Source organism: Helianthus annuus, chromosome 8 (genome assembly GCF_002127325.2).
Source record: "Helianthus annuus cultivar XRQ/B chromosome 8, HanXRQr2.0-SUNRISE, whole genome shotgun sequence".
In the NCBI taxonomy this organism is placed as follows: Eukaryota; Viridiplantae; Streptophyta; class Magnoliopsida; order Asterales; family Asteraceae; genus Helianthus; species Helianthus annuus.
In genome coordinates, this window is record NC_035440.2 from 36,043,434 (window position 1) to 36,187,612 (window position 144,179).

Here is a 144,179-nt window from a genome sequence, read left to right on the forward strand (position 1 = left end):
CGTCCCGAAATTAATCCAATAGTAGGGTCGTAAGAGTTGATGCGATTGAGAGTAGAAATTAATAGCGTCTAGATAACGAGCGATCGATTACGATTTGGCGAGTGAAAACGGAGAGAAGATACGATTCGATTAGTTAAAAGTGATAACACACACAAAAGTAATTCCATAGCGTTTTAAACTTACCAATACTCGATTAATTTCCGAAGTTAATTAAGAAAAATCTCCTCATGGCGCGGTGTCGACCGTTTTGATGTCCACACCAGCGCTATGTGGAGGGTTTTGTTATTTTGATAACAGGTTTTGAGTTTTACATTTTAAAAGAATCAGGTGGCAAAATAAGTTTTAAGAAAACTTTCCTACAACGTGGGTTCGAGCGGAACTCGACTGCCGAACCCTCGTTCTCGGGAAGATTCCTGTCGGTCATTGCAAAGGTTTTTAAGAAAAGAATTGGACTTATGAAATTTTCATTGGGCACGGAGCCAAACTGATTCAATGTTTTCTCCATGTTGTAAGGAATTTCATTTGTCCAACGGTTTTAGTAAAAATTTTATAAAAATAGGTTTTCCTTATTATTATGGAAAAATAATTTACATCGGGCCCCACGTGGCACCTTCCCACAAAAGTTCGTTAATATGGTTAAAACACTTATATATAGGAAGTACCAGCGGCGTATCCACCATGCTTTACCCATATTAACTCTGTTTCCTGAGGCAGTGTCATGCGTGCCGATAAGACACAGATAGAATTTCGGTTCCCTTGATCCTAGCGATGAGGTGCTAGAACGAGTCTTGAATATAAATAAGTTGGATGCAAACCAAGCGTAGGCAGCGGGTGCGAGTAGTCCGGTCGCACAACGCTGATATGGTATGCTTGGTTGGGCAACGAATGACACGATTTTGATTCGGGTAAATAAGATTTCGATTTGATTCCACACGAAGTTCGCATGGCACGTTTCCACAAGACTTGCTAATATGACAAACACCATGTTTCCATATTAGTTTTATCTTGTGAAGCAATGTCATGCACCCTAACATTACACCACCTGCGATGACTTCCAAGTAACATTCGAACATCGACAGACAATAGATTTCAACAGATTGATAAGCGACGATTGTTGCGTTGCGAGTGATAGACGATTGATTGAACTGATTACACCACGAATAGTACTAAGGCTAGCCCACACGGCCTTTTTCCACAAAGTCAACTAATATGGTCAAAACATCACCATGTTTCAACCTTGTTAGTTTCGTCTCGTGAAGCGAGGTCTTGTGCGCTAACATGACACGTAGAATGCGTGCATTGATAAGTAATAGCGAACCATGATAAGAGTATCGAGTTGGTGGATTAGGTGCGAGGCGCGTTAAGAGTGGAAGGCGGCGAGTGATTCTCGATACTCGTCTAGCGAATCCACAATAGACGATCCACACCAGCTGATAGAAGCTCACACAATTGACAACAACTAGCGTTAGAGATTTCTAGACAAACACATGATGCGATTGCGATTTCGAGCCACTTATCGAATGATTTGATTGCGAGATTGATCCGGCAAAACTGCGATTAAGTTGCGTTCTAGACTTTACGACCAGTCTCGCGTTGCTCCAATTGCTCTTCGGGGTGAACTTACCTAAGTTCATCGATGTGGCAATTTGTGTACGCGGACTTACGAGAAGCCTCGCAGTGATGCGGTTTAGTTTTGTTACGCCTTGTGATTGATGGTAGAGTGTCAAATTAACCATAATAGTATAATAGGTCTAATAACGTCCAACTCCACATGGCACTTTCTTCACGAAGTTTCGGTAGTATGGTAAAGCGTACCCCCGCGTCACCCCTACTACTTATGCCCCGTGCTTTGGTGTCACGTTTTGTTGACACGACCAAGACCCTTGACCGTGCTTTTAAACGTTATGGCACCATTAGAACTTCACTACGATCTCCGTGCACTGACCAAGGTAATCCCGTGTGCACCCGTGATTAGTTGTCCCTTGCACGTATACCGTAGCTCGTTCTAAGAGTGTTATAGGGATAAAATACATAATATAGTACATAGTGCTAGCGTTTAGATAGTGCTCGATTGTAAGAGAAATAGAATCCACACACGATGATATATGAAATAAGTTCCAGAAATGATAGCGTTAAGTCGCATTATTACAACAACATTAGGATCAAAATAACGTTGTTGTGGATACTTGCGGAGACGGCGGTTGTTGATGACTTCCTTCCAGGTTACGGTCTTGTACGGCACTGCGACGTATAATGCCCATACCAGTTGCAATTTGCGCAATAGCGACATTTTGCTTCTAGCGGGTGATGATACGTGCATGTGAAACACAGGGGATGAGATCCATTGTAAGCTCGCTTTGACTGAACTGGAACTGATCGGAGAGGTTCGGGTTGCGGCAGTCCAGTTGTTGAAGAGTATGGGCTCACGGTCTTTCGTTTGCGGCTCGGTTGGGCTTCTTGAGTTGATGTGGTGTCGTCTTCGGATTCGCCTGACGATTTAGCGGAGGCATTGTCGGAGTAATTCTTAGAAGAATCCTCCGAGGAGCTGTCAGATGATCCATCGACCGATTCTCCAGAGGAATCGTCGGACGAGTTGATGATGATTGCTTGATGAGCTCGTGCGACAGGCTTCTTGAAGGAGAACCTGTCCACGACTCGTTTGCTGTTGATCTCTGCGGCTAGTCGGTAGGCTTCTTCGATGGTAGTAGGCTTTGCAGCTTCGACAAAATCACCCACACACTCTGGTAAGCCACGAATATACTTCGCGATAGCTTTCTTCGGAGTGTCGACTTGACTTGGGCAGATTATGCTAAGCTGTCTGAACCTTGCTGTATAGCTCGCATTGTCACCTTCGGTTTGCTTGATTTCCCAAAATTCGTTCTCTAGCTTCTGGACTTCGTGAGGAGGACAATATTCTTCCTTCATGAGTTCCTTCAGCTCGCCCCATGAGAGGGCGTAAGCTGCGGAGATCCCACGTTTGTTGCGTTCGGTGGTCCACCAATCGAGTGCTCGTGATTGAAATACTCCGGTGGCGCAAGTAGTTCGAAAGTCCTCGGGGCACCCGCTCTGACGAAAGGTAACCTCGATGGCATCGAACCACTGGAGTAATTGAGAAACATCTCCTTCACCCGTGAAAGGCATCGGATCACAGGCTTTGAAGTGTTTGTAGAGGAATGCAGATTCCGTCTTGACGTTTTCCGGGGCTCGAGAGTGGCTTTGAGAGTGCACTTGCGCGACAATTTGAGGAATGAGCTTGACCACTTCTTTGGTCACAATTGAGGCAATCCTCTTATCGGCGCGTCGTTGGGCTCTTCTCCTAGCTACTCGTCTCGAGATCGAGTTGTTGGAAGGCATCTAGACAGAAGGATTCGGAATGAGATTCGATCATAATGATTTTTAAACTTTTGATACGATTCGATTCGATCAAAACTTGGTATAGAATTTAATTAAACACATAGGAGCCACATAGGAAAATTCTAGGTTCCTAAACTCTCACATAATTGATTCGTTTTGTATTTAATACATATATAGATATAGTTGTAGGTTATACATAGATATTGATTCAGAATTTGTGAGGACGTGACAAGAGAAATAGCGTAAGCGATTCGAGTACTTAGGCGTTTGTTTTGTTGCGATCATTCGGTCTTTGTTTTAGATTGCGATGGCTGTGCAGGTTGTGCGCTTTGTAAATCGAGGTTCGTAAATTCGATAAATCGAGAAATCGGTAAATCGTAAAGCTTAAATTTGAAAACTCATAGACGTAAACCATACACGTAAAATTTAGATGGAATGCCTTGGGTGTTTAGGCGTTGACTACCCAAGTAACCCGACTATAACCAACAGGTTCGGGCATACGCGTTGACCTAGAGGACTCACGCTTCCACTGGGATGCAGCTCCTAACATTCGTCTCTCTAGTCTTCGCGCAGCCTGAGTCGTTGTTATGGTCGTGTCCTTGGTGAGAGCTTTTGTAAACCATTTTATAGAGTGGAACAGTTGATTAAGGTATGGGTTTCACCCCTGGCTTAACAACTTCGTTCCCATTTGTGGTTGTGCTCATCGAATAAATCCGAGAGTTCCACCAGAATTTCGAAATGGAGACCTTTTGTCGAGATGTGGATGTCACTCCTAGCTCAACGAAGAGTTCTCGTGCTAGAAAAATACGCTGAGTGAGTGATCCTATCGAGAGTTATTGGTTTTGACACCTGGTCTCGACTAGATCACTCGGTTTTGTTATGCGAGTAGTTTTGAAAACATGTGTATTGTGTCAGCCTTAGGAAAGGCTAAGTAACCTTCTAGCCTTAGGAAAGGCTCTTTGTGTGAAGCTGTAGTATGCGGTGTTCACACAATAGTTGTAACTTTTCAACAAATTCGATCGAGAGTAGCAAGTTGGCCCAAACAAACCCTAACGAGTTCGTAAGAGTCGGCCTGTTGGTACTTAGACTATAGACTAGGTCACTTTCATAAGACATCGACCCGGACTAGGTCGAGTCTCAAACTTTGCCTAATTCCCTATAGTTATGGCTCTGATACCAATCTGTCACACCCCAACCGATGGCGGAATCATCGGGGCGCGGCACTAGGCGAATCAGATTGCTCAAGAGAATCCATAACAACTATATTGCGATAATATTTATTACATTTGTCATCCCATACTAACAAACAATACAATCACGTAAGTTATCACGGATTTCTTGTCCTCTCGAACAATTCAAACCCGACAACCTAGATTTTAGATGCGTTTCTAGACTTCCTAGCTTGATTTGATGTAAACTTCGGCTAAACCTGCAACATACGTTAAAACTTTGTCAATACAAAAGTATTGGCGAGTATACAGGTTTGATATGTGATAGTGTGATAGAATAAAAGTGCTGCGAATTTCCACATGCATAAACGTAATACACAACATATATACTCACAAAACTGATACTACCAGCTAAGTCCTCGATGCTCGACTCTTGATGGCATAACTAGACCCCGTCGGGCGAAATAGTACTATACTAGTCTTGGTGGGACGTCACGAGTATAAGTCCTAGCATACATGTACTAGCATCACGTATATCTATGCAAACAGTTATTCGCAAGTGATAAATAGTCCAATTAAATCATTCGTTTGATAAGTTTGGTTTTTATGGAACGTATGTTACACCCAAAATTCGATAAAAGGGGTCAAGTATACTCACAGCGCGTTTTCGGTTATGTTTGCGGAATCGGTGCCGGAGAATGTCCTGATTTCAGACAATTTATGTGAGTGATAGATTACTATGCGTTAAACGGTATCGATTTGCGTGAAATCGGGCGAAATTGGGTTAAAATCGGACAAAATAGTGAAATTGGGCTGGCCCAGTCGAACAGGCCACTCAATCGAGTGGGCCTGGTCGGTCGGACGGATGGGCCTGATCGATCGGACGGCTTGATCGATCGAATGGGCCGTTCGATCGAATGGGCCACTCGATCGATTGGCCTGTTCGATCGAATGGGCCACTCGATCGACTGGTCTGTTCGATCGATTGGGCCACTCGATCGACTGGTCTGTTCGATCGATTGGGCCACTCGATCGACTGGTCTGTTCGATCGATTGGGCCACTCGATCGACTGGTCTGTTCGATCGATTGGGCCACTCGATCGACTGGTCTGTTCGATCGATTGGGCCACTCGATCGACTGGTCTGTTCGATCGATTGGGCCACTCGATTGGCCATCCTGTTCGGCTGTTTTCGATGATTTTTCGAGCGTTTTTCGGCGTTTTGGGTCGAGTCGTTACGACGAGGTGTTAATGTAACACCCCGTGTTTTCCAAAAGTCAAAGTCAAAGTCAAGTGTTGACTGTTATTGGAATTAAAGATTAATAAAGATTAATTTCATTTTAGTTTCATTTTGATTTTCATATTATTTGGAGTAAGTGTTGTATAATCAAACTAATCGACCGATAATCGAACTGTGAATCAACGACCGACTGTGAATGATAGGAAGTAACAACGCAATAAAGCTAGTCAATCAATAATCAAGCTAATCGAATCAATCATCAAACTCAAGTGTGGGGATTTTAGTACTTTTTATACGTGTGTGTGTGTCTTATGTGTTACTTGTGCATGTTTACTTTTATGTTAAAGTGTGTGGTGAATCAATCAAATCAATCAAGAGTTGAAGGTGAATCAAACCCAATCGAAATCGAACCCAAATCGTGGTGTAAGGATGCTTGTATGTTAGATATAGTAGTTAGGACTAAAAGTAATTTGATTAGGAATTCTATCATCCTCAAATCATCGTTCATCGAACTCGAAATATCAAAAATCGTCGCGAAACACTCAAAAACCAGGCAAGCCGATCGAACAGGGCAACCTGATCGAACAGGCTAGCCGATCGAACAGGGCAACCTGATCGAACAGGCTAGCCGACCGAACAGGGCAACCTGATCGAACAGGCTAGCCGATCGAACAGGCTGTTCGATCGTGCAGCTGCTCGATCAGGGATGCTGTTCGATCAGCTGACCCTTTCCTCTTTTGGAAGCCTATAAATAGGGCTGTCTTTGTCAAACTTTCCACTTTTGGAAAAGCTCTGACCGACCAGCCTCTTCTTCTCACTAAATCTCAGATTTCTCTCAAACCGGTAAGTATTTCGCTCTAATCCTTGTACGTTTTTGTTCATTAATCGATTCTACATCTTTCTATCTTTCAAAACTTGAATTTCATCCATGAAATCACCAAGATCTAGGTGTTCTTGGGTGATGTCATCATGTGTTCTTCAAGAACACTAAGTTTTGACATCATTCCACCATGAATAAGCTAGATCTAACCGATTTCCACATCAATAACTTAAAATCTACCAAAGATCTTAACATTTCACGGTGGAAAAGGATTGGAAGATGGGTTTTCATCTATCTTTCAACTCTTTTACACTCAAAAAGGTGAAAACGAGACTTGAACCGATTTATAAATCAATCTAAACAAACACATGGTTCAAGATTCGGGTTCTACCGAGAGATATACCGATTCCGGGTTAAACGTTAAACTTGGGTTCCAAACCGTCTCTGACCGAGTTGGGTGATTCCTGCTCGAGTCAGTAGGCTAAGTGGGGACTTCAGTTTTGTGGTTCAACTCGTAGTCAAAATATCTCTAAAACATCAACAATTAACGGGAATAACCAAGTGTTAAGTGAAAGGTTAACCGAATCGAGAAGCTGGCCGAACGGCTAGGCTGTTCGATCGAACAGCCCAACCGAACGACTATGCCAGCCGATCGGTTAGGCTAACCGATCGACTAGCACTTAGACCCACCAACTCACAAAAGTGTAGTATTGACGAGGTACTGTTCGATCGACTACCCCACTCGATTGTAATCATTACTGCTCGAATCATGAGATACTATACTTCAACACTTAGACTTTTCGAAACATTGGAATGTCACCCGATCGAACATGCCAACCGATCGAGTGACATATTTGAGAACAATGAAGTGCTAACCGATCGGTTGGGCTAACCGATCGAACAGCTGTTTGATCGGCCAACTTGAAAGGTAGTACAAACCATCATACACAAACACATCCTTCTCATCAAAGGAAGAAACAATCCACTTGAAGGAACCAGCCGATCGAGCCAGCCAGCCGATCGAATGGATGTTCGAACGGACTTTCAAACCAATCGAACAGCCCACTCGATCGAACTGCTGTCCGATCGAACGGCCTACTCGATCCAAGTACATTGTTTACTTTTTCCGCGTTACTCATCGTTGTGTTATCGAACTATTCAGGCTGACCTATTCTCAGTGCTCCCTTCAATCCACAACCAACCACTGTGAGTATACTCGATCCCTTTTTGCTTTCAGCACTTTTGGGTGTTACATACGTAATCTATCAAATTCACGAACAACACAAACTATTTGAACGCTAACCTACTTGCATGTATTCTTGTCTAAATGATTGCTGTTTATTATGTTTACACGTGGAGTGCTATCTACCTGCTTTAGCAACATAGTACTATAGTTTGGACTCAGCACCCGTTCCCACGGGGGTTGCTAAGGACAATTACTTGCATGGATTACGGTGGTAATCATGTATTGCGAACTGTCTCGGACAGTCAACTTGAAGTCATTGGTATCGATGGTCCCATGTTGATAATTTACATGCATTGTTTGCCCTTGTGTACGTGCTTGGTTATGCGTAAACTATTCAAACTCTATATGCTATATCAAACTTGTGTACTCACCTTTACATTATATGTATTGACTTTTATTTTAACGTATGTGACAGGTGTTTAAGCTACTAGCGTGCTAGGGAAGCGAGGCAATAATAAGCTTCTAGGAGCCCGTGACCTTAGGGCAGTGTCCACGTACCTGTACCAGGGCCATAATTATCTGTAGATCTTGTACTGGCACCTGTGGTCAGTAAGATTTACAGTTAGTCGTCTAGAAGTCTTAAAACAATATTTACATTCGGTCTGTAATAATTAAGAATTTGAGTTGTCGGAACAGTTCCCATATTGTTTAGTTGATTTCTATGATAACTTGTTATTATTTGGGACACGGTATGGGACGTGTTATATAACTGAATTGTATGATAGTTGTTGTGGAAACTTCTGAACAATCTGTTTCGCTCAGTGCCGCGCCCCGATGATTCCGCCATCGGTTGGGGTGTGACAGATTGGTATCAGAGCCATAACTATAGGGAATTAGGTTAGACACGATCTAGTCCGGATCGCTGTCTTAGAGACCTAGACTATAGTTAGGAACCAAAAAGACCAAGTTTATGTGATTATTTTATGTTGTTTCCTTCTATTCTATCATTACATCCGAACTCCGAGCCAAATTTCGTAATTTGGACGGGATTAGGAGTGAAACCCGCAAATTCCTGCCTAAAATTACAAATTTTGCCAATTATTTTGTGCAAATTTCTATCAACAAACGGGGGCGAATTATACCAAATAAGGGCTGAAACCCGTAATTTGATGAACACTTTCCTCTAAATTTTCTTAAAACAAGGAAGAAATTGCTGAGCTAGGGGTGAAACCCTAACCTTGGCAGTTATTCCAATTTTATTTTATCTCGCCAAGGCAATTGACGGACTCCAACGACCTGAACTCACGAGTATGGCCTAGAATGCGCATGCATAATGCCCAAGAATCGAGGCAGGAACATGTCCCCTAGAGTCGAAAGTGACGACAAGTCAACTGTGAATAGTTAAATTGCCATGGTTAGTCAAAGTCTAGTAGCCGCAGACAATCCATTTTCCGATTTTGAGTGTTGCTTCGTTGATTTTATGTGATTTACCTGTTTACGTGTTTTAGGATTTGTTGGTTACTCCATTTGTTATCAATCTGCGTGACCTTTGTTGCTATCCTATCTCGATTCAAATCCCTGTTGATGTGATCTAAACGAAACCAGTGTGCTATGCTACGCTATACGACTAAGATAGACGATACAATGTGATGCTACCCGATATGCGAAACGAACGACACCCGACTTGTGGTTATAGGTTTCTGTTTTCTGACCGCCTCTGTAATAAAATTTCGTACGTGTTTAGGGAATTAAGTGCTCTATTTGCTTAATTGCTTATGTGCTCTAATTGCTTCTGTGCTTATGTGCCTCTGTGATTATGTGCTTATGTGTTTATATGTGTTACGTGACGTGAGATGCGACGTGACTCTAAGCTTTAGTAAACTAAGACGTGCGAGATTCGAATTCGTTGTGTTGAGCCCTATGGCGATGTCTATTGCAGACCATGTCGTCATCATCAAAGCCTCGCCAAACTCTTACCCGTCAGGAAAAGAGAGATCGACGTCTCGCCGCGATCATCTCAAGGTCTGTGGCAAAAGCCGTCAGTGATGTGTTCGAGAACGCAAGCAAGTCATCTGAGGAATCCCGAACCCTCACGCCCAAAGACTCCAACAAAGCTACTTTTAGCTTCAAACAATTCAAGGCATGTGGGCCAAAAGAGTTTACCGGTGAAGATGGCCCTACGGCTCTGTTTCATTGGTTTGACTCGGTAGAAGTCACCCTTCGTCAAAGCGGATGCCCAGATCACCTCCGTACTCTCAATGCTACCGGTGTCTTCCAGTCGCGAGCTTTGGACTGGTGGACCGCAGAAAGGAACAAGCGCGGGAACGACGCTGCATACGAGCTGACGTGGAAAGAATTGAAAGCGATCATGCTGGACGAGTTCTGTCCTCCCCACGAACGCCAAAAGTTGGAGGATGAGTTCTGGAGTATCAAGCAAAAGGAGGGAGACAATGCTGGTCTCACCGCCCGTTTCAAACAACTGAGCATTATCTGTCCAGACCAGGTCAAGACTCCCGAGATGACCATCAAGAAATACATCCGTGCTCTCCCGGATTGTGTTGCAGATTATGTGTTCGCCGCCAAACCCGCATCAATCGAGGAAACCTACCTGCTCGCTGCCGAGATTAACGACAAGCGAGTTAAGGCTGGTGTCTGGGATAAGCCATCCAAGTCGTTGCATCAAGTTACTACCGCATCAACCGACAATCCCACTGCTCAAGCCTCCAAGTCCTCGAGAAGAAGAAAGAAGAACAAGGGTTGTGCCGCCGCAACCAATGCTGCTCCTCTTCAGTCAGTACCGCCACAACAGCAGCAACCACAGCGCACTGCGCCAGTGATCAATGCGCCGCCAGCGAAGCGTGCGTACACCGGCCCCCACCCACTCTGTGCTACATGTTCTTATCATCACCCGGTGGGTGTGGCCTGCCGTTACTGTGCCCACTGCAACGTTTACGGGCATTTCACTGCGAATTGCCGCTATGGTCCTCGTCAAACGCAAGCTCAAGCCGCTGTTAACCAAGCCCTGCTACCTGCTCCTCAAGCTCCTCAAGCTGCACAGGCCCCAGCAAACAATGTTCGGACCTGCTTTGCATGTGGTGATCCTAACCACTTCGCGAACCGGTGCCCGAACAGGGTGGTGAAACAAGAAGCTCAACAACCCCAGCAACAACAGCAGCAGCCTCAACAACAAGCCGCTCACGCCAGAACTTTCAACATCAATGCACGCCAGGCTCAAGCTGATAACAACGTGGTCAATGGTACGTTCCTTGTGAATGGTATATATGCATCATGTTTGTTTGATACTGGAGCCGATAACTGCTTTGTGTCATTTGAGTTTGAGAAACTTCTTAGACGTAAGCGCTCTTATCTTTCGACACCCTTCGAAGTAGAAGTCGCTACCGGAAGAACCATTGCTGTCAATTCTGTGCTCCGTGATTGTACTCTCAAGCTCAACAATCATATATTCCCGATTAATCTCATTCCAATGCAGCTCGGAAGTTTCGATGTCATAGTAGGCATGGACTTTCTTCGTGAAAACCGTGCTGAAGTTGTGTGTTCCGATAAGATGATTCGTTTTGTGCTAGCTAGTGGTGATATTTTATGTGTTTATGGTGAAACTACTGCAAAAGATCTCAAGCTCATGTCCTGTCTTCAAGCTCGCAAATATCTCCGCAAGGAATATCGAGCCTTCTTGGCCAACATTGTTGTAGCAGAGACGGACAAGAAAAAGAAAGTTGAAGTCAAGGATGTTCCTGTTGTCCGAGAATTTCCTCAGGTGTTCCCTGATGATCTTCCTGGATTACCCCCTAGTCGTGATATCGACTTTCGAATCGACCTTATTCCAGGAGCCAACCCAGTGGCCAAAGCTCCGTATCGACTCGCTCCATCTGAGATGCGAGAACTCTCAAACCAACTCCAAGAGTTACTTGAAAAAGGCTTCATTCGCCCGAGCACTTCTCCATGGGGCGCACCAGTCCTTTTCGTCAAAAAGAAGGACGGGTCGTTCCGAATGTGCATCGATTACCGGGAATTGAACAAGCTGACCATCAAGAACCGATACCCCTTACCAAGAATCGATGATCTGTTTGACCAGTTACAAGGTGCTCAGTGTTTCTCCAAGATTGATCTACGTTCAGGCTACCATCAGTTGCGGATTCAAGAGGAAGATATACCCAAAACCGCTTTTCGAACCCGATACGGCCACTACGAATTTGTTGTCATGCCTTTTGGTTTGACTAACGCACCCGCGGTCTTTATGGATCTGATGAATCGCGTGTGTAAACCGTTCTTAGATCGTTTCGTCATTGTATTTATCGACGATGTCCTGATCTATTCCAGATCGAGGGCCGAACATGCGCAGCATTTGCGATTGGTTCTCGAGTTGCTTCAGGGAAACCAACTCTACGCCAAATTCTCCAAGTGTGAGTTCTGGTTGGAGGAGGTTCAATTTCTGGGTCACATTGTGAATAGTCGGGGTATACACGTTGATCCTGCAAAGATTGAGGCAGTCAAGGGATGGGTTACGCCAAGGAATCCGTCGGAAGTTCGCTCTTTTCTCGGATTAGCTGGTTACTACCGGCGATTCATCGAAGGATTCTCAAAGATTGCTGTACCACTTACCTCCCTTACTCATAAAGACAAGCCTTTTGTGTGGGGAACCGCGCAGGAGACTGCTTTCCAAACCCTCAAACACATGCTGTGCCATGCACCAGTTCTTACACTGCCGGACGGAAGCGATGACTTCGTTGTCTATTGTGATGCTTCAAACCTTGGACTTGGCTGTGTTCTCATGCAACGAGACAAGGTTATAGCTTACGCATCTCGACAGCTCAAAATCCATGAGAAGAATTATACAACCCATGACCTCGAGCTAGGCGCAGTTGTCTTTGCCTTAAAGATTTGGCGACACTACCTGTATGGTACAAAGTGTACGATCTTCACCGATCACAAGAGCCTACAACATATCTTTAACCAGAGAGAACTCAATATGCGTCAACGCCGATGGGTAGAACTTCTCAACGATTACGACTGTGAGATCCGTTATCACCCAGGCAAGGCGAATGTAGTTGCAGACGCCCTCAGCAGAAAGAATTACGTGATAGGTGTTCGAAACATCCAGGCTCAGTATAACCTCGAAGCTCTCATCCGTGAAGCACAACACGCTTGCTTTAACGAGCGTACGTTGAAGAAAGAACGAATCTATCACGATGGAACTCAGCTCGTGAGCAAAGCCAACGGGATATTCTATTATCTGGACCGAATCTGGGTTCCGAGGAGGACAGATTTGCGAAAGATCATCATGAACGAAGCCCACAAATCCCGATATTCCATTCATCCCGGTGCGGACAAAATGTACCAGGACCTTCGCTACAAGTACTGGTGGCCTGGGATGAAAAGAGATATTGCTCTATATGTTGGTAGCTGTTTAACTTGTGCAAGAGTCAAGGCTGAACACCAAAGACCTTCAGGCTTACTCGAACAACCGCCGATACCCGTATGGAAGTGGGAAAGCATAGCTATGGATTTCATAACTAAGCTTCCGACCACGCCATCAGGTCACGACAGTATTTGGGTTATAGTCGACCGTCTAACCAAATCAGCCCACTTTTTGCCAATACGAGAAGACTATAAGGTGGCCAAGCTAGCCCAAATCTACACCGACGAGATCATTAAGAATCATGGTACGCCTCGAGACATCATTTCAGATCGCGACGCTCGGTTTACATCGAGATTGTGGGAAACTTTTCAAGCAGCTCTGGGTACGACGCTGAATTTGAGTACCGCATTCCACCCGCAAACCGACGGGCAGACTGAAAGAACGATTCGTACTATTGAAGACATGCTCCGTGCGTGTGTTATCGATTTTGGTGGTAGTTGGAGCAAACACCTACCGTTGGTCGAATTTTCGTACAATAATAGCTATCACTCCAGCATCGAAATGGCACCTTTCGAAGCCTTGTATGGTAGGAGATGTCGCTCGCCTATTGTATGGCACGAGGTCGGTCATTCACAATTGACTGGGCCCGAGATTCTGCAAGAAACGACTGACAAGATCCACCAGATAAGGGAAAACTTGGTAAAGGCCCGGGACAGACAAAAGATGTACGCCGATAAACGACGCAGGCCCCGCGAATTTGCAGTTGGCGACTACGTGCTCCTAAAGGTATCGCCTTGGAAGGGAGTAGTCCGATTCGGCAAAAGAGGGAAACTTGCGCCTCGATTTGTTGGACCTTTTAAGATTCTGGAAAGGATCGGTAAGGTTGCCTACAAACTCGAATTACCGGAGGAACTCAGCAATGTCCACCCGACTTTCCATATTTCAAACCTTCGAAAATGCGTAGCCGACCACGACGCAATAATACCACTCGACGATCTTCAGGTCAATGAAACGCTACACTTCGTGGAAAAGCCTGTCGAAATCATGGACCGACAGACCAAGCAACTCAGACGCTCTCGCATTCCTATTGTGAAAGTACGATGGGAAGGCAAACGAGGCGCGGAGTTCACTTGGGAACTCGAAAGTGACATGAAGGCCAAGTACCCGCAGTTATTCAGATAGATCTGAAGCATCAAATAGGTAAAATCACACGGCGATGTACGGTTCTCGGCCTAATTTCGGGACGAAATTCCCTAAAGGAGGGGAGACTGTAACACCCCGTGTTTTCCAAAAGTCAAAGTCAAAGTCAAGTGTTGACTGTTATTGGAATTAAAGATTAATAAAGATTAATTTCATTTTAGTTTCATTTTGATTTTCATATTATTTGGAGTAAGTGTTGTATAATCAAACTAATCGACCGATAATCGAACTGTGAATCAACGACCGACTGTGAATGATAGGAAGTAACAACGCAATAAAGCTAGTCAATCAATAATCAAGCTAATCGAATCAATCATCAAACTCAAGTGTGGGGATTTTAGTACTTTTTATACGTGTGTGTGTGTCTTATGTGTTACTTGTGCATGTTTACTTTTATGTTAAAGTGTGTGGTGAATCAATCAAATCAATCAAGAGTTGAAGGTGAATCAAACCCAATCGAAATCGAACCCAAATCGTGGTGTAAGGATGCTTGTATGTTAGATATAGTAGTTAGGACTAAAAGTAATTTGATTAGGAATTCTATCATCCTCAAATCATCGTTCATCGAACTCGAAATATTAAAAATCGTCGCGAAACACTCAAAAACCAGGCAAGCCGATCGAACAGGGCAACCTGATCGAACAGGCTAGCCGATCGAACAGGGCAACCTGATCGAACAGGCTAGCCGACCGAACAGGGCAACCTGATCGAACAGGCTAGCCGATCGAACAGGCTGTTCGATCGTGCAGCTGCTCGATCAGGGATGCTGTTCGATCAGCTGACCCTTTCCTCTTTTGGAAGCCTATAAATAGGGCTGTCTTTGTCAAACTTTCCACTTTTGGAAAAGCTCTGACCGACCAGCCTCTTCTTCTCACTAAATCTCAGATTTCTCTCAAACCGGTAAGTATTTCGCTCTAATCCTTGTACGTTTTTGTTCATTAATCGATTCTACATCTTTCTATCTTTCAAAACTTGAATTTCATCCATGAAATCACCAAGATCTAGGTGTTCTTGGGTGATGTCATCATGTGTTCTTCAAGAACACTAAGTTTTGACATCATTCCACCATGAATAAGCTAGATCTAACCGATTTCCACATCAATAACTTAAAATCTACCAAAGATCTTAACATTTCACGGTGGAAAAGGATTGGAAGATGGGTTTTCATCTATCTTTCAACTCTTTTACACTCAAAAAGGTGAAAACGAGACTTGAACCGATTTATAAATCAATCTAAACAAACACATGGTTCAAGATTCGGGTTCTACCGAGAGATATACCGATTCCGGGTTAAACGTTAAACTTGGGTTCCAAACCGTCTCTGACCGAGTTGGGTGATTCCTGCTCGAGTCAGTAGGCTAAGTGGGGACTTCAGTTTTGTGGTTCAACTCGTAGTCAAAATATCTCTAAAACATCAACAATTAACGGGAATAACCAAGTGTTAAGTGAAAGGTTAACCGAATCGAGAAGCTGGCCGAACGGCTAGGCTGTTCGATCGAACAGCCCAACCGAACGACTATGCCAGCCGATCGGTTAGGCTAACCGATCGACTAGCACTTAGACCCACCAACTCACAAAAGTGTAGTATTGACGAGGTACTGTTCGATCGACTACCCCACTCGATTGTAATCATTACTGCTCGAATCATGAGATACTATACTTCAACACTTAGACTTTTCGAAACATTGGAATGTCACCCGATCGAACATGCCAACCGATCGAGTGACATATTTGAGAACAATGAAGTGCTAACCGATCGGTTGGGCTAACCGATCGAACAGCTGTTCGATCGGCCAACTTGAAAGGTAGTACAAACCATCATACACAAACACATCCTTCTCATCAAAGGAAGAAACAATCCACTTGAAGGAACCAGCCGATCGAGCCAGCCAGCCGATCGAATGGATGTTCGAACGGACTTTCAAACCAATCGAACAGCCCACTCGATCGAACTGCTGTCCGATCGAACGGCCTACTCGATCCAAGTACATTGTTTACTTTTTCCGCGTTACTCATCGTTGTGTTATCGAACTATTCAGGCTGACCTATTCTCAGTGCTCCCTTCAATCCACAACCAACCACTGTGAGTATACTCGATCCCTTTTTGCTTTCAGCACTTTTGGGTGTTACATACGTAATCTATCAAATTCACGAACAACACAAACTATTTGAACGCTAACCTACTTGCATGTATTCTTGTCTAAATGATTGCTGTTTATTATGTTTACACGTGGAGTGCTATCTACCTGCTTTAGCAACATAGTACTATAGTTTGGACTCAGCACCCGTTCCCACGGGGGTTGCTAAGGACAATTACTTGCATGGATTACGGTGGTAATCATGTATTGCGAACTGTCTCGGACAGTCAACTTGAAGTCATTGGTATCGATGGTCCCATGTTGATAATTTACATGCATCGTTTGCCCTTGTGTACGTGCTTGGTTATGCGTAAACTATTCAAACTCTATATGCTATATCAAACTTGTGTACTCACCTTTACATTATATGTATTGACTTTTATTTTAACGTATGTGACAGGTGTTTAAGCTACTAGCGTGCTAGGGAAGCGAGGCAATAATAAGCTTCTAGGAGCCCGTGACCTTAGGGCAGTGTCCACGTACCTGTACCAGGGCCATAATTATCTGTAGATCTTGTACTGGCACCTGTGGTCAGTAAGATTTACAGTTAGTCGTCTAGAAGTCTTAAAACAATATTTACATTCGGTCTGTAATAATTAAGAATTTGAGTTGTCGGAACAGTTCCCATATTGTTTAGTTGATTTCTATGATAACTTGTTATTATTTGGGACACGGTATGGGACGTGTTATATAACTGAATTGTATGATAGTTGTTGTGGAAACTTCTGAACAATCTGTTTCGCTCAGTGCCGCGCCCCGATGATTCCGCCATCGGTTGGGGTGTGACAGTTAAGCAACTGAAATCCCGTCAATTCCAACCTGTTTCATCGGCCGGGAATCACCCCGTTCGTCGGAACTGGTCGTTTTTGTCGGTTTTTCCGTGTTTAACTCGAAATCGATCATTTTATCACTAGATCTGATGTAAAAACCTTGATTTTACTTAGGAAAAGCCCTAGATCTGAGTTGTTCTTGATGATATGAGGTCAACACTTGAAGTTCATAAGAACTTTGTGATGAAATCTATCCGAACATCCCAAATCCGTGGCCCTTTGATTAGAAAAAACATTGATTTGGTTGAGATTCATGAAGAATCGTATGTAAATCATCCGAATCTGAGTTGTTCTTCATGGGATGACATCACCTTTGAAGAACTTTATGGTGACATCACCTTAGAACACCCCAAATCCGTTGATTTCACGGTTAAAAATTGAGATTTGAAAGGTAGAAAGATGAAGAATTGCATTTGGATCAAGAAAGTACAAGATTCGGGTTGAAAACTTACAAGAATCGGAAGAAATCGAGAGATTTGAGGGCTGGAACGTCTTGGTCGGTTAGGAGCAGCAACACAAGTGTTTGGGAGGGAATGGAGGGGTATTTATAGGCAAGGAAGGGGAAAGGAAGGCAAAACAGCAGTTGGATCGGCTGGCCCAGTCGATCGGCTGGCCCAGCCGATCGGTTGGCCCAGTCGATCGGCTGGCCCAGTCGATCGGCTGGCCCAGTCGATCGGCTGGCCCAGTCGATCGGTTGGCCCAGTCGATCGGCTGGCCCAGTCGATCGGCTGGCCCATTCGATCGGACTGGCCCATCCGATCGGCTGGTCCATCCGATCGGCTGGTCCATCCGATCGGACTGGCCTATCTGATTGGGCCGGTCTGACCAATTGGACTAGCCTGATCGAATTGATCCGTTCGGAAGCCTTTTGATCCCGTTTTTGGTGCGATTTCGACGGTTTAAGCCATATTTTTATATATTTATATAATTATTAATTTATTTATTATAATTAATCACAAAAGGGCCGTATATACGTATTTATGTATCCAATTCTCAGTGCGGTGATCGAGTTATGCGTGCCTTCGAGTGCGTTCTTCGATGTGATGTGCCACAATGATTATCGGGGCACCACTTACTCATATTGCCATCATCGTCATGACGGTTAGAGTCATAGTACTCACCCGATAACCCTCGTTAGCGTTGATTACTCACATTTTGACACCTCACGCTCATCGAGAAGGGTAGTTTAGGCCCATATTCGACATCATCGTGAGTGTTATGCAAAATAGGTTTGTAATAGCGATAGAATATGCGTAATTATTCGATTGTACTTCGATTTAGCGATAAAATTGGTATAGTTACATTATGATCCGAATCTCCGGTGCTAGGCGTAACGAGTGTATCGAGTAGTAACAACGCACGAAGGTGCGGGTTGTTACAATCACCCTGCCCCAACACAAATGCACGACCCCTTGCTTCATTGTCGTTGTTGTTCCCACCATTGTTGTTGTTGTTGCCATTTCCCTGATTGTTGTTATTGTTGTTGTTGTTCTGGTTCCTGTTTAGCTGAGGGCAGTGCCTTTTGAAGTGCCCTTCTGCGCCGCAATGAAAACACCCCTTGTTGCCCTGTTGCTGATTCTGCTGTGCTTGTGACTGCTGCTGATTCTGGTTCGCAGGCCGAGGGCTTCTTCAATCTTTGGCCTCATGACCCATCTTGAGGCATCTTTGACAGCGACCCTTGTTACACTGGCTACTGTGGTGTCTGTTGCATTTGTTGCACTTTGGGAGGTTCCCTCGATATCCGCCCTGCCTGTGGTTACCTGAAGAGTGCTGACTGGGACTCTGATAACTGTCAGTCTTTCGCTGCTGAACCTGTGACTGAACTGAAGCTGATCCCTTGCTAGAATCCCCATCCCATTTCCTCTTGTTGTCACTGGGAGTAGCAAGTGTAGCAGAAGTGGTAACGGTAGCAGTAGCGCTGATGCGTTTAGGCAGCCTGTTCTGATCCACTGCCTGATCTGTGAGGCGATGCGCAAGGCGTTGAATAGCCTGAATGTTGTCAAGGTTAGCCGATGTCACATGGCTCTGAATCTCTGGCGCCAAACCTTTGAGATACAACTCAATGCGCTTGATTGGAGGGTCCACCATAGTTGGGCACATCACAGCCAACTCGCTTGACCTCTTGGTATAAGCCTCGATCTCTGACCCAGTCATTTTCAGATAGTACAACTCATCTTCCAACTTGTGAATGTCTTCCCGCGTGCAGTATTCCCTTTTGATCAGTTCCTTGAAATCATCCCAAGGGGTGGCGTTAGCAGCTGCCAACCCTAAAATCTGCACTTGCACGTTCCACCAAGTTAGCGCAATCCCTTCTAAAGTACCAGTGGCATATTTCACCCTGCGAGCCTCAGGGCATTCACACATTTCAAACACAGACTCTAGCTTTTCAAACCAGTGGAGGAGTCCAACCGCTCCTTCAGTGCCACTGAACGTGCTAGGACGACAATCCATGAAGTTCTTGAAGGTACACACAGGTTGCTGAACGTGTTGACCTAATGTGTAAGAACAGAATGAGGTTAAACATAAGAGTATACCTCCTGCGTTTGCAGCTGCAAGTGCCGCAGCAACTTGTTCATTGATAAGAGCCGTCAACTGGGCTTGTGTCAAGTTAATACGTCCGACCATTGATCTTCACATCAAAGGCAACATAAGCGAGAAAGGTTCGTGAATAGTGCGATGACAGACGAGTGTAAGCACATAGGTGTTCTCAAGCAATAACAAGTAGTGAGTAGTGTAATCTAAGCATACTACAAGCAAAGTTCTATGCAATTCTAGCATGTAGGCAATAAACATAAACCTTATTACCTAGGAGGTTGAGTCTTGCACGTGGAGCGAAGCGTCGTTGTGGATCGTTGAGAGCATTGTTCTGGTTATAGTCTGGTTTTAATAAAAACGTTTTCCCATATTAAAACCAAGTTCTCTATAACCAATGGCTCTGATACCAATCTGTCACACCCCCAAAATCCACCTGCGGAGTATCACCGCTTGGGAGCGTGACTGACCAGGATCAAGCCACCAATCATATAGAACAATATATATAGTAAAAGTAACTGCCATTAAACCAAACCAAATCCATATGAAAGGTGATTCAAAACATAAGTAAGATATCACTGTTTAGCGGAAGCGTCTAAATAAAACCCATCATAATAAAGTATCAAATGTCATAAGTGTTTATCAAGACAATCATGATCCAAGTCCACAACGACCAGCTCCTCCCTGTGCAAGCTCCATGTATCTAACGACCTGCAAGGCATGTAACAGAGGATCAACAACTAGTTGAGCGAGTTCACAGATAGTAAATGCGTAATAGAAAGTTCGTTTGTAACATGTGGCTCTACTGGGCCGATAGTACGTTCTATTGGTGGGGGCTTCCCATGTTGTATAACCACTAGACTATTCGTAACCATAAGTGTTCTACATATCCCGAGAACAGTAACACGTACAAGTTTACGTAGGTTTTATGTAAGTATCCTTCACAACCGAGGATAGGGGTACGCGGGGGTTTACGTAGGTTTTACGTAAGTGCCTGACACAACCGAGGCAGTAGTGAGTATAAGTTCACGTAGGTTTTACGTGAGTGTCCTTCGCAACCTGAGGACAGTGAGCAATACAAGTATACGTAGGTTTTACGTATGTGTCCTGCACAACCGAGGACGATGGTATGGTAGTCTAGTAATAGTGTATGTACGAATCTAGCCAATCTCATTCCTTCAATCCCATTCCCAAGCCCTTGGGAATCCCATGCCTTAGTAAGGGTATGAACTCACCTTGATTTGCTCGGTATGCTATGCTCTAGGGTTTAACAATTGTCTAAGTCCGTTACACAAGACCTTGTGTTGATTCTAGAGAAAATGTGGAATCGAAAGTGATGAATAGCTTGCCAATGATGATGTGATGATTGCCAGAGAGAACCAAAGAAATGAAAGTACGTGCTTGGATTTTTGTGAGAGGTTTAGTGAATGATTTAGGGTTAAGTATGATTTAGGTTTCACTAATAACTCTTTACACCCTTTATTATTATATTTTACAATAGTGCACCGTCTCAAACAATTTCACAGTTTCACCACCAAGTTTATATATTTGTCAAGTCTTTCAATATTTAAGAAACAATCATATCATGCACAATCACACAATACAATTCATTGCATCAAAGCGTATACAATTCCATAGCAACTAATTGTGCAAATAAACAACTAAACAATAAATGAACTTGCAATAAATGCGAAATAGAAATCTTGGAAATTCGAGTTGTCACAAAAATCACCCCACACCAAACCCTAATCCCTAATTTATCTTCTTCATCTTCTAAGCATGGTGGTTTGCACATTAGGCATCTCGAGAAGGAGAGCGTTACAGTTATAATGATATACGAATATGTTTATGGTTAATATACTGGAGCAAAAAATAGAAAGTTGTAACGTTGTAAGAGTACCATAGGAAGCCACAGACTCTTTCAACAACTTAAAGCTGCAATTGGCAACCGCCTCTCCTGAGGTACGCATTTCTTCAGAAACCGCAGCTCTTACACCAAACATACTTCCCTGGGAAAGCAAAAGGAATCTATGAAGCAAATTGGAATAAGTCTCCATGCTCTCCTCAAGTGCTTTGGCATCTGGTCCTTCTACAGTCCAAAGTGCTCCCACTACATAGCAAAATAACTGACTCAAGTGACACCATTTTAATAGCTAAATATGCAATTGCCATCATGCTTAGAAGATGAAGAAGATGAATTAGGGATTAGGGTTTGGTGTGGGGTGATTTTTGGGGAAGATGAAGTTATGAGGGGAATATATATCTCCTGGCCATTTATGTGGTAAAGGAAATTTAAAATAATTAATTTAATTAATAATATTTTATATTAAATTAAGATGGACCATTTTGCCCTTGAAAAAAAAGACAAATTAACTAGATTTCAATAGTTAAATATAAGGTGATTGGATTTTTGGACCAAAATGGCAATAAAAGTGAAACCACAGGGACCCAGATTTAAAAGATTTGAGATTTAGACTAAAATGACAAAAATGACCAAACCTCAAGGACCAAAATGGCAGTTTACTCTAATAATAATAATAATAATAATAATAATAATAATAATAATAATAATAATAATATTAGGTATAGTAATACTAAAATAACATATCTATAAAATATATGGCTTGTATTGACGCATAATATTATATAAAACTATAAATGTCGCAAGGTCGACGATTTTGGCTATATGTGTTGACTTAATTGTATTCGTGATTGCCCTATTGTGTTTGGTTGCTATCCATTTTATGACAATAGTATATATATATATATATATATATATATATATATATATATATATATATATATATATATATATATATATATATATATTGTTAATGATTCATATGGAAAACCACAGAAAATCAACCGGAAAATGAAGTTAATCAATCTAAACCCATTAATGAAGACCATTTTCTTAATAGACAAGATATAGAAAATATTGTTGCCCAGGGAATAGCCAATGCTATCCCGGCAATCGTCGCTGCTGTTAAGAACCCTGCTGAACCTTCCCAAGCCAACCATAGCAAACGCACTCGCGACGATAATTTCAATAACAGTGTAAACGGGGGCGGCAATAATGATAATAATGTGGTTCAAGCCCCATTTCTTAAGAAAATGAAAGTTGCAATACTTGGTTGCACTTACAAAGAATTTCTTACCTGTAAGCAAGTCGAATTTGCAGGCAATGAAGGGGCGACTGCCACGCTACGTTGGTTAGAAAAGACCGAAGTAGTAATTGAAATACGTAAGTGCGCAGAGGAAGACAGGGTGATGTATGCATCCCACCTTTTCAAGGAAGAAGCGTTAGAATGGTGGAACACGGTGCTGCAAGCCTAGGGAAGTAACGTGGCTTATGCCATGAGTTGGGAGGAATTTAAGGAATTGGTAGAAAGAAAGTTTTGTCCCTCCTACGAAAAGGAACAAATGACAAACAAGTTCCTAAATCACCGGATGGTGGACGTTGATTGTCGGGGGGTATACTTTGAAATTTTTCGAGTATGCTAGAATTGTACCGACTCTGGCCTTGCCGGAACCGGTGCTTATTTCTCGCTATATCTGGGGACTAATTAGCGAAATTCATGATATAGTCAAAGCTGCGAGACCCCGCACAATTGACGATGCGGTTGAATTGGCCAAAACCTTGACCGGCGGGCTGGTACGCACAAGAGAAGAGAACCGGAAAAAGGAATTGGCCCAGAAGATTACCCAAGGGTTCCGTCGGGGTAATCTTAATAGTAATTTCAAGAAAAAGGGAACTGGGCAATCCTCCATCGCTCTGTTTTGCAGTAACTGTAAAAAGAAGCATCTTGGAAAATGCAAGGAATATTGCAATTTCTGCAATAGATCAGGGCACCAAGAAGAAGAATGTAGGAGAAAGACGATGATCTGCTACAACTGCGGAGAAGCCGGGCATATTAAGCCAAATTGCCCAAAATTGGTTAAACCAGCTGACAACAAGGCCAAACCTGCCAAAGGAACAAATAAAAAGAATGCAAGAGCTTTCCAGCTGACAACGCAAGAAGCAGATCTAATCCCGGACGTAATAGCTGGTACGTTTCTTGTACATGACGTTTACGCAAAAGTATTATTTGACTCTGGTGCAAACCAAAGTTTTATAAATACTTAATTCTGTCAAGCTCTTAAGTAACCTTTAACCAAACTTAGACAGATTTATACGGTAGAAACGACAGATGGAAATTCTATTAATATAGATAAGGTTTTCCAAGAGGGAAAAATAGAACTCTCAGACCATAAATTTTCTGCAAATCTTCTACCTATGAATTTAGCAGGATTCGATTTCGTATTAGGAATGGATTGGTTAGTAGCCAACCATGCTCGAATCCTCTGTGATAAGAATTCCATAGAAATTCATACCCCAACAAGAGAAGTAATTGTGATTACAGGAGATAAGCCACCTAAACCAATGAAGTTCATTTCAGTAATGAAAGTTGCTAGTTATGAACGAAAACAAGAAATAGTGTATATGATTACGATAATCATTAACACTAAAAGTAAGGAACTTAAGGAAATTCTAGTAGTATCAGAATACTCTGATGTATTCCTAGATGAGCTACTTGGATTACCACCAGATAGAGAAGTAGAGTTTAGAATTCATCTAATTCCTGGAACTGCACCAATAGCTAAGGCACCTTATCGGTTAGCACCCACCGAAATGTTAGAACTGAAAAAGCAGTTGGATGAATTGCTAGGCAAAGGATTCATACAACCTAGTTCGTCCCCTTGGGGAGCACCAGTATTGTTCGTGAAAAAGAAGGACGGTTCGATGCAGATGTGTATCGATTATAGGGAATTGAATAAGGTTACAATTAAGAATCGATACTCACTACCCAGGATTCATGATCTTTTCGATCAACTACAGGGAACTAGATACTTCTTTAAGATAGATTTGCGCTCCGGATACCATCAGCTAAAGGTACAGGAAGAAGACATACCTAAAACTGCTTTCAGGACTAGGTATGGTCACTACGAGTTTACAGTCATGCCCTTTGGATTAACGAATGCCCCTGCAACATTCATGGACATGATGAATAGGATCTGTAAGCCGTACTTGGATAGATTTGTAATTGTCTTCATCGATGATATACTTATTTATTCCAAAAGCCAGGATGAGCATTGTGAGCACCTGTAACACCTCGAAAATTTATGTCCAATGATGTATTGACACGTGTCATAGACTTTGCATATGCAAAAACAAACTTTAGAGGGACTAAAGTTGACAAACGGTGGAAACTATGGAACGTAAGGGTCCAAAGTGTCAACAATGGATAATAAGACTCTATAATAACCCTACATAATGTTTATAACCTTAAACGGATGGATCATGGATCATACGAAGCGGAAATTGCACAAAAGTGAGGAATTACAAACTAAAGGGGCTAAAAGTGTCAACATGTTGAATTTATACCTCTGAGTGAACTTTTGGCAGACCCGAAGCTTTGTGATTCTAAAATATACTCACTAGAATATGTGGTAAAAATTTCATGAAGTTTCGTTATCGTATGAGAAAGTTATGGCCAAAACCGTACTTGAGGGGTTAAAAGCGTCAACGTCGAATTTCATGGCTTTTCGGGTGAGCGCAAAGTTATCCGAGGACATTACCATGTTGGTAAATGTCCCAAGGTACTTAAAAACCAGATTTGAGGGTTTACGAGTCAAAGTAAATAGCCGAAACCTCGCGTGCAAAGACAGGGACCAAAGCTGCCATTTTTAATCCAAGTTTGGCAGCCCAGGTGCAGCTTTTTGCGAATCAGGGGCTGTTTAGTCCATTTTTTTGTGGGAAACAGCTGGGATCACCTCCTAAATGCACCAATGGATGGACATGCAAGTATAGGCACCTGTAGACTCCTTACAACATCTGTTTTCCTTTATAAATCAGCTCATTTCTCCATTTTTTTGAGGCACTTGTGATAGTAACAAGAACACCCACAACTTGCAAGAACTCTCAAGGCTTTCCAGGAGCAATCTGATCGACAAGGCAGCCTCCAAGTGTTTTCTAGGCTTCATTAGGACCTTTGTAAGCATTCATATCATCCTCAAATCCGTTCTAGCATAGATTATTAGTTAAGAGTCAAACCGTTGTTCATAAAGTTTGACTTTTCGATTAAACGAAATTGGCTCTGTCATTTCTCAAATTGAAACCACTTATAAGTTGGTATTTATGTGGGGAACAAACCCTCAAAAGGGTATTCTCTGATTCCCACTCTAAGCATGCTATTTGTCGAGTCAAAGATGTTCTTAAAAAGTCAACAGAAATCGTTTTTGCGAAATATAGCATAAATGGTAATGTAGATGACATGCAATCAGTTTGATCATCAAAAATAACTTATAATGAATATAAGAATGTGTTTTATCATATAATCAACTCGACAATCTTTAGTATAAACTCGGATCGGAACCGAAAGTCTTATAAAACGACTTTTTCGTAGACTATCGATTCGAATCCGTGCATGCATGTTTGAGATCTGTATTAGAGTGTATTTTTGACCATTTTTATTTATGTATAACTTTCTGGAATTTTTACATCTTGAGTCTATGCTTAACCGATTCATATGCGTGTTTCCGATTATGCTTAAAAGTTGACTATTTTGCCCTTTTTGATATAAAACGTGATTTTTGGAAAAGTAAAAGATTAGAAATCTTTATTATTAATTTATAAACTTGCACCGAAAATTTGAGATCAGTTGGTGGTCCAGATTTTGAGTTATGGCCGATAGCGTAAAACTATATCTTTATGTTAAATAAACGGCGCATTTAGCGTATAACCTATTTCAGGCCACTTTTCGATATAAAACTTTTTACCCACTGATGTTATATAATATTCTGGGATTTTTGAAGATTTTTATTTAATTTTTGGCTGATCGGATCATACGTCGCTAAGTCGATTCGGTTAATGCCGGTTTTGACCGTTTAAGCCATAAAATGAGTTTTATACATTCTTTTGACCCCAAACCTTTTTCTACTGATTTTATTTGTTAAATAAATTATTTTGGGCAATCTGGAAATATAAAAATCTCAGCTTTCTTTTAAAAACCCGGAAACGGCTCTAAATCGCATTTTTAGCGTTTTTAGCGCATTGTAAGCGTTATACTCATATTAAACATATAAGACTCATACCTACTGATGTATTTAGCATATTTTCATATAATAACAGTAAGTATAAGATTTCCAGTTTTGTCGTTTTTAGCCCTTTTGAAATTACTAAAATACCCCTACGGTGCATAGTTTGATTTTAAATGATAAGTTTTGTCTACGGGTCATACCCTACTGTTATAATATGGCAAATTAAGTATATTTACTGTATAAATCAGACCTGTAACTCAGATTACCAAATTGACTCTTTCATAATCTTTTAAATGACCAAAATGCCCTTATGAGGCGTAAATTGAGTTTAAATACATTCGGGGCATAATAGGACATAACTTGCTGATATTATATCATATTTAAAGCATATTATCTCAGGGAACTTGCATATGACTCTTTTGGTTACCCGTAACGCCCTTTTTGCGTTCGGTTCGGTTTACGTAACTAGTTTGCGTAAATTGACCGAAACGGGTCAAACGTTATCATTTTTATCTCAAAATCCAGAATGTATTTAGTATACCCACATTATACAAGTATTCAAACTTGTCGGGTCTAAATCACATTCTATCCGGTCTTTCGCTTAATCATGCGTCTTAACCGTATATTTCTTTAAGACTAACCGGTCTAAGCTTAGGCTTAATTAAAGACCCGTTAGCAGTCTAATTGGTTATTTATACCATCGTTCCAGACTAGAGCTTTCCGGTAAATTGTACCTACGCTTACTTAGGAATACGGCTGAGTTATTATTCTTGCTATTTAAGACAGGAGCTAGCTCAGGTAAATACTTTTAACTTATTTTCCCTTATACGGGCTTGGGATACGGTATTATAAAAATACCGCTTGGTCGGGTGTAGAAACTGTTTAATCGGAGATGATTAAATTGCATAATCCCGTTTTAATCTGTGTTGATTGATAACAAATAACATTGGGGGTTAATGACCGTGTCCTGGATATCCTTGGCTCATTTTAAAAAGTGAATGGCCACGACGTAAGCACAAGGTGTAGGCAAAACACCTCCTGTTGCATATGTATAACGTATACTCACTCGTGAGAGTATCTTCTTGTGAGATTATATTTGTGGTGTGTCGATTAATCTTGCCCGGCTTGTATTGTATAATCACCGGCCCTAAATGTTGGACAACCATGTAAATCGGATACAAGATTTTTATTAATAAAATTGTCCCAAGTATAAAGATTAATTTGCCTCTGTGCATTTTAATCAATGTGTCAAGATGTTTTGTGCCGTTTGCACACGAATCACTTTTCAAACTCTTTTTCCAAAATGAGTCAGTTAATTGTATTTACCAGTGTAAACTGACGTATTTTCCAAAAGGTTGAGTGGCAGGTACTATGCGTAATTGGCTGGGAGCTCGGGGCGTCACTAGGGAATCTTGCAAGTTCTAGATGCCTAAAGCCTATTGAACAGTTTTCTTTTATTGATCCACCTGTGGATCCTTTACCTTCCGTTGTAATACTTTGACATTACTTATATTCGGAATGTAATATATTTATCTTTTGCTTCCGCTGTGCATTTATATATTGTGTTGTTTGTCTATGATGATGCCAACTACGTCACTATACTCCCCACCGGGCCCACCGGTGACACGTGGAAAATTGGGGTGTGACAGGTTGGTATCAGAGCCAACATTGAGTGAATTAAACACTATCCTAATGTGTTTAATCTCAGTGACACAATTGCACATACTTGAGTCTAGACTTAACATAGGAATACTCCCGATTCTAATATGGAATTTACTGCTTCCGATTATTTTTATATTGGATACGTCGCCAAGCGAAGAAGCCGTAATAGGAGTTCTCCACACCGGAGCCCGAGATGCTGAGTCTCGTACCGCGGCTAAAATGGAACGAACATCCAAGGAGAAAGCATTCAGAAATAAGATGAAGAAGAAACTCCTTTTACTGAAAATCGTTTTCCTTATTAGTCCTTATAAGGACATAATTATCTTTTAATGCCTACGGGCCAAACTTATTTAAAACATCCATTAGTGATGTAGTGCCTACGGGCCAAACTTATTAAACATCCAATAGTGATGTAGCGCCTACGGGCCATACTAATTGTCATATAAGACAAAAGGCAGTGGTGGTCTATGACTCCCTGTCAAGAAAAGGTAATGAACTTTGATTCACACCTAAATGCCTCGATCCCAGACGATCATGGCTTATAAATTAAACTTGTCCACGTGACTAAGCCTTTTGTGCTATTACTAAATGCCTCGATCCCAGACGATCATGGCTTATAAATTAAACTTGTCTACGCGACTAGGCCATTTGTGCTATTATTAACTTATAAATTAGGATTTATGATAAAATCCTGAATAAAATAAATATCCTTCCTTCCCTGCCAGTAGGCATTTTTTAAAAAAGAATCTTAAAGGTGAAATCTAGCCTACGCGGCCAAGATGGTGAAACCTACCCAAGGGATTCAGATCCTTGTTAACGCCTAAGAACGTGTTAGCACTCCTGACAAATGTGATTCGATAAATCACAACAATCAAACTTATATTGGATTCTTCCAATTTTCTTATCTAGCCTAGTGATTTAGAAATCATGGTTTGTGTCATCCTATAAGATGATCACACTATAAACATCCGATAGTGATGAAGTGCCTCCGGGCTAAACTTGTTGATCGATAAGACAACGACAGTGGTGGTCTTGACCTCCTGTCTAAAAGTGTTGGACCAGGTCCAAGCATAATAGTCGGTAGGATCCATACGATCTCGACTAATAACATCTGAGAAGATGATCATATTATAACCATCCCTCAGAAGGGGAACGCCCACGGGCTATACCTATTGTCCTAAAAAAAAGACAAACGACAGTTGAAGTCTACAACTCCCTGTCAAGAGAAGGTAATGAACGTGATTCAAACCTTAATGCATCGATTCTCTGAAATCATGGCTTACAAAAATTTAGAACTGTCCTTGTGACTAGGCTTTATGCGCCACTTTAATATCCTTAATGTTTTATAACTAGGATAAGTTATAATGGAAAATACTAATTAAATATAACTAACAAGTTAACCAATATGGTTTATATTACCATGGTTGATAAATCGTCAAAGATGATGATTCCATAATAATCTCTGAATAAATCATTGTTAATAATTATGTAGCAATCAAGCTACATGGCTGGATTAGATGAAGTTAACAGTCGTTTGAAGGAGAGCAATGATACTACCGGAATTAATGTAACTGGAGCAGAACTGCAGGCAATAATAGATTATGCTGTTACTCGAGCTCTTGATCGACAGAATGATGAATCAAATGATACCCACTCCAAGACTCTATCTATGGCTTGTAGTAAGCCCCCTCCTAAAACATATGAGTCAAGGGGGGACGATGATCATGACTTGTCAAATCAAAGGAGTATTCCGTCTAGACATGTTGTGTTTCATCAAGAGGCACCAGTTAAGACCTGTTCATATAAATATTTTGTTTCCTGCAAGCCCAGAGACTTTACAGGAGAAAATGGGGCCATCGATTGCATGACATGGCTCGATGAGATGGACGCCGTTGTTGACATCAGCGGTTGTGCGGAGCAAGATGTTGTGAAATTTGTTTCACAATCATTTAAAGGAGAAGCGTTGGCATGGTGGAGATCATTGCTCCAAGCCACGGGGAAAGTTCTACTCTACAACTTATCTTGGAGTCAATTTGTTGCTTTAGTCAAGGAAAACTACTGCCCTCAGCATGAAGTAGAAAAGATAGAATCAGACTTCTTGACTTTGGTCATGGAAAATTTGAATTGTCCGGCATATGTGACAAGTTTCAACACTATGTCCCGCCTAGTTCCTTATCTAGTCACCCCTGAACCTAAACGCATAACGCGTTTCATTGGAGGCCTAGCACCAGAGATAAAAGGGAATGTTAAAGCATCTAGGCCAACCACATATAGGTCCGCGGTGGACTTATCCTTATCTCTCACCTTAGATGCAATCAGAATTAAGTCTGTTAAGGCTTCTGGCGAGAGAAGAAGAGAAAGAGAGGAGGAAAACTCTCATCAAACTAACAAGAAGAAGAAGGGAAGCTCGGAGCGTGGGAAAGATTCCGAGTTTAGGAAGAACTCGAGTCAGTCTGATAACAGACCCAAATGCAATAACTGCAAAAAGCAGCATTTTGGAAAATGTACAATAGACCCACGCGCTAAATTGTGTGGAATTTGCAAGACCAAAGGCCACAAAACCTTAGATTGCAAGGGGTTAAAGAACGCCACATGCTACAACTGTAACGAGGAAGGGCACATCAAAACCAACTGCCCAAAGCTTATAAAGAAGCCTGAGAGGCCAGGAAAACAAATGCATGAGTCTTCCGGATGAATGCCAGGAAGGATAACTATATAGCAGGTACTTTTCCTTATCAAGCAGTTTATGCAGAAATTTAATTGATACTAACACATGTGATTCAATAATGAACGATCACTGTTGAGAACTGTTGTATCCGTCTTAGTAGGACTTCGGTCATTTTATACGAAGTAGAAATTGGCCGATGACACTTTAGAAAATGCTCCAACAAACCTTAGATGGATATTTTATATCTATATAGGAATCACTCTTTTCTGATATTCCTATGGCAAGCTTTCAAGCTCCCTAAATTCTTTAATATAATAAAGTCAGATGTGACGTTTTGATCCTCTGTCAGAAAAGTAATGGACTAGGTCCAAATCTTTAATGCCATTGATGGTCTTTTGCGACTTAGGCTAAGTAATATTAATATATTTTAAACAACGTTCATTAAGAATGTTAGTGCTATAATAGCCTGTATTGGTGATTGACCCCATGGTTAGTATATATTAAGGCCATTAGAGTGAAAAATAGCAGTTGTGGATTTCAACTAAGAAATTGTTTTATTGGTATTAGGAACCAATATCGAGTATGGCAAACTCGGGTAAGATAACAGTCAATCGCGCCATTGATGACGCGACGCATGCTAATGATGCTGAAATTGTAAACCTTAGAATTTCCAAAGATGTTCTTCAGACTATGATAGACGCAGCCGTTGGAAAAGCTGTGAAGAAGGCTGTGAAAAAGTTAAAGGAGCCCCATGCTGCTCGGTCCAAGTTTTATCTAGGACCACATTTCCTTACTCTTAAGGAGGATCTCGTTCATGCCTCGGATGCAAAGGATGAACTAAAAAGGAAAAGGGAGGTAGATAACTCCCAGAGTTCTAAGAAAAAGAACAAACAAAAGTCTGACAAGAAACCAGTATGTGAGACCTGCAAGAAGCGCCATTATGGGAAATGCAGGTTCGAACCAAAATCCAAATCGCAGCCCAGGGCTTGTGGGATCTGCAGGTCTAAGGGACATAAAACATTGGACTGTAAGGACATGAGGAATGCAGTTTGTTTTGGCTGTAATGAGAAAGGCCACATCAAGACTACGTGCCCTAAATATGTCAAAGGAAATGCGGCGGAGGAAGTAAAGCCAAAAATTGAAAGCGCCTAAAATGCCTAAGCTAGCCCATAAATAATGACATCAGGTACATTCCTTGTCATTTTATCAGTAATTTAAATGCTAAGAGTTTTATTTTGGTTCGGATACCAGTAAATCCTTCGTAAACTATAAGTATATCAAATTTTTAAAACTCTTCATAAGGACTATATATATATATATATATATATATATATATATATTAAGTGTAAGGTAAAACTTACAAGTAGAAAATTTACCAGGACTATTTTTCCGTTCCTGTAAGAAATCGATAAGTCGCAAAAATGGTAGAACCGGCCGTCCCCGGAATCGAATCTGGGTCTAGGCCGCACCCTTTCGCGCGCATAGCCAACCGAGCTAGGCGCCTAGTTTGTGAAAACTTCCATTTCGATTAAATATAAGCACTTGTATAATAATAAACCTTCATAAACCATAAGCCTAGTAAACTTTTATATTAGCCACAAGGTATAAATTACCAAGGAAACCTTAGTAACCGATTCTTCTAGTATCGGCAAGGGGATCCTTCCAAAAGATCTAAGAGTACTCTTTCTTCGCATAGAATACGACAACATATGTTATTTTAATTATATTTTTTTTTCTTTTTTTTTTTTTCTTCTCATTGTTTTATATCGCCTGCGAATGCCAAACTATGTTTGATAAAAGTGCCATATGAGGATTGGCGTATTTTAGTATGTCCCATGGATTACTTCCATGCCTGATCAGTATGGAGGTTTAATACATGGAACCCCTAAGATATCCCAATGATCGTATTGTACTAGAGTTGACTAGTAGTATTCGAAGAAGATATCCAGAATAGAGTTATCCCAATAAATATTCCCTGATAATGGAATATGAGGACTCATAACATAATTGTGTCACTTAATTGACACGAGCAATGATGGGTGAACTGGAGTCTGAGATATGGAAATCTCTGTAATCTCCTCGTATCGTGACGATCTTTTCCTAAGATTTCCTTGTTTACCCTAAGAGGCAGGTAGAATTAAGATTTATATCCCATTTAAGGCCGTATTATTATGAACTCTCCAAGACGGCTGGTACCATCACTGGATGAATCGAACCCTGATTTACTAAGTTTTAAGATAGAGGATTCATATAGCCTAACTCGATATCCTGATATTTGATTCGGTTAAGTAAGAAAGACGGTTCATTTGCTTATACATTTGATTACCGCAACCCTAATTAGGCAACAATTAAGAAATTCTATCAGTTGCCCAGGATCGTCGATTTGTTCGACTAACTGAAGGGATTAGCTATTTCCTTAAAATTAGCTTTAAGCAGTGGTTCGAATAACCACCTCACCTTATGATAAGATTTTCGATAAAAGTGGATATAAGTGTCAAGGCTGCTCCTTGGGAGACCTTGTATAGATAAGATATTAAACATCTATTGCCAGACAGAAAATTGGTAAGTCCAATTATCAGGATCTAAAAGTTGCCTTGGAAACAACGAATAAGATCGAGCAAATCCATAGCCATCTATAAGTTGCCAGTATTCGGCAGAGAATCAAGGATTCATGGAAATAGCAAACCTCCTAAGTTCTTGTTAAGAAATAAGGTTCAACAATAGATATCACCCTGGAAAGGTGTGCCAATCTGTTAATTGTCAGGCTAGTAAGCTCTTAATATATAAAACCATTCGAAGTAATCGAATATGTAAAGATCAAATAACTTATGAGCTAAAACCTATTTAAGGAGCTTGGTGGAGCTCGCAATGTATTACACCCTAAGGATGAAGGGATATGTTTCGCCAATAAGTCAAGAAGCACTATCACATAACGATTGGAAGACTTGTGATATAATGATAAACCCATATCGAATGCGGAGCCAAGGCGCAAAGATTTTCACGTCAAAGTAGGTGGAAAAGTGATACTTAAGATATCGCCCTGGAAGGAGGTGATGCGATTTGGTAAGAAAGGCAAGCTAAGCCCGAGATACAAAGGACCTTTCGAGATTTGTCGAACGTGTCGGGTCAGTCGCTTATAAGTTGAACTTGCCTGAAGAACTTAGCGCTATTCATAATGTGTTCCACATCTGTAATTTGAAGAAGTGTTTCGCTGACGAATCACTGGATATACCGCACACAGATAAGCACATAGATGAGAGTTTGAAGTTCGTGGAAAAACCTTTGTCGATTGAGGATCGACAGGTGAAGAAGCTTCGAAGGAAGCACGTGCCTATTGTTAAGGTCAAATGGGATGCCCGTAGAGGTCCCGAATACACGTGGGAAGTGGAATCCACGATGAAAGAGAAATATCCTCATTTGTTTCAGTAAATCTCGAGGTCGAGATTTCTTTTAAGGGGGTGAGGATGTAACACCTCGAAAATTTATGTCCAATGATGTATTGACACGTGTCATAGACTTTGCATATGCAAAAACAAACTTTAGAGGGACTAAAGTTGACAAACGGTGGAAACTATGGAACGTAAGGGTCCAAAGTGTCAACAATGGATAATAAGACTCTATAATAACCCTACATAATGTTTATAACCTTAAACGGATGGATCATGGATCATACGAAGCGGAAATTGCACAAAAGTGAGGAATTACAAACTATAGGGGCTAAAAGTGTCAACATGTTGAATTTATACCTCTGAGTGAACTTTTGGCAGACCCGAAGCTTTGTGATGCTAAAATATACTCACTAGAATATGTGGTAAAAATTTCAGGAAGTTTCGTTATCGTATGAGAAAGTTATGGCCAAAACCGTACTTGAGGGGTTAAAAGCGTCAACGTCGAATTTCATGGCTTTTCGGGTGAGCGCAAAGTTATCCGAGGACATTACCATGTTGGTAAATGTCCCAAGGTACTTAAAAACCAGATTTTAGGGTTTACGAGTCAAAGTAAATAGCCGAAACCTCGCGTGCAAAGACAGGGACCAAAGCTGCCATTTTTAATCCAAGTTTGGCAGCCCAGGTGCAGCTTTTTGCGAATCAGGGGCTGTTTAGTCCATTTTTTTTGTGGGAAACAGCTGGGATCACCTCCTAAATGCACCAATGGATGGACATGCAAGTATAGGCACCTGTAGACTCCTTACAGCATCTGATTTCCTTTATAAATCAGCTCATTTCTCCATTTTTTGAGGCACTTGTGATAGTAACAAGAACACCCACAACTTGCAAGAACTCTCAAGGCTTTCCAGGAGCAATCTGATCGACAAGGCAGCCTCCAAGTGTTTTCTAGGCTTCATTAGGACCTTTGTAAGCATTCATATCATCCTCAAATCCGTTCTAGCATAGATTATTAGTTAAGAGTCAAACCGTTGTTCATAAAGTTTGACTTTTCGATTAAACGAAATTGGCTCTGTCATTTCTCAAATTGAAACCACTTATAAGTTGGTATTTATGTGGGGAACAAACCCTCAAAAGGGTATTCTCTGATTCCCACTCTAAGCATGCTATTTGTCGAGTCAAAGATGTTCTTAAAAAGTCAACAGAAATCGTTTTTGCGAAATATAGCATAAATGGTAATGTAGATGACATGCAATCAGTTTGATCATCAAAAATAACTTATAATGAATATAAGAATGTGTTTTATCATAATCAACTCGACAATCTTTAGTATAAACTCGGATCGGAACCGAAAGTCTTATAAAACGACTTTTTCGTAGACTATCGATTCGAATCCGTGCATGCATGTTTGAGATCTGTATTAGAGTGTATTTTTGACCATTTTTATTTATGTATAACTTTCTGGAATTTTTACATCTTGAGTCTAGGCTTAACCGATTCATATGCGTGTTTCCGATTATGCTTAAAAGTTGACTATTTTGCCCTTTTTGATATAAAACGTGATTTTTGGAAAAGTAAAAGAGTAGAAATCTTTATTATTAATTTATAAACTTGCACCGAAAATTTGAGATCAGTTGGTGGTCCAGATTTTGAGTTATGGCCGATAGCGTAAAACTATATCTTTTTGTTAAATAAACGGCGCATTTAGCGTATAACCTATTTCAGGCCACTTTTCGATATAAAACTTTTTACCCACTGATGTTATATAATATTCTGGGATTTTTGAAGATTTTTATTTAATTTTTGGCTGATCGGATCATACGTCGCTAAGTCGATTCGGTTAATGCCGGTTTTGACCGTTTAAGCCATAAAATGAGTTTTATACATTCTTTTGACCCCAAACCTTTTTCTACTGATTTTATTTGTTAAATAACTTATTTTGGGCATTCTGGAAATATAAAAATCTCAGCTTTCTTTTAAAAACCCGGAAACGGCTCTAAATCGCATTTTTAGCGTTTTTAGCGCATTGTAAGCGTTATACTCATATTAAACATATAAGACTCATACCTACTGATGTATTTAGCATATTTTCATATAATAACAGTAAGTATAAGATTTCCAGTTTTGTCGTTTTTAGCCCTTTTGAAATTACTAAAATACCCCTACGGTGCATAGTTTGATTTTAAATGATAAGTTTTGTCTACGGGTCATACCCTACTGTTATAATATGGCAAATTAAGTATATTTACTGTATAAATCAGACCTGTAACTCAGATTACCAAATTGACTCTTTCATAATCTTTTAAATGACCAAAATGCCCTTATGAGGCGTAAATTGAGTTTAAATACATTCGGGGCATAATAGGACATAACTTGCTGATATTATATCATATTTAAAGCATATTATCTCAGGGAACTTTCATATGACTCTTTTGGTTACCCGTAACGCCCTTTTTGCATTCGGTTCGGTTTACGTAACTAGTTTGCGTAAATTGACCGAAACGGGTCAAACGTTATCATTTTTATCTCAAAATCCAGAATGTATTTAGTATACCCATATTATACAAGTATTCAAACTTGTCGGGTCTAAATCACATTCTATCCGGTCTTTCGCTTAATCATGCGTCTTAACCGTATATTTCTTTAAGACTAACCGGTCTAAGCTTAGGCTTAATTAAAGACCCGTTAGCAGTCTAATTGGTTATTTATACCATCGTTCCAGACTAGAGCTTTCCGGTAAATTGTACCTACGCTTACTTAGGAATACGGCTGAGTTATTATTCTTGCTATTTAAGACAGGAGCTAGCTCAGGTAAATACTTTTAACTTATTTTCCCTTATACGGGCTTGGGATACGGTATTATAAAAATACCGCTTGGTCGGGTGTAGAAACTGTTTAATCGGAGATGATTAAATTGCATAATCCCGTTTTAATCTGTGTTGATTGATAACAAATAACATTGGGGGTTAATGACCGTGTCCTGGATATCCTTGGCTCATTTTAAAAAGTGAATGGCCACGACGTAAGCACAAGGTGTAGGCAAAACACCTCCTGTTGCATATGTATAACGTATACTCACTCGTGAGAGTATCTTCTTGTGAGATTATATTTGTGGTGTGTCGATTAATCTTGCCCGGCTTGTATTGTATAATCACCGGCCCTAAATGTTGGACAACCATGTAAATCGGATACAAGATTTTTATTAATAAAATTGTCCCAAGTATAAAGATTAATTTGCCTCTGTGCATTTTAATCAATGTGTCAAGATGTTTTGTGCCGTTTGCACACGAATCACTTTTCAAACTCTTTTTCCAAAATGAGTCAGTTAATTGTATTTACCAGTGTAAACTGACGTATTTTCCAAAAGGTTGAGTGGCAGGTACTATGCGTAATTGGCTAGGAGCTCGGGGCGTCACTAGGGAATCTTGCAAGTTCTAGATGCCTAAAGCCTATTGAACAGTTTTCTTTTATTGATCCGCCTGTGGATCCTTTACCTTCCGTTGTAATACTTTGACATTACTTATATTCGGAATGTAATATATTTATCTTTTGCTTCCGCTGTGCATTTATATATTGTGTTGTTTGTCTATGATGATGCCAACTACGTCACTATACTCCCCACCGGGCCCACCGGTGACACGTGGAAAATTGGGGTGTGACAGCACCTGCATGCACTCTTAACTTTGCTAAGAAAGGAAAAGCTTTACGCCAAATTCTCGAAGTGTGAATTTTGGCTACAAGAGGTGCAATTTTTAGGACACATGGTAAATCATGAAGGTATTCACGTAGATCCCTCCAAGATAGAAGCAATCACTAATTGGAAGGTCCCGCAATCAGCTACTGAAGTTAGAAGTTTTCTAGGATTAGCTGGGGTACTATAGGCGCTTCATTACAGATTTTTCTAAGATAGCTGTTCCATTGACTAAGCTAACTTGTAAAACAGTTAAGTTTGAATGGGGACCTAAACAAGAAGAAGCCTTTAGGATTTTAAAGCAAAGGCTAACAAACGCCCCAATTCTGGCCTTACCAGACGGAACGGAAGATTTTGAAGTTTTCTGCGACGCTTCTAAGCTAGGGTTAGGATACGTGCTAATGCAACACAAAAAGGTAATTGCATATGCATCAAGGCAGTTGAAAAAGCACGAGGAGAATTATATGACTCACGACTTAGAATTAGGAGCAATAGTTTTTGCCCTTAAAATTTGGAGACATTATCTGTATAGAAGTAAGTTTACTGTCTACACAGATCATAAAAGTTTAAGATACATATTTGGGCAAAAAGAATTGAACATGAGGCAAAGAAGATGGATGGAAATTCTAAGTGACTACGACTGTGATATCCTATATCACGAAGGAAAGGCAAATGTAGTAGCAGATGCCCTAAGTCGTAAGTACCATGAGAAACAAAGGCGGGTTCGTGCTCTTAGATTAAATCTCGAATTAGATTTGATGGTACAACCGAAGAACGTTCAGGAAACAGCAATCAAGGATGATGCTGAAGGAATGAAAGGACTGATAAAAGAATTAGAACAAGGGACTGATGGAATTTGGAGATTCCATAAGAAAAGGATTTGGGTACCTAGGCAAGGAAATTTAAGAAATGAGATTTTAGAGGAAGCCCATAAATCTAGATATACAATGCATTCTGGTAATAACAAGATGTACCAAGATTTAAGAAATAACTTCTGGTGGATAGGAATGAAAAAGGACATAGCTAGATACGTTTCTAAGTGTCTAACTTGTTCACAAGTTAAGGCAGAACACAAGAAAACTTCAAGTTTACTTCAACAATTAGAAATGCCTGTATGTAAATGGGAACTAATAACAATGGATTTTGTTACTAAGCTACCCAAAACCAGGAAAGGTAACGATGCCATCTGGGTGATTGTAGATCGATTAACCAAATCATCTCATTTCCTACCGATGAAAGAAACCTTTAGCATGGAAAGATTAGCTAAGTTGTACGTAGATGAGGTAGTATCCTTACATGGAGTCCCACTCTCCATTGTGTCAGATAGGGATATATAGTCGTTTCACTTCGCATTTCTGGATAAGTTTCCAAGGAGCAATGGGGACCCAACTAAATTTAAGTACTGTATACCATCCCCAAACAGATGGACAAAGTGAAAGGATGATCCAAACTCTAGAAGACATGCTCAGATTTTGGTGGAAACTGGGACGACCACCTACCCTTAATCGAATTCTCCTATAACAATAGTTATCACACAAGCATCAATGCTGCCCCGTTCAAAGCACTATATGGACGAAAGTGCCGAACTCCAGTATGCTGGGCAGAAATAGAAGAAACTCAATTATCAGGTCCCGAGATCGTACAAGAAACCACCGACAAGATAACTCAAATAAAGGAAAGACTAAAAACGGCCCGAGATCGCCAAAAGAGTTATGCAGACAATCGACGTAAGCCGTTAGAATTCCAAGTTGGGGACAAGGTACTATTGAAAGTTTCTCCTTGGAAAGGGGTAGTTCGGTTCGGTAAGAAAGTAAAGCTAAGTCCAAGGTACATAGGACCATTCGCAGTTACCCAACGAATAAGACCAGTTGCCTATCAACTACAACTACCAGAATAGCTAGGCGGGGTACATGATGTGTTTCATGTATCTAATCTCAAGAAATGTTTGTCTGATGAATCACTGGTGATACCTCTTCAAAACATAGAGGTAAATGAAAAGTTGAAATTCGTTGAGAAACCTCTTCAAATAGAAGACAGAAAGGTCAAACACCTTAAACACAAGAGATTGGTGCTGGTAAAGGTAAAGAGAGATTCGAAAAGAGGACCTGAGTACACATGGGAGCTGGAATCAGAAATGAAGTGAAAATATCCTTACTTATTTCAGTAAATCTCGAGGACGAGATTTTAAATAAGGTGGGGAGGATGTAAGGATCTGCACAAAAATGTCCTAAAAACACTCTGTAAGTGAAAACCCGGACCCCTAAAACCCTAATTTTCATGAAAAATCAAGAAAATCAAAATTTTCTAGGTTGGTCGCGGGCCATGAACGATCCAACGGGGATCTACATGGGGCGCGACAGCTATGTAGATCACCGGATAAGCTTTAGGGCCACGTGTCGCACACGTGGCAGGTCTAGGGGTTGACACGGCAGCCCTAGCCGTGTAACACCCCAAATTCTCGTATGTCCTAAAAGTATAATGTATAGTGAGGTTCTAATAGGTTAAAATGGAAAATATATATAGAATTATGTCAAAATAAAACTTAGTAAAAGAAAGATGATTAAGTTAGAAGGTAAGTTGCCAAAGTGAATAGGGATTAAATGATGAGGGACTAGATGTGTAAATATTGTTATAAAACATGATAAAAAAAAGAAACCAGACTTGAGTCTGGTGTGCGATCGTGAGAAGACCAGGAGGGACTCCTTCCCTCTCAAAACCCTAAATCTCTAAAATTCCATCAATTGAAAGCCAAATTAGTGAAGAATCGAATGCATGAGCTAAGAATTATGATTATCTAAGTATTCTTGATCTCAAGTAAGTGAAATTTCTTGATTTGATGATGTTTGATTATGTGGGTTTAATGTAATTAGTGAATGTAATGCAAAATTTGGAATGATTAATGGTTGCTATGAATGTCTAGACATCAATAGATGCTAAATTTCGAATATGAGCATGATTAGGGCAAAACCCACTTGTATGTCAAGTAATGGTTAGAAATTGTGAAGTTCTACATGTTAATTTAATTGTTGTTGATGAAATTGTTATGAATAATGGATTTGGAACTATATGTTCATGGTCAAAATAGTAAATTAAAGATTAGGGTAATGATTTTTACTATGAAAGAATTAGTTGATCTATTTGATGAATTTAGGATGAATGTGTTATAAATACTTGTACATCATGCTTAGAAATTAGTACGCACACCAAGTGTTCGATGAAATGTCTAAAAGACAATAATAAGTGAAATTTCATGCAAGTAATGAGTAAACAGATATAGTTCATGTGAAGATTATGTAGGGATAATGTTGAGTACGCTTTATGCTTGTTTGAATGGATTAACAAAGGTCATATATGAGATGTGAATTCGATATGATTGTTCATATGTATAAGCATATATGCTAATAAGAATGCAAATGTAATGACATGAATGTGTAGGAATCATGTCAAAATGGTTGTGAGCGTGGAAGGCTAACGGGTTAAGAAGACTCAAGTAAAGCGAACGCATATACGGACGCGCAAGGTAAGTGAATCCCAGACTTACACTTTAGATATAAAATGTATTATAGTATGATGATTATTGTGAATCATGTGAGAAAGTATGAAACAATGGAAGTAATAAGGTAAGTTTACGTTAAATGAGTCGAAAGTGGTTAAGAAATAGTTTCTATTAAGTATAGGTAAGAAGGAAGCTTACATGATGGTATTATGCATAAAGATGAAATAGGTAGTTATACGCGTAGGTATGGTTTTGATTGTAAGTAAGTAATTGGGACTCATAGTAGAGTATGACTATGAACACGTAAGTATGGAGAATTATGTGTATACGATTTACATGTATAGATGTGTGTGTTTAGGACTTGTAAGTAATATTGTGTAGAATGTAAATTGTAAGTACATGTATGGATAGAAAGGGTATGTATGCATGAATTGGAATTTAGTTATATGCACAAATGAATGAGACTTGTTATGCGTATACATGGATATGTTTGTATGAATGAAATCTAATGATGCTAACCGTTTTCCTATTGAGAATGAAATGGGGATGCAGGTATACTTGTGATGGAAGTTGAAGGTAGACACCGAAATCCAATGCGGGTGGTTTAAATGGATGAATGAATGGACTAACATAAGCGAAAGCATGATATGTTGACGCCTAATTATGCATGTTTAAATTTTATGTATGATGACACCGATTGCTAATGATATGATTGTACGTGGTGTCTGCAGGTTGTACAGAACTGTGGATTCTCATCATGGAGTGTAAGCGGTTGAAGATCGAGTCAAGACATGGATTGTACGTGTGGGTGCGTGGTCACGTAATTTAATATAAGTATGTCAGATTTTATAAATTTATAGAAAGCATTAATGTATTTAATGAAAAAGGGTGATTTAAAGTATTTCTAAGTATGTTAGAATGAATATAATGAAAGAAAACTTTTAAGTTCGTATTTCCACTGCGACTTTTGGTTAAAACGTGTTAGGGCGTTACAAGCCGTAGCTAGGGTGGCCTTCGCGGGCCGCGAAGGATGTCCTTCAGCTCTACACGGGCCGCGAGAGACCCAGATTTCAGCTATAAATTGTACGTTGCATGGCCTTTCTTCTGTGTTCGAAAATCTCTTTCATAAACGTCAAATTTAGCTTAAAATCGTGTGTTTGAGTGTCGAAACGCTGCTAGGATCACAGGGTAATAACTAGATCACTGCTACAATATAATGTTCGATCGATTAAAACCGATCTGATGGATGTTTAAGTGCTGCCTGAATTCGAGCTATACGTTGTCATTCGTCGTGAGGGTTTTGATTTCGTGAAGTTATCGTAAACGTTGTATTAAGTTACTAATCTAGCTTCGTTTGCATTATTTAACTAGGTTTCCAGGCTTAATCAGTAGGCGGACTCTGTCCAGTTAAACTTGCAAAGTGAGTCATTCTGTTTTTACAAAATTACTTTGTAAAGCCCTAAATGTTTTCTAGTGATAATTACAGGGATTAAGTCTCTGCAATCTTTAATTACTGGCAGTAAGTGGGGGTATTGTGCACATTACTACTGATTTATCACTTTTAGGTGGGCGAACCTAATTAGTGATACGTCCACAGTCATAGATCCGGTCGAGTGACAACTGGACCAGATAATTAATAGATAGGAGCAAATGTAAAAACTCTTAATATTGTGATTTATAACAATGTGTCGGTTTGCACCAATTGAATGACTCGCCAGTATTTCTCCGCTGATAAAATATTTTTAAACATGTTTTAGGTGATTTACTGTGAATCAGGGAAAAGTGCCGCGTAGCACTCCGGCTTGGATAAGTTGGCTCAGTAAATAAATAAACATGCTTTTGTAATCAGAGAAGTTTCCAGTGAAATTCCTTTGTTATAAATTACGGGGATTGTCCCAAAATAAAATAAATGCGTGTTTTTAGTTTAAACGATCCTGTTAAAAATTTCCACTGCCAATTTAAACACCAACACCACGGGTTTTCTGTCCCAAGGCTTCCGAACCGGGAAACTGGGTCGGGGGCCGTGACAACTCCCGCGAAATATAATTCCACCGATCAACCAATACAAGGGTATTCCAAGAAGATATGGTCGAAGACCGGTGCGTACGTGGGATTGAAAGCCATTTCAAACCCGCAATTGCTAACAACCCATCAGCAGTGGTAATACCTCAATTACAAGGTCGTTCATTTGAGGATAGAGCACAATCTATCTAGAGCTTACCCAAAGTATCACAGTTTGGTGACTGAAGAACCGTATTTGCACATACTCGCCTATGATGCTCATTGCAATACTATCGGGGGTCAAGGTTTTACATTTGATGGGTGGGTTAGGGGTGGTGTCTGACGGTGTGGGTGGGGTTGTTATAGTATAGACATAGATACAGGGGAATGGTGAAGAGAGAGAAAGTGTGTGAAAATTAAATAGGGAAATTAATAAGTTTGAGTGGGAAAAGACTAAAATGCCCCTCATATGAGGGGCATGTGACCAGGATTTAACAGTTGAATTAGATGGCGTTAGGGACGGGGAGTGAAATAGAGATAAGCTTTATAGATCAGGGAGTAAAATGGCTATTTTTAAATGATTAGGGCAAAAAGGTTAAAACGACCAAACCACAGGGAGAAAAACAAAAGTTTACTCTAAATATTAATTAATAATTAATGGGAAGCCTTTCAAAACTGCAACTGACGCATGGGAGGCATCTTGGAGGCCTCAAACCTGCAATCGACACATGGGGGATGCGTCTGGGAGGTGATGTGCGTGAAGTGTGCTATATTTTTATGTATATTTTAAGCCTTTTAACACTTTTTAGCCAAGTTTTAAATTTATAAAACACGATATTTACTAACACTAAACACACATATGGGCAAGTGCACCCATCGTGAGCGTAGTATAGTGTTGGTAAGATACCGAGGTCGTCCAAGGTCACAAGAGCTTTTAATACCGGTTTATCCTCAACGTCTAATCAAATCAAAAGTTAGAAAAAGGTTTTTAAACTAGAAAAATAAAACTAACTAAAATGCTGAAAAATAAAATAAAAGTAAAAACAGATAGACAAGATGGATCACTTGGATCCGACTTGTGTGTAGTGTAACCTTTGATTATTTCTGCACTTTTGCACTTTTTAAGAGATTATCTTAGTTATTGTAGTAGGCCCCTCTTTTGAAGGTGACGTTACCCTCAACCCAGTAGTTTGAGTCAGCAAGAATACAATCCTAAAGGGTCGGATTATTGAAAGATAATTAATTAAGTTATTAATGCATAATGTGGTAGGCCCCTCTTTTGAAGGTGACGTTACCCTCGGCTAAGTAGTCTGAGTCAGCAGGGATACAGTCCTAAGTAGCCGGGTTAAACTTTTAATAGTAGCTTACATATGAGGGGATCAAAGAGTTTGGACCCCCGCCATCCAATACCGGTGGGTATTGAAGGAGGTCCTACTAAATTTGACCCGGGTCCTTGCAGTATCTATACACTGAACAAGGCAAGACTCTTACCAAACCGTTCCCTTAACCCCCGACCAGGTAGCCAACATATCTCCATATAGACCGTGGAGATATGAATGGTGAAAATATTTTATTTTATATAGACAGTAAAATAATGCCAAGACACCACGGACAAACGATAAGGAAGAATCACCTTCAACATAAGAAACTAGTTATTAAAGTCATTAATACATAACCATATAAAAAGTGCGAAAAGATTACAAATAAAAAGTATTACACTAGACACTTGTCTTCACCAAGTGATGTAAGAGACTTAGGCAAACATGGCGTTTGATTGTCAAGAACTCTTACGATCAATCTTGGATCCCGAGACGACTCACACACTCTATGATGGATGATGGATGATGGATGATGGTGGTGGATGATGGTGTTGTGATGGTGATCGTCGTGGTCACAATCAAATTTAATCCCAAAAACAACTATAGATAGTGGTAATAGGGTATCGAACTCAGGGAGTATGTGGAAAGTATGTCGATTGTATAGCTTTGCACTTAAACTAAAATTAGACTAAAATGCAGAAATTAAAACTCAGTGATTTAGATTGTTGTTTTGGAAAACTAAATTAATAACTAAGAGCAAATTGAAATTGGTTGTTTAACAGATTAGGAAAACAATGACCATCTTAGGATTCAGTTTCTTTAAACAATTGTGTGTAATTCCAACTAGAAAGAGTTACATAGACATAACTCGTGTATAGATAATTGTTGTGATAAAAGGGAACAAAGTACTCGGATTAGATAACGCGAGGTTGTTTCCCGATGACCAATTAATCAATAACCAACCCTAACCCTTCCCGTGATATCTCGATTGCCAACGGCACCAAGAACGTAGGATTGAGACTAGAAATTGCAATACCAATTAACACGCTACAAACAATTATGCATACACCATGATAAACAAGCAAACACAAGTTATCATTCTAGAAATTCAGAAATAAACACACAAAAGTTCAAAGGAAACCTGCACCTAAGATGATCACCGAAAGTTCTAGCCAATCATAGCTTGGTGAATCATCATAACAAGCAATTCAATGTTCATACAAATCGAAAACACAAACCGAATGTTAGGAATTGTTTAGAACCAAGCCTAGACAGCCAAAATCGCCCCCAAAGTGTTTCACAAACGTCCAATCATGAGGAATGATGAAAAGACACCATAAAACTAACTTTAATGTGACAGTTACACTTTTTCCGTCAGACTCCACCGTAAATTACGGTATCACCGTAATTTACGGTGAATTTCAGATTGTTACGGCCCAAAGAGACTGCCTTACGGTGGAGACCAAATGACTTTCAGGTCCACCGTAAATTACGGTGGGACCGTAATTTACGGTGGAAGCCTGAATCTTGTGTTTTGTTCTTCTTTTGCTCCGCACCTCCAACCCGTTCGACTCGAGAGCTTCGAAAGCTGCATTTTTCCTCTCTTTAAGCCTCCAAGCTGTACTTGAGACAAAAACAACAGTAGTTACCTAATTCAAGATAATTACGCACATAAATGGGGGATAAACTTATGTTTTAGCATGCAAAGGGTTGTCCAAAGGACCACCCGTCAGATGGTGGTGGGGGGTGGGTGAGGTGTGAGAGAGGTGGTGTGCCAAGGGATGGTTTGCAAATCAGCAAAGCACCCCTATTTATAGCCTGAACAGCAGCTCGGGCATGGCCCCGTATCCATTGGGCAAGGCCCCGTGTCCATACTCCTTCTCTTTCTTCATTAATTGCAGTTTGTCTGCATTAGTTGACCACGCCCCCGCGTCTTCTGGGCACGACCCCGTGTGCAGAAGTGTATCTGTACTATCAAGATTTCCCTAGATTCTGCGAATCTTAGAGTTGACCACGGCCCCGTGTCCAGTGGGCACGCCCCCGTGGTGGGTGATAGAAACTTCTACAACTTTGTCTTTTCTGCTGACACTTGGGCACGCCCCCGTGCTTACTGAGCACGGGCCGTGTTCAGCCTTCTGTTCTCTTGCTTTGCTTGAGAAGATGCTGTCGGGAGGTCGGGCATGCCAAGTTTGTTCCTTTTCTTGTATTTATGTTAGATTTAGCTGCTTTTTTGCTTCTTTTGTTCATTTGAGCTCATTTAATCCTGAAAATACAAAAGGAAGACAAAAACACCCTTTTCCAACATTAGTACTAAAAAAGGGTTAGTTTTATGCCACAATTGATGTAATTTATATGTTGCATTTTGTGCACATCGGGAGGCTTCCTCAATCGGTGTCTAATATATATTCGCCACGTGTGTAAGGGATGTGTCTTTCAGACGCATCGTGTAACAGGGACCACCATGTTGTTGAGAGTTCATCATCGACGCATCCTGAATCGGGTGGAAGGGACCACATGTGACGGAGCTCCGGCCCGTTAAGCTACGCACGAAGAATACCCGACCCGTATTTCCTTCAATTCCCCGCAAGCGAAGGCTACAAGACCCGTATTTGGTTTGGATCCCCACAAACGATGTCGATCCAACCCGTTTATGATTCAGATCCCCACCCGACCCATATATTACTATCGCTCTCACAAGGGAGCACCAGGCATGATGAACCCTAATTTTTGGTTTGACGACACGAACCAACCCGTAAACAATGAAGACGAAATCATGCAAAATGTGACGGCATTCGTGGATAATGCAACATATATGCTTCAAAAGTACCCCTATAACATATATCTTTCGTTTTATTTAATTAAATTTAAGTTAATAGGCTAAGGGGAGCCCGGGATACCCCTCAACTTTCTTGGAGAAGTGCAGAATATCTTGTGACAGTAAAAAAAAAAGTTTCTCAATTAATAAATGTAGGGTAACTTTTTATAGATTTAGGATACTCCTGAATTTTTCTCCCGGATCAGCCACTGCCTATATATAAATATGCATTTCGCTATGCATCGACATGGGTAGGTGTTCGATTTTGATCGTAATGATGACAAATTGTACACATATTGAAATGCATGCATATATAACAACGTTTACGTTGGAAAAGGATATAACTTGGAGGTTATGTTGATTTATTTTTGTGTATATAATCTTTATAACACGTTTAATATAACAAGTTTATTTGAGAAGTTGTCCTATGTCCATATTCATATATTAACTTATGTATCTTACAAATTCAACAATAGTACTCGTATCTCCCCAATACAATTTTAGCACATACCTTAACATCAAACGATAAGAAAGAATCACCTTCAACATAAGAAACTAGTTATTAAAGTCATTAATACATAACCAAACTAGGTTATCACCCGCGAACTTCGCGGGTAGGAAAATTTACTTTATATTAAACAAACTATGTCAGAAAGTTGTTTTATAATTGTTTTGAATTGAAAGTTGTAGTCATTAGGGTTGCGAACAAACTTGTTTTATAATTGTTTTGAATTGAAAGTTGTAGTCGTTAGGGTTGCGAGTAAGGTCAGAAACTTTGGGCAAGAACCGGAGCCAGAAATTTGCCTGAATGACCCACGACAAAAAAAAACTTTTATTTATTACAGATTATTAGAACTTTATTAATATTTTGATCGTTCTTTATTATAACACTTAACATGTACAAAAAATAAAAAAAACTATAATGAATTCTCCAAGGCTTTAACACCACCATTGTCACCAACCTTTGAAACACACAAACACAATATCTTTTGATATGCACAATCACATTGGTTGAGTACCACACATATAGGCCAAACAGGTTGAAAGTTGACTCTAGTGCAATCCAAATTTCAAATGCATAGTTTTCAAAAGTATTTATTATTGTTATAATATTATTTACGTAACTATATTTGACCTATTAATTATTATTTACAAAACATACTAAAAGTGGTTTTTGAAACTTTAAAAGTTAAACATATGAGGTAAAATCTTACTTCATAATAATAGATTGTCAATTTGTAAACAAAATTATTACCTCAAAATTATAAAATAAATCTATCTATGGAGTATGCATTGGTAAACATACACGACATTCTCAAAATTACAGAGACAAATTTCAGTAGTTTGTTTGATTTACAAAATATTTTATAAATTGATATTAACAAACGGGAAATAATAAAGATAAAATATAAATTATTAATGTTTAGTTTATTAACAAATTCGAAACCTTAAATTTTTACCTACTTTGATTTTAAAAATATAAGAAAGTACTCACGGTTATTAACAAATTCGAAACCTTAAATTTTTACCTACTTTGATTTGTTTGTTTTCAAAAATATATTAATTTGGAAATTCAAATTGTTTGTGTAAAAAAAATATTCATGTGTCTTTATTGATCAAATAAAACATTGTATCCAAATGACTTGTTTTTGTATAATAAAACATAAATGATATTAGTTTGTATTGATACAAAAATTTCCATGATCACAACATCAAACGGAATTTGATCCATTATACGAAACACATAGTAAAATGGAAACGTATAATAAAACATAAATGATATTAGTTTGTATTGATACATGAAAAAGAGATTGTGTATTACTTAAGAATTTTGCAAAATACCTGGTTGAAGAAACCAAAGAATAGAATGAAAGTTGATATGTAATGGAGATGTATGTTGTAATATATATAAAATGATATTATAAATGGAATGTTTTTTTATGATGGGAAATTTAATAAGATACATTTTTAAATCTTAGACTTAATAAGATACCTTTTTAGGTTTTAACAACACCAAAATGAACAGATTTGACAACATAGGCTTCAAGATCTTGACTAAACATGTATGAACACATGTCCTTCATAATCATCCCAAAGAGTTAAATCAACCTCAACATCTCTAAAAAAAGAATATAAGCAATTAATTTCAGATTAACAAAATTAGGTAATATTTATAAAATATAAAGAAAAAAAATAATTTAAATTGTATTACTCGAGATCTTGAAGCTTAAGATTGAGGCGTTTTCAAATGCAGATTAAATTTTCAGACCCGCGAAGTTCGCGGGTGAATTTGAGTACTGGTTTGATGATTAAAGACTGAAAGCTCGAAAATTTTATTTCCAACCATTGAAAAGACAAAGATAGATCGCCTGTCTAAGGCAAGATCGTTTACCATCTCAGAACATCTATGAGTAAAAACACAGCTGTCAGTTAATCCGTCCATCTTAACGTTCCAAAATCTATCTCCTAAATAAAGAGTTGATTGACCACCTTTGAAAATTTTCCCATAAAATTGCCTCTAAAATTCATCAGCCATGACCTGCATAGGCAGTGATAATTAAAAATTAATTTAAAAACCAATATACAGAAAGAAAACATTATTCATCATACTTATTGTATAATATACTACTTACAATAACGTCTTCGTCAGGTGTGATTTTGGATATAAAGCAGTATTGATGAACAAATGATTTAAACACCATTAGAAAGAATGATGATTGTCCAAATTACTGAAACACCATTAGCTGCCATGTCACAAAATAAATATATCATTAGCTATGTTTACCAAATGCGGCACCTGTTTACCTGATTTTTTCTATAACTTATTTTATAGAGTTTCGAATTTTGGTTTCTTTGATTGGTCTTGATTTTGATCCGTGGACAAAATACAAAAGATTAGTACAGCAGCATCAAGTTTAAGTAAAACCATTGTATTATCATAAAAAGGCAACATCATAATGGGCATTGAGTAAGTAAAACCATTGTGTTGTAAATGCAACATCATAATGGGCACTGAGTAATGAACTATTAAATATTGGTATGTCTACTATGAAGAGGAACTGTTGAATTTAGGATATACTATACAGTTAATAGTCATAGGCATAGTTAAAGCCAGCTTAGAGTATTAGAATCAAATAGGCCGAAGAAAAAACGTCGTCTTTAATCTATGCATTTGCTGCCATACTTATGTACTTTCGATTAGAAATGAAAATTTTGATTCCAATAGGTAATTAGGTCACATTTAAAAAATCAAGTCAAAGTCAATTGTTGGACATATTATTCTTGATGGAAAATTTATGCATTTAAGATTGTCTAGCTGTTGTGCCATTATAATACTGGTAATCAACATCATATTACTTTTAAAGAATAACATGGGTAAGCATGCAACAGTAAATCTCATTGTATACTAACGTAAATATCAAATTCAAATGAAGCGTTTGATTGAAGTTAAAGTTGATCCGTTCCTAACTAATTGTAAACCGAGTTCTTTCTCTATTGAGTGAAGCGTTTGATGAGGAAACACTCCTTTCTAAGTCCGGAAAATATATCCCATTAAATGTAGTGTAGAATCAACATGTCTATACGTCTTACCGAAAACCTATACAACGAAAATATATAAATATCAACATATTTCATTCATCTTCACATAAGAAATTGCATGATTAATGATCTAACCTCGGGGAGTTTGGTCGAAAAGTGTTTAATGCAATCCCACCCAATGTTCTTCACAATACCGTCGAGAAGATACAATGATGGCAACTTTCGATCACTCTGAACTTAAAAAACTAAGCCGAAGTTAAATAAGTAATTTGATCCTTTATATATGAAATTATAGATGTTGCCTTCTAACTCTAAATTTTGTGGACTTTATAGTGTGCAACTAAACATAACCATCATTACCATCCTGTCAAATCTCACTATTGATTTGTAAGGTAATTTTATAAACTATTGGGACATTTCATGACTATGCAAAAGCTTAATATAAAGGGTGACCCACATTTGTTATTAATTGTATTGTATGTCATCAACAACAGAGAGGATACAATTGAGCCAAATCTCCTATCAAATTTTAAGTCATACGCAAAAAATAGAGTTTTAAAAAAATCCATCCTTACCATAGTACCAAATCTCATAAAGCTATTATATTGACACGACCCTTCATTCCTTTTCCTTTTTGCATAAAAAATAGCACACAAATTTACAATTATTAATCAACATAGAAAAACAAAGTAATATAATTATAAGAAAAATTAGTGATTGTATAAAATTTTTATCGAACCTTGGCACTGCCATGCTTAATGTAGAGAGTCCCAATCTTGGATCCATCTTTTTGTGTGGATCATCAGTACAAGTGCACTTGACAAATGTTGAATAACTTCTTCATCCGAGGAGTATGAATACTCAAACCATATCAACATAACCTAAAGAAAAAAAAACATAATCAGTTGCTACCTATGTTTAGTTATTGGCATGTTACGATTTATACTTCAATTAGGTTGTATAGTTTATAATCGATCTTAATTAGAAATGTGTTAATTGCATGGTATCGATAAATGTCATACCTGAAGCATTCATCGAGAGTCGGTGAGGATAGCTTTCCGTCAACATCCCAATTCATCAACAAAGTGTACAACCCTTAATAAAAATAGCACAACACAGTCTAAGAATGTTCCAAATTAGTAATATACAAATATTGTCAAGAATCTACAAAGCAAACCTTTGAGTTTAATCTTAAAATTTATACAGTGCAATAGCATGTTAAGCGGTGCAAGTTTTAATGTAATCTCAAATTTCTCTTAGGCTAACTCAAAACTACAAATTCCTCGGTCATGCATATATGTTATAATCATTTCGGTTCCGTTCAGCCCAAACCGAAGAAGCCGAACATATACACATAAGACCAGTTAACAATTTGTAGTGTGGGTCAACATGTTCCAAAACAACAAAGTGCTGAAGTTCTACAACATTGAATAACTAAAATAATATCATCATGAAATTAACAACACCAGAGACAAACATGTGATCAAATTTAGTAGGGGTGTTCATGATCCGGTTTTGACGGTTTTTGGCTCAAACCCTCAGTAACGGTTTCAATATCATAGAAAGCATCACCTTTCTGCAACAGCAAATACAAAGGCATAAGCCTGCTCGAGCCATTTAGGATCCTTCTTTTAACCAATTCATCAGCTGTCGGGAGGTGATAAAAGTTTGCTCTCCAATAGAAGAGGTTAACTTTTAACAACACCCACAAATTCCATTCAAATTTTTATGGGAGCTGTGGTGAACAGCTTTCTTTATACAGCACTTTTTTCACTGAAGCCACAGTGAACCAACCCGTATCATCTTCCTTCCACACCCATCTATCCTGCTGCGTATTAAGCTTAATGCCACAGTGAACCGACCCATCATTTTGATAAACAAAAATTTTCTAGTGGAATAGTGCTATAACATCTAGCATATGATAACATCCACATGATTGTCTTGCCTTTCTGAATTCATTTGATTTATAATCATACTCTCAAGAAGCAAAAGCAAGACCTGCAAACTTCGTAAAAAAAATATATATATATATATAAAAATTAACTCATTTATAAACATGGTGAAAATCAAATGACAAAGGGATAGAGTTGGTTACCGGAATCTAGCCAAACCCCCAGCCGTGACCGGTTTCCACCACGGGTGCCGCTAGCTTCACCCCAACCACCACCAGCACGATTGTAAACCACAACCAGTAATCCCCTTTACTTCTCCTTATGCACGGCTTCCAGTACCTTAACAATGGGATGAGAAATCAAGTGTTTCCCTAACAGTCATCTCGGGAATATGCAAATCATTTTGACTTATATAGGCAGCAGTTCTCTGGGGAACAAATTCTTCTAGTTTGTATCCATTATAAGAAATATCACCACTAATTTGTATTGAATGGATAAAAAGCACGTTTGATATCTCTATTGCAATCCAATATAGCAAAATAAGCCATACATATTATTACATGATTAAGTCAACTTGTCAAACCATTCAATTAAGTCAACAACTTAGAAAATCTAACAAAACCCCTAAAATCACAAAAAAAAAAGGAAACAATTAATCAATTACAGAATCATTGAAGATTTTGTTGAAGATCATACCTTAAACCAAAATAGATTGTTTCTCTTTCAATGTATATGGAATCGCTTAACATGAATCTGAAAAAAAACGTGAAAACATCAGTGTCAAACATCATAATAATCACAAGAAAAAACCATTAACGTGAATTGATAAGGACAAACTCTTATTAATATGTGAGAAGGCTACATAGTTCTTAGAGCAAAATAACAACAATAAGAACTGAATAAAGGGAATGTTGAACCAGAAGGGGTAGAGAAGAAATACCTACATTTATAAGGTAGAGAGCAGATGGACGATGCATGAGAGAATCGGCAGAGAAGAATGAGCGATTTAGGGTTTTCTTTTGATAATATAGAGATCGGAAAAAAAAAGCATTGGATGAGCAAGTTAGGGTTTTCTTGTGATGGTGATGAATGAAAGGAATAAGGTATTTAACAAATTGAAATCATCGCAATACCAGCACAACAACAGGTAGGTAGGGATGAGGTACATAAGATCAACTCAAACGATTTGAAAGAAACAAACCCCTAAATGCGTTATGTTTATATTTTTTTTATTTTCCAAAGAATAAAAAAGAAAATCTCAAATATAAAAATCAAAATCGGAATAATAGACAAATAACGGATCCGTACCTTGGTGTCGACCGCATTTAACTGTTAGAAAAGAAAAGCGACCGAAGATCAAGAAACCCTGGCTATAACAAATAAAAATCCAATAAATCAACAGTTGAAAGGAAGATTAAATGTTAAAAGAATGATAAAATCATCATGGTTAATTCGAGATCTAACCTTGATTTGAAGACATCTGAGGATCCCAGTGTGAATCGAGATGGGGCGTCGATGGAGGAGCAGGAAATCTAGGGTTTGATCCTGGATCGTAGCAAAGAAGAGGAGGTATCGCACATGGAGAAACCCTAGATTGTGAAGGATGAAAACCGTAATCGCCGTTTGGGAGAATGTGAGGTATATGAAAGAAAAGAGTCGGGTTATAACATTATATATGATGCGAATTCTGACCTGTTTTACCAAGAATGTTAATACATGGTTTAAACCCAACATAACCTATATTTACTTGTTACCACTTACCATAAAAGCTTTTAACACATATAATCTCCAAAATTATCAAAGAGATACACATCCATGGACCCTAAGATGTTTTTGAAATTATGATTTGAATCAATAACCAAAATGGCTTAAAGTAAAAACTCACTCCATATTATGAATTAGGTATATACAAATTAAAATTAGAAGGCATACACAGAGCATCTTGTCAAGTTTCTTTATTGCAGGAATGTTCATGTGTAGATCTATTATTGGTTTTATCATTTTAATCTTTATATTCAAATCATATATTAGTAAACCAAACTACAAAACACATATAAATATAACAAAACATGGTACCCAAAGAAGTTAATATTTTTTATTTTCCATTTAATTCATTACCCTTTTTCAAAGCCTTAATTAAACTAAATAGAAATATCCCAAGAAGAAGGCTGAGTCCATAGTCTACATGGGCAAACAAAGCTTACCTGTGAAGGCTGAGTCCATAGATTTATATACTTTTATGGCCATATAACATAGCATGTATGGCGTGAGGGCAAGACAAATGCAAACATTCAATAAATTGAACCGAATCACATGGAGAATTTGTTATAATAACTCGATGAAAAAAGTCATGACTTAAATGGCTACCATAACTCCATAAAGAACAACAAAACAAAAAAAAATTGTCATGCTTTGCCAAATTAAAAGTATATTTGGAACATGATAATAGGCAAGTCTGCAATTGTGAATAGTCTTTGTGTGTGATAGAGACATAGAGTAATTATTATATGCAATTAAATACACAAAAAAAAAACACCTATCATTCAAATAACCAAGCCAAAAACCACTGGACCAAATAAAAAATGGTAGCATGTAATATAATTTAAAAAACATAACCTTCAATAACATTGAATTCAGTTTACTCGGTACGTCATTCAACGATCACAATATGAACTAGAATCCAAAGTGGTGGATGTCCATTGGAAAGAAATGTCAAGTCATTTTTTAACCAGAAATATAAAGTCATGTTAATTGCTTCCATCTAGCCAGATCACATATATCACTGGTGATTTTACTCGATTCTACATATACTGGCAATATATAAAAGGTAGATAATATAAATTGTATAATATATAATTATGTATCAATCGAAGTTGTATAAAACATATAACTTGTTAATCCATTAAGTACCAATCGAAATAACAAAAAATAAAAATCGATTCCTAAAAGCCCTAAATAAAAAAAATGAAAAAAAACAGATTAGGATATAATATATTGCTGAAAACCCTAAAATCGTTGAAGATGAAACAACATATAATGTATACAAAAGATTTGTGATAACCCGAAAATCGTAGAACATGAGAAAAGGGAAAGGAAATCAAACCTTGGGGATGATTAAATCGCCAAGAATCTGATGGGGAAGGGAGGATAATATTAGTGCTCATCAATCAAATGCGTGACCATCTGGTGCATTATCAAACATGAATCAATATCCGAAGAATTGTTACCTGTTTGTTGAATCGCTTGGAGACGGTGATGGATCCAGTACATCAATGAATGAGGGGAGGCTAGGGTTTAGAAAAGTAATGTTGGTTAGCAAAGATAATATACACGATCCAGATTGTTGACCGGAATCCAAATTCCAACCCGATTTAGAAACGGATCCGGCGTGGAATTGTGTGTATAGTAGATTCCCTCCTAAACTCAAAAAATGAGGTTGCCACAACAGCAAAAATGTCCCAAATCCCATGCCACCTAGCCCAAATCACATCTCATTTATATATATATATAGATAAAAAGTGCGAAGAGATTAAATATAAAAAGTATTACACTAGACACTTGTCTTCACCAAGTGATGTAAGAGACTTAGGCAAACATGGCCTTTGATTGTCAAGAACTCTTACGATCAATCTTGGATCCCGAGACGACTCACACACTCTATGATGGATGATGGATGATGGATGATGGATGATGGTGGTGGATGATGGTGTTGTGATGGTGGTGGGGGGTGAGTGAAGTGTGAGAGAGGTGGTGTACCAAGGGATGGTTTGCAAAAGAGCCAAGCACCCCTATTTATAGCCTGAACAGCAGCTCGGGCACGCCCCGTGTCAATTGGGCACGGCCCCGTGTCCATCCTCCTTCTCTTTCTTAATTAATTGCAGTTTTTCTGCATTAGTTGACCACGCCCCCGTGTACGCTGGGCACGACCCCGTGTGCAGAAGCGTATATGTACTATCAAGATTTCCCTAGATTCTGCGAATCTTAGAGTTGCCCCACGGCCCCGTGTCCACTGGGCACGCCTCCGTGGTGGGTGATAGAAGCTTCAACAACTTTGTCTTTTCTGCTGACACTTGGGCACGCCCCCGTGCTTACTGAGCACGAGGCGTGTTCAGCCTTCTGATCTCTTGTTTTGCTTGGGAAGATGTTGTCGGAAGATCGGGCATGCCACATTTGTTCCTTTTCTTGTATTTATGTTAGATTTAGCTGCCTTTTTGCTTCTTTTGTTCATTTGAGCTCATTTAATTCTGAAAATACAAAAGAAAGACAAAAACACACTTTTTCTAACATTAGTACTAAAAAGGGTTAGGTTTATGCCACAATTGATGTAATTTATATGTTGCATTTTGTGTACATCAAATACCCCCACACTTGAATCTTTGCTTGTCCTCAAGCAAAACTCTTTATAATGTGGCTTTACACTCCCAAATGGAATGGGTAGAAGAGGAGGTTTTTGGGCTTGTCATAGAGTGTCGGGATTTCCAAGATTCTTTATTAAGTTTTATTTTTATTTATTTACAATCCTGTTCGTCATGATTTATTTAAAACATTACATATGATAAATTATTAGGGCATAACATGGCTTTTTAAAATTCCATTTATATACAAGTTCACATAGCTCACGGGGGATTACTCAACACTCGGCCGAAGATGTATTTTAGTGAATCACTCGAGAGCGGCATGGAACTTACTCCTACCATAAGCTTGCCAAGCAATCAATCATCATCCTTTTTAACTATACACCTTTGTAAATATAAAGAGGACTTTTGGGTTAAAGGTAGGTGGTTGGGTTAGTGGTTAGTAGAAAAAAAAAGCGAAAGGCGTAAAAAGCATCGGTTTTCGGAAGACTTTTTTACTTTTCATAACTTTTTATTTTGATGAAGCATTTTTTTTCGAACAAAGTTCTTTTTGATAAACTTGTTTGTTTATTTATTTTGGCTTCATCATCATCATTCAATTTTTTTTTCATAAGGAAGTCATAAGAAAAACCGAGCTTCTTACTAAAACAAAGGGTTTAAAATAAAAAGGTTTTTGGTGGATAAAAGGGTGTTTGTTTGGGTTAAGAAATGAAAAGGTTTAGGCTGAAAGGGGTTCACTAGGGCGATTTTGGGTAGGTGGTAAAAAAAAAGAAAATAATGGTATAGAAATAAAAAGGGTTAGTCCTAATACCTCCATCATTTATTTACTCGAGTTTAAGTTGGTAAGGACCGGGAATGTATCGTCGTGGCAAGTTCTATTTAGTTTAAAGATATGTATTTGTATGCTCAATAAAGGCTCAAAACTCACTTTTTGTGGGAATGGGTTTTTATGTGATCAAGTATATATAATCAAATTATAACTAAACTTGTCATGTCGTTTCATAATTTCCTTATGTTGGTTCTTTTTATCACGACACTATCGGTTGTAAATTTGTAAAAATATAACCTTTTTAGAACTTGAAATTCCCAAATTAAACCTAGACAAGTAAAAAAAATTAAAATTTTTTGAAAAAAATTTGGGGTGATTAGCGGTTCCAATAGTGTTTTGTGTAAGGCTTGTAATTAGGATTTGCAAGATTCAAGGTTTTAGCATCCCCCCCCACACTTAAATTACACATTGTCCTCAATATGTCCCAAAAATAAGTTTTTAGGCTGATTGCATGTGTAAAAAGGTGTGAAAAAGCAAAATTTTATGTTACTGGGCGTCTGGACACGGCCCCGTGTCAGATGAACACGACCCCGTGGTCAGAGTGTCAGTAACGAAAACTTACAGAAGGTGGACACGGGGGCGTGTCGGCTGGGCACGACCCCGTGTCTGGCAAAAATCTGCAGAACAAAACAAACAGCAGGTCTGGGGAAGTGGGCACGGGGGCGTGTCGGACGGACAAGACCCCGTGTAGACAATCTGCAAAGGTGAAAAACAGGTTTCTGGCTTCGGTTTTCCTGTCTCGGCTTTAGTAGCACTAAAGTTTAGTGCTCTAAGCCTCGTATGTACCTGCTTTATCAATAAACACTACAACAAACCATAGCAAGCATCCTAAATTACCATAGTTCAACATCCACATCACAAAGTTAAAAAGAAAGAAAGAAAAAAAAATGTAGAAAGTAATAAGAGTTAAAGGAAAGTAAATTGTTTAACACACGGTACGCAGGCCGGAAATTGTTCAACAGAAAAGAGGGTTAACCTGTGGGACCTCCTACCAGATGCTCTTAACTCTACTCCTTCCGCCTAGTCCATATCCTCGTCATCATCGTCACCTCCTGCTCCGTGCCCCACATGTACTCCCGGATGTTTCCGATATCATCCTGAATGTCGGAGATGTTTCTCTCAATTGCTCCGACCCGGGTGTACGTGTTGCTGGCCAAGTTATAGGTGTTCCTGGTGCACATGAGGTTTTTCTGCAGTAAATCATGTAAACTTTGGAAGTTAGGAAAACCGCCTCCTTGTGAGGAGGACTGGCCCGGATCACCATGGGACGGGTATTGGTATTGAGGAGGTGGTTGGAACTGTGGACCGTGAAGGATGAGTGCCTCTTGTGGGTTCCATGCATGCCCTGGACTCTTTGGAAGCTAACCGACCCGTCTTCGGCTTCATAAATCAAGTTCATGGAGCGGCAGATGTGTGTGTCCACTCTTCCTGACCATGGGCTCTTTTGGAAAGACCTTGGCATGTTCACAAAATGCCTGAAGAGACGGTATAGCCACCCCCCGATGAAGATAGGGGTTGGATGAGTAGCAAGCGGGTTCCAATGCATGTTTCGGAGTAGGAGGTATGGAACATCTAGGTGTCTGCGGTTGTGAATGCAATGAAGGACCACCAGATCTCTTAACCCTACAACGCCACTGCTGTCATGCCATTGACTAAGAGAGTAAGTGAGGACCCTATGGATGTAGCGGTAAAGAGGGTCTCTCAACTTAGTGCTCTTAGTGCTACTTGGGTTGTAGATTCCTTCTCCTATTTGAGCCCCAGTGGCTTGGCGTTCGTTTTCTCCTAGTTCACGTAATCCTCCGGTGTTTTATTCATTACCCGCATCTTCCTCCGCATACAACCCCACTATCGACCCAAACTGTGCCATCGAAATCGAGTACTTGGTCCCCCCACATCGGAATTCTACCCCATCATTATCAAATGGGTCGCACCTTGAATTGAACACGAATGTGCTATAGAATTCCAGATTATATTCGTGGACCGAGCGTAGGCGAGTAGTTAGGGCGACTCTCAGTGGCCCGGTGACTAGGTTGTTGAAACGGTCCCAGTGGTTCACTGCTCCTAAAAGTTCCATGCACACTTGTAGTGAGTATTCCTCCGGCCTGGTTCGAAGCACATCGTATCTTGCCTTAGCATCCAGCTCATTTGCATTGAACCTTGTGAATTTCTTGGACATCTGAAAGAATACACCAAACAATTAGCACGGAACAGTGAAATTTTCAGAGAAAACTGAAAACAGTCGGCTGAACACGACCCCATGTTCACCGGACACGCCCCGAGTTGGTCAGAAATTGGCTGGACACGCCCTCGTGCTCAGCGAGCACGACCACGTGTCCAGACGTCTGTTTCCTAAAAATCCCATTTTTCGACTCGGTCCCGAAAAGTTGAAATTTTTTGGTCCAGTAGGGGTGGTTTTCCCCGAAAATGAAACCCCAAGTGCCGTTTTTCCCAAAACAAACCGTTTACCCTTTCAATTTTATCTTTTTCGGTTCAAAAACAAGGGTTTCGGGTTTTTGTGAGAAATCGGGCGAATATATGAACAATACAAGTGGATTTACTTCCTATAACATGAATCTAAACTAATGCTAACAGATTTATGCAAAAATTTGAGGTTCGATCCGGATGAAGTTCAAGAACCCTTGATTTTTCCCCAAATTTTTGATGTTTTAACTACATGCAAGTCCTTAATCTAACTACTAATGATGATACAATCATACCTTGATGTTGTTAAAAGTAGAGGAGACGTCGAAACCGTGCAGAAAAATCGCCTGAACCAGAGAGTTTTCGGGGAAACGGGGCGTGTGGAATGAAGAACAGTTATGAAAAAGTGGGTTTTATCCCGACAGTTGCGCGGACACGGCCCCGTGTCCAGCGGACACGGCCTCATGTCGATTTTTTTTAGTACTCGTGTTAGTGCCCTTGTTTCCCAAAAACTTGGTTAGAAGACTTACCGATTCAGATGTCAACCCGTTTGTTCGTAACTTACCAGGTATGATGTTGATGCTTTTACTCTTCGACCGTTTGAAGCGAGATTTCTTCCTCTTCATCCTCAATGAATCCTTGATAGAGCTTCAGCCGTTGGCCATTGACTTTAAATGGAATTCCATTTCGAGATTTAATTTCTACTGCATCGTGTGGGAAAATATGGGTGATGGAAAAAGGTCCTGACCACCTAGACTTTAGTTTACCCGGAAACAATCGAAGTCGTGAATGAAACAATAGAACCTAATCTCCTACTCGAAATTCATTAGGTTTAATGTGTTTATCATGCAAATTTTTCATTCTTTCCTTATAAATTTCAGAGTTATAGTATGCATAATTCCTTAATTCGTCTAATTCATTTAATTGACAAAATCGATTTTTACCGGCATATTCTAAATCTAAGTTTACATTTTTTATTGCCCAGTAGGCCTTGTGAGCTATTTCTACTGGCAAATGACAACTTTTTTCGTAGACGAGCTTATATGGGGTTGTACCTATTGTTGTTTTATAAGCAGTTCGAAAAGCCCATAAAGCATTATCTAATTTATCAGCCCATTCCTTTTTATTTAACACTACGGTCTTTTCAAGTATTCGTTTTAAACCTCTATAGTCACTTCAGCTTGTCCGTTTGTTTGAGGGTGATATGCTTTTGAGACCCGGTGATAGACCCCATATCTTGTTAAAATTTTTTCAAGTTGATGATTACAAAAATAGGTACCTCTATAACTTATTAATGCTTTAGGTGTGCCAAAATGAGAGAATAATTTTTTCAGAAATCTTACCACGACTCTTCCATCGTTTGTTGGAAGTGCCTCGGCCTCGGCCCATTTAAACAAGTAATCTACCACCACAAGTATATATTTGTTTCCTTTTGACGGTGGGAAAGGTCCCATAAAGTCGAGTCCCCACACATCAAAAATTTCATAAACAAGAATGCCATTTTATGACATTTCGTTTTTGGAAGAAATATTACCTGATCTTTGGCAAGCGTCACATGTCTTGACAAGACTTTGTGCGTCTTTGTAAATGGTAGGCCAATAAAATCCTGAATCGAATACCTTTCGTGCGGTACTAGCGGCACCATGATGTCCTCCGTATGGACCTTCATGACAATGGCGGAGAATTCTTCTGGCCTTGCTACCATGTACGCACCGTCGGATGAGTTGGTCGGCACACATTTTGAAAAGATAAGGATCTTCCCAAAAGTAATGCTTTACATCAGCATAGAATTTCTTTCTTTGGTGATGTGGCCATCCTTTAGCGACTATACCGCTAGCTAGGTAGTTAGCATAGTCGGCATACCATGGTTCTTCTCTGTATTCCACCATTTCTAGGGACTCCGTTTGAAATTTTTCGTTGATTTGCTCGTCCCTGGTTGCCTCCAAAGCTGGGTCTTCTAAGCGTGAAAGATGATCTGCTACGGTGTTTTCTGCTCCTCTTTTGTCTTTAATTTCAATATCAAATTCTTGGAGGAGTAGAATCCACCGAATCAAATGGGGTTTAGCGTCCCGTTTCTTGAAAAGGTATCGAATGGCTGCATGATCTGTATAGACTATTATTTTAGAAAGAACAAGATAAGAACGAAATTTATCAAAAGCAAATACCACAGCTAGTAACTTTTTTTCAGTTGTTGTGTAATTTTCTTGTGCATCGTTAAGTGTTTTACTAGCATAATAAATTGGGTGAAAATGCTTTTCTTTTCTTTGTCCCAAGACTGCTCCAACGGCAAAGTCACTTGCATCACACATGATTTCGAAAGGTAATTTCCAATCAGGCGTTATCATGATAGGTGCATTGACTAACATTTCTTTAAGTATTAGAAATGCTTGATTGCAATCCTTGTCAAAGATGAAAGGGGCATCTTTTTCAAGTAATTTTGTTAGACGCCTTGAGATTTTAGAAAAGTCTTTGATAAAACGCCTATAAAATCCGGCATGCCCTAAGAAATTTCTGATTGCTCTAACGGAGGATGGTGGTGGTAATCGAGAAATAGTGTCTATTTTTGCTCGATCAACCTCCATTCCTTCGCTTGAGATTTTGTGACCGAGTACTATTCCCTCCGTTACCATGAAATGACATTTTTCCCAATTAAGGGCGAGTTTCGTTTCCTCACATCGGGATAGCATTCGTTCAAGGTTATCGAGGCATTGGTCATATGAATCTCCAAAGATAGAAAAGTCGTCCATGAAGACTTCCATTGTCTTTTCTATCATGTCATGGAAGATGGCCACCATGCAACGTTGGAAGGTTGCGGGGACATTACATAGACCAAATGGCATGTGTCGATAAGCAAAAGTTCCGTAGGAAGATGTGAATGTTGTCTTTTCTTGGTCTTCGGATGCTATCGGAATTTGAAAGTAACCTGAAAAACCATTCAAGAAACAATAAAATTTATGACCGGATAATCGTTCTAACATTTGGTCAATAAAGGGCAAAGGAAAGTGATCATTCCTTGTTGCTTCATTTATTCTTCTATAATTTATACATACCCTCCATCCTGTGACGGTTCTCGTTAGTATTAATTCATTCTTTTCGTTAGTTATTACCGTCATACCTCCTTTCTTTGGAACTACTTGGACGGTACTTACCCAAGGACTATCGGAGATATGATAAATAAGTCCGGCGTCAAGTAATTTGATGACTTCATTTTTAACCACTTCTTGGACATTTGGATTTACTATATGTTGTGGTTGTATTACCGATTTGTAGTCATCATTCATTAAAATTTTGTGCGTGCACATGGAAGGACTAAACAATTGGATCTTCTTTTATTAGTGAAGTTTGATCGCTAGTTAAATTAATACTTACCGTTTCGTCAATTTTAGTGTTAGTGTTTAACTCTTTTAAAAACTTAGCATGAGTGGGAACTAAACAATGATTTTCAAAAGAAGGTGACAAGAGATTAATTTCTCTCTTCTTGAATTTCAACGTTAACGGACTCACCTTTTTCGTTGTTTAACTCATGTGTCGGTTTCTCACTTATTTGTTCTTCCATTTTTACCTCTTCAACTATCTCTTCTTTATTACAAGTTAATTCTTCTCTTGCGTGGGACTCCTCTTCCCTTGCGCGAGATTCTTTTATGTATCGCTCGATAGTTTTAAGATGTTCTAGTATCCTATCGGTTACGTCGGCGATAGAGTAAGGATCGAGATTTTCAAAGCTTGAATCCGGATGTTCGATCCTTGGTTCCTCATAGTACTCATATGAAGTAGATGGTTCATACCATTGTTCTTCATTGTAAGTATATGATAGACAAGGGTCATAATTCTGTTCTTCATAATACCCATATGAGGTGGGTTGTTCACGCCATGGTTCCTCATAATAAGCATATGAAGGTGGTGGCTCATATCTTGGTTCCTCAAAGTATGAGTATGAAGGCTCATACCTTGGTTCATCAAAATATGAGTATGAGGGAGAAGGTTCATACCTTTGGTCTTCATAGGATGTGTATGAAGTTGATGGCTCGTACCTGGGCTCCTCATAATAGGTGTATGAAGTGGATGGTTGAAATGAGTCACAATATTGAACCGAGTGCGGGTCACCACAATTGGTGCAATAGTCTTCCCTATAATCATCCCCCTCATAGGTGTAGTTGTAGCCTCCTGAGTATTGATCCATAAGAATCACTCAGCAGACCACAACAAAGTCTCGAGACCAGTAAACGAAAAATAAAAACGGAAACAGAGGCTGGACACGGCCCCGTGTTCAGTGAGCACGACCCCGTGTTCAGACTCTGTATCTGGGTGTTTCATGAAAAATATGCAGCACGGCCCCGTGTTCAGTGAGCACGGCCCGTGTTCAACCTACAGTAAATGCAAAACTATCTAAAATGCATAAAAAATGTGCGCACGTTTTAAAAGGTTTTAAAAAACCGATTAGGCCGTCGATTTTAAGCTTTCTTAAAATGCTCGTGTCCCCGGCAACGGCGCCAAAAACTTGATGTGCTTGAAGTGTGCTATATTTTTGATGTATATTTTAAGACTTTTAACACTTTTTAGCCAAGTTTTAAATTTATAAAACACGATATTTACTAACACTAAACACACATATGGGCAAGTGCACCCATCGTGAGCGTAGTATAGTGTTGGTAAGATACCGAGGTCGTCCAAGGTCACAAGAGCTTTTAATACCGGTTTATCCTCAACGTCTAATCAAATCAAAAGTTAGAAAAAGGTTTTTAAACTAGAAAAATAAAACTAACTAAAATGCTGAAAAATAAAATAAAAGTAAAACCAGATAGACAAGATGAATCACTTGGATCCGAATTGTGTGTAGTGTAAACTTTGATTATTTCCGCACTTTTACACTTTTTAAGAGATTATCTTAGTTATTGTAGTAGGCCCCTCTTTTGAAGGTGACGTTACCCTCAACTCAGTAGTTTGAGTCAGCAAGAATACAATCCTAAAGGGTCGGATTATTGAAAGATAATTAATTAAGTTATTAATGCATAATGTGGTAGGCCCCTCTTTTGAAGGTGACGTTACCCTCGGCTAAGTAGTCTGAGTCAGCAGGGATACAGTCCTAAGTAGCCGGGTTAAAGTTTTAATAGTAGCTTACATATGAGGGGATCAAAGAGTTTGGACCCCCGCCATCCAATACTGGTGGGTATTGAAGGAGGTCCTACTAAATTTGACCCAGGTCCTTGCAGGATCTATACACTGAACAAGGCAAGACTCTTACCAAACCGTTCCCTTAACCCCCGACCAGGTAGCCAACATATCTCCATATAGACCGTGGAGATATGAATGGTGAAATTCTTGTATTTTATATAGACAATAAAATAATGCCAAGACACTACGGACAAACGATAAGGAAGAATCACCTTCAACATAAGAAACTAGTTATTAAAGTCATTAATACATAACCAAATAAAAAGTGCGAAAAGATTAAAAATAAAAAGTATTACACTAGACACTTGTCTTCAACAAGTGATGTAAGAGACTTAGGCAAACGTGGCCTTTGATTGTCAAGAACTCTTACGATCAATCTTGGATCCCGAGACGACTCACACACTCTATGATGGATGATGGTGGTGGATGATGGTGTTGTGATGGTGATGGGGGTGGGTGAAGTGTGAGAGAGGTGGTGTGCCAAGGGATGGTTTGCAAATGAGCCAAGCACCCCTATTTATAGCCTGAACAGTAGCTCGGGCACGGCCCCATGTCCATCCTCCTTCTCTTTCTTTATTAATTGCAGTTTGTCTGCATTAGTTGACCACGCCCCCGTGTCTGCTGGGCACGACCCTGTGTGCAGAAGCGTATCTGTACTATCAAGAATTCCCTAGATTCTGCGAATCTTAGAGTTGACCACGACCCCGTGTCCAGTGGGCACGCCCCCGTGGTGGGTGATAGAAACTTCTATAACTTTGTCTTTTCTGCTGACACTTGGGCACGCCCCCGTGCTTACTGAGCACGGGGCGTGTTCAGCCTTCTGTTCTCTTGTTTTGCTTGGGAAGATGTTGTCCGGAGGTCAGGCATGCCACATTTGTTCCTTTTCTTGTATTTATGTTAGATTTAGCTGCCTTTTTGTTTCTTTTGTTCATTTGAGCTCATTTAATCCTGAAAATACAAAAGGAAGACAAAAACACACTTTTTCCAACATTAGTACTAAAAAAGGGTTAGTTTTATGCCACAGTTGATGTAATTTATATGTTGCATTTTGTGCAAATCAGGAGGCTTCCTCAATCGGTGTCTAATATATATCCGCCACGTGTGTAAGGGATGTGTCTTTCAGACGCATCGTGTAACAGGGACCACCATGTTGTTGAGAGTTCATCATCGACGCATCCTGAATCGGGTGGAAGGGACCACCTGCGACGGAGCTCCGGCCCGTTAAGCTACACACGAAGAATACCCGACCCGTATTTCCTTCAATTCCCCGCAAGCAAAGGCTACAAGACCCGTATTTGGTTTGGATCCCCACAAACGATGTCGATCCAACCCGTTTATGATTCAGATCCCCACCCGACCCATATATTACTATCGCTCTCACAAGGGACCACCAGGCATGATGAACCCGAATTTTGGTTTGACGACACGAACCAACCCATAAACAATGAAGACGAAATCATGCAAAATGTGACGGCATTCGTGGATAATGCAACATATATGCTTCAAAAGTACCCCTATAACATATATCTTTCTTTTTATTTAGAGTTAATTGCCATTTTAGTCCCTGTGGTTTAAGCCAATTTGCCAATTTAGTCCAAAGGTTTCATTTTTAACATCTGGATCCAAAAAGGTTTCATCGTTGCCATTTTGGTCCAAGTGACTTAACTCCATCCATATGTGTTAAGTCTGCCAAGGGCATTTTAGTCATTTCGTTTTTCTATTAATTAACCCTTTATTCTTTATTGTTTAAAAACATTAAAGATAGGATGGAGTTTATATATATAAAAACAAAACACAGAAAACACACTCTGACTTTTCTTCTCTCTCTATACTCATTCTCCTCTCCATCATCAACAAACACCATCACCACAACCAACCGCTACCACCTGACCACTAGCCGACATCACCACCATCAGCCACCCCCGCCCACTCCACACGAGCATGGACGACCACCACCACAGCCACCCCACCCTAAGCCCCACAGGTTTGTTCCTGGCCGGAACCCTAAAATGACTGTTACACCACCGTTGGCGCAAGAGAAAGGCACGAGCCGGAAAGTTGGTTCCTGGTCGGAGCCCTAGATTTGACACTGTCACCACTCAAAAACGGTTGTTACACCACCTTCGCTGCTATTGGGTGCGGTGACAGAGCTTCGAACCGCCACCATGACCACCTATCTTAGCTCTGTATTGTATGATTTGTTCTTGATTTCTTTTTAAAATTTGGGATTTTGAATATACAAGTTGGGGTTTGATTCTAGGGTTTGTGGAGTGGGTGGTGATAGCAGCAGAGGTGGTGGGTGGGTTGGTGGTGGTTGAGAAGGTATAGAGAGAGAGGGGGAAGGGGTGGGGAAGGGAGTGTGGTGGTGAGGTCCGGTGGCGATGGTGATAATGGTGATGGCGGTTTGGAGGTAATGGCAAATAGTGGTGGTGGTGGTAGTCGATTAGCAGCAGAGGGAAGGGAGGGGTTGTTGGTGATGAAAGGTGATATACAGAAGTTTTGATTTTCTTTTTTGAATGAACTAATGGTTTGAGGATACATAAAATAGATTTATTAAGGATTTAATGATTTAATGAAATTGATTAAAATTGAATTTAGGAATTAATAACAAATAATTTAATAGTTAGATTTATAAAATTACTGAAATGCCCTTTCATTAATGTTTTTAAACAATAAAGAATAAAGGGTTAATTAAAAGAAAAATGAAATGACTAAAATGCCCTTGGCAGACTTAACACATATGGATGGAGTTAAGTCAGTTGGACCAAAATGGCAACGATGAAACCTTTTTGGATCCAGATGTTAAAAATGAAACCTTTAGACTAAACTGGCAAATTGGCCCAAACCACAGGGACTAAAATGGCAATTAACTCTTTTATTTAATTAAATTTAACTTAATAGGCTAAGGGGAGCCCGAGATATCCTTCAACTTTCTTGGCGAAGTGCAAAATATCTTGTGACAGTAAAAAAAAAAAAAGTTTCTCAATTAATAATGTAGGGTAACTTTTTTTAGATTTAGGATACTCCTGAATTTTTCTCCCGGATCAGCCACTTCCTATATATAAATATGCATTTCGCTATGCATCGACATGGGTAGGTGTTCGATTTTGATCGTAATGAAGACAAATTGTACACATATTGAAATGCATGCATGTATAACAACGTTTACGTTGGAAAAGGAGATAACTTGGAGGTTATGTTGATTTATTTTTGTGTATATAATCTTTATAACACGTTTAATATAACAAGTTTATTTGAGAAGTTGTCTTATGTCCATATTCATATATTAACTTATGTATCTTACAAATTCAACAAAAGTACATACAAATTCAACAATAGTACTCGTATCTCCCCAATACAATTTTAGCACATACCTCAACATCTTTACTTTAGGTTCAAGTCGAGCTCATTGCTAAAATATCATCAATTAGCCGACCAACATGATTAGATGATGAACCCGTCTTACTTATCGACTCTTTAGCCAAACTTTCCCAAGTACGTGCATGTTGCGTAAATACATTATGTTTTGAATCCATAATGTCCCTCACCGCCTTTTCAACTCGCAAACGATCACAAGTATCTTTCATGTCTACTCCCATTTTCCATACCTCTTCCACAAATCGACTATTCACTTGTTGGTCCACGAAGTATGGCCAACAAACCATGGGAACACCCTCCGCTATACTCTCTATAGTCGAGTTCCATCCGCTATGTGTCAAAAACCCACCAATGGCCGGATGGGCGAGTACATCTTCTTGTGGGGCCCATTCTACTATACACCCGATTTCTTTTGTACGCTCTAGTAGCTCTGGCGGAACCTTAGATTCATCATACCCACCAGTGATCGACCCTGGTCGTCTCACCCACAAAAAAGGTTTCACACTATTTACCACACCATACCATATTTCAAGAAGTTGTTCAACTGTCATGGTTGCAAGACTACCTATGCTGACGTAAATGACAGTTTTTGGATCATGCTTATCGAGCCAGTTCAAGCAAGTTCTATCTTCCTTCCAAACACTGTTAGAAAAGGTGGTTTCTTCCGATTGTTTTGTTGTGTTAGCCGTAACTTGAGTTTTGTGAAGAGTGTGGAGTGGGCCTATGGTGTAAATATTTGGACAAAGCTTTCGCATGTGTTTGAGTATGAGACTATCCAACTCTTCAAATGTATTGAGTATGAGACCTTGAGTTCGAGGAACCGAGTGAGCTTCTTTGACGATGAGTTTGATTACCGGGTCCGACAAATCGTTGGTACGACAAAAGCTAGCAAGATCCCGTCTTCGAATAATGTGTTCTGTTCCTGGTACACTTTTTATGAACTGATCTAGATCATTTCCTGGGGAATAAGAAAATAGATTGGTATAAATTAAATAATGAAAAACCATATATGATATTGTTACTTTTTATACTTTTAGTACTTCTTATGTAACATTAAAAGCTATAGAACTTTTACTATATTCTAAATCAAGTTTTAAAACAAAAACATTTAAGCCTGTTAATACTCTTGTCAATGAGCCCCTAGGTTCAATGGTTTGTCGAAAGTTGAACCCAATCTCACTGACCCTCGGACCTGGCCGGTCTTCCCGTCAAATTAAAAGTAATTACAAATTTTGTGTATTAACCCAGTTTTACACATACCTTTTGAAAGAAATTAGAAGTGTTAATTATATTTTTTTAAATTAATACTAGTTGGTTGATTTTTTTTAATCCCCTCACTTGTGCCTAGCGGTAGGAGACTTGGGTTTTTCAATGAAGACTCAAGTTCAATTCTCACTTGTGTCATATTGGGGTGGATATAGGAAGGATTTTGAACTAGTTCTTGTGTGAGGTTGTTAGTTCGACTCTTGAGCTCAACCGGATTTTCGTCCCACCGTGTGTTACGTCACAGATTTCTACTCTTTTGTTGGCGCAACGACTGTCAAGTGGCAGCCGGCGGTATGGTTTCAGGGGGGAACGCCAAAAAAAATCAAACTTTGAAGCCAGTGTGGGCCCCGTTAAGACAACATAGTCTGGCCAAAGTGACAATACAGGGCTCTCCGATTTGAAGAGTATGGTAACCTTATACACCGTTAAAAAAAGTTGGTTGATTTTTAAAATAATGTTAAAAGTTATGAATATTTAAGATTGATTTTTTTTTTATTTCTACAAGTCATGACAAAAAATGACCAGAGTCCATACTTTTGACATGTGTAAGGTTAGAAATCGAACCGAGTTCCTTGACCTTATATTCATCCTTCGCTTCCTAATATATACTCTTGTCCATAACCCTAAATTCAGTGCTTTCTGTCTTTAGTTATTTTCGGTCCATAACCCTAAATTCAGTGCTTTCTGTCTTTAGTTATTTTCGGTTTCAGTATTTTTGTTATCAATACTGAATAATTATTTTTGTTAAATAAATATACCAAGTACAAGTACTTTTACCATACCGATACTAATACCATACTAATTGAACAACATCAATATCGATATCAAAAAACCTATGTCAATAATAGGTTAGATTGCAAATGTACACATACAAGATCTTGGTATTTGTGTTGTTTTTATATAACTTTGGACTTATATAAATATTAAGTCTAAAACTTTTGTAAGTTTTAAAAACTTATTATAAAATTATTTAATTTTAACGACATAACAATATGCAACAAAAACCTATATTCAACATGTTATTAAACAGGAAGAAAACCAACCTTTAAAGGGGACATCCCCAGCTTCAATAAGAGTAGGAAGATTCAAATACGAAGTCCACAAGCAGCATGGACTCACGGTCTCAAAGCAAATCACCGGAACCGACGCCTCTATCGCGATATCCACCGCAAAACTGAAGCAAGCATCCGGTATCATAACAGTCACCGGCCTATCCGATTTTCGACTTAAACTACCCGAAACCATCATCTCCCGAAAAAGAGGTTTACTCACCGCATCTACAGCAGCCATGACCTCCATGAACCCGTCTCCAGAGACAGGTTTTTCATGCTCAAGTCCATCCGGGACAGTCTCGAATTTGAAGTTGGGGTAGCGACTGAACCGGGACAGGACCTGGGTGTGGCGGAGAAGAGGGCGGTGGATGTGTTCGGTGTTAAGGAAGGTGACACAGATGCCCGAAAGACATAGGAGCTCGGCCAACTTGAGAGCACAGTTAACCGGGCCTTGAAATGGTATGGGGAATACAAGTACATGTGGTTCGAGTGTTTTGTTTTGTTGATTACTTTGATCCATTATTTGTATCAAGTTTGATGTGTATGATTTTTGTTGTGTGGAGTTACGTGGAGTCCAAGAACTTATATATAGAAATTGGGATAATTAAGATAATGTTTATAGAGCAATAATAGTGTGGAAAAACTAGTGAGATTTGAATTCTGAGCGCTACAAGTTGAAATAGCCGTCTGAAGGATAAAGTCGCAATTGTCCCTAAATGAAAAGCCAATCACTTTTCTACCGACCCAATAATATCATGTTATCTTTAGTGAAATTGAAAATGACAATTCGCTATCGTCCACTTCTGTTCATAGACGCCGCTGCTGATTAAATCAGCATTGGAAAACTTCAGTGAGACTTGATTTTTCATGACTTTTGGAGATAAATAATCGTATTTGTATATGTGATATATAGATAGTTATTTTGGGCTAGTGTTCTACTACATGAGATTTTTGCAACGAATCAAAACACATCCAAAACAAAGTTAAGATGAATAAGATATGGATATGTTTGAAGTTGTATAATTAGAACAATCAAAATTTTGAAAATTTGGAACACAATGTATTAGAGTTTGTGAGCTTGTCTCACATAGGCATGGGCGTGAGGGTGAAGGGAGTGGTTCCCTATTTGGAATAGGTAAACTCCCCATTCACCCAATCAAACAGTGTCACGTCAATTTAACTAATTTGTTTACCTAATACTCAAAAACGTTGGCGGTGATTTACCTAATGGAGTTTAGGTAAACTATTTAAAAAAAGGAAAATTGTGTGATTGGTTGAGAATGCATGGACCCCACCACACACCCATCTCTCTCTCCCCTTCCATCCCCCTCCCCGACTCGGTGAACCTTCACCGATTTTGGCCACCCATTCGGCAATATTTGATCGGTAAACTTATTGGCGGTGGATGAGGGTCTGTACCGAGTGGGTTTACCGTCCCCACTCCACTCACCCTGAGTAGTGGTTTATAAGGATCCGTACTATTTGTTTGTTGTTTTCTTAAGAAAGAAATTTGTGGGGACACTTGCACATGCATATTGCTATATGACACTTGAAAGTCGCCTTTATTTTTTTTGGGTAAATTACACTTTTTGTCCTTTATATTTGTACCGGATTGCAACGGATACCCTTTAACTTTAATATTTACAGTCACAGTCCCTTTTTTCGTTAAAAGCATTACACCTTAGGTCCTTTATCACTAACTCAGTTAATTCTAAATGTTAAGTCATATCATGTGCACCTCATGTGAGGACATTTATGTCTTTTTACACCCTCCTTCTTCCCCTTATAAACCCTTCACCCTCTGTAACAGAAAAATAACCATCCCACCACCACGTATGACCACCACCAGCGTCTCTAACCAACACCGCAACATTATAACCATCTTTAGCACATCTATCTCTCTCTGGCCACAAATCCGTGAAGAACGAAGTTTTCCCATGAAAATCCCCAACCCTAGAACCCAACCCACCACCACCACCATTAACACCACCACTGCACAACACCACCATCCTTCCATTTATAACCGTTAAGATCTGTGTAACAGATTTGAGTATCGTTTCCGTTTCCTGCTGTAAAGGTTAGATTGATAATGATGATGCTGAGTGATTCATTTTGCCCTAATTTGATTTAGATTCAAGTGTTTAGGCTTGTATTTAGTTTTGTTTCTAGAAAAGCAGTTTTAAAACACTTTCTAGATAGAATTAAATCATGATTTGCTTATTTTCGCTTAATTCTATTAATATTTGAGTTGAATTGTTCAAGATTAGCTATTGGGTATAGGAAAAAAAAGAAATTGTAGAATAGAGGGCCGATATCCATGATTAGCTATTAAGTTGTTGGTTTTGTGTGGATTAATTGAAGATTTTTTTATGGAGTTGATGTATATTGTATGAAAAATTTGGGGTATGGGATACTAATGAAAATTTGGGGGTTCAAGAAGGATATCGCCAGAAATGGTGGTGGTGACTGGATGTCGCCGGAAATGGTTGGTGGTGATCGGATGTCGTCAGAAAATGGTTGGTGGAGCTTAGGGTTGCAAACGGAAGACGTGGGAGTGGTGTGGCGGATGAGGTGGGTTAGAGTGGTTGAGGTGGTGGTCGCTGTTGTTTAGTTTAGAGAAGGAGAGAGGGAGAGAGAGAGATTTCAAAGTGAGAGAATAGAGTTATTTATTGTTTTTAAAAATACTTTGTGTTTTATTTATTACAATAATTGTAAATAAATTGGTAAAAAGACTATATTACCCTTATGTGATCAAAGTTAACTGAAAATTTTAACCAAGTTGGGGTCAAAGGACCTATGGTGTAATGCGTTTTTCCAAATAAAGGATTGTGACTGTAATTATTGAAGTTAAAGTGCATCCACTGTAATCTGATACAAACATAAAGGACAAAAAATGTAATTTACCCTTATTCTTTTGAAGATCGGTTTGTTGGTTGCTATAGCAGTAGCAATTGTTGCTTCATCGAATAATATTAAGAAAAAATTTAGGCATGGTATTACCAAGACAACAAAAAACACGACAGTAAAATAATCAGGTTTTGAGTTGGCATATCTAAACTCTTTAAAAAACCGGCCATGTTTAGGTTGATTTGCTTAACTCATTTAGTTAAACAAGTTAACTATCAAACTTGTTTAATTAAACAAGTTGACCCACTAACCTGTTTATGAATCACTGGGTTATCACCCGGGCTTGAGAAAGTTATTTATATTATTATTATTATTATTTGTTAATACACAAACTTGACGGTAAGGGTTTTGTTATGCGAAACCCAAAAAAGATGTTAAATGACAAAAAAAAAAAACAAAGATTGGGTCTCTGGAAAAGATCAAAGCGTCTTCATTTCCTTCCAATGGTCACAACACGTGGCTTGGCTTACACCTCAGACTCGTAACACACATATGGATAACTTATGTAATTAAATTACAATGAACTTACAAAAATAATACTAAAATGAATTAATGGTGTCTTGCGTGTAGGGTTTCGCATACTACATACACAAAACAACCAATGTTTATTCTTCATGGAACCCTATAGTTGCTGGAGTTGGCGGCTGCTCCCACCGATATCAGCACCACTGCCCATCCTTTCACCAAACCGATACCACCAAAGGCGTCCTTGTTCTCCAATTTGCAACCTTAGATAGTTCAAGCATCGGAGTATGTAGCATCGCCGTAGAGTATGGTGGCTAACCACGACCAGAAGGTTCAGTCTCTCTGGCAAACAAACAAAAAGTGAAATAAAAGGAGATTTGGATCATCATCAATAGACATACAACTGCCTGACAAACAAAGTTGTAAAAAAGATCAAATTGCATTCATAGCCAATCTAAGTAACTACACCAAATCAATATCTCATAACAATTATTCTCTTCCCCAAGGGTATTTTGGTCTTTTTACACTTGCTTACCAAAAGCTAAACACAAATGCATTGGTGACAAGATTATACTTAAGTTGCTTAAATGTATCAGCCTAGTATCTTTAATTATACAAACTCAATATTTTGGAAATCAAATATTTTTGCTTAATTTTGTAAAAAAATGTACACACCTGGGCCAAGATTATATATGTGGTGGCCAGTTGGTGTAAAAAAAAAAAAAAAAAAAAAAAAAAAAACGGTGCAATTATCTGAGGTTTTGGCTCGATACCTTCGTAGACTTCTTGAACCATGTCATGTATGACAATATCTAAAATCCTAATCTTTCAATTTTTCAATTATTTAAATGATGTCATATATGACTATATCAGATGTATTTATGAAAGTAAATAAACACAACAGGAAATCAAATTAAACAATTTTTCTATATGTCTTAACTATATAACATCCATGACATATTACTCGGTTAAAATCACAAAAAATCTATATTTTTGGAATAACCTAACAACATCCATATCCAATAGACTTCTACAAACAAAAATTAAACAATATCAAAATCAACAATACAAACATCTCAAAACTCAAAACTCATCGTTTCTACAAACAAAAACTAAACAATATCAAACTGTTGGTTATTTTATTCCATACCAAACATGCCTTAAATAGGGTAGCATCCAAATAACAAACTCAAAAGAGTCCCCTAGCTATTACCTTACTGCTTCAATAGGAAACTCTCTAACAAACTAATGCCAAGTCCATGAACATGTGCCTAAAACACTAAACTAACAATAACTTGCTAAAACACTAAAAACATGTGCCTAAAATCAAGACTTCTACTGACCCCTGTTGACCCGAATCGACTTCTGACCCGCTACTCATTCGACCGAACAATCAAGATTACACCCAACATACCCTCTGCTTCTATCTTCGCATTTTTTCTTTCACTTACTTTTTCTAAAAATCCAAGCATGACGATGACGTGGCGGCATCATTGCCAATAGCTAAATCATAGATCTCAACTGTAACACCCCAACCCAAGGCAGGTCGAAGCGTTACTATTACGAATATCATAACCAAAACACATCCATTTAATATAAGATAGGATTCAAAGTGACATACAGGTCCCAAAATACCCTAAGTCTTAAGTTCATTTAAAAGTACATGATTTAACAAAATTAAAGAGTCTTTAAATACTCTTGAACATCCATTAGTCTCTCATTACTGATTCCCCATATTATCCCTGATTACCTGTAAACAAGACAAGAAAAACACAAAAAAGAAAACTACTGCGGAGCCAAAGAATTGCTCAGTAACGGAAAGAACAATAGTACAAGTAAGGATGGACGAAAAGAAAGAAACACGAAACGATATTGAAATAACGAATCTAATACGGGTACAGAAATTAAACTGAAGTTGATGTTGAACCGAACCAGAAACATGCGTCTAAAGTATAATTGGCACAGTAGCGGACGGATCATATCATATCACAAACGTACCAGACGCATATACTTCTTAGGTGACCTTGAATGTCACAACCATATATCATGTAATAAGGAAGCACCCAGAGCCAAATACAAATTGGTACACAGCTAGCTAGTCCATGCACCTATGAGATGGTGAGTGTGGCGTTCACCCATTATTCCATCTCCACACAACAAACACAAACTCGGAACTAAGATCGATCTATACGCCTCTAGGGACCAAAGTGCTACACGAGCACAAGTTAGAGACGCCGTGACTTTTATTACGCACTGTCACGATAAATGCCATGCCGTTGATGCCCAAACGGCAGGCCAGACGTTTGGGTGACAGAGTACAAAACTAAGGCCATGCAAATAGCTTATAACCAACTGAAAATAATACAAATAGGAACATGCGACCATGAGTACAAGTCTAAGGTATGGCATGTTACATCACACTAATAATCTTACAAACAATACCATACTGATTCAGATAACACATCACATATGAAACGGTTAACGGGAACACACAAAAATCCGTACTGCAAAGTGACGGATATGATAAAAATACTATGATGTTAGAAATAGGAATCCGTACCTTGTCTTAGCAAGCCAAGCACAAATCCAAATCGAGTCGTCCTCAACAATTATGCAAACCTAAATCCCGTTCTTCGAGATTAGTTTTGTTTTAATTTATTTATTTAAATTAAGAGATCATTCGTTGGATTTCCCGGGTGACCACAAACTAGACTACCCGTAATAATTAATCAATACACTCTTGGCTTAACGCTGGCTCACATATTTTGTATACCCCTTTTATAAAAATAGTCCATCATGTTCATAATAATAAGTAAATACACTAACACACACACATAAACATAAATTTATTTAATAACATAATCTATAATCTTAATTAACTCGTCTAACCTTACAAGTATAAATTTAATAAGACTTTTAAAAAAATAATACACAAAGTATAGATTTTTAACCACTAACAGTATCAATCTAAACAAATTAGTTTTGTTAAAATAAACATCCATTGATTAATTCATACCAAATGTTTATCAATCTAACTAGTAGGTTTTCTTTAATAAATAACTCTTGATTACAACTTTCATATATTTGGCGTACAAGATTGAGGAAAAGAAAAAATGCTTTAATCTTATATTTATCTCCATGTCATGGAAAGGATGTCAAATTTATTTGATGACATTACTTGTAATACATTTGTTGTAACTAAAAACTAAATGTAATATAAGAAAGAAGTAATAAAAGAATTAAACTATATTATATATGTATACACACATATAACAGACCACAGACATTCACATTCATATTTTCAATAAAACACACACACAACACACATTGTACACACAAAACTCATAGTTCTTTCTTTCTCTCTCCAACTTTGTTTGATGAAGCCAACCGGAACCCCTTATGGTCACCGGTGTACTACCCAAACCGAAACCCAGCCCCAACTCGATCTCTCCCTCTGTTCATTTTATAGCCGGAAATCCAAGACAAGACCCAACTCATCTCGGACGGTCTTAAAGAAAACAAAACAAAGGATGGAGTCTACCTCTCGAATCTGACTGGAAAAGAGTAAACCCGGTGACGGTAGTGGGGTGTGCGTGGCCGAAGCAACGGACGCAGAGACGGGGCGGCGTTCAGCGAACCCACGGTGGCACAGGGTGGCGGAGTCAGTGAGTTTTGCGGTGGACTCGGAACTGAGGTAGTGGCTGATGTGCGGTGGTCACGGAAGTTGAAGGTGGTGGTTTGTTGGAGGTGATATTTTGATTTGAAATTGGTATAGGGCATGATATGATTCCTTAGCATGGTGTGTATGCATATATAATTGTAAATTTTGAGTTGGTTTAAAACCATACTCATTCATCATGATGTTTTTAGTTAGTCAAACAAGAAAATGGTCATGGGTTCTCTGCTATCTAATTCAAAACGTGATGGTGGCAAAGAAAGGAATGGTGTACGAGATGGTGTATTTTCTTTCAAAAAAAAGTCAAAAGTTACAGTGGGTTGTGGGTTATGAATTTTGTTATTCTTTATTTTATTTTTATCTTTTTGTGTTTTATATTCTACTCTAAGAACTGATTTAGAAAGTATGAAATTATGATGAGATATTATACATATAATATTGAGTTAATTACACAAATGGGTCCTGTGGTTTATACTTAATTTCGCCTTTGGGTACTAACTTTTATTTTTAACAGGTTTAGGTTCTATGGTTTTAATTTTGTAACACCTTTGGGTACTTACACCAAAATTAGTTAATTAATGACTAAAATACCCTTGCATTTTTTTAAGTTTATCAATGTAACACATTTGGGTACTAACACCTAATTTTATTTAAGTTTAAATCAATTATACAAAATCTATTTATTTTTTTATTTTCATCTTTTTATTATATCTCTTAATTAACATAAAGTCTATTTATTTTTTATTTTCATATTTTTGTTAAATTTCTTATTTAATAAAAAATCTACTTGTTACACCAGTATGTTTTTAAATAGATTTTTTAAATAAAATCTACTAGCTATATAGTTTTATGTAAATTAAATTTCTTACTCGTTTTAAATAATGTAAACCTTACTCGTTTTCAATTTTGGATATATATGATTGATAATATTAATAATAATAATAATAAAAATAAATATCTTTCATGTAAAAGAAATTTAAGCCTTTTTTTAACTCGTTTTTTTATTTATTTACATTTTACTATTTTAGAAATATATTTAATTTACATAAAATCTACTAGTTGCACCAGTAAAATCTACTAGCTATATAGTTTTATGTAAATTAAATATTTTTTTTACAAAAAAACGAGTTAAAAAAAGGCTTAATTTTTTTTGTTTTATCTAAAATACCTAGCTATATAGTTTTATCTAAAATACCTAGATATATAGTTTTATCTAAAATACCTAGCTATATAGTTTTATGTAAATTAAATATCTTTCTAAAATAGTAAAATGTAAATGAATAAAAAAACGAGTTAACAAAAAGGCTTAATTTTTTTTACATGAAAGAAATTTATTATTATCAATCATTTCAATCCAAAATTCAAAACGAGTAAGGTTTACATTATTTAAAACGAGTAAAAAATTAATTTATATAAAAACTATATAACTAGTAGATTTTATTTAAAAAATCTATTTAAAAAAATACTGGTGTAACAAGTAGATTTTATGTTAAATAAGAAATTTAATAAAAATATGAAAATAAAAAAATAAATAGATTTTATGTTAATTAAGAGATACAATAAAAAGATAAAAAAAAATAAATAGATTTTGTAAAATTGATTTAAACTTAAATAAAATTATGTGTTTGTACCCAAATGTGTTACATTGATAAACTTAAAAAAATGCAAGGGTATTTTAGTCATTAATTAACTAATTTTGGTGTTAGTACCCAAAGGTGTTACAAAATTGAAACTATAGAACCTAAACTTGTTAATAAAAAAAGTTAGTACCCAAAGGCGAAATTAGGTATAAACCACAGGACCCATTTGTGTAATTAACTCTATAATATTAGTTGCAAATACATTGAAGATCTAACAATATCAATTCAAATTTATATGAATAATTGATGGATATGTATTTGTCATGTTTAATAAAAAAATGGATCAAACTACTTATTAATTATTCAAAACATAAAATATATCTGCTGAACTTATTTTTGTTATCATAAAATATATTTCGGGTATTACATCAACAAACACCAGTAAGTACTTATAATACATATATGATTACGATAGTCAAACCAATTCCGTATTTGCACACAACTGCAAAAATTAAACACGCTTACACCGCAATCTGTTACGCCCAAATTACACATTCCAAAATGTAATATTATCATACTATTATTTAACAAAATTCGGGCATGACCCGTTCGTAATAAGAACAATTCCCTGTAAGACTAACGCGTAATAACTTAAAATACGACGCAGCGGAAAACAAGAGCCCAAAATTTTCGTTCTTTAATAGACATATCAAACACATGAAGGTTCAAATGCGAAATGCCATATATTCATTAAAACGGATTTATAACGTTTTATAATATTAATACTTCAAAACCTATATGAGTTACACTATGTGACCATTCTACCCCGTACAATCCTTGCTCTCAACTCGAACTAAGTCCGCTTCACTTCAATAAATGTAGAGAAAACCCAAGCGATACCTGTGGACACCACGTACAACCAAACCATTAGTCATTAGCATACCATTCAACATTAAACTATATAATAAAATTTCGTAGAGCATTCTATAAAGTAGTCGTGGAATTGTCCAAGCGCTTTCTTAAATACTCTTATCCAAATCCAGCTCCATTTCTTCATGAAGCCAACGATCCCATACCTACATTACATTCCAACTCAACGCACATCATTAGTATCCATAAATACTCGAACACTTTGATAACGTTCATGCATATGTCTTAAGCATTGAACATTCATTCACACATACATTCACACCTACGTACTTATTATCATACATACATACATATATATATATATACACTTATATATATACATGCGTACCTTCATACATGCCAATGTTCCTTCCTACGCACAATCAATTAATCACGAATATATACACAAGCTTCTTTTACATGTAGGTTTATGCCGGAATGTCACATTCACAACTTTACATAGTATAGACAATCTATGATTCAACCCATGTGCCCTTTGGATTCCTATACACATATACTTATAAAATTTCCTACACTAACACGAAACAATCCGTTCATTCACTAACCGACAACCGAATCATATAAAACTTGTTCCTAATGGTCCGGGAAATGTTCCCCTTACATAATGACTAAAAATTCTTACCCAAGGTCTTAACCATAACGAATTTCATTACATTACGCAACATATGCACATAAAATTTGACCCGTTTAAACCCACCAATTTACTTTCGGCTTAAATACAACCTTCTTCAATAATGAGGCATTATTGGCTTTGTACTTCTGATTATTACATGTTCTTTCATGATGTTTCGTAAACATAAGTATTAAAATCTATTAAACCTACTAAAAAGTGAATCGAAATTCACTTACCTCGAGTACTCCAATAAGTGTATTTGTCACCTTGCCTTATCTTGACCCGCTATCCTCCTATGCTTGACCTCTCCTTGACACGTTCCTATTATCTCATTCCATTACATCCATTCAATAGTTAGTATACATAATCATACGCATCACTAATCACACTTCTATTCACGTGTCAATCGCTTAACGAGTTCAACATGTATCATAATACTACAATGCTAATCAATCTAACAATTTATCATTCCATCATCACAACAGTCATACATAAGCTTCTAGCATGCATAATTATGTATTTACATCATGTTCGTTATTCTTTCAAAATTCCATACTTAGAATGATAACCTTTTCTAAGTTAGGCAACTTGCTTCATATGTTAAACCTTTCATACCATTTCTTAACACCTTGGTTTTTTTACACATCCATTCTACTATTTTCTATCAACAACCCGTTTCGACCCGTTGGTGCAATTATATGCATAAACTAGTTGGTAAGTGTTTTAGACACTTAAAACAATCAAATAACTTACTAATAATTTATTAAAATCAGTAGTTCATGATTCATACAAGTGTGCATAACAATACAACTATTTTTACTGAATATTTATACTAAAATTTGTGCAGCAACTTTCTGCGCAGCAGCTGTTCACGGCACATTTTAACCCATTTATCTTCTGATTCAGTTCTTCATGTTCAAATATGAAATGATCTACACTCAGAGATCTTTCTAAGCATATAAAGATCGTAACAATCGGACATCCCTATGATTTTATATGATTTTTACAAAATCAGCACAGAAGCTGAAATGCTTCCAAACAGCTTGCTGTCAAAACGAATTTACTAACTTTTCATGCTGTTTTGACCCACTAAACCTCATAACCAGCCTCTTATGACCAAATATGAAATGTAACATGCGAAACAACCTTTTTAACGATATAAGGCTCGTTGTCTAACTCCTAATAACGAATGAGATACGGCCTTTACAAGATGACTATCTAAGGCTGTCAAAAGTGACGAATTTACTAACTTTTCATGCTGTTTTGACCCACTTAATCTCATAACCAGCCTCTTATGGCCAAATATGAAATGTAATATGCGAAACAACCTTTTCAACGATATAAGGCTCGTTGTCTAACTCCTAATAACGAATGAGATACGGCCTTTACAAGATGACTATCTAAGGCTGTCAAAAGTGACGAATTTACTAACTATTTTACACAAACTTTGTAGGCATTTTATCAAACACTTGGCGGGTTTCGCATTTAAAAAAAAACATTATGTACAAGCTTTTAAAGCATGATTCCTACTAATTCTTCACATAACTTATTAACAATCAATCAAATTCATAACAATCTTTCATCCTAACTATGAACATATGGTTGTAACATCAATTACTTATCAAAATTTCATCAACACATTGTTTAAATCATTGATACCATACTAATTAGCATCTAGGGTTTCACAATATCCATTCATCTTTTGACATACAAATGGGTTTTGCTTCAAACTATCAATATAATCAAAATTGCACATAATACAACTTCTATATGAGCATATCATGTAACATTCAGGTTTAATCACACATTTAATCACGGATTACACACAACCCGTTTCATCAATCATCACCAAATCATGAAATTTGACTTACTTGATGTGAGAAACGCTTAAGGGATCATCATTCTTGGTTCATGCACACAATCAACCCGCGATTTCCTTTTCAATTGATGATTTTTTTGTGGTTAGGGTTTACACCCCCTTTTCCCCCTTCTCCTGCGATCGTACGCAGACACACACACTGTGTGTGTGATTTTTTTTTGTTTTTGTTTTAATAAAATATATTTCCTTTTTGGCAATCTAAGTCCCTCAAGTTTACCATTCCATTATAGTTGCCACAAGTTTCATTCCTTAACTTGTTTATTAGGCATTTAACTAAGTTTAATAACTTAGTTATTGTATTTTATTTAATTACACATGGTGACATTCCTACGAATTTAATAATTCGAGTTTTGGGGTGTTACAAATCTACCCCCCTTAAAGAAGGTTTCGTCCCCGAAACCTCTTTCTTTTCTTCTACAACCCATCTAGTTTTATTCTTCGTTCCCTCACTCATTCAAGTTACATTGGACGACTTACATAAGCATGTTGTGAGAATCTGCCTAATCACAGATCCCATAGTCCATAATTTGAAACTAGCATCCTGATATATTATTCATACTTATCAAGATTTCAAACTTCCTTGCGAAAACCAATCCCTAGTCATCATTAATTTATTCATTTCCGCATACAATCTCGTTCATTCGTACATATTAAACATATCATACCTATTCATATGGAGGTACTTTTTCAATGATAGTGTAAAATTTTCATAAACTCATCCAATCTTTCTTTACAAACCTTCTAGACGTGTTACTTATTTCATTCATTCGCATACATAACTTCCCGCACATACATCATTAAAACATGATAGTTGTCTTGAATTTCTTAGCTTCATAATCAACTTGGGGTGTTCCTAATGTTTAATGAATGCTAGAACTGAATTAAGGACCTTAGCCTAATAAACAAACAATTTCAGCATAAGCAGATAAGGGGGACCCGTCGCCGACGGCACATGGTGCGTCGCCGACGGGCTCGGGAAGGTCCCGTCGCTAAACATTGCCCGTAGACAGACAGTTAGCGCGTCAGGTGGAGGGGTGCCGTCGCCGACGGCATAAAGGCCGTCGCCGACGGGCTCTCTGCTGTGCAGACGCTGTTTGACCAAAATTTTTTGTTCCCGGGTCTTTTTTTTTCCAACCAGAAATGGTCTCGGGCAGTCCCAAAACCTTCCCTAACATCCCATAACGTCCCAACCCAGGTTATAATAGTAATTTATCCATAACCCATTTCCGTTTTCATCTAAAAGCATAGCTCGAAATCCTTAAATCACTTACTTGTGTGGCGCTTAGAAACGAGCACACTTTCACGAGAGCGTAGGTTTGAGGGATTCGAGCATCGTACCTTCATATATTAAATAATTTGCTAACCTTACTACCTTGGTGCAGTACTTGAACATGCAGCAACGAGTCGGTCCTCTTCGTCCCCATCCATACCATGTTTCGTATTGACCTCATTCATCCGTGTGACGAGCTTTCGCTTATGAACATTCTTTCACTGACCTAGATAGGTTTATCACACTATGATATCTGCCATACTCATTATAAAATTGGGGATTATCATATTTCATTCAAGTTCATTTAAACATGATGTTTATTACTTCTCCTTGTTTACATATTACTACTTCCAAGATTCTTTTTAAAGCACTAGTGTGTTAAGCTTATTCATAACGGGTCAATACATGACCATTTCTTAATATATATATATCATTCTCATTGTTTGACCCGTTCTTGACGGGTAAACACATAATCATTATTTCGTAATTCTTTAACTCATTTGGTGTACTACACTACACATTTCCTTTCTTCTCTAGCACTCCCTTGGTTTGAAACCAAATTATTCCTCAGCTTCTGCAGTTTGACTTTTCAAGGTCAACTGCCACTTATTTCTTATTATATACATGCGTATCGAAGTACACGTTTGCACTCTTTTTCAATTCAAACATGCTTACGACCTCATAGCTTCACTGTTCCAGTGTTTTCTTGCAAATTTTTACCCTTCCCGTTTTAAAGGTTAGTCATAATACTTATTTCGCTTACAACACCAACATTTTAGTTCCATTCGCTTATATACTTTCATTTCTTTTACGCATTCAAGTATCTAATTAAATGGGTAATGGCATATATTCTCATAATGAGATTCAAGCATACCACTTACGCCTCAGTAAAATCGAGTTAATTGTGAAGTAAAATCGAGTTAATTGTGTTCAACGTAAATATTCCGTTCTATCCGTATAACGGGTTGAGCTTCATACATTTATTATTGCATTCACGACCACCCGTTCTAAACGGATGGTACCCTATCCTTACTCGACTTGTTCAACTTGAACCGGTCGATTTGCATAGCTTATCATAACCTTCTTTAGCATAACCAAATCCGCAAGGGATTTGCATCATTCGTATCTTTCATTCTTTGAATCCTTTGCATCATTCGTATCTTTCATTCTTTGAATCCGTTTCGCGGATTCAAGCATTGCATTCACATCTTTCATCCTTGAATCCGTCTCGCGGACTCAAGCATTGCATTCATATCTTTCATCCTTGAATCCGTCTCACGGATTCAAACATTGCATTCATACATTGTCAATCCATACTTTCTTATGGACTCAATATTTCATTCTTATCACTTATACCTTTCACCCTTACATAGTACTCTCAACCTCCCGAGAGTCTTACTACCCATTTCACCCACACACCCAGCCGCTACCAAATCCTATCGGACATACCTGCAACAATCATTACGGTCTCACGAACGTCTTATGTTTCTTGTGTACTGGCCAGGTACACAATCCACATACTAGTTTCGTGTCTTCGTGTAATCGTCACCTTATGTCCGAAGAATTAGGTTTCGGCACGTGTAACATTTTCATAACTTCGTTTCCATTATATTATTATATTTCATTAAAATTTTCCTTCACTCGATAACTTTTAGCATTACATGCACCCTTATGCAAAATTTACGTACCTGGGCAATGGTCTTATTACATGCCTTGGTGTCAGTCCGAGACCACAGTCGTGGATCATCCTCATCCAAACAACTATGCTTATCTTACACACAACATAATGTTAGTTTCTTCATAAACATACTTAAATTCATACTTACATTTGCTTCTACCTTTAGATCTTGATCGAGTCTTGGATTGTACGGGTTCCTCGTCACAAGAGCACACAGGTTTGAGTTCAAGTATTTGCCTCCTCATACTTGATTTCCCTCAAACCAGGGCTCTGATACCAACTTGTTACGCCCAAATTACACATTCCAAAATGTAATATTATCATACTATTATTTAACAAAATTCGGGCATGACCCGTTCGTAATAAGAACAATTCCCTGTAAGACTAACGCGTAATAACTTAAAATACGACGCAGCGGAAAACAAGAGCCCAAAATTTTCGTTCTTTAATAGACATATCAAACACATGAAGGTTCAAATGCGAAATGCCATATATTCATTAAAACGGATTTATAACGTTTTATAACATTAATACTTCAAAACCTATATGAGTTACACTATGTGACCATTCTACCCCGTACAATCCTTGCTCTCAACTTGAACTAAGTCCGCTTCACTTCAATAAATGTAGAGAAAACCCAAGCGATACCTGTGGACACCACGTACAACCAAACCATTAGTCATTAACATACCATTCAACATTAAACTATATAATAAAATTTCGTAGAGCATTCTATAAAGTAGTCGTGGAATTGTCCAAGCGCTTTCTTAAATACTCTTATCCAAATCCAGCTCCATTTCTTCATGAAGCCAACGATCCCATACCTACATTACATTCCAACTCAACGCACATCATTAGTATCCATAAATACTCGAACACTTTGATAACGTTCATGCATATGTCTTAAGCATTGAACATTCATTCACACATACATTCACACCTACGTACTTATTATCATACATACATACATATATATATATATACACTTATATATATACATGCGTACCTTCATACATGCCAATGTTCCTTCCTACGCACAATCAATTAATCACGAATATATACACAAGCTTCTTTTACATGTAGGTTTATGCCGGAATGTCACATTCACAACTTTACATAGTATAGACAATCTATGATTCAACCCATGTGCCCTTTGGATTCCTATACACATATACTTATAAAATTTCCTACACTAACACGAAACAATCCGTTCATTCACTAACCGACAACCGAATCATATAAAACTTGTTCCTAATGGTCCGGGAAATGTTCCCCTTACATAATGACTAAAAATTCTTACCCAAGGTCTTAACCATAACGAATTTCATTACATTACGCAACATATGCACATAAAATTCGACCCGTTTAAACCCACCAATTTACTTTCGGCTTAAATACAACCTTCTTCAATAATGAGGCATTATTGGCTTTGTACTTCTGATTATTACATGTTCTTTCATGATGTTTCGTAAACATAAGTATTAAAATCTATTAAACCTACTAAAAAGTGAATCGAAATTCACTTACCTCGAGTACTCCAATAAGTGTATTTGTCACCTTGCCTTATCTTGACCCGCTATCCTCCTATGCTTGACCTCTCCTTGACACGTTCCTATTATCTCATTCCATTACATCCATTCAATAGTTAGTATACATAATCATACGCATCACTAATCACACTTCTATTCACGTGTCAATCGCTTAACGAGTTCAACATGTATCATAATACTACAATGCTAATCAATCTAACAATTTATCATTCCATCATCACAACAGTCATACATAAGCTTCTAGCATGCATAATTATGTATTTACATCATGTTCGTTATTCTTTCAAAATTCCATACTTAGAATGATAACCTTTTCTAAGTTAGGCAACTTGCTTCATATGTTAAACCTTTCATACCATTTCTTAACACCTTGGTTTTTTTACACATCCATTCTACTATTTTCTATCAACAACCCGTTTCGACCCGTTGGTGCAATTATATGCATAAACTAGTTGGTAAGTGTTTTAGACACTTAAAACAATCAAATAACTTACTAATAATTTATTAAAATCAGTAGTTCATGATTCATACAAGTGTGCATAACAATACAACTATTTTTACTGAATATTTATACTAAAATTTGTGCAGCAACTTTCTGCGCAGCAGCTGTTCACGGCACATTTTAACCCATTTATCTTCTGATTCAGTTCTTCATGTTCAAATATGAAATGATCTACACTCAGAGATCTTTCTAAGCATATAAAGATCGTAACAATCGGACATCCCTATGATTTTATATGATTTTTACAAAATCAGCACAGAAGCTGAAATGCTTCCAAACAGCTTGCTGTCAAAACGAATTTACTAACTTTTCATGCTGTTTTGACCCACTAAACCTCATAACCAGCCTCTTATGACCAAATATGAAATGTAACATGCGAAACAACCTTTTTAACGATATAAGGCTCGTTGTCTAACTCCTAATAACGAATGAGATACGGCATTTACAAGATGACTTCTAAGGCTGTCAAAAGTGACGAATTTACTAACTTTTCATGCTGTTTTGACCCACTTAATCTCATAACCAGCCTCTTATGGCCAAATATGAAATGTAATATGCGAAACAACCTTTTCAACGATATAAGGCTCGTTGTCTAACTCCTAATAACGAATGAGATACGGCCTTTACAAGATGACTATCTAAGGCTGTCAAAAGTGACGAATTTACTAACTATTTTACACAAACTTTGTAGGCATTTTATCAAACACTTGGCGGGTTTCGCATTTAAAAAAAAACATTATGTACAAGCTTTTAAAGCATGATTCCTACTAATTCTTCACATAACTTATTAACAATCAATCAAATTCATAACAATCTTTCATCCTAACTATGAACATATGGTTGTAACATCAATTACTTATCAAAATTTCATCAACACATTGTTTAAATCATTGATACCATACTAATTAGCATCTAGGGTTTCACAATATCCATTCATCTTTTGACATACAAATGGGTTTTGCTTCAAACTATCAATATAATCAAAATTGCACATAATACAACTTCTATATGAGCATATCATGTAACATTCAGGTTTAATCACACATTTAATCACGGATTACACACAACCCGTTTCATCAATCATCACCAAATCATGAAATTTGACTTACTTGATGTGAGAAACGCTTAAGGGATCATCATTCTTGGTTCATGCACACAATCAACCCGCGATTTCCTTTTCAATTGATGATTTTTTTGTGGTTAGGGTTTACACCCCCTTTTCCCCCTTCTCCTGCGATCGTACGCAGACACACACACTGTGTGTGTGATTTTTTTTTTGTTTTTGTTTTAATAAAATATATTTCCTTTTTGGCAATCTAAGTCCCTCAAGTTTACCATTCCGTTATAGTTGCCACAAGTTTCATTCCTTAACTTGTTTATTAGGCATTTAACTAAGTTTAATAACTTAGTTATTGTATTTTATTTAATTACACATGGTGACATTCCTACGAATTTAATAATTCGAGTTTTGGGGTGTTACACAATCACTTTAGTTTCTACAACCACATTAAAGAAAATAAAAGATTAAAACCTACCATGACCCACCAACATCATGGCTAGCAAGCTTCTGTAGAACATCCATTTCAATCATGGCGGCTTCACGATACTTGTTTATTGAACATACAACTTTAATTGCTACAGCCTCTTTCTTTTCGTTGTCCAAACACTCCAAAACTTGCCAAAAAGTACCTAAGTCGGGTTCATTAACACAGTTTACAAAAGAAACAAGTTAAGCTATTGATCAGGCGTCGGAGTATGTAGCATCGCCGTAGAGTACACCACCAGAAGGTTCAGTCTCTCTTGCAAAAAAAAAATAGTGAAATAAAGGAAATTTGGATCATCATCAATAGACACACAGCTGACTGGCAAAAAAAGTTGTAAAAAAGATCAAATTGCGCAGATATGCCTTTGGATTCAAGCAGTCTAACTCAGTTGCTTTCTTTGCATCAGAAACAACTTCTGCTCTAAGAAAAAGTTGTAAAAAGGTCAAATGCGTGAATAAAAGCATATGAACATGAGTGCTAAAAAGGGTGAAATACACCAAATGTAACGAACTTGACATGAACTTTAACTGTATAGCGAATTATATTCTTGTTTTCTTATAGGTTAACTGCACTGAAAACTACTGAACTTAACATGTATTGTAATTATGTGTAGCAAATTAAAAGGCTTACTTTTTGATTGCACAAAACCTGCAAATTTTCATTCTTTCCATTAAATCCCTTGTTTCCTGTTCAAATAACCAACAAACAATCACAGAAACATCAAAATCAATGATGATCGATTTAAATAAAGCAAGAACATGTAGAGAACATCTTCACCAATTGATAACCACCCATTGGTTCTCTCGACTGCATTTTCTTCACCATACTCGACCCTCTCAGCTTCAAACTTCTCTAGAAGATCTTCATCTTCATCCCCTCTATCACTATCTTGAGATTTGATATAAAAGGTATAACTTATACAAAATCTATTATTAATATGATGAGACGTTGTTAGGGAAGTGAAGGTCTTGGGTTCATGTCTCACAGAGGATAGGGATTAAAAGAAATTCGTCGTTAAAAAAAAGATTAATATGAGTGTGCGTGTGTGTGTGTGCGCGCGCGCGTGTGCCTACACTACCAAAGTTCAAGCTCCTTTAGCTGCAGTTATAATAAACAGAACATTTTCTTACTAAAAATGGGAAGATCTCTTAGAAGACCTGATAATTATCAATGTGTAGTACTGCAATGTTAGTTTAAATAAATATCATGACATAAAAAAACAATCAAAAGATAAATATCATCAACCACTTGCTCTTACTTGTTATATTTTAACCTTAAAATTACTCTTAGTTTTCGCCCCACTCGGGTTTTCGTCCCACCGTGTGTTACCCCAGAGAGTGTTTGCCTCTCGTGATGGCACAGCGGCTGTCAAGTGGCAGTCGGCGGTATTATTTCCCGGGGGAACGCCCAAGCCAAACTCTAAAGCCAGCATGGACCCAGTTAAGACAACATAGTCTGGCCGGAGTGGGGCAACGGGGCTCTCCAATTTGCTATGGAAGCATTAAAATCAGATAGCGACACATGAGCGCTTCGCTACGCTATTCGCTATAGAGCCTGCTATGAGCACTATTACTAACTATGATCCAGCCCCGTTCAAGCATGTATTCTAAAACATGACACCGTTAAAATCAAACCCATTTTAACTTGGTTACCATCCCGCTCTTCATGCCACCTCTGCTGTTCACCCAAGTTGTGCAGATTTTCAAATAACTGAATTTAGGAACATGATTGCTTGGATTGGTACATGAGCATGTCACTAAATAATGTTGAATATTCAGATTTGAAATATTGCATGAAGACAAATGGTAAGTATATGAGCTGGAAAGTGGCAACATTCGATACTTGTTTATGCAGATGTAGAAAGAATAAGATCAAAGTTTAACCTGAATAGCTTGCTGAAGAAAAGAGTTTGCAAAAGTACAATGCAAGGGATGATAGCTAGTTTTGTCATCTAGAATAGAACCAGTAATAAACGTTGAGTTACTCAAATAAAGCTTATTAGGATATTAGTTTTGATAAGATTATGTTGATGAAATAATGATATAATTCTACATACCAAGTACCTAACAACTAACACCAACAAAATCAAATATAAAAGTATGAATGCAATTATGGTTTTGAGCAACTGTTTTTTGGCACTGTATGAATACTTGGTGAAAACCAACAGAATTGAAACCGAGGCTGAGGCTAAGAAGCCCAATGGAAATCCCATTCAATACGCCAAAGCCCATGACAGCTCTTGAATCAAAGGGCTTGTGCTCAAAGAACTTCATCCATAATGCCACATGTAATGAACAAAATGTGACTAACAGATGCCAGCTTGTCAATGTTGTAGCTGAGTATGCACAAGTGAAATTGAAGTCAAGGGATGAGCAATATCATGGTATAATTGTAAACACAATAAACCTTTTATCAAATACTTTAAAATAACGTATTGCAGGTGTAATCGATAAATAAACATACATGCTATGTCAACATATGCAGCACGTCCCTCTTCATATAGACTTTCAAAACATTGACCTTAATTCCAATTCCAAAATTCACTAATTCAGCAACCCTACAACCAAATTCTACTTTTCCTAAAAAATTGACTTCTCCAAAGAGATGTATACCAGTAATTGAAAGTACCAAAACCAAAAACATAATGTAAGGACCTTCAAAAATGTCCCTAAACAACCCATAAATGAAAACCCGGACCCCTGAAACCCTAATCCATATCAAAAAATCAAGAAATCAGGATTTATGGTTTTCAGGCGGGCCGCGTAAGGGTTAAGCATGTCCTTACACGGGTCGCATCAATGTGAGGTTTGACCGGATAAGCATCCGAGCCACATGTCGCACACGTGGCAAGTCTACTGATGACAACGTAGCCCTAATCTACGAATAGGCGCCCCGCGCGGGCCGCGTAAGGATAAGGCCAAGGTTTACGCGGGCCGCGTGAACCCTATTTTTCACCTATAAATAGATTTGATCCCAAGCTATCAATCTGTGTCGAATTTCAATCAAAATCACGAAGTATACTGTCCGAAAGTCGAACTTACAAGTTACAATAGCGAGGCGCTGCTACGATACCGGGTATTAACTCGATAGCTGCTACGATTCAATGTCCGATCGATTAAAACTATCCGATGAATGTTTAAGGGCTGCTCAAATTGGGTTTATACTTTGTCATTCGTCGTGAATTCGATGGATGTTTAAGTATTGCACTTTGTCATTCGTCGTGAGGGTTTAATCTCGTGAGTTATCGTAAATGTTGTATTAGTTACTGACCTAGTTCGTATGCATTGTTGTTTAAATTAGGTTATCAGGCTTATCAGTAGGCTAAACTCTGCCCGTATAAATCTGCAAAGTGAGTCATTCTCTTTTTATCAATCATATTTTACAACACTCCATACATTTTCAAAAGTTATAATTACAGAGATTAAGTCGTGGTTATCTTAAATCACTGGCAAGTGGGGTATTGTGCACATTACTAATTTCTCACGGTTAGGCTAATAAACGTCACTACTTGGGGAAAGACCCAATAGTGATATGACCATCGTCACCAGGTGACACGGCGCCAGATAAAAATAAGATAGAAGCCATTGTAATCGCTCTTATGCTGTAATTTATAACTATGTGTCATTTTATCAAAATGAATGATTCACCAGTATTTCCCCGCTGACAAAATATTTTTAAAACATGTTTCAGGCGACCTGCTGTAAATCAACGAAAACGTGCTACGGAGCACTAACAAGCTTGAAGAGGTGGCTCAGTTAAAATGAATAAACATGTTTTAATAAATCAGGGAATTTCCTAGTAAAATTCCTCTATTGTAAATTACGGGGTTTATCCCGAATTATGAAATAAAATAATCGGGCATTTCAAGTTTTAAAAGATCCTGTTAAAATCTTCCGCTGTCGCATCAATTAAATACCACGGGTTCCTGTCCCGCGGCTCCTGACCGGGTCAACCTAGGGCTGGGGCCGTGACAGGAAAAGGTGGTATCAGAGCCACTGATTTAAGCCAATTAAGTATTTAGAGAATACTTAATTTTACTGATTGCCATTTTGTGATTACTTGTTTTATTATTTGAATATTTGTTTACAGTATGGGTATACAAAGACTTTCGGACATCTATCATAAATTAGATACTTCAACAAAAGAAAAAAGGAACTTCATCCTCAAAATACCCAGCAGATACTGAGGAAGTAATATTTTTCCGTAAGCCACAGTTTGAGAAACCACTTTCTCCTAATAAAAGAAATTGGATTATTAGAAAAAGTCAGGAGAAAAGAAAGAAATCACAAACAAAAGAAGTGAGGGTTAATCAGGAAACCCAGGAAATAGGCAATAACCCCCCATGGGAAGATGAGTTAGATGAAAAATGGGCAGATCTCTATATGTTAGCCACTATAGCAGTAAATGCTAACGTTTAAAATACGCTGACCCAGTACTAGCACCCATATCACCTATAAAACTGAAGCTTTGTCCTTTAAATAAAACATTTAGTAAGAGAAAATAAAATAGATTAGGATTATGCCACCTTAGTATATTTTAAATTCCATTTGTAATTTGTATTAGAAAGTCACAGTATGTGCAGTAATAATATTTGAATAGTTATATTAAATATTCGCCTGTGAAATTTTTGACTTAGCATTTTGTGTGCATTTTGCATATATGCTAAACAGCATGAATGAGTTATCTGCAGCCCTTCAAAATCTCAATCTCTATCCTGTAAAAGTGGAAGTTTCCAGAGACTTTATTGGTTACTTACCCGATGTAGAGGAACCTATGGAATTTCGAGCTCCACCTCCGGAGAAACCAAAGCCTAAGAAAGGGAGAAGATTTGTAGGCTGGAGGAGAGTATGTAGGAGGAAACCAGCAACTAGAAAAGTTCCCAAAATTGAAAATCCCATTGATAAAGGAAAATGGATCGAGATTGAGGAAAATGCTAGGCAAGTAGAAATGGAAATTGGGGAAAGTTCTAGGCAAGTCGAGGAATTGCCACTGCAGGAGGAATTGGATCGCGTACTGGCAAGCTGCGATATTCTCAGGCCTATCAATAATAACCTCTTTCCTTATCCTGCTGAAACCCAACTTCCAATAAATTTGGAACCAGCCATCCCAGAACCTTTAATCCACACCCAACCTTTAGGAGAAATGGACGAGTGATGGACTAACGACTGGCAGTTTCAAAACCTCCTCAATAACCCCTATACCTTTTTCCCTCAGTTCGACCCAGAACCTATACCAAACCCACCAATGAGCAATGAAAACCAAGCTGAACTCCGCCATTTTGGCGAGGAGCTGGTGGATGCTGGAAATAGGATCCGGGAGGTGGGAGAACAGATCTCCTGGAAATACGACGAGAGGGAACGTCGTTTCTGAAATATCAGCAGAAGGGATGGTGTGAGAAAGTAGCTGTGATTGTATAATAATAATAATAATAATAGTAATAGAAATATAATCTTGTAAAATAACTTAAAATAAAACTTTTTAAGATAACAGTGTGTACGGATGCATAATATAATATATATAAAAATGGAAGTCGAGAAATCGACAATTTTGGCTATACATGTGTTGTGAAATTATATGGTTGTTATAATTATTCTATAATAATAATTTATACATATATTAATTACCAGATGGAACACGCTAGTAATGAACCAGTTAACGAAGTTAACCAATCAGAGCAAAACCAGGAAGATCAATTTATGACTAGGCAAGATATCGAGAATATCGTTGCTCAAGGAATAGCCAATGCTATTCCAGCAATCCTTGCTGCTGTCCAGAAACATGTTGAACCTCAACAAATTATTCCTAGCAAACGTACTCATGAAGATAACTTCAGTAATAGCGTAAACGGGGGCGGTCATCATACTAACAACGATAATGAGATACGGCAAGCCCCAATTCTTAAAAGAATGAAAGCTGCAACCCCTGGTTGCACTTATAAAGAATTTCTTGCTTGTAAACCAGCTGAATTTGTAGGCAATGAAGGGGCGACTGCGGCACTGCGTTGGTTGGAGAAAACTGAAGCAGTAATTATGATAAGTAAATGTGCTAAGGAAGACAAGGTCATGTATGCGTCGCATCTTTTTAAAGAAGGGGCGCTAGAATGGTGGAATACGGTACTTCAAGCTAAAGGAAGAAATATGGCCTATTCCATGAATTGGGAAGAATTTAAGCAGCTAATGGAAAGAAAATTATGTCCCGAATATGAAAAGGAACAAATGGCAAATAAGTTCCTGAACCATCGGATGATGGGTGTAGATTGTTGAGGGTATACTTCGACATTCTTCGAGTATGCGAGAGTGGTGCCAACCATGGCTTCGCCAGAACCGGTGCTTATTTCCCGCTATATTTGGGGATTGATTGGCGAAATCCGTAATATCGTTAAAGCTGCGAGACCTCGCACTATTGACGATGCGGTAGAATTAGCTAACACCCTAACTGACGAACTGGTACGCACAAGAGAAGAAAACCGGAAAAAGGAAGTCGCCCAAAAGATTACCCAAGGATTCCGTGTGGGTAACCGTAGTAATTTCCGGAAAAAGGGAACTGGGCAATCTTCCACTGTTCCATTTTGCAATGCCTGTAAAAGAAAGCATTTTGGAAGATGCAAGGGGTATTGCAATTTCTGTAAAATTCCAGTGCATCAAGAAGAAGATTGCAGGAAGAAGAAGAAAGCCACGATCTGCTATAATTATCGAGAAGCTGAACATTTCAGGCCAGAATGCCTAAAATTGGTCAAGCCAGCTGACAATAAAGCCAAACCTGCAGACGGAACTACCAAGAAAAACGTAAGAGCCTTTCAGTTGACTACTCAGGAAGCCGAACTAATTCCTGACGTAATAGCTGGTACGTTCCTAGTTCACAACGTTTATGTAAAAGTATTATTTGAATCTGGTGCAAACCAAAGTTTTATAAATAGTTCATTCTGCCAAGCTTTTAAATTACCCTTAACCAACCTTAGGCAGATTTTTACAGTCGAAACAGCAGATGGGAATTCTGTTAACATAGATAAGGTTTTATGAGAAGAAAAGATAGAACTCTTAGGTCATAAATTTTCTGCAAATCTGTTACCTATGAATTTAGCTGGATTCGACGTAGTGTTAGGAATGGATTGGTTAGTAGCCAACCATGCTCGAATTGTCTGTGGTAAAAATTCCATGTAAATCCATACACCCACAGGAAAAGTAATTTCAATTACAGGAGATAAACCACGAAAGCCACTGAAATTCATTTCAGTAATGAAATTGGCCAGTTATTCAAGAAAACAAGAAGTAGTGTATATGATTTCAGTAATCATTAACACGAAAAGTAAGGAACTTAAGGATATCCCAGTAGTCTCAGAATACCCCGATGTATTCCCAGAAGAACTACCTGGATTACCACCAGACAGGTAAGTAGAATTTAGGATTCATCTAATTCCTGGAACTACACCGATAGCCAAAGCACCTTACCAATTAGTACCTACTGAAATGCTAGAATTGAAAAAGCAGTTAGATGAATTGCTAAGTAAAAGATTCATACAACCTAGTTCATCCCCGTGGGGAGCTCCAGAATTGTTTGTGAAAAAAAAAGATGGATCGATGCGAATGTGTATCGATTATAGGGAACCGAATAAGGTTACAATTAAGAATCGATACCCATTACCTAGGATTGATGATCTTTTTTATCAACTCCAGGGAGCTAGGTATTTTTCTAAGATAGACTTACGCTCCGGATACCATCAGTTGAAAGTACAAGAAGAAGACATACCTAAAACTGCTTTCAGAACTAGGTATGGTCATTATGAGTTTACAGTCATGCCCTTCGGACTAACGAATGCACCTGCAGCATTCATGGACATGATGAATCGGATCTGTAAACCGTATTTGGATAAATTTGTAATTGTCTTCATCGACGATATACTTATTTATTCCAAAAGTCAGAATGAACACTGTCAGCACTTGCATGCACTCTTAACTTTGTTAAGAAGGGAAAAGCTTTACGCTAAATTATCGAAGTGTGAATTTTGGCTACCGGAGGTGCAATTTTTGAGTCATATGGTAAATCACGAAGGTATTCACGTAGATCCCTCCAAAATAGAAGCAATCACCAAATGGAAGGCCCCGCAATCGGCTACGGAAATTAGAAGCTTTCTAGGGTTAGCTGGTTATTATAGACGATTCATTAAAGATTTTTCTAAGATAGCCATGCCATTAACTAAGCTAACCTGTAAAACGGTTAAGTTTGAATGGGGACCTAGGCAAGAAAAGACTTTTAGGATTTTAAAGCAAAAGTTAACAAATGCTCCAATTCTAGCCTTGCCAGAAGGAACGGAAGATTTTGAAGTATACTGTGATGCTTCAAAGCTAGGATTAGGATGTGTGCTAATGCAACGCAAAAAGGTAATTGCGTATGCCTCAAGACAATTGAAAAAGCACGAGGAAAACTATACAACTCATGACCTAGAGTTAGGAGCCATAATTTTTGCCCTTAAGATTTGGAGACATTATCTATATGGAAGTAAGTTTACTGTCTATACGGATCACAAGAGTTTAAGGTACATATTTGGGCAAAAAGAATTAAACATGAGGCAAAGAAAATGGATGGAAATCCTAAGTGACTACGACTGTAATATCCAATATCACGAAGGAAAAGCAAACGTAGTTGCAGATGCTTTAAGTCGTAAGTATCATGAGAAACAACGACGAGTTCGTGCTCTTAGATTAAATCTGCAATTGGATTTAATGGAACAATTAAAGAATGTTCAAGAAACAGCAGTCGAAGACGATGCTGAAGGAATGAAAGGATGAATAAAAGAGTTAGAGCAAGGAAATGATGGAATTTGGAGATTCCATAAGAAAAGAATTTGGGTACCTAAGCAAGGAGAATTAAGAGATAAGATTTTAGAAGAAGCTCATAAATCTAGGTATACCATGCATCCAGGAAACAATAAAATGTACCAAGACTTAAGAAATAATTTCTGGTGGATAGGAATGAAAAAGGACATCGCTAGATATGTTTCTAAATGTCTTACTTGTTCACAAGTTAAGGCAGAACATCAGAAACCCTCAGGTCTACTACAACAATTAGAAATGCCTGTATGGAAATGGGAGCTCATAACAATGGACTTTGTTACAAATTTACCCAAAACCAGAAAAGGTAACGACGCGATTTGGGTAATTGTGGATCGATTAACCAAGTCAGCTCATTTTCTACTCATGAAAGAAACCTTTAGTAAGGAAAGGTTAGCCAAGTTGTATGTAGACGAAGTAGTATCCTTACATGGAGTTCCACTCTCCATTGTATCAGATAGAGATAGTCGTTTCACTTCCCATTTCTGGACTAGTTTCCAGGTAGCAATGGGAACCCGACTAAATTTAAGTACTGCATATCATCCACAAACAGACGGACAAAGTGAAAGGACGATCCAAACCCTGGAAGACATGCTCCGGGCATGTGTGATAGATTTCGGTGGAAACTGGGATGATCACCTACCCTTAATTGAATTCTCCTATAATAATAGTTATCATGCAAGCATTGAAGCTGCCCCATTCGAAGCACTATATGGACGAAAGTGCAGAACTCCAGTTTGTTGGGTAGAAATAGGAGAAAGTCAATTATCAGGTCCTGAAATCGTGCAAGAAACCACCGACAAGATAACTCAAATCAAGGAAAGACTAAAGACGGCTCGAGATCGTCAAAAGAGTTATGCTGACAATCGATGCAAGCCACTAGAGTTTCAAGTTGGAGACAAGGTACTCTTGAAAGTTTCTCCTTGGAAAGGAGTAGTACGGTTCGGTAAGAAAGGAAAGCTGAGTCCAAGGTACATAGGACCATTCCCAGTAATTCAACGAATAGGACCAGTTGCTTATCGTTTACAACTACCAGAAGAGTTAGCAAGAGTACATGATGTGTTTCATACATCCAACCACAAGAAATGTCTATCTGACGAATCCCTGGTAGTACCTCTTCAAGATGTAGAGGTAAATGAAAAGCTGAAATTCGTGGAGAAACCACTGCAGATAGAGGACAGAAAGATCAAGTTTCTCAAGCACAAACGACTTGTGCAAGTCAAAGTCAAGTGGGATTCGAAAAGAGGACCCGAATACACCTGGGAGCTGGAATCAGAAATGAAGCAAAAATATCCAAACTTATTTCAGTAAATCTCGAGGACGAGATTTTAAATAAGGTGGGGAGGATGTAAGGACCTTCAAAAATGTCCTTAAACAACCCATAAATGAAAACCCGGACCCCTAAAACCCTAATCCATATCAAAGAATCAAGAAATCAGGATTTATGGTTTTCAGGCGGGCCGCGTAAAGGTTAAGCATGTCCTTACGTAGGCCGCGTCAATGTAAGGTTTGACCGGATAAGCATCCGAGCCACGTGTCGCACGCATGGCAAGTCTACTGATGACAACGTAGCCCTAATCTACGAATAGGTGCCCCTCGCGGGCCGCGTAAGGATCGGGCCAAGGTTTACGCGGGCCGCGTGAACCCTATTTTCACCTATAAATAGATTTAATCCCGAGCTATCATTCTATGTCGAAATTTTAATCAAAATCACGAAGTATACTGTCCAAAAGTCGAAATTACAAGTTACAATAGCGAGGCGCTGCTACGATACAGGGTATTAACTTGATCGCTGCTACGATTCAATGTCCGATCGATTAAAACTATCCGATGAATGTTTAAGTGTTGCTCAAATTGGGTTTATACTTTGTCATTCGTCGTGAATTCGATGGATGTTTAAGTATTGCACTTTGTCATTCGTCGTGAGGGTTTAATCTCGTGAGTTATCGTAAATGCTGTCTTAGTTACTGACCTAGTTCGTATGCATTGTTGTTTAAATTAGGTTATCAGGCTTATCAGTAGGCTAAACTCTGCCCGTATAAATTTGCAAAGTGAGTCATTCTCTTTTTATCAATCATATTTTACAATACTCCATACATTTTCAAAAGTTATAATTACAGGGATTAAGTCGTGGTTATCTTAAATCACTGGCTAATGGGGTATTGTGCACATTACTAATTTCTCACGGTTGGGCTAATAAATCCTAACAGTGATAAACGTCACTACTTGGGGAAAGACCCAATAGTGATATGACCATCGTCACCAGGTGACACGGCGCCAGATAAAAATAAGATAGAAGCCATTGTAATCGCTCTTATGTTGTAATTTATAACTATGTGTCATTTTATCAAAATGAATGATTCACCAGTATTTCCCCGCTGACAAAATATTTTTAAAACTTGTTTCAGGCGACCTGCTGTAAATCAAGGAAAACGTGCTACGGAGCACTAACAAGCTTGAAGAGGTGGCTCAGTTAAAATGAATAAACATGTTTTAATAAATCAGGGAATTTCCTAGTAAAATTCCTCTATTGTAAATTACGGGGTTTATTCTGAATTATGAAATAAAATAATCGGGCATTTCAAGTTTTAAAAGATCCTGTTAAAATCTTCCGCTGTTGCATCAATTAAATACCACGGGTTCCTGTCCCGCGGCTCCTGACCGGGTCAACCCGGGGCTGGGGCCGTGACACATAACATATGTATACCAGTATTGTTGTTGATGTTATAAAACGATTATGAGGCTCAGATTTGTAAACAATCAAACAGAGTGGATAAATCCGCCATGGCTGCATACTTACGGTTGCCATGTGAAAACACATGACCATCCAGGTTGCCCTGCCAAGATGTGGACTATCTTATCTTTGCCCAATTTCACTCAGACACATTGAAATTGATCATCACAGCCTTTAAAACTCATCAAATCATCATCCAGTTAAAACATATTTTTTTAAGAGAATCTTAATCAAAAACTTATACGTAAGTATGATTTATGGGCGAGATCCAAAAATATAAACGATAATCCATAGAAGAATTGGTACCTGATTTCTAAATCGTTTGAAAAAGAGGATGAATGATCCAGTAGAGCCATGAAGGGAATGGAGGTTAGGGTTTAGAAGCGAATAGTGTTTTCTCCCAGATACATCCCAGAACCTAAGATCTACAAATCAAGCATCACAATGGAGATAACATATTTATTAATCCATAATATAACACGAAATTCAATTAGATTTCACAAATTTAAACCTCATTTAAAAAAAAGAAAGATAATCGGTAGCAAAATCATACCTTGAGACAATCGATTGAAAGCCCTAAAATCAACATCCAATGAACGGTAAAAAAACGATTGATTGAAAACTAACCTAGAATTAGGATAATTAGTGCATATGGTACCATCGAGTTGTAAACAAACAGAATAGAAATGAAGGATGAGTAGCTTATCAATGGTGTCTCTAGTGATTAAATCGATTGGATTGCGTTGCTGAGGCTTCAAGCAGAAGGAAGAATCGTGAAGGAGAAGATGTGGGTGTAGGGTTTGAGAGCATGAAGAAGTGAAGGAGTGTGTTGTTTAAATAGATCCGAAAACATTGGGTCGGGTTGCTCAAAACGGGATCCGCCAGCAATGTAAGTACCCAGCTCATTTTCCCGCCAAAAAGCAATCCAAAAGGCTCTAATATCATGCCATCTCAGCCCAAATCTATTCATTTATTATATATAATATATTTACCCTTTTTTTGACCTCTGACCTCATTATCTCATTTACAACATAATTATTACCTACCAACCCGTTTCACACGCTTAGATAAATAGTTTAAATGGTTAACGGGCCATGTTCGGGTTACACAAATTTTAGGTGAGTGCGGATTAGGATTGATTTATTTTGAGACAATAAAAAATATGAGTTGTGTTCAGATTAAACAATTCAACATGCTAACTCGTAATCCATCAATTCACCACCATTGACACCCCTAAAACAATCAAATATATCAAAGTTTAAAAAAATTTAAAACTTGTAACTTATCATAAAAATGTAAAAAAAAAAAAAAAAAAAAAACCAGCACTCAAGTAGGATTGTTTATGAGCTGAGTCAAACTCAAGCCTAAGCTTAGAACCACACAAGCTAGAATTGATGGGCTTGAAATATCCCCATCTATTTTTATTTGGAGCTTGAACTCGGCTCGTTGATAAATCTAGTCTGCTTGTGACTTAATGAGCCGGCCCCTCTTTTTCTCTTTTTCTAAAAACGAGTTCGAAGCAAATTCGTCGATGAACGACTAGAGAATTACATGATTGACAATGACGGAGATATGAAGGTTTCTTAGTGCCAAAAGTCTTCTGATCAACTGCTGTGATCTCATCCATCGCCTATTGTCATTGTCAATTTGTCATGCATTTCACCGAAAATTAAAAGTTTAGATATAATATAATTTTTTAGCCTATGATGGCATGGGGTGTTGTTTCTAACGTCTTTGACGATTGGGTAGCCACAAGCTTGGGTAGTTTTAAAAATATTTACGAAAAATTAAGTTGTGCCATGCAACAATTCAGCAAAATTTTGCGGAAGAATGTAAAATTCAGCTGAAGAATTAAACTGTGGCATGCAAAAATTCAGCTGAAGAATGTAAGGGAGCAACATCTATGAGTTTTTTTTTTTTTTTCTAAAATGGTGTAGTTCGAAAATTTATGTATTTAAATGAGAAGTTTTAGTGTTTTGATTGAGGTTTTTTTTTTTTTTTTTTACTAAAATGGTGTAGTTTGAAAATTTATGTATTATTTAAATAAGAAGTTTTAAAAAACATATACCTAAATTGTGTTTCGATTGTTAAACTTAAGAAAAAACTAACTTTCTAGTTTCTCACCCCTAATCTCATTGAATAATATCAATTTATCAATTGCTTTAGAAAAACAAATTTGCTTAAAAAATCAATTTAGTATACATAAATAATTTTACTTTCTTATTCATAGTTTTAGTCAACTTTTTTTTTTTAAATTACTATCCTTTACCTATGTGTTCATTTTTTTAAATAAATTTTTAGTATACTTATTTTTTTGGTTTACATATAATATTTTTAATTAGGTTTTATTTTAGAAGAAATAATTTTTTTAAAATGTTTATTAGAAAATTAACATTTTTTTTCCAAATTTCTAATTTAATACCAAAAATAAAATAGAAAAGCTTAAAAGTAAGAATATAAAAGGTTTCATGTTCTAACAGTTCTCTAAAAAGAACTTTCTTATTAGTTGAATTATACTATTATTAGCTTAGTTTTGCTAAGCTTTTTAACACAGGCATTTTATTTGCTTCATTTGAATAAATTACCATAGGACAGACTAGTTTAACAAAGTGTTCTTTTGTCGTTTTGGAGACATATATTTACCTTATAGTTGTATATAAACGGATATCGACACGTGTTTTACATCAATCAAAAACATAAAATCCAATATTAATGTCGTTACTAATATTTTTGGTTAGTATCGACTAGGTTCGTTATGGTACCAATTTAAAATGAATACCGATACCGGCTTTGATAATATCAATACTGATGGCAATAATATTTAGTCGACATTGGTTTGGTTCGTTACGGTACCGGTACTCAGTATAGCTCACAGTACATGTTTTACATCAATTGAAAACCATAAAAATGATACTGATACGATATTGGTGTTGAGAAAATTTGTATCAGAGAGTGCTGAGAAAGAAAAAAAAAACACAACTGCGTATTTAGTTTTTCTAAAGCTAACAAATGTAAGTTATTAGAGAAAAATAAAAGTGTTTAAAAATTAAATAGGTTAAAGATGTATATTACATATCTATATATATTACAATGCGTATAACAAGAACAAAAAATTAGTTTTATATAGGCTCAAACTATTCGCACACCACAGGCGCCTATCTGCACACTTTTGTGTCTTGGACGCCTCGTACAAGGTTGTAGGAGGTGTATAGGGCTTCAGTAAAAGCGTTGTCTAAATGGTGTCATGCACTGGTTTTGAGGAGCCCTATACGCCAAGTACAGCCTTGTACGAGACGTATTTGATGCTAATGAATTTTTTATTTAAGAATTTGGTATTTTAGTGGGGTAATTCGGTGTTTTTTTTTTAAAAAAAAAATTGTATTCATGTATAAACTCCGCTCCGATGAGTTTTGAAAATTTTACCATTCTTAAATATTATATCGTTTAAAATATTATATCGTCTTAAACATTATACCTTTCCAAATATTATATCGTTTAAATATTATACTGTTTCCAACATTATACCGTTTCCTTTTGGGGACTTGAAATGGTTTTATTAAATAGTGTTACACCAGTTTGTTTTTTGTTTTTTGTTTTTTGTTTTTTGTTTTTTTTTTAGTTTTGGATGAATTAAAATAACACCCTTTAATTATTTTATTTATTTATTTATAAATTTCGAACTCTTAAAAGAAAAAAGTCAAGTTTTGACTGGATTAAAAAGTTCAAATTATATAATTAATTAAGTTAAATAAATATAACAACATTCAACCAAAAACTTTTATTCAGCGTGTTGTTGAACTGGAAGAAAAGCGCGCCTTTGAAGGGGACATCCCCTGGTTCAATAAGTGTAGGAAGATTCAAGTATGAAGTCCACAAGCAGCATGGACTTACGGTTTCCACGCAAATGCCTCTATCGCTATATATATACCGCAAAACTGAAACAAATCATCACTGTCACGGGCCTTTAAATGGTAAGGGAAATATGTAACTACATGAGTTCCAGAGTGGTGTTTTACAGATGGCTCTATTTTTGTATTGATTTTGAGTTATTTCATGCTTGTTTATGGAGCTTATAAAAGTGGTGGAAATTAAAGAAGTATGTATTGATTTTAAGATGAGCAAGATACTGTTTATCTAACACACAAAAAAAATACAAGAAAGAAAAAAAAAGAAAAAATCGGGAGCGTGATTCTCAATCCAAATTTGGCCCAAGTGTTTATATACAAATATTTTACTTTTATTAGAAAAACGTTTAATGACAAATTTATTTCGTACGTCCTCCAATGTCTAGATAACTTATTTAAGCACTTTACATGCAATCTAAAGCAAGCATAGTCTAGCTCACAAACACGATTCCAGTACATGAGTCCACATACTTTAGGGTTGGGTCAAGCTCATTGCTAAAATATCATCAATCAACCGAGCCAAATGAATAGATGACGACCCTGTCTTAGTTATCGACTCTTTAGCCAAATTTGCCCAAGTATTAGCAGATTGTGTATATACATTACGTTTCGAGTCCATAATATCCCTAACTGCCTTTTCAACTTGCAACCGATCACATGTATCTTTTATGTCTACTCCCACTTTCCATACCTCTTCCACAAATCGACTATTCACTTGTTGGTCCACAAAGTTTGGCCAACAAACCATGGGGATACCTTGCGTTATACTCTCCATAGTCGAGTTCCATCCACTATGTGTCAGAAACCCACCAATGGCCGGATGTGCAAGTACATCTTCTTGTGGGGCCCATTCTACTATACACCCGATTTCTTTTGTACGTGCTAGTAGCTCATCTGGAACCTGCGACTCGTCATACCCACCAATGATCGACCCAGGCCGTCTCACCCACAAAAAGGGTGTTCCACTATTAATCACACCATACCATATTTCAACTAGTTGGTCAATTGTCATGGTCGCAAGACTCCCGATGCTAATATAAAGAACGGTTTTTGGATCGTGTTCATCGAGCCATGACATGCAGGTTCGATCTTCCTTCCAAACACTGTTAGAGAAGTTGTTTTCTTGCAATGGGTTTGTGTTAGCCGTAAGTTGAGCTTTGTGAAGAGTGTGTAGGGGGCCTATGGTGTAAATATTTGGACAAAGTTTTCGCATGTGTTTGAGTATTAGACTATCTAACTCTTCAAATGTATTGAGTATGAGACCTTGAGCTTCAGGAACCGCATGAGCTTCTTTGACGATGAGTTCAATCGACTGGCTCGACATGTCGGTGGAACGACACTGGCTAGCAAGGTCCCGTCGTCGAATAATTTGTTCTGTTCCTGGAATGCTTGTTATCAACTCGTCTAAATCATTTCCTGAGGAATGAAAATAATTGGTGAATAATAAACGAATAAAAACCTTATATTGTTAGATTCTTCTTCGCAAAACAACCGATTGGCTGTGGTTCGACGGGTTATTCTCCCCCGTCCTTGGTTCGTCTTGATCGTTTTCCCCTTAAGCTCTGATTCCAATTGTTGGAATTTAACCGGTGATCCGATTGCAAAACACAAACACTGAGAATTTTTGTGGGGAGGACTTTTTATTTTTACCCACAACACCTTTTCTGGTTTTGTTAGCTCAAAACTCATGAAAATAAATGTATACATAACCCATCTATTTATAAGCTACCCTTAACTTAGAAAGCGAAGTTTCCTATTCTAATTCAAATACGCCACTGTTGTTTCAATTATTAAAATAAATAAATAAACAAAACGATCTAATTAAGTGAGGGAAATTCACCAAAATATATGTTGTACACGTAGAGACTTCACATGGATGAAGAGTCTCTATAGCCTTTTCCTTTTTTATTTCCCCTCGCGATTTTAAACATGTATAACTTTTTTCATACGATAATCTATATATATTTTTTAAATTACACCAAATTAAAGAAAATAAAATGATCTTTAATTTGGTGTAATTTAAAAAAAAATATATTATCGAAAAAAGTATTCAAATTCAAAATTCATGGTGAAAAATAAAGGAGGAAAATGCTATACATGTACACTTCAGTCAAAGTCATAGCATCCATAGACTCCTCTAATACAATTTGTAGAGTCTAAAAATAAAAAACGCATAAAATATATGCAGACCCTTTAGACAAATGACTCTTTTCTAGTGGATCTTAGGCTAGGTGTACAATAATTTAGGAGTATTTTTAGAGGTTTGGGACAAGTGTCATGTTTTAAAATAAATAAAATTTTTATACCTTCCCTAAGTTTAGACACGTTATATGTTTTTTAATGAAATTTGTTTGATCAATGTTTATTTTTGTCATTTTCCTTGACTTTGACTCTGTCTTATAAATTAAACTTGCTAGATAAATTATGACCTAATCCAGCGCCCCAACTCTTTCTTTTAATGTCACATTCACATCGGGATTAAACCATCAAAACGAAGTCACAAAAAACAATTTGGAAATTCTTTATATAACTTTTGGTGTTTTGCTGATTAACATTTTGCAAGATCTACAACTTTTTGGTGTTTTGCTAATTAACATTTTGTAAGATAAAAGATTATGCAGTGGATGGGTTTAGGTTGGGAGGCCTTGCTTAACAGGAGACGAGTGTGGGATCCACAAGGTAATATTCAAAAACAAGGGGTGTCGTGTGGCGTGGCTTCAGCTGTCGTGGCCAGCCATGTGGATTTTGTTTTTTTTTTTTTTTTTTTTTTTTTGCTTATGTTGGACCAGCCAACCAAAGCCAGCTATGTCACCCCCCCCCCTCCCCCGGCCAAGCTCAATCCCAAGCCAGCAGGGCAACGTCATGGCCAACGTTAGCCTGGTGTGGTCTAGCCAGCATTGCTTCGTAAACGCCACCCCAACTCGCGCCCTACACCACACGGTCTAACAGTTTGTAATAACATTAATTTACTTTTGAAAACACAGCAATATTCAACTATTCATCAAAAACTTAAATTATTCAAAGTGATGTTGAACAGGAAGAAATTCAACCTTTGAAGGGGACATCTCCAGCTTCAATAAGAGTAGGAAGATTCAAGTACGAAGTCCACAAGCAGCATGGACTCACGGTCTCGAAGCATATCACCGGAACCGACGCCTCTTTCGCTACATCCACCGCAAAACTGAAGTAAGCATCCGGTATCATCACAGTCACTGGCCTTTCCGATTCCCAACTAAACCTACCCGAAACCATCATCTCCCGGAATAGAGGTTTAGTAACCACATCCACACCAGCCATCACCTCCAAGAACCGGTCTACAGAGACTGGTGTTTCATGCTCAACTCCATCAGGAATTGTCTCGAATCTGAAGTTGGGGTAGCGGCTGAACCGGGACAGCACCTCGGTGTGGCGGAGGAGAGGGCGGTGGATGTGTTGGGTGTTGAGGAAGGTGACATGGATGCCCGAAAGACATAGGAGCTCGGCTAACTTAAGGAAACAGTTAACCGGGCCTTGAAATGGTATGGGGAACATAAGTACATGTGGTTCAATGGTGTGTTTAGAGTTGATTTGTTCATGACTTTGATCCATTGTCGAATCAGTTTAGAGCAATTTTATTCTTGGTTTATTAAGTTGTGTGGAGATCGAAGAAGTTATATATTAATATTGTGATGATCAAGATAATGTTTACCTAATACAAAAAAAAATTGGTGGTAGAGGTATCCGAGAGTGGAACTAGTGCGGTTTGAATTCTGCTTGCTGCGAGTTTAAAATAGTCGTTTAAAGAATAAGTCTCATTTGTCCCTAAATTAACAAAAGAAAAAAACCAACTTTTTTATCTTTATTTCTCATTTTTTATATGGGCTGTCTGATCTACGAGTTGAATTATGTTCAATTTTATATGCATTATAATATAATTATATTATAATATAATATAATATAAAATAATCGCGTGTAGTGTTAAAACTTTTTTTTAAATTAATGAAATGAATTTTTTAGAATATTGTAGGGGTGGGCTAAACGTAGGATCGTTCAAACCGCTCGTCACTCGCTCGACGCTCGCTTAGAAATTGCTTGGAAAATGCTCGTTCGATTTGAGGCTTGGTTATAAACAAGTCGCTCTACTAGGTTCGGATTTTAAACGAGCCAAGCATGAGCAAATGTCCGCTCGAATCGATTCGGCTCGAATTATTATTTTTTATTAGTATATATACACATATACATAAACATATACACATATTGTGACATAAATATATAAACACGTATATACACAAATATAAATTATACATATATATACACACACATACATATATACATAAATATAAATTTAATTTATAGTTTTATACATACCACTCTATTAGATTTTGGTCCACTATATACAAATTTACAGCTATATCTATACGTACTGCTTAATCATTCCAATAAAAAACTTAACACTAAATCTAAAAGTTAAACCCCCAGTCGCTAAATGATAGTCTGCTCATCGCCTCAATGTCTCATTTGTTTCCCTTAGTCGATCGTCTCATGCTCCCAACGTCATTATTCGTGTAATATGAACATCGCCTCATCGGCCACAACATTGTTATTTATAAGAAAAATATTATGCTATGAAATGCGCATATTGTAAAAACATAAAAACTTGAGACCCAACATTGTCACTATCTCTCTCTCTCTCTCTGCAAATTTAAATTGTGCAACACAGTTGTTAAAATAGCTCGAAGTTCACTCAATGCTCGCTCAGAATATCAAGCGGCGCAGCGGAACTAACACACATGAACAAACGAATATTACAAACAGAAAATAATAAATCACGACACAAGAATTTTACGTGGTTCGGTCACAGTGGGGGACCTATGTCCACGGTCTGCAACTAGGTAATTTCATTAAGCTCAAGGCACAAAGATTGCAATTACATGACTTAATATATACAAAGATTACAATTACATGACTGAATACACACATGGGAGGTTAAATCAAACATGAGATAAAAATACTCCCATCCATTCGAATAATAAATCACGAGGACGGAATTTCTTTTAACTGGGCGATTCTGTAACAACCCGAATATTTTATCAAATCCTAGAGTGACACGTGTCCGAAAACTCTCAGAATAAATCCGATATGTGGAAGGAGAGGGAAAAAGTTAATAAAATTAAGGGTTGAAATAAGTTGAGGGACTAAAAATGCAAAAAAATGTGAATTTTCACATTTTGGGGGTCCCTTACAGGTTAATGGTACGGTGTCCAGACGTCCCGACTCATTAAATTGTAATGGCCATATAAAATATGTGCGGGGGTACGCATACACCTGACAGAAGCAAATACTAAAGATGGTGTGTACATTGACCAAGTACCGGCATAGATTTCTGGTCTCGGGCTGTATTGACAAGCATGTAAACCTGGTGATAAGAGAATATATCCCAAGAAATACTAAATGATTAACTACGGATTTTCATAATATATATCAAATAAGATATCGAAATGATTTTTCAAAAAGAGTCGGTTATTAGTATTTATCAGTGAAAACTTACGTATTTTCAAAAGATTGACCACAGGTAACGAACCTTGATAGTATATTTGTATGTATAAGAACTTACCTTTGTCGTGCTTCGATTGTGACTTGGAATGGTTCGTGTCTTCCTCTTTCACTCCTACAATTTTAAAATCAACATACTTCAATCTTATGTCTTCATTCAATTCTTTTCTAACATAATCGAGTTAATTAACTATCATTTTACCAATTCTAATCATTTAGCATCATGTTCACATGAGATCATCTTTGTCATATAGAAATCTTTATTCAAAGCATTTCATCAAACACTTGGTGTGTGTACCACTAGCAAAGCATAATGTACAAGTATTCTATGTGCATTCCTACTAATTCATATCTTGGATCATCAAATCAACTAACCTCACAGGACATTCATTCTATATCAAATTTATTTATCAAATATTTTACTACATATGCATTCATACATCAACATTACACTAATTTTACACCTACATGATCATCACACTTCATTATCCTACCACTACAAGTGGGTTTTGTTTCAAATCATCAAGATAATCAAAATCAAGCATAATTCATCTCCTACATGATAATTCCAACCAACATTCATGCTTATTTTCATATAATTTCATGGACTGATTACAACCCACTTCATGAAACATCATCAAATCATCAAATTCAACTTACGTTATGTTAGAAACACTTAGATGATCAAGAATCTTAGAGCATGTTTGGCTAAGTTTTTCCAACCAACTTATTGACTTAATCAAAAAGCCAATAAGGAGTTTTAGTGTTTGGCAAATGCAAAAGTCCTTTTCAAAATGACTTTTTGAGAAGGAGAAAAATTCATCAAAAAGTCATTTTTGAAAAGTTAGAATGTTGTGACTTTTTGAACTAACTTATTGACTTATTAGCTTTTAGTCATTTTACATCAATAAGCTAAGCCAAACACTTTTTAAAAAACAACTTATTGAGTTATTGGCTTTTCCCACCCCATAAGCTAATCCAAACACTTTTTTTTTAAACTCCTTTTCAAAAAGTCATAAGTCAATAAGTCCTTTTTCCTAAAAGTCCTTTTTAACTTAAAGAAGTTTAGCCAAACATGCCCTCAATACATGCATTCAAATTCAGCCCTAAAACCTCTTTGATTTGCTGAATTTCTTGTTATTTTTGAAGGAGAAGGTTTTCTCCTTCTCTCCCTCTCTCTCGTACGACACACACACACACTACACTCTTTTTTTGTTATTAAACTTTCATTCAGTTATACACTTTCAGCCCCTATAGTTTCATTTATTATTTATTCAGGCACAACTTTCGTTCTTTCTACACAAAAGTCATTCTACTTAACTTAGTTAGTCAACTAAAGTTATTATTATTTTTTTCATACTATAATATTTAAAGGCACAATAAATAAATTATGCATTTTTAGGGTGTTACAATTTATTACCCTCACAAATAAAATAGGAAGTCACATTCCCACACTTTTATTCACTGCTCTTCTTTCCTTCTCATTATTCACATCAACGGATCTATTCCACGATTAAGGCTTCAAGTTCCAGTGTTTGCTCCTTCCGCCATCTACGTCTATCCCCCATTGAGTCATTTGTGTTTGTTTGTGGTCGTTAACATATTCATTTTCTTGATGAATGGACACGAATAGATAATCTCGTTCGGTTTCGTGAAGCGTTCGTGAACACATTATTTCCTTAACGAACAAACATAAACAAGGCCTTGTCCGTATTAAAAATCTTGTTTGGTGATGTTTGATTTTGAAATTGTTTAAGTGATGTTGTGGTGGAGGTGCTGGTGGTAGGTTGCAGGTGGCGGTGGATGTGGTGGTGGTCGGTTGAGGGTGACTGTTATGGTTGAGGTAGTGGTGGTCGATTGACGGTGGAGGTGGTGGTGATGGGTTGAAGGTGTCGGCAGAGGTGGTGGCGGTGATGGGTTGAAGGTGACGGTAGAGGTGGAGGTGGTTGGTTGACGGTGGAGGTGGAGGTGGTGGGTTGAAGGTGATGGTGGAGGTGGTGGTGGTGGGTCTTAGAGGGAGAGAGAGAGAGAAAGAGGAGAGGAAGAAGAAGATCAGGGTGGATCCATTTCTTTATTTTTTAAGTGTGCAGGGGCAATCTAGTAATTTCACATATATTTAACTGAAAAACTTAACATAGGTTAGTGTTAAGGACCACCCGTGTTTAGAAATTGCAACCACTGGGATCAAGTGTGTAATTAGTAAACTCTTAGGACCAAGTCTGCAATTTTCACAAACCACAGGAACCAACCAAGCATTTAACTCTAAATCTTACAATAAAACAAGTTCCAATGAACCCTACAAAACACTACATTATCCACAATAAAATTGCAGCATATATCCTCCTTCTGATCACAAACAAGTACCTCATTGACCCATGTTAAAGTGGAATAACCATGAGATGACAAAAGCGAAAACCATTGAAGCCAACAAAAAGTTGAGAAACCGATGTCCTTGCCAAAAGGTTCGAGCCATGGTCTGACCAGGTATAGCGGCTCTTGATGATGATGTAGAATCATTTGGTTCGCCCCGTTGGTCTATCACATCAGCCTCATTTGCACCAGCAATGTTTCGCGCAATCGATCCACATATCTCACACGTTCTAGAATTTTTAACCCATATTCAACATTCATTTGATATTATAAGTGGGTGAGATAATGTTCAAGCCGAACCCTAGCCCATCTAAGCTCGAGCTAGGCTTGTTTAATTTACAAGAGCTTCTCTACAAAATTATAGTGTAAAGAGTAAAATGCCAAAATAGTCCCCAACAGTTCAAAATCTCTACAAAATTATATTGTAAAGAGTAAAATGCCAAATAGTCCTTAACAGTCCAAAAATAAAACCTTTTGTATCTGAGTCTCTCATGTTTCATTTTTGTTGTCATTTTCATTCAAATGGCAAACTGAGTTAGAAATTTATGTTCTTCCTTTTTTTGTCATTTTCCTCATTTAAATGAAGAGTATAATGGTTATTTTAAGTGAGAAAACTGGTTTTTTATTTTGTCATGATCATTATATCCTTCATTTAAATAAGGAAAATAACAAAAAAGGGAAGAGATTAACAGAATTTCTAACCTAGTTTGTCATTTGGATAAAAATGGCAACAAAAATTATACCTCAGGAACTTAGATACAAAAGATTTCATTTTTTAATTGAAGTGGCAAAAATTACTTAAATTCATGGAATATTTTGGCATTTTACTCTATAGTAAAAGTTATATAAATATTAGACTCATTTACAGCCGCGAGTCAGCTCAAGCTCGAAAGTGAAGCTAGAATTCATGTATTAAATAAGCTAATTTTTAGACTCGAACTCGAGTACGAGCTCAATCAAATCTGGCTCGATTCGCATTTTTTCGAGAGTAGCTTATGAACTGCTTTGCTCGTTTACTTAAGAAAAAAAATCTTTGAAGATAGTTAATTACCTGTCACCTTTAATCTTGAACCAAGCTTCAGCACAGTGCTTATGAGCAGCAGCCAAATTGTTAGATATATTTATTAAACTTAGTTATGTTAATCATGTATTTATTCGGATTTACTAAGTAGGATAATTATGTATTATAAGTACTCGAACGATTAGATGATAGGAGGATGCATTGGCTGATGATAAGCGGGTAAATGTTTTCGAATAACTGCTGGAGGCAGTTACCCGCCAAAAACAACCGCCAAACAATGCATATATATATATTGTATTACCGGCAATATGTCCAGTTATCAAGACATTCTTACTATCGTTTGAATTGTCCATTAACATCATCATATATCATTCATCCTTTCAAATAATGCCTATTCAGTTCGGTTCAATCATGCATGATCACATTAATCAAGTCTCTAATTCCGCTGCACAAATACCTTCTGATCCCCAACATAGTGGTATCAGAGCGGAAACGGGGAAGAAGATGGTTGAAATCAAATCATCATCCACTGTGTTGCCTTGTCAACACTGCACGGATGAAATGAAGAATAAGAACAAGCGATTTCAACGTGAGAAAACATGTTTCTACTGTCATCAACCAGGGCATCAAATCTACGCGTGTAACAAGAAGGAAACAGATGAAGCGACTCAGTTGATCCGGCAAGCGGTGAACATGGGAATACAGAATCAAGGGAGAGATAGTAGTAATCATCAAGAGATGATTGTAGTCGGTACCGAAGGAGGGCTATGGAGCGATATTTGGTACGTTAGTTCTGTTATTAAACACCATATGGCTGGAAATTTAAACGTATTCAAACGTATAAAACATATTATCGGGGTTGATACACAATCCGGGGAAAACAATTTTCTGTTTACACGTGGGGTTGGATCGGTTGAAATCAAAACTGGAAACGAAACTATGAGAATTCAAAGTGTTTTCTATTCTCCGGAATTAGACCGAAATGTTTTGAGCATGGATCAATTAACAATGCAAGGATTCACTGTTAACAAGAACGGTGATACTTGTAAAATTTATCCTATGTTCTCTATTCCGGTTGATAATTCCGTGAACGATGCGAGTGGGTTGACGAAGGAAGAAGAAATTGGGTTAAAAGAAAAACAGGGAATTATTGAAGAAAGTATGTATGATGATGAATTCAAAGAAAGGTATTTGAATTCGTATTTCGAAGAACTGGATCTATCGGCACAAGAACCTGACTGGAATATGATGATCGTTAAAGAGATGGAATTCCATGAATTCGCTGACTGCAAATCCTTTCTGGACTTGCTTGATGATCGAGAATTTGTGTTTAAATACAAACACATGTTGGAGATGAAATTTGAGGAAATGGTCAAATGGTTCCTGTATGATTATATGGGATTAACCACAAGACCGCTTCCACCATTTGCTCCAAACAAGAAGAGGATAAACCTGTTAGGTTTATACATACCGGTGGCAATCGACGGTGGATACAAGGAAGTCACTACGGAAAATTTGTGGCCTGCAATTGCAAAGGATCTAGGATTTGATTACGATGATGGAGATTACATGAGGGTCATTTATGCCATGTATCTTGACATCCTAGAATACTATTATAAATACAAAACAACACAAGGGAATGTGCAGGACAAGAAGGTAGTGCATGAAGAAGGAGGGTCATCCACGGGTTTTCACAGAGAAGCAAGAAGTGCAGATAACGGTTACTCACAATCTGTTGTTTCAGGACAAGTTGCACTCTTCGCTGGAGTTGATGACGCTGATTGGAATCAAGGAAAGAAAAGAAAGCGGTTTAACTTTAACTATGCTAGATGGGCAGTCGAAGAAGCAAACCGGAGTGTGATGGAGAAAACTTTTAAACATAACCAAGTTTAAGGGGGTTATGTTAGATATATTTATTAAACTTAGTTATGTTAATCATGTATTTATTCGGATTTACTAAGTAGGATAATTATGTATTATAAGTACTCGAACGATTAGATGATAGGAGGATGCATTGGCTGATGATAAGCGGGTAAATGTTTTCGAATAACTGCTGGAGGCAGTTACCCGCCAAAAACAACCGCCAAACAATGCATATATATATTGTATTACCGGCAATATGTCCAGTTATCAAGACATTCTTACTATCGTTTGAATTGTCCATTAACATCATCATATATCATTCATCCTTTCAAATAATGCCTATTCAGTTCGGTTCAATCATGCATGATCACATTAATCAAGTCACTAATTCCGCTGCACAAATACCTTCTGATCCCCAACACAAATCATGTTTACAACAACAACCCAACTCTATTGGAATCCCATTCTCAGATTCTTCACTGTTTACACCCAAACTCAAATGACAAATCCTACAATCCTTACATCCACCACCGCTGTCGCCGCTTCCCAGATCCACCACTGAGAAATCTGAAACTGAGGACAACCTCCCCTTCTCCACCACCTCCTCCGCCACCAACACCGCGATCTCGGTTCCATCACCACCACCAGATTCTATATCGAATTGGGGGTCTTGTAAATTAGTTGCCATTTTAAGTAGGAAGATTCTGAAAGTTGAGATTTTTTTTCATGAGCAAATCGGGTATAAAAACAGGTTTTTCTTTTGTGTCGTGTTACATCACTTCATAGGCATGGTTAGGAGGAGCAGATAAAGCTCCAGAACACGATGTGAAAATTAACATAATGGAATGAAAAGCACAGTTACGCAGGTGGTGCAAAGTGCAAAGTGGTGGCATTAGATAATTTTTTATTACACCCAAAAGTGGCAACTTTCTTCCAACGGGCCCATTAAGTTTTGAGAGCTGGCACCAAGCGACCAACTAATGGTAATGTTTTTTTTTTCATTTATAGAAATTACTAGGTTATAACCCCGTGTATTATACAGGTTGAATAAATGTAATTTTATATATTAAATTAAAACAATTATTCTTTAAAAACCTCGTTTATTACACGGGTTGAACAAATGTAATTTTATATATTAAATAATAAAAAAATTATATCTCTAAGAACCTCCTGTATTGTACATGTATTGTACTGAATAAATGTAATTTTATATACCAAATAATAAAAACTCGTGTATTGTACGGGTTGAATAAATCTAATTATATATACTAAATAATAAAAAAAAGTTATATCTTTAAAAACACTGTGTATTACACAGGTTAAATAAATGTAATTTTGTAACCTTGTATATTACGGGTTGGATAAATGTAATTTTATAAACTAAATAATAAAAAAATTATATCTTTATAAACTCCGTGTGTTATACGGGTTGATTAAATCTAATTATATATACTAATCATCATCACTCAGTAAATCCCACAAATAGCAAAGCTAAGGTGGAGTCTGAGGAAAGTAAGATGTTGAGGCTGCTTTCAGTAAGACCCCCGACTCGATAGTAGTTTTGCATCAAGCTTTGGACATAAGGCACATAACACTCAGCAATCGGGACAAAGACTGATTAGTGCATGTTCCCTTTTGTCTTTCTGCTATCAACGCCACCACATGATGATGATGATGCATGATTAACCGTCCGCCGGTTTTAACGTTATTTTCACAAATTTAGTGAAATAACGTTAAAATTAGTGCAATTTCACTTTTGTCCTCCAGCGTCCACACATATATACATTATTAAAAGTTAGATTAGATTATATATGAAATTAAGTGTATAACAAAAAGTCTTTATAAATTTCACGTAGAATTAATTGGAATCCTTTATTAAAAGTAGGTTAGATTATATATGGGCTTATACGTGTGAGTAATTGTGATTATTGAATGGCTGAATTTTGAGGGTTTCGAAATGTGAATTTGATTATGATAAATTATATTTTAGTTTTAAAACTTCTAGAATGATTGAATCAAATAAAAGGATTATGATTTCCTAGAAACAAAAATAACTGAGTTTTGGTTACATAAAAACCTACGCCTGTAAACTAATATAATGTTATAACCTAAACTTATTACAAACAATATATAGTAACTATATATTATTACAATTCTTGCGCATACATGTCAATCTAATAATAACTTAAGCGTTGGAGTACATACGCCTTATCTCTCCTATATATTATAGTTACTATATATTAGAGAGAACAATTATATTATAGTAACTATATATTATATATTATATATGTTTGCACATGGGTCTCCTATCATTCCTAGGTTATAACCATATATGCTAAATAAGAGATATGGGACTAAATAAAAAAGTGTTAATTTGGTAAATAATAATATCAAGTATGAAAAGGTAAGAAATTACAAATGTAGACATCTTCAATGAATGACACGTGTCCAAAATCAGGATTCTTTTATTATATAGTATAGATTATGTGTGAGATTAATAATTTTATCCATGGAATTCAAATCTCTCATATTTTGTTCCTTTTGTTGCTGTTTTTTTCTTAAGGTGCTCTTGGGCTTTTTATAAAAGAATGGGATGTTTCCATCGGTTGGGCCTTTTTTCTCTTCGGCTGTCTTTGTTCGCTGTTTTGGGCTAGCTTAGGGTTCCCTCGGTTTTTTATTCAGCCGCTGCTCAGCTTGTGTTGTTCATCAAAAAGGTTGCAGCCCTTCTTTCTCTTGCTCTCAAGAACACCGACTCAAAGTCTTGGCGTATTCCTCCTGTTCGAGAGTGTCCAGTGCCGCTTCTGATCGTCTTACTGTGCAGAATCATTCAGTTGAATGATCTGTTCTATTTTTGCTATTTGTAATCGGTGATTACACCTTTTCTGAGTAGTATTCTTGCTTAAAAGTTGTGTACTCTTGTTCTATTTATAAAAGATTTCTCATTTTCACATGGTATCAGAGCAATAATTGGCTCTGTGCTGTGCGTTTCCATCCGCTGATACTTCATATTGATAAACAGATCCGTTTGGATCTAGGGTTCTTCCGATTCTACTGTTCGTTACTCGCTGCTCATAGGTCTCTGCCGCTGCTGTTTCTCTGCTTCGTATTACTTTCTAGAACATCTGAAGGTCGTTACTTTCCTGTGTTCGAGAGTTTATTGCTGCCACGTTTTTTATCGTCACGTTACACAGATTATCAGTTGATAATCTGTTGTGTTCGTTCCTAGTTTACGGCACTTTGACGATAGTTTTACAGTTGTGATAGTTTCTGATTTGCGGCGCTTTGTTTTTAGTATTATAGCTGTGTTCGGAGCTGTACAGACCTATTGATCCGCTGTGTCTGATTTACTGGTTGGGCAGATTATACATGTTTTTTGTACGGCCGTGTTTTTAAAATTGCTTACGGCAGAATTGGTGTTCGTGCTTATTGAAGGGGTTCTTGTTGGTCTCTGTTACAGAGCAAACCAACAAAACTTTCACCGGTCCTCTTTACTTATAATCAGACTATCGAAGGTACACGCACCCACTATGAGATCGTTTTATCTCCGTTTTTTATCTATTTCTGAATTTATTTGCTTCTTGCTTTTTCTTGTTATTTGTATTGGTTACTGTTCTTGATTATTCTGTGTTTCAACTATGTCTGGTGATAATACTGTTTTGACATCTCCTAGTACCACCCTGGTTAGTAAAATAGAAGCTGGTGATCCATTGTTTCTTCACCCTAGTGACTCTGCTAATTTATCCATAGCCAGTGGAAAACTCAAGGGGTCAGAAAACTATAGAATCTGGTCCTATGCCATGTATCTTGCCTTACAGGTGAAAAATAAGATAGGGTTTGTTGATGGTACTTGTCCTAGGTCAAAAATTGATGAGGTCTTGGGTAGACTATGGGATAGGTGCAACTCTATTGTTCTTACATGGATTCTTAACTCTGTGTCTGAGGAGCTATATCTTGGTCTAGTTTACTCTAAAATTGCTTCTGATGTATGGAATGATTTAAAAGAGACTTATGATAAGATAGATGGTTCTATTGTGTTTAATCTATATCAAAAAATCAACTCTTTTAGTCAAAATGGCATGCCTGTCTCAGAATATTATCATAAGTTGAATTGTATGTGGAAGCAATTAGACCAATTACTTGCCTTACCTGCTTGTTCTTGTGATGCATCTAAACAGTTTAATGAATTTAATGATCTTATAAAGTTGATGCAATTCTTGATGGGTCTTGATAGTTCATATTAGTCTGTGAGAACAAATTTATTAACTAGAGAAACTCTTCCGTCTGTGAAGGATGCCTTTGCAGTCATCTCTATAGAAGAGTCTCATTTACACTCAAAAAAATTTTCTGATAAAACCCCTAATAGTGTTGTTGGCTTTGCTGCTAGGGCTAATCAAACTATTGATTCAAAGAACTCTTAATCCTAATCTCAAATGTTCTCATTGTAGTAAAACTGGTCATACCATTGAGAAGTGTTTTGAACTTGTTGGCTATCCTTCTTGGATGAAATCTAAACCTGGTGGGAACAAGGGTAACATGGTTAGTAATAATGTTACTACTGATACTACTGATACTTCCTGTGTTGTGAGTTCACTAACAAATGATCAGGTAGCTCAGCTGCTTAGTCTCTTGAATGATAAACCTAAGGGTGATCCTCAGAGTAGTAACTTTACTGGTATGTGTGCAAATTCTATATGTCTAAATAGTTTTGTCAATTTCTCATCCGAACCTACCTGTGAATTTAAACCTATCTACTGTTTCTCAAACTTTGTTGACAATGAGAAAAAGGTAGGATGGATAATTGACTCTAGTGCTAACCAGCATATGGTAATGACTGATGATTGTCTTATTAATCAAAAGGATGTCACCGAATTCAACATTAAAATTAAACACCCTAATGGCACTAGTGCCTTCGTATCTAAAATTGGTGATATCAAATTAAGTGACCAAGTCATTCTTTATAATGTGTTTGTTGTGCCTAATTACTGTGTTAACCTAATCTCTGTTCATAAACTTGCTAGAGATTGTAAACTTACTTTTTGTTTTGATGAACATAATTGCTATATTCAGGATTCTCATCAAAAGAAAGTCTCGGTGACTGGTAATCAGTTTGATGTTCTATACTTCTGTGGTAGTTCTTCTGTTTTAAATAAGGTGTGCAATGCTAGTTGTGATGTTAATCTTTGGCATGCTAGGTTAGGACATCCTGCTCAACCTGTTCTGCATGTGTTAAAAGATAAATTAAATATTAAAACTAGCACTAAAATAGAACCTTGTGAAACGTGCCATAGGGCTAAACAACATAGGGAACCCTTTCCCTTAAGTGACCATAAATCTAAGTTGTTAGGTGACCTAGTTCACCTTGATGTTTGGGGTCCATATAGGGTTCCAAGTAGGGATGGTTTTAGATACTTCCTTACTATTGTTGATGACTTTACTAGAGCTTTGTGGGTACATCTCATGAAGTCAAAAGATGAAGTCTTTTACAATATTAAAGGGTTTTATAATATAATCAAAACTCAGTTTAGTAAAACAGTTAAAATATTCAGGAGCAATAATGCTACTGAATTTATTAACAAACAAATGAATAATTTTTGCTATGAAAATGGTATCTTACATCAAACTTCATGCGTTCATACCCCTCAGCAAAACGGGGTTGTTGAAAGAAAACATAGACATCTGTTAAATGTTGCTAGAACTTTACTTTTTCAAGGGGGTTTCCCTCTTAAATTCTGGTCTGAATGTGTTCTAACTACTACTTATCTAATAAACAGGACCCCGTCATCAGTTCTAAATGGGAAGTCTCCATACGATCTAGTGTTTGGTTTTGCTCCTGTATGAAGTCAACTTAGGGTGATAGGGTGTATTTGTTTCAGCACAGTGTTAAATAATTCTGATAAGTTTGACATACATGCTAAAAAATGTGTCTTAATTGGATATTCAAATGAAAAAAAGGGGTATAAACTTTGGAGTCTTGATCAAAAATTGATGTTTTATTCTAGGGATGTTAGGTTCTATGAAACCGTTTTTCCTTTTAAAGAAAAGAAAATGTCTTTTGATCTTGATACTTGTCACACCCCGATTTCCACGTGTCTCACCGGTGGGCCCGGTAGGGGATTACCGTGACGATGTTGGCAACAATATAGTCAAACCACACAATTATATAAATGCACAGCGGAAGCTTAAAGATAAATATATACTTCAACCTCTGGTTGTAATATCAAATGTATTACAGAAGTCGAATATATCCACAGCGGATCAAAATAATAAAATATTGTTCATTCAGATACGGCATCGAGTTTGCGAGACTATTCGTGATGCTTAGGCAGCTAATACCAGCCAATTTCGTATAGTACCTGCACTTAATCTTTTTGGGGAAAATACGTCAGTTTACACTGGTAAATACATTCAACTGACACATTTGAAAATGTTTATTAAAATTGATTTGAATGCACAAGGCACAAACTCTTTTATAACTTGGGAAAATTATTAAAATCTTGTGAACGTTTTACATGTTCTTTTATGCGTTCAGTAGCCCGGGTCGTGCCGGGTTAAAGATTTATAGACACACCACATTGCGTAAAACCGTAGTATAAAAACCAACGGCTACGTCTTTTAATTTAATGTCGACAATATATACCGGGTGTACGCCTACACCGGGATGTCGATGGTCGTGGCCATTTCGTAAAATGATGCCAAGGATATCCGGGACAACGGTCATTAAACCCCCCAAAGGCTTTTAAGAAACAAAACTGTTTAAATGAGCCGATCATATTATTTAATTAACCACCTAAGCGATGGAAGAATATAATGCTCAATCAAGCGGTATTAATATACCGTAACCCAAGCCCATATAGGGGAAATAAGTTAAAGTATTTACCTTTGCAAGTATATTTCCTTAATTTGGATTAAATCACCGATAGCTTTTACTGGGGCTCCTAATCTGGAACGAAGGTTTTAATTAACCTCTTAGAATCCTAACGAGTCGTTATAATGGCCGTAGCCTAGACCGGTTGGTTCCGATATGTGAATATGGTTTAATCGCGTGAAAAGGCGAAAACCGAGAATGGAGTGCGATTCTGACCCAACAAGTTCAGAGACTTGTTTTATATGGGTTTATGGTTCACACTCTGGATTTTGGGGTCCAAATAATATAATTTGACCCGTATCGGCTAATTTATGAAAACTAGTTTCATAAGCCGAACCGTGCGCGCAATAGGCGAAACGGTTAACCATGAGAGTCGTACGCTTATTTCCTAAGTCAATATGCCTTAAAGAGGTTGTGGTATCAGTAGGATACCTTCCGTGATGCCCGTAACGAGTTTTAGTTAATATTACGCCCCGTAGGGGTTTTTCGGTCATTTTAAAGACTTTTAAAGAGCTTTTCGAGTTCTACAGGAAATCTGAGTTTCCCGTACAGCTTATAAAGCTTAAAATACTTTATTTATTATTTGGAACCAGTAGCAACTGGAATCGGGTCAAAAGACCTTGTAGAACTCATGTTTTGGCCGAAAAGGGCATATTCGGTATTTACCGAACCGTAGCCATAACCGCAGGTTATGAGCGAGGTAAAAATTATTAAAAATCTTTAAAATTCCCAAAATATTATTTTAATACAGTGGGTAGAAGTTTTGGTGACGAAATCTTGGTTTAGATAGGCGTTATGCTAATTGCGCCGTTAATTACTAAAGTTTACTTTAATTGCGCTAATTAGCATAACTCTCATTCTAGACCTCGGATTGACGTGAAACTTTAAGGACATGCTTATAATTTGATAAGCAAGGTTCTGGTCCGTTTACGTGTCCGAAATACTCGTTTTATTTTCAAAATGGCGTTACGGTCAACTTTTAGGCGATTAACGGAAATGTGCAAAAGACTCGGATAACTCATGAACCGATCACAGAGGTTTATACCATCATGTAACCTGGTCCTAAGAGAGTCCTAAGGTATATCTATACCTCACTAAAACGGGTCAGAACTGAAGTCAAAGCAAAAGTCAAACTTTTGCGACATTCGGCTCCGAACCGGGTCAATATAGCAAATGGTCGATTCAAACGAGCGCAAACAAGTTTATATACTTAATATCATATTTTATGAGTGTCAAAACAGGTTTCATAACATATACATTACAGATTATGCATAAATCGCTAAAATAGCTTTCTGTTGACTTTTTAACCGCACGTTTGACTCGATATATGACATAGTTAGAGTGGTGATCAGAGGGAACCCTTTTAGGGGTTTATTACCCACATAAATACCATCTCAAAACTACTTTTGATTCGTCATAAGACTAAACCATCACTGATTTATTGTAGAGTCAAACCGTAGTTACGACGGTTTGGTTCTTAGCTATTTACTAAGGAAATGTGAAACCACAAAGGGTTAGATCACTTACAGAAGCTTGAGACTTGTCTGTAGAGCAAAGAAGAAGACTTGGATGCTCTTGAAATGATCAGATAGAGTGTTTTGAGTTGTGATGAACTTATGGACATAACCTTGCTATTTATAGCCAATGTCATGGTCCAAGATCATCACACAAGGGTCTACAAGAGCCCTTGGATGAATGGCAGGTGTCTTGGAGGATTATGGGTCGAATAGGGGGCACCCATGCCTCATTTATTGGTTCTTGGTCGTTCATAATGCTCAAAAGGCAAGATGTTACAACTTTCTGCATCTGGGCGTCCCACGCGACCCGCATGGGAGTTCCATGCCATTTTAATGTGGGTCGCCTGATATTCAAATATCAGGCGCGTATTTTAGGAGGCTCGCGGCCCGCCTCAACTTAACCATAACCATCACGCGGGTCGCGAGAGGCCTGGTTTCCAGATTTTTAAAATCTTTTGAAATGATTACGAAATCCTGGTAATTAATAACGAAATCTTTCGTAATGATTTACCTGACCTTTCGGGTTTGAAGGGGTAACTTTGCGGTTTGGCCCTCGGTTAATTACAACTAAGGACCTCGTGTTATTTACCCGCGTTGTTAAGTCCCCGGTTTGTTTATTAATTATTCAGAAAGCCTTCACTTTCATTATTGACGCTTTTAACCCTTCTCCTACGAATTCGATCGTAACTTTCTCGTTTCATAACGAAACTTCGCGAAATTTATATATTATATTTTAGTGAGTGTATAATACCGTTACAAAGCCTTGAGAACGTTAAAGGGTCACTCAGAGGTATAATTAAACATGTTGACATAGTTAACCCCTGTAGCTTGTAGTCTCTCACTTTCTTTCGCGTTTCGCTTCTGTACGATCTATGATTTATTCGTTTGAAGGTTCAAGCATTATTTAGGGTTACTATACAGTATATTTACCCTTGTTGACCTTTATAACCCTCGAATTTATATACTTTCAAGGTTTGTCAAAATTAGTCCTTTATTTAATATCAATGCCATGTGTAAACAAATGACACGTGTTAGCACATTATTGGACACAAAAATTCGAGGTGTTACATCCTCACCCCCTTAAAATAAATCTCGACCCGAGATTTACTCAAATAAATAGGGGTACTTTTCTTTCATTGTGTCTTCGACTTCCCACGTATATTCGGGACCTCTACGAGCATCCCATTTGACCTTTACAATCGGTACGTGCTTTCTTCGAAGTTTCTTCACCTGTCGATCCTCAATCGACAAAGGTTTTTCTATGAACTTCAAGCTCTCATCTATATGCACATCTGTGTGTGGAATCACCAATGATTCATCGGCGAAGCACTTTTTGAGATTGCAGATGTGGAACACATTGTGAATTCCATTGAGCTCTTCAGGAAAGTTCAACTTATAGGCAACTGATCCGACACGTTTAATGACCTCAAAAGGTCCTATGTATCTCGGACTCAGCTTGCCTTTCTTGCCGAAACGCATCACCCCCTTCCAGGGCGATACTTTAAGCAACACCTTCTCACCTACCTCGAAGTGAAGATCCTTACGTTTTGGATCGGCGTAGCTTTTCTGCCTATCACGGGCAGCCTTGAGACGTTCCCGGATCTGGACAATCTTGTCCGTCGTCTGGAAAACAATCTCTGGTCCTGATAATTGGACCTCTCCTACTTCCGCCCAACAAACAGGCGATCTACATTTCCTACCGTATAATGCCTCGAAAGGCGCAGCCTTTATGCTGGTGTGGTAGCTATTATTGTAGGAGAATTCGATCCGGGGTGGGTTCTTATCCCAGTTACCGCCTAAATCGATTGCACATGCACGAAGCATGTCTTCTAGCGTTTGAATGGTACGCTCACTCTGACCGTCCGTCTGTGGATGGTAAGCCGTACTAAAGTTCAAACGCGTGCCCAAAGATTGCTGGAAACTCTTCCAGAAATGAGACGTGTATCTGGTATCCCTGTCGGAGATAATAGTCACAGGTATGCCGTGTAAAGCTACAATCTTATCAACGTAAAGTTGGGCTAACATATCGGAGCTATACGTCTCCTTGATGGGTCGAAAATGAGCTGATTTAGTCAGCCTATCTACTATGACCCATATTGTATCGTTTCCTTTCCTGGTTTTGGGTAGCTTGGTTATGAAGTCCATAGTTACGCATTCCCACTTCCACTCGGGAAGTTCAGGCTGTTGTAGCAAGCCGGACGGCTTTTGGTGCTCGGCTTTGACTTGAGCACAAGTCAAGCACTTTGCTACGTGGGCGGCTACAGACTTTTTCAAGCCTATCCACCAATAGTTTGCCTTTAAATCTTGATACATTTTGTCAGCACCAGGATGGACTGAGTATTTGGAACTATGGGCTTCCTGGAGGATAACATCTCGTAGTCCTCCATAAATTGGAACCCATATACGTCCGTTCAGTCTAAGGATTCCATCCTTGCTAAGAGTCAACTGCTCCTCAGTTACTCCTAACTTTTCATTAGGATAATTAGCTTCCAACACAGCCTCTCGCTGTGCAGCTAAAATCCTTTCAATTAAATTGTTCTTGACCTCAATGCTCTTGGCATTGATTCGAATAGGTTTTACCCTTTCTTTCCTGCTTAAGGCATCAGCGACCACATTCGCTTTGCCGGGATGGTACCTGATCTCGCAATCATAGTCATTCAAGGTTTCCATCCAACGGCGCTGCCTCATGTTCAACTCCTTCTGGTTGAACAGGTGCTGGAGGCTTTTGTGATCAGAATAAATCACAAATTTAATACCATAAAGGTAATGCCTCCACAATTTTAGTGCAAATACAACGGCACCCAACTCCAAATCATGGGTGGTGTAATTCTTTTCGTGCACCTTTAATTGCCTTGAAGCATAGGCAATCACCTTGCCCTTCTGCATAAGCACACATCCCATGCCTGTGTGTGATGCATCGCAGTAAACTACGAATTCATATGTACCTTCCGGTAATGTCAGCACAGGTGCGTTGCTTAGCTTTTGCTTCAGTATTTCGAAGGACTCTTGCTGCTTTGGGCCCCAAATAAACTTTTCTTTCTTCTTGGTTAGGGAAGTCAAGGGCGCAGCAATCCTTGAAAAATTTTCAATAAACCTCCGGTAGTATCCTGCTAACCCCAGGAAACTACGGATTTCGGTAGGCGTCTTTGGCTCTTGCCAGTTCATGACCGCCTCTACCTTAGCGGGATCCACTTGGATACCACGCTCACTCACAACGTGACCTAAAAACTGAACCTCTCGTAGCCAGAATTCACATTTCGAGAATTTGGCGTAGAGTTTCTCACGCTGTAGTAATTCGAGAATGCAACGGAGGTGCTTCTCGTGGTCAGCTTGGTTCTTGGAATATATAAGGATATCGTCGATGAAGACTATGACAAATTTGTCTAAATACGGCTTGCAGACGCGATTCATGAGATCCATGAACGCAGCCGGTGCATTCGTGAGCCCAAAAGGCATCACTAGGAACTCGTAATGACCATAGCGAGTCCTAAATGCTGTCTTATGTACATCCTCATCTCTGACCCTTAGTTGATGATAGCCCGACCTCAAGTCGATTTTTTGAGAAATAGCTTGCTCCTTGCAGCTGGTCGAACAGATCATCGATCCTTGGCAAAGGATATCTGTTCTTTATGGTAACTTTATTTAGCTCTCGATAGTCGATGCACAACCGCATCGATCCGTCCTTCTTCTTTACAAATAGGACTGGTGCTCCCCAGGGAGATGAACTAGGTCTGATAAAACCCTTCGCCAGCAGTTCATCCAACTAGGTCCTCAGTTCTTTCATTTCCGTTGGAGCTAGCCTGTAAGGTGCTCTTGCTATCGGAGCCGCTCCAGGAATGATGTCTATTCTGAATTCCACTTGTCTATCCGGTGGCAAACCAGGTAGTTCTTCAGGAAAAACCTCGGGGTATTCAGAAATGACAGGAAGATCCTCGATCTTCGGCTTCGGTTCTTCAATTATCACCTGAGCCATGTAAATTACACAGCCTCTGTTCAAACACCTAGAAGCTTTCAGCATAGATACGTCTTCGGGCAATCCGTACTGCGTATCTCCTCGAATGGTAAGAGATTCACCACTCGGAGTTTTTAATACTATATGCCTTTTGCCGCAAATGATTTGGGCCTGATTACGGGACAACCAGTCCATGCCTAGGACTATGTCGAAACCTGCTAGCTTGAAGGGAAGTAGAGATAAAGGAAAAGAATGATTCCTAATGGACATTTCACATCCTTCTAGAACAGTTGAGACGGTTTCTATCGTGCCGTCTGCTAACTCTACTTCGTATTTCACATCAAGGGTTTTGATAGGAATATTTAGTAGTTGGCAAAATTTCTGGTCTACAAAGGATTTATCGGCGCCAGAATCGAATAGTACTCTTGCAAATATATTATTTACGAGAAAAGTACCTGTAAGCACGTTGTCGTTCTGAACCGCTTCCTTTGCATCCATGCGAAAAACTCTCGCATTTGACTTCTTTGTCTCTTCCGCCTTCTTGGCATACTTAGGGCAGTTACTTTTGATATGCCCCTTTTCGTTACAACCATAGCAGGTTGCATCCTTGATCTTTTTGCACTCCACAGTCTTATGATCCTTGGACTTGCATAGTCCACAGGAAGGAGTCTTTGATTGCGACTGTGAGTTTGATGCAAATCTGCACTTCCCAGAGTGGGGTTTCTTGCAGATTTTGCAGTTGAGCCTTTCACCAGCTTGCCCATCTTTCTTCGCCTCCGACCCCTTTTTGCCATCACCGTTTCCACGGTGCTTTTTCCCTGACCTCTGCGAGGTATCATCCTCGCGTTTCCTCTTCTCAGCCTCCTTGCTCCTTAGTGTCCTCAGACGGACAGCGTCTAAGGTGAGAGACAAGGAGAGGTCAGTAACTGACCTGAAGGTCGTCGGCCGAGAGGCCTTTACGCTAGCCTTTATTGCAGGCTCTAATCCCCCAATGAAACGGGCGATTCTTCTGGGTTCTGGTGTCACAAGGTATGGGACCAGGCGAGACATCGTATTGAAGCTCGTCAGATACGCCTAGCAGTCCAGGTTCGTCATCACTAGTGACACAAAATCAGCCTCGATCTTCTCAACCTCATGCTGAGGGCAGTAGTTCTCCTTAATGAGAGCAATAAATTCCTCCCACGTCATTTTGTATAAAGCAGACTTACCAGATGCCTGCACCAACGCCCTCCACCACGCCAGGGCCTCGCCCTTGAATGACTGGGACACATACTTCACCACATCCCTCTCTGCACACCCGCTGATGTCCACAATAGTGTCCATCTCATCTAGCCAGGTGATACAATCAACAGCACCTTTCTCCCCTGTAAATTCCCGGGGCTTACAAGATACAAAGTATTTGTAGGTGCAACCCTTAGCATTTGATGCATCGGTATATTCTCTATCGCGATGAACGATGTTCTCAGTGGACGAGTGTTTGTCGTCATCTTTCTTGGGTTGAGAGGGTGGTTTGGAGTGTGTCTTTGGTTTAGAGGGTGGTTTTGACACGGTTCTGCCTTGGGACTCAGTATATTGACGATCAAGAGCTGCCTGAACAGCATTGTCAATCAGAGCCTTAAGCTGTGCGCCTGTCAAATGCACTGGCGTATTGTCGTAGTCATCTTCATTAGTATGGCTATTCTCTCCGTTGGGATCCGCCATTGTAACTTGAATCTGTTACAGAAGATAACAAAATTTTATTCAGGAGATTATTATATAATTGTCTTTTATGACAATTTGTCAACCATGGTACAGAGACCATATTTGGTTAACTTATTATTTCATTATATATTAGGATTTGAATATATCCTATTTCAGCTATATAAATAGTATTGGCGGCATAAAGCCTAATCACGAGGATGTTTTATATTATTAGCCGAGATTTCAGAGAATCAAAGGCATAGAGATTTGAACCGTAGTTCTTTTATCTCTTTCTGACAGGGAGTCATAGACCACCACTGCCTTTTGTCGTTATAAGACAATTATTATGGCCCATAGGCACTACACCTCTAATGGATGTTTTATTATGGTTGGCCTGTAGGCACTACATCTCTAATGGATGTTTTAATATGGTTGGCCCGTAGGCACTACATCTCTAATGGATGTTTTAATATGGTTGGCCCGTAGGCACTACATCTCTAATGGATGTTTTAATAAGGTTGGCCCGTAGGCACTACATCATTAATGGATGTTTTAATTAGATTGGCCCGTAGGCACTACATCACTAATGGATGTTTTAATAAGATTGGCCCGTAGGCACTACATCACTAATGGATGTTTTAATAAGATTGGCACGTAGGCACTACATCACTAATGGATGTTTTAATAAGATTGGCCTGTAGGCACTACATCACTAATGGATGTTTTAATATAATTGATCACCTTCATTGGTGATTTAACCCACGATTTATAAATCATTTAGTTGGGTTTTGAAATCCTTAAAGGATTATGTATAAGAATGACGTGCGTGATTTTAACGAATCACATCTGCCATGAATGTCAACGTGCTTGCAGCGGTTAACAGGGAATCTGAATCTTTTAATTAAGTCCTACCATCTTGACCGGATCTTAAAAGACACCAGGCTAGGTTTCACTCGTAAGATTCTTTATTTAGGCAGATCAATTTAAAAGGATTGGTTTTGATTTATTTCATACATATTAAAACAAAACTCATAACATACATTCCATAATCTTAAATACAATTACATATTGCCCTAAACGGGTCTTTCAAATAGTACATACCTCCATAGAGGTTTAAAATAAGTGACAAGTCCACACAGGGACTAATACAAGATAGGTGTCCATGTAAGGACTAAAAGATAAGTCCACGTAGGGACTGAAATACGATAAGTGTCCACGCAGGGACTTATTTCAAAGTAGAAATTACATTAGTACAACTATTAAGGGCTAGTGGTCACGTTTCTTCTTTTTGCCCTTTAGTAGGTTCGCCAAGCCTTTGAGAAATCCTCGGTGGCTCTTTTTCTCTTCTTCGAACTCTCTCTCCACACGATCTAGTCGATGGAGTATCTCTTCTTGTTCAGGAGGAGAGAATCGTGGTTGTGGCGCTTGTTGCGGAACTGGGGGTCTGGGAGGTATTGGATACCCATGAGCTGAGTAGTCCGGTGGTCCCATGTTCCCATGAGCTCCGTCAGGGTAGCGCGCATTATATCTAGCCGACACCACATATGGGTCGCGCTCATAATTGTAGTTGTATTGTGCTTGTGACGGTTCGAACGGGTTGTAAGCCGTTGGACCCGTGTAAGCAGGTATGGGTTGGTCGTACCCATATGGTGGCGAATTTGGTGCAGCTGGTGCGGAGTTCGCCTCCTGTATAGGACTTGAAGGTCCTTCTTCTTGTAGTGGCGGATAGTGGCTACTACTTGAGTGTCGAGGGGTGCTGAAGTGGATACCCCCTCCTCCTCGTGTGGACATACGAGCATTTGTCCTCCTACGCCTTGGCGGATCAGGCATTACTGGTTGCGCCGGTGGCGGAGGTGGTGGCGTAACTGCCTCAAAGCGTGAATCCTCAGAGGGATCCTGTGGATGTCGCGGTTGTTGAGATGTCTGTTGAGGTGGCGTGTAGTACCACTCATGTCGGTTAAACAACGCTTGGAAACTGTCTGGTCCCTGATAGGGTGTGCCATGGAAGGATGACCCATCAGAGACTTCTATCGGATGCGTGGGCGTACCACGTGCTGGTTCAGTAGGATCCTCATCTTCCTCCATGGGATCTTCAGAAAAGTGGTCTTGTGGACCAAGCGGAACAAATCCAGAAGGTTCCTGTATATAGTCAGCTGGATTGAAGTGACCTATGAAGTAAGGAGTAGGGTCGTCATAATTCCGGTGTGATACCGAACGTTGTAGAGGTATGAAGGAAGGTTGTGGGTTGTTGGGATCATTCTCTGAGTTTGGCCCAAAGGAGTGACGATAAGATGGCGTCGAGCTGTGCGAGGTGGAATGCCTCGCGGGTTCGTAGAGATCTCTTCGTCGTTGTGGTTCTTCGCTCCTTGTCATTGAAGGATGTCTTGTACCTGATGGTCCAGCTTCGTTATCGTGATGTGTCACGATATCTCCTCTGCCTCTTCTTCCCCTTCCTCTTCCTCGGAATATAACAGGTGGCATTTTCCTGCTTTATAAAACTTTAAATTCCAATAATAAAAGAAAAAGACAAAACTGGAATAACAATTCGAATTTGTCCTAAGTTCTTGTCTAGACTCAAGTATGTGCAATTGTGTCATTGAGATTAAACACAATAGGATAGTGTTTAATTCACTCAATGTTGGCTCTGATACCAACCTGTCACACCCCGATTTCCACGTGTCTCACCGGTGGGCCCGGTGGGGGATTACCGTGACGATGTTGGCAACAATATAGTCAAACCACACAATTATATAAATGCACAGCGGAAGCTTAAAGATAAATATATACTTCAACCTCTGGTTGTAATATCAAATGTATTACAGAAGTCGAATATATCCACAGCGGATCAAAATAATAAAATATTGTTCATTCAGATACGGCATCGAGTTTGCGAGACTATTCGTGATGCTTAGGTAGCTAATACCAGCCAATTTCGTATAGTACCTGCACTTAATCTTTTTGGGGAAAATACGTTAGTTTACACTGGTAAATACATTCAACTGACACATTTGAAAATGTTTATTAAAATTGATTTGAGTGCACAAGGCACAAACTCTTTTATAACTTGGGAAAATTATTAAAATCTTGTGAACGTTTTACATGTTCTTTTATGCGTTCAGTAGCCCGGGTCGTGCCGGGTTAAAGATTTATAGACACACCACATTGCGTAAAACCGTAGTATAAAAACCAACGGCTACGTCTTTTAATTTAATGTCGACAATATATACCGGGTGTACGCCTACACCGGGATGTCGATGGTCGTGGCCATTTCGTAAAATGATGCCAAGGATATCCGGGACAACGGTCATTAAACCCCCCAAAGGCTTTTAAGAAACAAAACTGTTTAAATGAGCCGATCATATTATTTAATTAACCACCTAAGCGATGGAAGAATATAATGCTCAATCAAGCGGTATTAATATACCGTAACCCAAGCCCATATAGGGGAAATAAGTTAAAGTATTTACCTTTGCAAGTATATTTCCTTAATTTGGATTAAATCACCGATAGCTTTTACTGGGGCTCCTAATCTAGAACGAAGGTTTTAATTAACCTCTTAGAATCCTAACGAGTCGTTATAATGGCCGTAGCCTAGACCGGTTGGTTCCGATATGTGAATATGGTTTAATCGCGTGAAAAGGCGAAAACCGAGAATGGAGTGCGATTCTGACCCAACAAGTTCAGAGACTTGTTTTATATGGGTTTATGGTTCACACTCTGGATTTTGGGGTCCAAATAATATAATTTGACCCGTATCGGCTAATTTATGAAAACTAGTTTCATAAGCCGAAGCGTGCGCGCAATAGGCGAAACGGTTAACGATGAGAGTCGTACGCTTATTTCCTAAGTCAATATGCCTTAAAGAGGTTGTGGTATCAGTAGGATACCTTCCGTGATGCCCGTAACGAGTTTTAGTTAATATTACGCCCCGTAGGGGTTTTTCGGTCATTTTAAAGACTTTTAAAGAGCTTTTCGAGTTCTACAGGAAATCTGAGTTTCCCGTACAGCTTATAAAGCTTAAAATACTTTATTTATTATTTGGAACCAGTAGCAACTGGAATCGGGTCAAAAGACCTTGTAGAACTCATGTTTTGGCCGAAAAGGGCATATTCGGTATTTACCGAACCGTAGCCATAACCGCAGGTTATGAGCGAGGTAAAAATTATTAAAAATCTTTAAAATTCCCAAAATATTATTTTAATACGGTGGGTAGAAGTTTTGGTGACGAAATCTTGGTTTAGATAGGCGTTATGCTAATTGCGCCGTTAATTACTAAAGTTTACTTTAATTGCGCTAATTAGCATAACTCTCATTCTAGACCTCGGATTGACGTGAAACTTTAAGGACATGCTTATAATTTGATAAGCAAGGTTCTGGTCCGTTTACGTGTCCGAAATACTCGTTTTATTTTCAAAATGGCGTTACGGTCAACTTTTAGGCGATTAACGGAAATGTGCAAAAGACTCGGATAACTCATGAACCGATCACAGAGGTTTATACCATCATGTAACCTGGTCCTAAGAGAGTCCTAAGGTATATCTATACCTCACTAAAACGGGTCAGAACTGAAATCAAAGCAAAAGTCAAACTTTTGCGACATTCGGCTCCGAACCGGGTCAATATAGCAAATGGTCGATTCAAACGAGCGCAAACAAGTTTATATACTTAATATCATATTTTATGAGTGTCAAAAAAGGTTTCATAACATATACATTACAGATTATGCATAAATCGCTAAAATAGCTTTCTGTTGACTTTTTAACCGCACGTTTGACTCGATATATGACATAGTTAGAGTGGTGATCAGAGGGAACCCTTTTAGGGGTTTATTACCCACATAAATACCATCTCAAAACTACTTTTGATTCGTCATAAGACTAAACCATCACTGATTTATTGTAAAGTCAAACCGTAGTTACGACGGTTTGGTTCTTAGCTATTTACTAAGGAAATGTGAAACCACAAAGGGTTAGATCACTTACAGAAGCTTGAGACTTGTCTGTAGAGCAAAGAAGAAGACTTGGATGCTCTTGAAATGATCAGATAGAGTGTTTTGAGTTGTGATGAACTTATGGACATAACCTTGCTATTTATAGCCAATGTCATGGTCCAAGATCATCACACAAGGGTCTACAAGAGCCCTTGGATGAATGGCAGGTGTCTTGGAGGATTATGGGTCGAATAGGGGGCACCCATGCCTCATTTATTGGTTCTTGGTCGTTCATAATGCTCAAAAGGCAAGATGTTACAACTTTCTGCATCTGGGCGTCCCACGCGACCCGCATGGGAGTTCCATGCCATTTTAATGCGGGTCGCCTGATATTCAAATATCAGGCGCGTATTTTAGGAGGCTCGCGGCCCGCCTCAACTTAACCATAACCATCACGCGGGTCGCGAGAGGCCTGGTTTCCAGATTTTTAAAATCTTTTGAAATGATTACGAAATCCTGGTAATTAATAACAAAATCTTTCGTAATGATTTACCTGACCTTTCGGGTTTGAAGGGGTAACTTTGCTGTTTGGCCCTCGGTTAATTACAACTAAGGACCTCGTGTTATTTACCCGCGTTGTTAAGTCCCCGGTTTGTTTATTAATTATTCAGAAAGCCTTCACTTTCATTATTGACGCTTTTAACCCTTCTCCTACGAATTCGATCGTAACTTTCTCGTTTCATAACGAAACTTCGCGAAATTTATATATTATATTTTAGTGAGTGTATAATACCGTTACAAAGCCTTGGGAACGTTAAAGGGTCACTCAGAGGTATAATTAAACATGTTGACACAGTTAACCCCTGTAGCTTGTAGTCTCTCACTTTCTTTCGTGTTTCGCTTCTGTACGATCTATGATTTATTCGTTTGAAGGTTCAAGCATTATTTAGGGTTACTATACAGTATATTTACCCTTGTTGACCTTTATAACCCTCGAATTTATATACTTTCAAGGTTTGTCAAAATTAGTCCTTTATTTAATATCAATGCCACGTGTAAACAAATGACACGTGTTAGCACATTATTGGACACAAAAATTCGAGGTGTTACAATACTTCTTCTAAAGTTAATACCTTAAATTTCTTTGATTTATCCGATTTAAACTATACCCAAAGCCTTAACATTGACTCAACTCCCAATGATGAGAATGTTCAAACAAGCACTTAGGTCTGAGCAGTCTGGGACAAATTCAGATGTTACTTTAGGGATGACTGATAATCAGCAACCTAGTAATGAGGAATCGGGACCAGACAGGGTTGAGCATGATACTGAATATAAAGACAATAACAATTCTGAGGGAGGAATTGAGAATCAACCAAACATTACTCGTAGGTGGTCTTTTAGAAACATCAAATTTCCGTCTAAACTTGATGATTTTATGGTAGATGGGAAGGTTAAATATGGTCTAGAAAGGGTCTTAAATTATGTTAACTTGTCCCCTGAAGGTCTGTGTTTTGCTTCTGTCCTTAACAAAAGTCGTGAACCTAAAAACTATTTTGAAGCAAAAAATGATAGTAATTGGGTTGATGCTTGCTATGAACTTAGAACTAGAAGCGTTACATAAAAATGACACTTGGGAAATTGTTTGTTTACCTCCTAATAGGAAAACTATTAGATGTAAATGGGTTTATAAGATAAAATATAAATCTAATGGTGAAATATAGAGATATAAGACTAGACTTGTTGCTAAAGGATTCAGCCAAAAGGAAGGCATTGACTTCTTTGATACCTTTTCACCTGTCGTAAAAATGGTCACTATTAGATGTGTTTTGTCCATGGCTGTGCATTTTAACTAGGAAATATTCCAACTTGACATTAATAATGCCTTTCTTTATACTGAGCTCAATGAAGAAGTTTACATGTGTTTTCCTGATGGTTATAATCAATCTGTCGGGACTAAAGTTTGTAGATTAAAAAAGTCCCTTTATAGCTTAAAGCAAGCTCCTAGGATGTGGAACGAAAAACTCGTTTCTGTTCTTCTTAATCGTGGTTTTGAATAAAGTAAGTGTGATCATTCCATGTTTACTATGACAAAAGACTCTAGTTTTACTATTCTTCTTGTCTACGTGGATGATATTATTATAACTGGTAGCTGTCCTAAACAAGTTAATGAAATCAAACTTTTACTTAAGTCAAAATTTTCAATAAAAGACTTCGGAAATTTGCAATACTTTTTGGGTCTTGAAATTGTTAGAAATACTGCTGGTTTATGTTTAACTCAAAGGAAATATTGCTTGGATTTACTTGCTGAATTTGGCATGGCTGGTTGTAAACCAGTCAGTTGCCCCAATAAACACAATCATGTTTTGACCCATTTGTGTTAAAAGGATAATCAATTGTTAACCAACATAACTGTTTATTAAAAACTTGTTGGAAATTAATTTATCTTTCCCACACTAGACCAGATATTGCATACTCTGTACATTATCTTAGTCAGTTTATGCATTCTCCTACTCAAGCTCATTTTAAAATTGCTTTAAGGCTGTTAAGATACTTAAAAGGTGCTCCTGGTAAAGGGATCCTATTTCAAAGGGGGGACTCTTTAGATATGAAGGCCTTCTCTGACTCAGATTGGGCTAAATGTTTAGGGTCTCGAAAGTCTATTACTGGGTTCTGTGTTTTTTTAGGTAATAATCTCGTTTCATGGAAAAGTAAAAAGCAGTCCACCGTTTCAAGGTCTTCTGCTGAAGCAAAATATCGGTTAATGTGTGCTGCGACATATGAGGTTATGTGGATTTCAAACTTGTTAAAAGAATTAAAGGTTGACGTTAATCTACCTATTCAATTATTTTGTGACAACTCGGATGCTATCTCTATAGCAGCCAATCCCGTATTTCATGAACGCATGAAACACTTTGAAATAGATCTTTATTTCTTAAGGGAAAAAATATCTAAAGGCGTTATTCAAACTATGGGTATCAAATCTGAGGATCAAGCTACCGATATTTTCACCAAAGGGCTGTCTACAAGTCCACATGAAAAGGTTTGTTCTCTCCTCAACATGTTTGATTGTTTCAAGTATTGAATTGAGGGGGGTGTTAAAATATATAAATAATTTTATCCATTCCAATTCAAATCTCTCATATTTTGTTCCTTTTGTTGCTGTTTTTTCTTGAGGCGCTCTTGGGCTTTTTATAAAAGAATGGGATGTTTCCAGCAGTTGGGCCTTTTTTCTCTTGGGCTGCCTTTGTTCGCTGTTTTGGGCTAGCTTAGGGTTCAGCTTTTTATTCAGCCGCTGCTTAGCTTGTGTTGTTCATCAAAAAGGTTGCATCCCTTCTTTCTCTTGCTCTCAAGAACACCGACTCAAAGTCTTGGCGTATTCCTCCTGTTCGAGAGTGTCCAGTGGCGCTGCTGATGTCTTACTGTGCAGAATCATTCAGTTGAATGATCTGTTCTGTTTTTGCTGTTTGTAATCGGTGATTACACCTTTTCTGAGTAGTATTCTTGCTTAAAAGCTGTGTACTCTTGTTCTATTTATAAAAGATTTCTTATTTTCACAATATGTTAAATAGTATTCTTGAAATTAAATAAAAGTTGTTTGTTTTGATTATTATATTTAAAATTTGGTTTTTCATTAGAGATATTGAGTCATATTTAAGAATAGATTGTTTGAGAAAAAATTAGAATGGAAATTAGTTTGCTCTTTTTGATTTGAAGATATAGAAAAGGTTTACGTATTGTTCCGTATATTTCTGTGTTTGTATGTTTGTTTGATCTGATTATATGACCATCTGGGTAGAGCAAAGGTGTAGCTCAAACCCAAGAGTGAAGATTAAGAAATGACTAAGAATGAAGCGTGAGCTAGAACTAAATTTTTTTGGGAGTTTTCTTTCATCACACTGTCACCCCCAGTGGCAATGCCAAAGTGTGACGATGCCGCCGCACGCGGGGCTCAAAGTTTTTGACATGCCTCCTTAAGTCGGTGCGTGACAGCGTGTGGTAGCCCTTGTGTGGCCCTTTTTTTATCTAGTAATGTTTTTTTTTTCATTCAGCTCTGGTTCATGTTCATTTGTGTGCATGAAAGGAAATTGAAGGCAAATTATAGCAGGCGACAAAGATGAAAGTTTAGAAAAAGAAGGGACGGATTGGTGAAGTAATCGACGGGTGGTTTATTTTTTGCATACATCAAAGTTGACCTTGGCTAACTATGCAACATGGTTGGTTATGGTGAAGATTAGGTTGGGTACGAATGGCTTGCAAGATGCGATTGATCAAGAAAATGGAACATGAATAGAAGAAAGAAAGAAGTACATGGATCTGGGTATCATCTTCAACCCCTACCGAAATATGTTATGCTTCAGCTAGCCAAGTACACAGAACCGAAAGACGTATGTGAAGTGCTAAAAGTTCGTTATCTTGGTGTAGAAGGAATACGAAAGGCTCATCTTCAAATGCTAAGAAGTGAGTTGGATGAATTAAAGATAAGAAAAACAATTAGTATTGATAAATTTACAGCAAAGTTGGGTAGAGTACAATCAAAGTACAAGAGGTTGGGAGCAACAATTGAAGAAGAGGTGATGGTAAGGAAAATTTTTGACCTCTATGCCTAATAGAGACTTACCTATAGTTTCCCCAAACGAGTAATTTGTACATATTGAAAACATGATATATAAAGATGTGGTTGGAAGATTGAAGGCATGTGAAGAAAGAAAAAAGTTCAAGCTTGTGGATGAAAGTTCATCCAAAAGTCAGCTCTTGTTCACCTATTTAAAAAGGAAAGTTAAAAACTACCGATGACGTGGAAGATCAATGGAAGAGGAAGAGAAACTCCAAGATGGAATCATGAACTTGAGAATGATCAAGCTGAATTCTGTCACGACCAAATGAAAAGAACCTAGAAGAATGGCAGAATAGAAAGAAGACTTTAAGATGATACAATTGTGATAAAATAAGGTAGCAAAGCACCGAGCAAAGCGAAAGAAGTGAGTCTGAAAAAAACGGAAGACAAAGACGATTGTGATCCCTCCTTGTCCACGACGTCCTGTTCGATTGAGAATGTAAGTTTGTATGAAGAAGGGTTATCCTGGGAATGTTTGAAAAGGATGAAAAAGAAAAAAGAATGTGTTACTTAGACAATGGTGCAAGTAACCACATGTTAGGGAAGAAAGAATTCTTCACTACTTTGAATGAACAAGTTTCAGGTCAAGTAAAGTTTGGTGATGGATTTGCGATTGAAATCAAAGGTAAATGGAGTGTAAGCGTGGTAAACAAGAATGACAAAAAGAAAACGTTTTGTAATATTTTCTACATACCTAAGTTGAAAAACCAATCTTCTTAAGTTGGGACAGATGGATGAAGAAGGATGCAAGATTGAAATATCCAATGGGATATAGATGTTATATGATCAGAAAGGAAGATTGTTGATGAAGGTTCAGAGAAATCTGAATAGGATATACAACAATAAGCTTTAGGCATGTTCTAGTCCTAACAACTTTGAAGATGAAAAGAAAGAAAGTCCTTATCAATAATGAAAGTAAGGGAAATTCGGTTCGAACGATCTCAAAATAATTTTTGAAATTCATGAAAATATTGTGTACACCTTGCTAAGTAACTAAGGTCGAGCAGATAGACCACTATTTGCACCATTTTAAGCATTTATGTTTCTCGAGACTAGCGTAAGTCACGTTAAACTTGAAAATGCATTAATGAATGGTGACTTGATGAAGGAGGCTTATACTGGTTAATGTGTAAGCTATGTCTATCCTAGCCATATTTGTCTACTTAAAATGGTTATTTATGGTCTAAGAAAGCTCCCAAAGCCATGTATCAATGATTTGTCGTCAACATTACCTCCCTAAAGTTTACTAGCAACAAATCCAACAGCCCGTTCTTCATGTTTCATCATCGTCGAAACACTATACATATACTTTTATCACCGGTGACATTCTTCTCACTAATATGTCCAATCATTTAGGTCGTCTATTACTGTAAGTCCCGTTTAACCGGATCTTTCAATGATATCAAACCTAATCTTGTGAGATTGCGGAAACCAAACACAAGATGATTCAAGATAAACCGAAAATATGAAACACGAAAAACAAACCGAATCACCTTTCAAACTTGCACACGATTCTATTACTATCAACTAGCAAAACCGTCTGGTACAAGTTCCTACACCACAATCGAATCGCCTCTCTCTAACTCTAGAACTTTTTCTTAACAAGAGGCTCCAACCCTAAAACAAGTTAATAACTTGTTTATATACTAACTCAAGCCCACTTCCATACATGGGCTCCCCTTGGGCCTGCTTGGCCCACATGGCCTAAAGCTTGGCCCAAGTGACCTATAAAGGTCCACAACCTAATATAAACTAACCCGGTAGAGCCCAGTTCGTAACCATAACCCGTTGTGTTAATTTGATGCGTCAGTCTCACACTTTAGGGCCTAACAATCTCCCCCTAGACTGATGCCATCAAATTGTCTTCATAACTTGAATTCAGCAACGTCTTCAACGAAATCTATGGTTGACGCTATGCTGCAGATGTTGTGGAAGTTCTTGACTTCTGAACTCTCAGCACTGGGTCTCTTTCTTCAGCTCTTGTGGTTAGCCTCATTTCAGGATCTTGATCAGCATTTGCTTGAAAATCTTGTCAAAAAGAATGTGAGAGGAGGATTCTCAGCAGCTCTTTTCTTCTTCAATCTTTGTCTTTCAAGCAGGTTCATGGTACTTCTTCAAATGTACTTTCATTGTCAGACGGCGTTTCGTATCCGATTCTTCTGACTCAGGTACATCTAGTTGTTGTGCTGCTTCAGACTTCGTGAACAGCAAACAGCATCTCAATCTTCATCAACCCCTGTTCTTGATTGAAATCAAGTTCTGCACATGCTCACAAACTTATAAACAAACATTTCTTATGCAACAGGGAGAGTACCATATGAACACTAGGTACATCCAAGTACTTGTACTCGGATTTCACAATTTAAATTCTTTCAACTTTTGATGATCAGTCTAATCTTCAAGAACGGTTATAATTTTTTAATTTTAAGAAAAAAAAAACAAATAATCACTATATTTTTGGATTTTTGGTTTTATGGAAAAGCAAGACACTATTTTTGTATTTTGAATTTTCTATTTTTTTAATTTTTAATTTTAAGAACTAAAAACAAATAAAAACTCAAAATATAAATAACTACCATAATATACAATTACAATTGCAATGGGATCAAAATTCGTTCTCGGGCAGAATAAGGAACACTTTTCAGTACGAGCCTAATCAAACTGGTCTATGCGATTGCCAATATGGTTGTCCACTTAAACTTTAACGCTCAACTTTCAATTTTTCAACTTCGTGATATGCTTAAGGTAATATTATACTATATACCCGTGTGTCCCATTCAAAGGCATACCCCTGCGATCAAGGTAAGCACAACGATTCATCGTAGCAGGTGAGTATACTGATGACATCCTTTAAGATATCCTGACTGTGTCTAGGTCTGCATATAATCTGTTTTATCATGTTTTGATTTCTTAACAATGAACACCCAAATAAATACTAATCAAATCCCGGAAATATAAACAGCACACTCTATCATGCAAGTATCTTCCCTACCACATATTTCACAAGTCCAATCCAGATCTCTGAAATTTTATCTGGGAACAGAATAGATCTTAAGCAGAGAGGGTATAATATACAAATCAAATGAGATTTTCTCAGTTTGATATAGGTTTCTTGGGTTTCTTTTGGGCACTTGAGGGCCTCTTTCGGGTGTATTAGATCTATAGAGCGACAACGTACAGCTAGGTCAGCATGTATCTGGATGCAGCAGAAGCTGACGTTGCCTAGCACCTCCAGGTCAGCATATATCTGGATGCAGCAGAGGAGATACACGACTTTTTCAGAGAAAATTTCAGAGTCAGGCCAAAATTGTGTGTATCGGGACAACATACAGACATTCAAATAGAAATGAGCTAATTCCAAGTGACTTTCTTTCCTGGGGTCATGTACTAATTTAGTTCTGAACAGAAGGACAACCAAGATATCCCCGGATGATTCAACAATATAAAGACCCGAAACCTCAGATGTTGGCTATCTATCAACGCAAGATTTAAGACCATATAATCATACGCCGTTGGTATGTTACCCACATGGTACATAGTCTGTTATGTTTATATCACTTAGTATCTTTTATCATTTTGAGCGTCAAGCCTATCGACATATCGCAGAAGATCCTAGTCTTTTCAGCTATGGCACCTTACATGTGTTAGTCAAACCCTTTAACACGAACATTTATTTCACTTCCCTTATCATGCAATTTATCTTTTTGGCATTTTCATTTTTCTAAGGATTTTGTATTTTTTCCATTTTCTCCCCCTAAAGCAATACATATATATAGCAAACTCTTTTTGTATTTTCTTAGTTTTCTCCCCCTAAACTATATATCTATCTGTATGTCCCTCTCCCCCCCCCCCTAAATTTGTGCATAAATCTTGTATTTTTGAGCAAATTTACCATTTACTAG

General features: G+C 38.0%; 3 protein-coding genes and 3 long non-coding RNA genes across 8 annotated transcripts; all 6 read right to left on the reverse strand.

Moving 5' to 3' along the window:
- Nucleotides 1–51,310: 51,310 nt before the first annotated feature.
- Nucleotides 51,311–53,002, reverse strand: LOC118481250. The gene is made up of 5 exons (XR_004865037.1): nucleotides 52,526–53,002; nucleotides 52,243–52,384; nucleotides 52,079–52,133; nucleotides 51,639–51,739; nucleotides 51,311–51,561 (listed from the first exon to the last, which is right to left on the reverse strand). It is a non-coding gene; the product is annotated as an uncharacterized LOC118481250 (long non-coding RNA).
- A 648-nt stretch (nucleotides 53,003–53,650) lies between these two features.
- On the reverse strand, nucleotides 53,651–56,681 carry LOC118481251. 2 transcript variants are annotated; one of them, XR_004865038.1, is made up of 6 exons: nucleotides 56,623–56,681; nucleotides 56,499–56,525; nucleotides 54,860–55,087; nucleotides 54,704–54,765; nucleotides 54,092–54,148; nucleotides 53,651–53,734 (listed from the first exon to the last, which is right to left on the reverse strand). It is a non-coding gene; the product is annotated as an uncharacterized LOC118481251 (long non-coding RNA). The 2 variants fall into 2 exon arrangements; XR_004865039.1 differs by having other exon boundaries at nucleotides 54,860–54,984; nucleotides 56,623–56,678.
- Nucleotides 56,682–69,412: 12,731 nt separating this feature from the next.
- Nucleotides 69,413–72,450, reverse strand: LOC110872646 (7-deoxyloganetic acid glucosyltransferase). Its single transcript, XM_022121490.2, has 2 exons — nucleotides 71,860–72,450; nucleotides 69,413–70,508 (listed from the first exon to the last, which is right to left on the reverse strand). The coding sequence occupies exons 1-2, from the start codon at nucleotides 72,386–72,388 to the stop codon at nucleotides 69,568–69,570; spliced, it is 1,470 nt and encodes a 489-aa protein (XP_021977182.1). The 5' UTR covers nucleotides 72,389–72,450; the 3' UTR covers nucleotides 69,413–69,567.
- An 8,768-nt stretch (nucleotides 72,451–81,218) lies between these two features.
- Nucleotides 81,219–90,184, reverse strand: LOC110872647. 2 transcript variants are annotated; one of them, XR_002554583.2, is made up of 3 exons: nucleotides 90,028–90,184; nucleotides 83,911–88,478; nucleotides 81,219–82,360 (listed from the first exon to the last, which is right to left on the reverse strand). It is a non-coding gene; the product is annotated as an uncharacterized LOC110872647 (long non-coding RNA). The 2 variants fall into 2 exon arrangements; XR_002554584.2 differs by having other exon boundaries at nucleotides 81,219–82,367.
- A 16,055-nt stretch (nucleotides 90,185–106,239) lies between these two features.
- Nucleotides 106,240–109,596, reverse strand: LOC110872649 (7-deoxyloganetic acid glucosyltransferase). Its single transcript, XM_022121493.2, has 2 exons — nucleotides 108,980–109,596; nucleotides 106,240–107,345 (listed from the first exon to the last, which is right to left on the reverse strand). Exons 1-2 carry the CDS (start codon nucleotides 109,515–109,517, stop codon nucleotides 106,402–106,404), a joined length of 1,482 nt encoding a protein of 493 aa, XP_021977185.1. The 5' UTR covers nucleotides 109,518–109,596; the 3' UTR covers nucleotides 106,240–106,401.
- A 7,495-nt stretch (nucleotides 109,597–117,091) lies between these two features.
- On the reverse strand, nucleotides 117,092–117,403 carry LOC110869877. The gene has a single exon (XM_022119082.1). It carries the CDS (start codon nucleotides 117,401–117,403, stop codon nucleotides 117,092–117,094), a length of 312 nt encoding a protein of 103 aa, XP_021974774.1.
- Between the last annotated feature and the right edge of the window lie 26,776 nt (nucleotides 117,404–144,179).

What these genes read in the sequence shown, in the direction of transcription:
- LOC110872646 (XM_022121490.2), bottom strand. Translation starts at nt 72,388, where the DNA reads ATGGATCAAAGTAATCAACAAAACAAAACACTCGAACCACATGTACTT. An exon ending in TGGGGATGTCCCCTTTAAAG is followed by an intron (nt 70,509 to 71,859) that starts GTTGGTTTTCTT and finishes CTTATTCCCCAG; the next exon opens with GAAATGATCTAGATCAGTTC.
- LOC110872649 (XM_022121493.2), bottom strand. Translation starts at nt 109,517, where the DNA reads ATGGATCAAAGTCATGAACAAATCAACTCTAAACACACCATTGAACCA. An exon ending in TGGAGATGTCCCCTTCAAAG is followed by an intron (nt 107,346 to 108,979) that starts GTTGAATTTCTT and finishes TTCATTCCTCAG; the next exon opens with GAAATGATTTAGACGAGTTG.
- LOC110869877 (XM_022119082.1), bottom strand. Translation starts at nt 117,403, where the DNA reads ATGGCAACTAATTTACAAGACCCCCAATTCGATATAGAATCTGGTGGT.